Source organism: Lithobates pipiens, unplaced genomic scaffold, assembly GCF_037356315.1.
Source record: "Lithobates pipiens isolate NorthernLeopardFrog02 unplaced genomic scaffold, aLitPip1_a1.2 Scaffold_23, whole genome shotgun sequence".
NCBI classification, from domain to species: domain Eukaryota; kingdom Metazoa; phylum Chordata; class Amphibia; order Anura; family Ranidae; genus Lithobates; species Lithobates pipiens.
This window is the reverse complement of record NW_027507785.1, coordinates 259,744,729-259,888,907: the sequence shown is the minus strand read 5'-3', so window position 1 is coordinate 259,888,907 and position 144,179 is coordinate 259,744,729. Positions and strand designations below refer to the sequence as shown.

Sequence of the window (144,179 nt, the reverse complement as noted above, 5' to 3'; positions counted from 1 at the left end):
ACTTAAATCCCCTTTCTTCCATATTCTGATGCTTGGTTTGAACTTCAGCCAGTTGTCTTTACCAAATCTAGATGCCTAAATGCATTGAGTTGCTGCCATGTAATTGGCTGATTTGCAGTTTGTGTTACCAAGCAATTGAACAGATGTACCTAATAAAGTGGCCAGTGAGTGTATATTTAAACTGAATTTGCAGCAGGTATGTTTCTGCACTGCAGGGGTTGAATGGGGTCATATCTGACATTATCAAGTACTATGCAGGGCCCATAGCCATGCACCGGATATGAGGATGCTGAGGGTCAGTCCACAAGGGGGAGAGAAGAGAGTGCTGGCTGCCAGTGGGAACAGGGATCAGGTAAGTTCCTTATCCTGTACCCTAGACTTGAACAAACAATTAAGCCTTGTAGTGCAGGGCAAGCAGGATTATGTTCTCCAGCAGTTGGCTTTACGTATAACCAATCCATTTGATTAAATTGCCTAATTGTGTTTTCATTTGCATATATCTAATAAACAGAAAAAGTTATGTCACCTTTAGTAGCTGGACATGGATGGAATGTAGTTGCTTGGGGCTTTGCAAAATAATACAAACTGAACTGGAGTTTTGTCAAACATTTTTGGTGGTAAAGAACATCAGCATTTTTAAGGTCTGAAAGTCAGGAGATACATCTAAATGGGTACTGCAATGGTTGGTCCATGCCAACCCATTTATTTAAAATGCTTGTCCCAGTGGTCCCTCTGCTTATTTACACTACTAATCCGAGTGGTTCCTCTACCCCCTGGATCAGTGTACTGCAAAATACCATATGAATAACACAGGCACTGAATGTAAGTCCGCTTCTTCTACATACCCTTAAAACAGCTAAGCATCTGTATCTGGAACATGTTTCTCCATCCTACAAATATGTCAAGGTGATCAGTGATGGGAATGAATTTGCCTCCTTCTAGGTTAAATGACTAAATCCAAAAGCAAAAATTTTATATATTGCTTAAGCTGGCTATACACATATTGAAGCTCAGCTGTAGAGCAAGAACCAGGTGAACTTTGATCTCCACCCTCCACCAAATGAATCAGACCAGTGAACAAAGCAAGGTCCATAAAGACCTGGATGTGTGAGTTTGGGCTGGAGGAACTTGACTGGCCTGCACACAGTCCTGACCTCAACCCGATAGAACACCTTTGGGATGAATTAGAGTGGAGACTGCGAGCCAGGCCTTGTCCAACATCAGTGCCTGGCCTCACAAATGAGCTTCTGGAAGAATGGTCCAACATTTCCATAGACACACTCGTAAAACTTGCGGACAGCCTTCTCAGAAAAGTTAAAACTCTTATAGCTGCAAAGGGTGGACAAACTCAATATTGAACCCTATGGAGTAAGACTGGAATGCCATTAAAGTGCATGTAAAGGCAGGTGTCCCAATATTTTTGACTATAGTATAGTATAGCTACAAAATTGGCCACTCGCATGTCAGTGGAAAACAGAAGACTCATATTGATGTGACCCAGGACTTGACCACTCATCTCTAGGGAGTGAAACGCCCACAGGAGATCCGTGGATCCAGCTGTTAGTGTGGAGGATGCCAGCCAGAAACTTTCCACCATACACCATTCAGAGAGAGGGCTGGAACACACCTGGACTGCAGTGCTGGTGTGATGACGTCACTGGAACGTGCAATGTGTTTCCAAGCATATGCAATGCCAGGATCGGCATGTGGGCTTCTTTATAAAGCTCTCAAACTTACAGTTTATATACCCAACTTTAGAGATGTGTGGTGTCTGTATTAGTTTTGTGTAGCGGGGTCTCTTTAAGGACTATAAAACTACTGTTCCCAGAACCCCGCTGGTTCCCAGGATGTTTGGAGTTATGCCCCAGAGACTCATGGGGGAGGGCATATAAGGAGGGGGAGAGGCCTAGTTCGCTCTCTTTTGAACACCCCCCCCCCTCTCCTAGCAAGAGGAGGTCTGTGCTGAACTGCTGGAGGCACAAGGCCTGAAGCCTGGGCCTTGTGCTCTTTTCCAAAGAGCCCTCTGCCAGCCTAGCTGCACCTGAGAGACATTTTCTCATCCTTGCTCCAGTACACCAGAAGGATTGAAGACTCGGAGGTCGGTGGATTCCTGTTCCTAGACGAATCGGCGGAGGAAATGGACTTGGACTTGTCCGGGGGGTGAGAGCTGTTTAAAGACAGATACTTTATCTTTATTATTCGTTTGGATTACAAAGTTGTTCTTCAAGTGCACCAACGAAAGATTGCTAGCGAATATTGTTTCACTGGACTTCCATCTAGATCAGTCAGGCCTGACTGCATAGGTAGATAGTGCTAGGTGTTAGTTTACCCATGCGGGGAAGTAGCTGAAAAAGGGCAGCGCTAGAGTTGCATAGCAATACTTTATTATGCTAATTACTCTGTTTATCTTTATTACTGGTTACTGCAGGGATCTGCTTATGTGTTGCAAACCAAATGTTCGATTCATGTTATTCCTTTTATAAAACAACAAGTAAAGTCAGTTATATACTTTCAAAGATTGTCTATGAGCTTGAGTTATCCACCCACGCACACACATATTTAGAGTATAAGCGATTTAATGTGTATTGCTAGATACTAACTGTGCCAGAGTGGGTAGAGCAGATTGCCGGGGGGGGGTTGGCGGAGCTGTGCTCAGGGCCCAAACCAAACTTGCGGCCCTCTTAAGTGAGGGTATCGCTATACGTGGGGGCTCGTAAATCCGGGATTTCTGAGACAGCGGTGAACACGCCAGAGGTACCGGCATGGACCCACAGGGAGTCAGAGCGTGGTGTGAAGTGGCTAAGGCCGACCCAAGTCAGTCAGTGGTCATTAGCCTCCCAGGGGAGAAATGGTCGACTGAGACCGTAGAGGAGTTAATGAAGTCAGTGTCCCCAGACCATGAACCATGGGTGATGGAGATAAAATCAGACCCAGACATCTCATATCAGTACGCGCTAGTGGAATACTGGGATGGGATGCCGGAGGCTTGCAAGCGCAACTGTGTACGGACACAAGACAACAGATCCTATAGGTTGGCGCACGCAACAAAGGAGGAGCCATCGGCAACGGGATCACCGCAGGCTGTGGCCCGTACCTCACCCGAGAGTCTCAGATCAGCACCGGCCACCCTTATCGCAGAACTGTGTGCTGTCCTGGGGGAGATTGTGGCCCAGTGCAAGAAGGATCCCACAGATTACCCGATGTCGGGGTACAGAAAACTCCGGATGTTTTCAGGGAGGAAACCTGTACCTTCGGAAGAAGAGGGATTTGAAGAGTGGTTAGATGGCGCAACTCAGGCACTAGAGGAATGGGAAGTTCCAGAGCGCAGAAAGAAGCAGAGGATTGTGGAAAGTCTAAAGGGGCCTGCTGTAGAGGCCGTACGCAACCTGAAGATGAGCAGGACAGACTGTAATGCGCAGGAGTACCTAGATGTATTACAGAATGTGTTTGGTGGGACAGAGAAAATCTCTGAGCTTGCTTATCAGTTAGAGCATTGCTACCAGAAGAAAGGTGAAAAACTATCAGACTACATGGGACGTTTAGATAAAATCCTGCATAGGATGATCCTAAGGAAGGGGATCAGCCCAGGGAAAGTAGATGAGGCCCGTGCTCAACAGGTACTGAGGGGAGCTCAACCCATGGATCCTATTGCATGGACACTGCGTGCCCGACAGGATGGGAAGAATCTGAAGTACACTGACCTCATCCGAATGATCAGAGAGGAAGAGGCCCTACTGGAAGAGAAAAGGGAAGAACATCTCATCGAGCCGGTCAAACAACCGGTAGCAATAGTTACACCGGCCATGACTCCCGCTAGAGATAAGGAGGTGGACACTTTGAAGTTACAGATGTCCCAGGTGATGGAGATGTTGACTGCTATGATGGCGAAAGGTCAAGGGGGAGCCGAGAAACCAAGTCCTAGGAAGGAGTTGTTTCCAGATACACCAAGCCCCACTCGAGACAGAGAAGAGATGCTATGCTACAACTGCGGGGGCAGTGGCCACTTCGCCAGTAGATGTTCCAGTCCCAAGAAGAAGAAGATAGATAACCGCCAGCCGGCGGGAAACTCCAGAGGGCCCCGGTGAGGGAGTCAACCGGGTGCCCATGCCTTTCAGTGAACTCCAAACTGAATAGAAGGAAGAGAAAGAGAGAAAACCAGACCCCTCAGAAGGAATGTCTACAAATAAGAAACAATAACATCCCTCAGCGGGTTTGTACTCCCATTACTGTGGGGAGGGTCAATGCATACCAGGCTCGAAAAAGAATAAAGTCAAAAACCAACTGGATGAAGACGGGTCGCCAGCAGAGGGTGGCCTCAACCCGGCCCTACCCAGAAGAATTGGTCGGCCCGTCCCCCACTGTCTCCATCCAGGTGGAAGGAGTCTACACGAAGGCCCTCCTGGACACTGGAGCTCAAGTGACTTTGTTGTACAGAGACTTATATGATAGGCACTTGAGCCATTTGCCTATACAGAAGATAGAAGAGCTGGAGATATGAGGCCTGGGAGCTCAGAGTTTCCCCTACGATGGTTACCTGCCCGTAAAGCTGACCTTCGATCCATCTGTGGCGGGGAAAACAGAGGTGTTTGACACCCTGGCAGTTGTGTGTCCTAGACCGCCCGGGGCCAGCAAGATGTCCCTCATCATAGGGACCAATACGGATCTGGTGCGAAGACTTCTGACCCCTCTAGTGAAGACGAGAAACCATCAAGATCCCAATATCCATCCCATGCTGAAGACAGCCTACCAACGGTTGGTCCTAGAGCAGAAGACCCAGGAGAGGGGATAGGGAAGGTGTGGAGACTTGGGAGAGAAGGAGTGGTGCTGCAGCCCGGAGAGGTAGCCTGCCTCAGGGCCACGGTGAAGCTTACCTGGGAGCAGCCTGGCCCCTTTGTCATGCTGGAATCCGATCCAAGGGAGGACCACTCAGGCCTGGAAGTGATACCGGAAGTGATTCCAATCAAGGCCCTGAAGAAGGCTCGAGGAAGAGTCCCAGTGAGTGTGAGAAACCCTACGGAGAGACCCATAGAGATCCCTGCCAGGATGCTGTTGGGGCAGGTGAGTCCTGCGGCCCCAGTCAGCTGGTCAGAAGTAAAAGGAACGGGTGAAGGAGGAGATGTTTGGGAAAAACTTTCCATGGAGAACCCGGACCTACCTGGAGCCTGGAAGGAGAGAGCCAAGGCCCAGCTGACTAGATGGGAGAGGATTTTCTCAAAGGATGAGTTTGATGTGGGATGTGCCAGGAGTGCCACCCACCGAATCCGCCTCCAAGAAGACAAACCCTTCAGGGAAAGGGTTAGGCGGGTCCCTCTAGCTGATCTGGAGGATCTGAGGGAGCAGCTTGCGGAGTTGAAGAAGACTGGTGTGATTCGGGAGTCTAGAAGTCCCTATGCCTCCCCCATAGTGGTGGTCAGGAAAAAGAATGGGTCGTTGAGGCTTTGTATTGACTACAGGACTCTCAACAGGAGGACCATCCCTGACCAGTATACCACACCGAGAATAGAGGATGCCCTACAGAGTTTGTCTGGTGCCAAGTGGTTCAGTGTAATGGACCTCAAGAGTGGGTACTACCAAATCCCCATGCACCAGGAAGACCGAGAGAAGACAGCTTTCATAACCCCAGTGGGATTCTTTGAATTCAACAGAATGCCTCAGGGCCTGTCTGGAGCCCCTGCTACCTTTCAACGCCTCATGGAGAAGAACGTTGGAGACATGAACCTCATAGAAGTCCTTGTGTACTTGGACGATGTCATTGTCTTCGGGAAGACTTTGGAAGAACATGAGGCCAGGTTGGAGAAGGTGTTGAGAAGACTCAGCGAAGAGGGACTCAAGCTTTCTCCCGAGAAGTGCCGGTTTTACCAATCCTCTGTGAACTATCTGGGACACATAGTGTCTGAAAAGGGAGTGGCTACAGACCCTGAGAAGTTGGAGGCAGTTACCTCTTGGCCAAGACCGACAACAGTCACAGAGCTCAGATCTTTCCTGGGGTTCTGCTCCTATTATAGAAGATTTGTGGATTGGTTTGCCCGGATTGCCAAGCCACTAAACGAATTGCTCAAGACTGAAGGAGAAGAGGATGGCTTGGGACCTAGGAGGGCCGGTGAGTCGGTTCAACATCAGTGGAACCCAAGGTGTGAAGAGGCTTTCCGAACCTTGAAGAGGAGCCTTACCACGGCCCCTGTCCTGGCCTATGCCGACCCCACCAGACCATATGAGCTACATGTCGATGCCAGTCATAGGGGCCTAGGCGGAGTGCTCTATCAAGAGTATGAAGAGCAGCTGCGACCAGTGGCCTATGTGAGCCGGAGCCTGACTCCCTCGGAGAAGAACTACCCCACTCATAAATTGGAGTTCTTGGCCCTCAAATGGGCAGTAGTAGACAAACTGAAGGACTATCTCTATGGGGCGGAGTTTACCGTAAAGACAGATAACAATCCTCTGACCTACCTCTTCACTACTGCAAAGTTAGATGCAACCGGACACAGATGGTTGGCTGCATTATCCGGATTCAACTTCAGTCTAAAGTACAGACCAGGGGCTGGAAATAGGGATGCAGATGCCCTGTCCCGAAGATCTCATGTCATTGTCAATGACTGGGAAGACTGGACCCAGGTAGCTCCGGAAGGAGTGCAAGCACTCTGTCAGGGTGCTGAGTTTCAAGCAAGAGGGGGCTCCAGAGCAGAGGAGATAGGAGTCACCGCAGTGGGAGTCCCTCAACCCTACTGTGGGGTAACTCAACTAGCAGAGGAACTCCTGCCAAAGCTGTCCAGAAAGGAGCTGAGCTATGACCAATTGGAAGACCCCATGGGGAGATTGGTCCTTGGAGCTTTGGAGAACGAGAATCCAGAGGGACTTCGACATCACCCTTTCAAGGAGGCTCACCTGCTGAGGAAAGAGTTGGATAAGCTACAAGTACATCAGGGAGTGGTCTACCGAAGGGGCCCCTCTGATAACTCAGAAGATAAGTGGCAGTTGTTTCTCCCAGAGAAGCACCGAGAGACGGTACTAATTGCCTTACATGACCAGCATGGCCATCTAGGGGCGGAGAGAACTTTCCAGCTTGTCAGAAGCCGGTTCTATTGGCCCTGTATGAGGGCAGAAGTGGAGGAATATTGCCATTCTTGTGCACGATGCATCCAGAGGAAGACTCTACCCCATCAAGCTGCCCCAATGGGCCACCTACAGAGTCAGGGTCCAATGGATCTGGTGTGCATTGACTTTCTCTGCCTCGAACCCGATTTGAGTGGATTGGGAAATGTTCTGGTGGTAACCGATCATTTCACCCGTTATGCCCAGGCTTTCCCCACCAAAGACCAAAAGGCCTCCACTGTGGCCAAGGTGCTCATGGAAAAATACTTTGTCCACTATGGATTACCACAGAGAATCCACTCAGACCAAGGAAGGGACTTTGAGAGTCGTCTGATCCGGAACCTACTGGACTCATTGGGAGTAGAGAAGACCAGGACTACACCTTATCATCCACAAGGAGATGCCCAACCTGAGAGGTTTAATCGGACCTTACTAAACATGCTTGGAACTCTAGAGACAGAGAAGAAGCAACACTGGAGCCAACACATATCAGCTTTGGTGCACGCTTACAACTGCACCACAAGTAATGTGACGGGTTACTCCCCCTACCGGCTCATGTTTGGGAGAGAAGCAAGATTGCCGGTGGATCTGGCCTTTGGTATTTCCCTAGACCATGCCTCTGCTACCTCCCACAAGGGATATGTGGACCGACTTAGACACAATTTGAAAGTGGCCCATGAACGAGCTCAGGCGGCCTCGGACCAAAGGGGAGCCCGCAACAAGAGGAACTTCGATCTGAAGGTTCGAGTGCAAGACCTGCAGCCTGGGGACCGTGTACTGCTACGCAATCTGGGGATCCCTGGGAAGCACAAGCTTGCTGATAGATGGAGATCGGAGCCCTATGTCATTTGCAGAAAGCTACCTGGATTTCCTGTGTATAAGTTAAAACCAGAAGGGAAAGTGGGGCCCTTGAAGACTTGGCACAGGAATCATTTGCTCCCACTTACTGAAGCAGTCAGAATACCTCCAGTGAGAAATCCACCTGAATCTGTTTCCATTCTGGATACCCCGGGACCTAGCACTCGGTCTCAGACCTCCCGGGTTTAGAGATGGACAAGATTCCCAACGAGGTGAAGGTGGAAGAGGAGAGCTTGAGTGGCTGTGGCCTTCATCAACTCCAGGAAATTCTGCCATAGATCTCCCACCTACTGAGGATACACAGGATGGGACACTGAACCCAGAAGCTACAGAGTTCATTCCATCTAGTGGTGTGCCTGAAGGCTGGGAAGATATCCCTAGCATTTACTCAGAAGAGAAAAGGACCGATGTTCCAGAACCAGTGATGCTGTCAGAGTGTGTTCCTGAAGTAGAGCCTGTGGCACCAGAGCCTGAAGTCCCAAGAGAACAGAGAGCTCGCCGAGTTGTGAGACCCCCCAAGAAGCTAACCTACTCTCAAATGGGGGAGAGCTCTGAGGACTCTGTTGTGACTGCTAGAAGAAGTGCTGAACGCTCTAATCCCTCCACTGACCATTTGGTGGAGGGCAACCCCAGCTCACTCTCTGGCACAGGCAGGCCACTCATGCCAGTGTGACCTGTGGGACAGGGAATCCCACCTCTGAGTTCTGGTGGAAATTCCCTGTACCAACATAATACCCACCACTTTCAAAATTGGTACAGGATATGTGTTAAAAGTTTATCTTTGGGGACCAGAGTTTAAGTGGGGGGAGTGTGTAGCGGGGTCTCTTTAAGGACTATAAAACTACTGTTCCCAGAACCCCGCTGGTTCCCAGGATGTTTGGAGTTATGCCCCAGAGACTCATGGGGGAGGGCATATAAGGAGGGGGAGAGGCCTAGTTCGCTGTCTTTTGGACACCCCCCCCCTCTCCTAGCAAGAGGAGGTCTGTGCTGAACTGCTGGAGGCACAAGGCCTGAAGCCTGGGCCTTGTGCTCTTTTCCAAAGAGCCCTCTGCCAGCCTAGCTGCACCTGAGAGACATTTTCTCATCCTTGCTGCAGTACACTAGAAGGATTGAAGACTCGGAGGTCGGTGGATTCCTGTTCCTAGACGAATCGGCAGAGGAAATGGACTTGGACTTGTCCGGGTGGTGAGAGCTGTTTAAAGACAGATACTTTATCTTTATTATTCGTTTGGATTACAAAGTTGTTCTTCAAGTGCACCACCGAAAGATTGCTAGCGAATATTGTTTCACTGGACTTCCATCTAGATCAGTCAGGCCTGACTGCATAGGTAGATAGTGCTGGGTGTTAGTTTACCCATGCGGGGAAGTAGCTGAAAAAGGGCAGCGCTAGAGTTGCATAGCAATACTTTATTATGCTGATTACTCTGTTTATCTTTATTACTGGTTACTGCAGGGAGCTGCTTATGTGTTGCAAACCAAATGTTCGATTCATGTTATTCCTTTTAAAGTCCTTGTAAAGTCAGTTATATACTTTCAAAGATTGTCTATGAGCTTGAGTTATCCACCCACGCACACACATATTTAGAGTATAAGCGATTTAATGTGTATTGCTAGATACTAACTGTGCCAGAGTGGGTAGAGCAGATTGCCGGGGGGGGTTGGCGGAGCTGTGCTCAGGGCCCAAACCAAACTTGCGGCCCTCTTAAGTGAGGGTATCGCTATATTTGCATAAGTGAATTGTTAGCAAGTATATAAAATACCAGCTGATCTAGCTATTCCTGTGAGTTGAACTACTGAAGTAAAAACTATATTATCTTTATTGTGTAAACTACTAATCCCATCATTTCCCATGTAATGTGGATGAACAAAGGCAGACATGTTTGAAGTCCAGTGAAGTTATATTGCATCTATCACTCTTTACAGGCTCTCCCACAGTTCATGTAGAGTGCTGTAGTGAATTGGTGGATGGTGCCACTATGCATTCATAGGCATCGTGATGGTCTTGTCCTTTATTCATCTAAAGCAACAGGCATCACAGGCTGGCATTTCAGGACCTTGCAGGACAGCGTTGTCAACTGATAGTATTTTTTACTGGCAGCCAGTAAAAAACTGGCACTTTTCTCATGCCAGTGATAGGAAAAGGTTGCCAGTAAAAAATATGCCTGTGGGACTCAGTTCAGAACTGAGCATGCACAGTTCCAGTCAAGAGCCGTCAGGGACCATCTGAGTGCCTGCTACAGTGTGTTCAGGTGGTGTAGGCAGGGGGCGGGTCTGACGGAGGAGGCACCTGAGTGTGTCATGTGATGTCATAGTGCAAGGGAGCAAAGCAGAGCTGCCGGAGCCTTGTATGCGGGTCTGCGGGATGGGAGCAAGGCAAGCCAAGAGCAGGACTGTCAGTGCGTTTTTGGACTGGAGTATACTGAGGAGACCATCTGGCATGGAGAGAGACTGTCATGATGTCTCAGGAGGGGGCATGTCAATGAGGTGTCATTATCATCTGTGCTGTTGCACACGGCTGTCAGTGTCACTGTGAGAGTCAATTTCACGTGTGTGCCTGTCCATTCTAATTTCCTCCTGAGTCCTGTCCCTGAGCTATTTACTTACTATATCGAAAATAGATTAAGAAATATGTTTTTTGCCTTAATATCTACCATAAATCGCATTGATAATTGCATATTGTAGCCTAAATATTGACATTTGCACTTAAACTTGAAATTTTGTAACTATTGGAAATACCAATAAAAACTTGGCTGTGCCAGTAAATTTTGGATGTTGTGTCAGTAAATTTTAGTCTGGTAAATTGGCAACACTGTCACAGGATCCATTTTCAAGGCAGCTTTTTGCTTTATGTGAATAAAGGAGATGATTATCACTATACTAAGGTGAGCTAGTGAAGATCTTTATTTTCCTATGTTTAAAGACCAGCCTGGGTGACAACCATGGTTCCATTAAAACAGAAGTGGAGTGAGCTTAGCCACCCAAGGACAGGAAGCGTGTATTGCCTGGATTACCAGGGGTAAAATAAATGGAGAGGAGCCTGAAAAATTAAACTAATGCAGACACCTCATTTAAGGACTGGTAAGCTGCAATATATTAAAATAATGTTTAGCGAATTGCCACCCACAAATACATTCTGAGTACCTTATTAGTCTTGATGCACAAGCAAAACTGCACTAACCAGAAACAATATGCTTTTTACCAAACGCATTAAAAGAGATTATCCAAAACAATGAAGACTTAGTAATATCCAGACCATCCTAATCTCCCTTCTTATTTTTATTTTATTTTTTGTATGAAATGACACACCTATTTGTATTTCTAGGGAAAATCCAATAATTGGTGGCGTACTTGGGAGGGGGCAGAGAACGCTGATTAAATAATGTAACTGATTTTTTTCACTTTCATCATGGCTCTGGAACACAACAAACACCTTTCCCCTGTGCAAACACAGCAAGCAAAGTAAGAGCCAAAGTACACAAACTTGCAGATGGAGGAAACTAGAACACTTTATCCAAAAGAGATCAGCAGTGTATTATGTCTGCTGGTTTGTGGAAATAAAATAATAAAACGCCCAATTAGATCCTATGTCTATGGGAAGCAATAAACAGACCAGGACTCACAGATCTCATAGGAGAAAACCAACTCTAATGCCCCATGCACACGGTTGGAAATTCAGACGGAAAAAGTCAGATCAGATTATGTTGTCGGAAAATACCATCATGTGCGACGGAAAAAGTTTGAGAGCTGGATGTAAAATTTTCCGACAACAAAATCCAATCGGACTTTTTCCAATCGTGTCTAGAGAATTCCGATGCACAAAGTGCCGCACATGCTCAAAAATAATTTGGAGACGAAAGCTATTGGCTACTGGCCTCTACGTAGTCCTGTTGTACGTTTTTGTACGTCACCTCATTCCGAACGATTGGATTTTCCGTCAACTTTGTGCGAACGTTTGTATGCAAGAAAAGTTTTGGCCAAAATCCATCGGGAAAAATCAGACGGATTTTGTGGTCGGAATGTCCGAACGTGCGTATGGAGCATAATGCTTTGTATACACGATCGGATATTCTGACAACAGAATACATGGAATTTTTTTTCCGACAGATGTTGGCTCAAACTTGTCTTTCATACAAAGGGTCACACATTGTTGACCAAAATTCTGAATGTCAAGAACGTGGTGACGTACGACTAGCCGAGAAAATTGAAGTTCAATAACTAGTGAAGCTCTTCTGCTTGATTCTGAACATGCGTAAAACTTTGTGCGTCGGAATTGTGTACACACGCTTGGAATTTCCTACAATGGATTTTGCTGTCGGAAAATTTGAGATCCAGATCTCAAATTTTCTGTGTTAGAAATTCCGATGGAAAATGTCCAATTGAGCCTACACACGGTCAGAATTTCCGTTGGAAAATACGACCGTGTGTACATGGCATAAGGCTACATGTCCACGGACATTTTAAAAAAACAGGCTGTAAAGCCAGTACAGACGCCAAGAAAAAAGGTGTTAACACGATTTTATCCACGATTTTATCCACGATTTGCATTGAATTCAATGCACGTTACTCCGCGCTGGCTTTCAGACGCGTTTCTCTGTCTCTATTCAAAATCAATGGCTCCCTATGGATAGAGTTCACACCAGAAGCCAGATCAAGAGGATCCGACTTGCGGTGCAACTTGTGTGCTGAGAATCTTGAGGGGGGAACCCAGCGGGGAAAAAAAAATTTGCGTGAGGTTTCCCCCCAAGAAGATACCAGGTATGGATCTTAAGGGGAACCCCCACACCAAAAAAAAAATGGTGTGGGGTCCCCCAAGATCCATACCAAACCCTTATCCGAGCACGCAGCCTGGCAGGTCGGGAAAGGGGGGAGAGCGGGCGCGCCCCTCTCCTGGACCATACCAAGCCACATGCCCTCAACATGGGGGGTTGATGCTTTGGGGGCAGGGGGGCCCTGTGCCTCCCACCCCAAAGCAACTTGTCCCCATGTTGATGAGGACAAGGACCTCTTCCTGACAACCCTGGCCGTTGGTTGTCGGGGTATGCGGGTGGGGGCCCTCTTTAATAAGGGGCCCCCAGATCCCAGCCCCCCACCCTATGTGAATGAGTGCCTACCCATTCACCTGGGGAAACACACTACACAGGTTTTTAACCACTTAAGCCCCGGACCATTTGGCTGCCCAAAGACCAGAGCACTTTTTCGCTTTAACTGACAATTGTGCAGTCGTGCGACGTGGCTCCCAAACAAAATTGACGTCCTTTTTTTTCCCACAAATATAGCTTTATTTTGGTGGCATTTGATCATCTCTGCGTTTTTTTATTTTTTGCGCTATAAACAAAAAAAAATAGCGACAATTTAGAAAAAACGCATCATATTTAACTTTTTGCTATAATAAATATCCCCAAAAAATATATAAAAATGTTTTTCCTCAGTTTAGGCTGATACGTATTCTTCTACATATTTTTGGTAAACAAAATTGCAATAAGCATTTTTTAATCAGTTTGCACAAAAGTTATAGCGTCTACAAAATAGGGGATCTTTTTATGGCATTTTTATTAATATTTTTTTTTGTTTTACTAGTAATGGCAACGATCAGCGATTTTTATCGTGACTGCGACATATCGGACACTTTTGGTGCGATTTTGGGACCATTCACATTTCCATAGCGATCAGTGCAATTAAAGATGCATTGTGTAAATGTGACTGGCAGTAAAGGGGTTAACCACTAGGCAGTGCTGTAGGTGTTAAGTGTGTTCTAGGGAGTGATTCTCACTGTGGGTGGGATGGGCTACTAGTGACATGACACTGATCACCACTCCCGATTACAGGGAGCGGTGATCAGTGTCAGTGTCACTAGGCAGAACGGGGAAATGCTTGTTTACATCAGCATTTCTTGGTTCTTCCTGTCTGTGAGACGATCGCGGGTATCTCTGTGGACGTCAAGTCCGCGGGACCCGCGATCACACTCACGGAGCGATGCAAACCACTTCTTAAAGGCCAATGTACAGGTATGTTAATCTGCCTGTACGTGCCCTTCTGCCGACGTATATCGGCGTGAGCCAGTCGGCAAGTGGTTGAAGTAATTTATTAGGCAGCTCCAGGGTCCCTTCCAACTTCTGGGGTCTCTCCCGCCTTCTCTGCTCTCTCCGGCCTCTTCTCCCGCTGTCCGGTGTCTTCTGCCGTGCTCCTCCGCTATCTTCTGCTCTTTTGCTAGCTCTTGCGTGGTCTTTTCCATTGTCTTCTTCCTGCTTCTCTTCTTCTGATGTTGACTCAACGCTCTCTCCCACTGTAATGGCATGTACGCGGTGCGCAACAACTTATATGCACATGGGCCCATCATACCCCGGGACTGTAGGGTGGGGGGCTGGGATCTGGGGGCCCCCAGATTCCAATAAGCCCCCCGCTCGCAGACTCCAAAACCAATGGCCAGGGTTGTCGGGAAGAGGCCCTTGTCCTCATCAACATGGTGCTTTGGGGTGGGGGGAGCACCAACCCTCCATGTTGAGGGCATGTGGCTTGGTATGGTCCAAGTGGTATGGTACTGCCGGCAGCATTTTGCGGGTGGACTTAACCCCTTTTGGCCCACTAGCAGTGGGTTAAAACTGCCCTGCTAGCAGCCGAATAGCGCCGCTAAAATGACGGTAAAGCGTCGCTAAAAATAGCGCCGCTTTACCACCGAAGCCAGGGGCGGCTTGGTGTGAAAGCCGTCTTTATTCTCTGAAGGCATTCATTGCACCAGACGAAACTCGCATAGGGTAAGGCCAGTGGCATATGATGCTGTACAGCCGTGGCCAATCACAAATATTGATTTTCACATTAATTGCTGCTTCAGCAATGTTACTATGGTATACTGAAGTATAATTGCAAGCATTTCATAAGTGTCAAAGGCTTTATTGGCAATTACATTAAGTTTATGCAAAAAGTCAATATTTGCATTGCTGACTCTTCTTTTTTAAGACCTCTGCAATTCGCCCTGTCAATCAACTTCTGGGCCACATCCTAACTGACGGTAGCCCATTCTTGCATAATCAATGCTTGGAGTTTGTGGGGGTTTTTTATGTTCTCCCACATTTTGAGGATTGACCACAAGTTTTCACTGAGATTAATGTCTGGGGAGTTCCTGGCCTTGGACCCAAAATTTATGTTTTGTTCCCCGGGCCAATTAGATATCACTTTTTCCCTATGACATGCTGGAAAAGGCATTGTTCATCACCAAACTGTTCTTAGTTGGTTGGGAGAAGTTGCTCTCAGAGGATGTTTTTGTACCATTCTTTATTCATGGCTGTGTTCTTAGGCAAAATTGTGAGTGAGCCCGCTCCCTTGGCTGAGAAGCAACCCCACCCATTAATGGTCTCAGGATGCTTTACTGTTGGCATAACACAGGACTAATGGTAGCTCTCACCCTTTCTTCTCCGGACAAGGTTTTTTCCAGATGCCCCAAACAATTGGAAAGGGGATTCATCCGAGAAAATTACTTTATCCCAGTTCTTAGCAGTCCAATCCCTGTATCTTTTTCAGAATATCAGGCTGTCCCTGTTGTTTTTGCAGGAGAGAAGTGGCTTCTTTGCTGCCCTTCTTGACACCAGGCCATCCTCCAAAAGTCTTTGCCTCACTGTATGTTCAGATGCACTCACACCTATCTGCTGCCATTCCTGAGCACGCTCTGCACTGGTGGTGCCCCGATCCCGCAGCTGAATCAACTGTAGGAGATGGTCCTGGCGCTTGCTGAACTTTCTTGGGCGCCCTGAAGCCTTCTTCACAAATGCAGTGGAAATGTTTTTTATGGAATTAAGTTCATTTTCATGACAAAGAGGGACTTTGCCATCATAAAAACGGAGGCAGCAGACTTTGTGAAAATTAATATTTCTGTAATTTCCAAAGAAAATTTGCCCAAGGCTGTACACCCGCTGTTGATTTCTGATGTGGTGTGTTTTACCTGTGAGATTTTCTGCTGATTTTTTCCTTCAGATTTACCAAAACCATATAATATGAGGTCAAACCTTAGGTGTTTCAATTTGTATGCAATCAGGCAGGCCCTTGCACTACATAGTTTTGGTAAATCTGAAGGAAAAAATCAGCATAAAATCTGATAGTGTGTATGGGGGCTTGACTCTAACGTTTTGAAAGACTGTAGAGGCGGTGGTGTCTTGAGTGGTGGCCACCCAATTGGATGTTTTCTGTGCTGTTGATCTCTTATCATTTGCAAGGGAACCGACACACTTGTCTGTGAGGTGGTTTGGGATTCTTCCACGTGGACTTTTTTGAGTCATGGGGAATTTTCAAGATTTCACATTTTGACTCTTATATTTTTCTTTTAGGTTTACATCTTTGTTATGCATACGTGAATTATATGTTTATGTGACTGCTATTTTGTTATTTATTTGATGCAAATTAGTCATGCTTTAATATGTTAACCTTATTTTTACCACACACATATTTTTGTATTGATCACTACAGAGATAATGGTTTCATGCACCTTTAAAGCCTCATACACACGATCGGACTTTGTACAAACTTTCCCGTAGATTTTTGTACAAAAGGCGTCGGCCATGAACTTGTATTGCATACACATGGCAGGACTTTTTCAGCCAACTTTCACCAAATCCTGTGTTTTTTCTGCTCTCTACCACCACCTTTGGTCAACTTCTGTATTGTTGGATCTTTTGCATTGGTTCTGAGCATGTGTGTTTGTACTTTGTACAAAAGTCCTATGGTTTTCTGTACACACGATCGGACTTTGCTCCATCGGACTTTTGTTGCTGGAAAGTTTGTCTGTTCGCACAGCCAACAAAAGTTAGATGAAAACCGAAAAAGTTTGTCTGATGGAGCGTACACACAGTCGGATGTTGCCTTAAAACAGCTAATTTGCATGTTTGTTGTCAAAAAGTCAGATCGTGTGTATCGGCCTTTTCAACTATGGTTTTCCGCTAGTGCTGGGACTGCCTGCACAATAGCTCTGCTATTTAGGCTAAAACATGAACATCTGGCTGACCTGAACATTTGTGTTTATGTACACAGCCATTGAGCTGCTCTCTGAAGGCTATACTGACAACCAAGACAAGGTTCTGCTTCGCTGCTCTTATGAGTTTCCTGGAATTGGTAAAGTTTGAAGCACAAACTGTTGGCTGAAAATTTTGCAGATTTTCTGCTAGAAAAAAAAAAAAAGGGACATCCTATAGCGCATAGCCTTTGTGTGAACCTGTGCAGAGGTTCACCTTCCAGCAGGACAACAACCCTAAACATACAGCCAACGCTACAATGGAATGGTTTAGATCAAAGCATATTCATGTGATAGAATGGCTAGGTCAAAGTCCAGACCTAAATCCAATTGAGAACCTGTGTCAAGACTTGCAAATTGCTGTTCAGACGCTCTCCATCCAATCTGACAGAGCTTGAGCCATTTTGCAAAGAATAACGGGCAAACATTTCATACTCTAGATGTGCAAAGCTGGTAGACACATCCCAGGTAGAGACATCCGCAAAAAGATTTACAGCTGTAATTGCAGAGAAAGGTGGTTCTACAAGGCATTGACTCAGGGAGGTCGAATAGAAATGCATGCCACACTTCCAATATTTATTTGAAAAAAATGTTTAAAACCATTTATCATTTTCTTTTCACTTCACAATTATGTGCCACTTTGTGTTGGTCTATCGCATAAAATCCATTAATGTTTTTGGTTGTAACCAGTGGCGGAACTACCATGGGTCGCTATGGGGCCTGCAGCCGAGGAGGGTCCAGTGAGCAGGGGGCGGGTAAGCCGCCAAGCTGCCCGTCCGCCCGGCCCTCATACAGTCACGCTGACTGTAGGAGCGGACGCAGGTGGGTGGCTCGGGGGCGCGGAAGCTGGCAGGCTCGGTGGGTGGCCAATCAGCAGGTGGCGGAGCAGAGAGATGACATCATCTCTCACCACCCGGTGCCCGCCCTGCATCCTGGTAGTTCCGCTCTCACTCACTGTGCAGGCAGCAGAGAGATTACATCATCTCTCTGCTGCCTGACTCAGACTGGGAAACAGAAGTAACATTCCCCACCTTAGCAGGAAAGCGACAATCTGTAACTTGTGGCAGGTAACATGGCAAGTGGACAATCCGCAACTTGTGGCAAGTGGACAATCTGCAACGGGTGGCAGGTGAGGTGGCAAGTGGACAATTTGCAACTTGTGGCAGGTGACGTGGCAAGTGGACAACCCACAATGTGTGGCAGGTGATTGTGGACAACTTGCAACGTGTGGCAGGTGACATGGCAGGTGGACAATCTGCAATATGTGGCAGGAGACGTGGCAAGTGGACAATCCACAACGGGTGGCAGGTGACATGGCAATTGAACAATCTGCAATGGGTGGCAGGTGACGTGGCAAGTGGACAATCCGTAATGTTTGGCAGGTGATAGTGGACAATTTGCAACGTGTGGCAGGTGATGGTGGACAATCTGCAACATGTGGCAGGTGACAATCTGCATCTGGTTACAGGTGATGTGGCAAGTGAAAATCCGCAACGTGTGGCAGGTGACAATCTGCATCTGGTGGCAGGTGACACACTCGGGGCTCCCACTGATTCTGCATTATGGTGAGTTGAACGATTTAAATTTTTATAACAACGTAATAATAGAAATAATGTGTTTCAATCATCCTGACACCCTACAACCATGGTGCCATGATGATCGAAGCTCCAACATCAATCATTGCCCTGATAAATTGCCCCCCCCAAAAAAGTATTTTCTGGCAGTGCCCCTCCCGAGATTTGACTCTGGATCCACCCCTGGGTGAGGGTGGGGGGGGGGGGGGCACCATACAACATTTTGCTATGGGGCCCTGTGATGTCTAGTTAGGCCCCTGGTTGTAACCTGACAAAACGTGGACAATTTCCATTGTCAAGGCACTGTATGTAACAGCTCTAAAGTGATGTTGTTCTGAAGGGAACCGATTTATCCCGAAGGTAAAAAAATATGGGTAATGTATATCCCAACAAGGAATATGTGGGTAGACCACTTAACAACCATTGATAGTTGTCAAAGATTGTATGTACAGTTGTGCTCATAAGTTTACATACCCTGGCAGAATTTATGATTTCTTGGCCCTTTTTACAGAGAATATGAATAACACAAACTTTTCTTTCACTCATAGTTAGTGTTTGGCTGAAGCCATTTATTATCAATCAATCGTGTTTACTCTTTTTAAATCATAATGGCAACAGAAACTACCAAAATGATCCTGATCAAAAGTTTACATACCCTGGTGATTTTGGCCTGATAACATGCACACAAGTTGACACAGAGGGGTTTGAATGGCTATTAAAGGTAACCATCCTCACCTGTGATCTGTTTGCTTGTAATTGGTGTGTGTGTATGAAAGGTCAATGAGTTTCTGGACTCCTGACAGACCCTTGCATCTCTCATCGAGTGCTGCACTAATGTTTCTGGATTCTCAGACATGGGGAAAGCAAAAGAATTGTCAAAGGATCTGCGGGAAAAGGTAGTTGAACTGTATAAAACAGGAAAGGGGAAAAAAAAAGAAATCCAAGGAATTGAGAATGCCAATCAGCTGTGTTCAAACTCTAATTAAGAAGTGGAAAATGAGGGGTTCTGTTGAAACCAAACCACGTTCAGGTAGACCAACTAAGATTTCAGCCACAACTGCCAGGAAAATTGTTTGGGATGCAAAGGAAAACCCACAAATAAGTTCAGGTGAAATACAGGACTCTCTGAAAACATGTGGTGAGGCTATTTCAAGATGCACAATAATGAGGCATTGCCAAACAGCACAGAGACAAGCCTCAAACCTTCTGGCACAAAGCCATTTAAATTTAGCTTTTTGGCCACAACCATAAAGGCTACATTTGGAGAGGCGTCAACAAGACCTATGATGAAAGGTACACCATTCCTACTGTGAAACACGGAGGTGGATCGCTGATGTTTTTGGGATGTGTGAGCTACAAAGGCACAGGAAATTTGATCAAAAGTGATGGCAAGATGAATGCAGTATGTTATCAAAAAATACTGGAGGGATTGGCGGGAGGGAATGCGGAAGTGAGAGAGGTGAGGGGAGGGGCCTGACTACGGACCTCTCGTGGGAGATGGCGGAGGCCTCGAGGAACAAGCCGGAGGAGAGCACAGTGAGAGGGTGCTCTGCTCTGGCGTAAAGAACGCACAGCCGCGCCGACCCCCTGCCCCGTCCTCCCCCGCTCGAGCTCCGTCCGAGGTGTGCAATAGACCGGCGGCGGTCCTGCCGGTATAACCTCCCGCTTGGGTGAGAGCAGAGCGGGAACGCTGGAAGAGAAAAGCGTCACGGAGCCCAGGATCAAGGTAGACGGGAGGTAGGATTCCCTTCTGGAGTTAACGGCGCTTCCTTCGGATACCCCCACGAACCCACAACGATCACCGGTCTCCTCCGACAAGGATATAAGGTCAGATCTTTCCTCTCTTGGATTCTGTATTAGATGTGATTGAACATGCCAGTAGAGAAACGGAGAATAAAACAGACAGTACTATGAGATAAGAGAAGCAGTTCTGTTTAAAATCTGAATGGGACAAGGTAGTAACTCTGGCAATATAGACCCTATTTCTAAGAGACAGTAGTGTGAATACAAGAGGGTCTGGATTATCTCATCCGCCTGATGCCTTGATTTGCTCCTTCCCTATTTGTATTGGGCGATTATTGTATGTTTTTGTTAATCTCGCTCCCATGGTATATTGAAGAGATTTAAAAGGGACAGTACTACATACACCATTTTTTCACGAGAATTATAATAAATACGGTAAACAAAGCTTGCAAACCTGAAGGATGGCAGGGATGGAGTAGGAGATATCTCCAGCTCAGGAACTACCTAAGACAAGAGGGGAAGGAGAAGGAAAAGGAACGAAGCGGAGAGTCGGAGGAGAGAAGGAGATATATGTTGGCAGATTGAAGTCGGGATCTAGGAATTTGTATTCAAAGGACACTGGGCTGGTGATATGGTAACCTTGCCCCTTGATAAGGTGGTATAATTACTCCGCATTGGTGGAACAAAAGCAATTAAAAGGGACTGTACCTGTACTTATTTAAATTACCGTAATCAAGATCTCTGAAGTGTAAAAACCTAGAGGGAGTGCGGTAATAGTATAAGAGAAACCCCAGTAAGAGAATCCCTTGAAAGGAAGATCCTGGGAAACCCTGGGGAAAAGAAAGGTAAAGGAGAACATGAAGGGGAAAAACCCTAGAACGAATGAACCTAAAAACTCAAGGGAGAGTTTGAACTCCAGCTCTATACAAAAATATTTAAGAGAAACAAGTCAAAAAAGCCCGGGACTCGAGGGAAATCAAAGAGGGGCGAGGGAGCGGAGGAAGGAGGTTGGAAAATTAGAAGGTGCAAGGGGTGACTCCTTTGGAGAAGAAGAAGATCAGGAGAGTGGAATAAGGCAGGAAGGGAGTCCCTCTCAGATACCCACAAAGGGGGAAATACAGGAAATGTTCCAGAAATTAGAAAACATAATTAAAGCGGAGATTTTAACTGTAAGGAAGGATATGGGGCATTTACTGAAGAGAGTGGAGGAAATGGAGGAACAAACAGGAAGACAGGCCAGGGAAATACTGGAATTAAAAACACAAGTAAAGAAAACGCAGGAAGCACATAGAGAGATCCGATACAAGATGGAGGAACAGGAAAATCAAAATCGAAGACAAAATCTGAGAATTAGATCACTGCCAGAACAACAGGGAGAAGAGCTGGGTGTAAAAATCGGAAAGATATTTAATCCCTTACTGGGAAAAGAAGAAGGGACAGTGTTAAAGCTAGAACGTGCGCTGAGAATAAGGAAACCTCAAGGGTTGAGGGAAGAGGTCCCGAGGGATGTAATAATAAAGTTCCAGATATATGAAGAAAAGGCTAAGATCTGGAGTAAGCTCAGAGGCCTATCCCCAATTCAATACGAAGGATCAACACTACAGGTCTTTCAGGACCTGGCACCGGGAACGCTGGCACGCAGAAGAAGGCTAAAGCCTTTATTGGACCAACTGAGAAGTGCAAACATAAAATATAGCTGGGGCTTCCCAGCAGCGCTTGTAGTGCAAAAGGAGGGGAGGACGTCCAAACTTAAAACCTTGGACGAAATAGAGGACTTTTGTACCAAAATAGGAATTCCAATCCCCCTGATCCCATTAGATCCCTGGGAAGTGTAGGGACTGTGAAGTAAGGGACGGGGGAATAGTATGCTCTGAGCAGACGGTTAACTGTTTTTTCTTTTCCTTTTTTCTCTTTTTTGATCCTCCCGATGTTAATTTGATGTTGGGGCGAGGGGGGGGGGGAGGGACGGCTGGGGGGAGAGGAGGGGGATCGGGGCCCATGGGGAGGCGGGAGGAGAGGAAACGCAGTCAAGGTCATACCCTAGGAGATCGGGCTAGCAGAAGGAGTAAAACTCTTCATGCAAAGCAGAGGCCTGGATTGGGCCGAGAGGGGGGGAGGAGGGGGGGATAGGGGGGGGGAGAGGTTCCTGGCAGGAGAGGGGAAGGGGGTATGTAATGGATAATAAGGAAGAAAAAAGAGGGGGTTATATGGTGAGGTATAAGGTGCAGAACAAACTTGCCCAGAGAAGGATAGGATGGCCGAGATAAAGTTTGTGTCATATAATGTCAAGGGTTTGAAAAGAGATTTAAACTTTTAAAAGAACTCCAACAATATAAAGCTGAAATAATCTTCCTACAAGAGACTCACTTAACACAAGACACAAATGTGAAAATTTACTCCGAAAAATATTCAAATTGGATCTATGGAGATTCACCAATCAGGAGGGCCAAGGGGGTGGCAATTGGGTTTGAGAAGGATATAAAATACGAGGTGTCCGATAGGCTGACCGACCCAGAGGGGCGATATCTATTCTTAAATGGGAAAATAGGGGATAGAAAGATCACCCTAGCCAATATATACTGCCCAAATAAAAATCCAGAGAGATATATGACACAAATATTGGGGAGACTCGCGGAGTTTAAGAAAGGTGATTTAATAGTGGCAGGGGATCTTAATTTTTGCTTGGATCCAGCCTTAGATAGTACGTCCGGTGCAAGGGGGAAGAGCGTGAGAAGTATAAAAAAAGCGAGGCTTCAGCTGAAGCGAAGCCAATTGACAGATGTATGGAGGATACAGCATGAAAAAATAAAAGATTACACGTTTTTTTCCCCAGTGCATGGGACGTACACTAGGCTGGACTATATCCTGGTCGAACATAGGCTATTGGAGTCAGTTATAGAAACAAAAATAGAAATAGCAACTTTCTCGGATCATTCCCCTGTGGCCATGAAGCTGAGGATACCCGGGATACAGAGACGCCCCTTTTCATGGAAGTTAAATGAGGAGCTCCTTTGGGATAAGAAAACGGCAGGAAAGATACAGAAAGAGATAGAGTTCTATTTCAGGACAAATGATACAGGGGAGGTGCCGGGTGCTGCCCTCTGGGAGGGCCATAAGGCTTATATTAGGGGTGCCCTCATCTCCATAGGGACCAGGAAAAAAAAGGAAAGAAAAGAAGAGAAGGAGAAGTTAATGAGAGAGGTCCTTAGTCTGGAACAGGAGCATAAAAAGCAAGGGGGCCAACAACAAGAGACCTTCTACCGATTGATTAACAAGAAAGAGGAACTTAACCACTTCAATACAGGGCACTTTCACCCCCTTCCTTCCCAGCCCAATTTTCAGCTTTCAGCGCTCTAGCGCTTTCAGTGACAATTGCGCGGTCATGCTACACTGTACCCAAATGAAATTGTTATCATTTTGTTCGCACAAATAGAGCTTTATTTTGGTGTTATTTATTCACGACTCAGTTTTTTTTTTTTTGCGATATAAGCGCAAAAAAAGCGGAAATTTGGGAAAAAAACAATATTTTCTTTTTTCTATTTGAAAAGAAATCCAATAAAATCTAATTTTGTCATAAATTTAAGCCAAAATGTATTCTGCTACATGTTTTTGGTAAAAAAAATTCCGTTAAGTGTATAATAATTGGTTTGTGTGATCACGGACATATGTACGCAAATGATCATGTACATATGTGTGCAGATAATCATTGGGACATGTGATTTTAGTGGGACATATGTGGGGGACATGTTTTTATTATTAGGGACATGTGTTTTTATTATTTGGGGACATGTATGTTTTGGGGACATGTGTGTTTTGGGGACATATGTGGGGACTGTGTTTTCACTGTGTGGTGTGTTGTGTGTTTACACTACACTGATGATCAGTGAGTAAAAAGCTGTGAAAAGCAGCCCATACTCACTGATCATCAGCCGGCTGCAGCGTTCTGCTCTCCTCTTCTCAGCGGTGACTTCCGTGTGAGGAGAGGAGAGCCGATTGCCTAGCAACCGGCTGTTTGTTTACATCACATGACGGCCGTGATTGGACACGGCCGTCATGTGATCAGGAGGGCCAATCACAGAGCCCTCCTGCCGATCTGAGATGTGCCGTGTCCGGGTGACACGAGCACATCGGGATCGCGCCGCTGCGCGGGAGCGCGCGCGCGCGATCCCGCTGCTCCTGAATGACGTTCCTGAAAGTCCTATCAGGAGCAGGCGGCTCCCACCCGGTCGTATATATACATTGGCCGGGTGGGAAGTGGTTAAGGATATATATGAGGAGGAAATGAGAAGGACATCCTTGGGCAGAGTCAGAGAAAGGTATTATGGGGAAAACAAAATAGGAAAAAATCTAGCGAGACAGGTGAAAGGTAAAAGAGGGGTTAACTTTATTGATAAAATAAAGGATAAAAATGGCAAAATGGTACACACCTCCAAGGAAATAGCAGAAGTATTCAAAAACTACTATGAAGCCTTGTATAACGTGGAAAAGAAAGGGGTACAGGGAAAAGGGCAAAAAGAGATAATGAAAGAATTCATGCGAAAAGCCAAAATACCCCGCCTGAATGACGGGGAGAGGGAGGACATGGAGAGCCCCATTACGGAGGATGAAATTTATAAAGCTTTAAAAGAGACAGCCTCGGGGAAAAGCCCGGGCCCAGATGGGTTCGCAATCACGTACTATAAAAGATTCAAGGAGGTCTTAGTCCCCTACTTATGTAAATACATAAATGGAATAGGCACCGAATATGACATGGGGATGGAAACTCTGCGGGCTGTGATCTCTTTGATCCCGAAAGAGGAGAAAGATCAAACACTATGTGGTAATTATAGGCCAATCGCTCTGCTAAATACAGATGTAAAGCTATACGCTAAAGTAATAGCAGCAAGATTAAAAAGAAACATGACAAAATTGATACATCCGGATCAAGTCGGGTTTATTCCGGAGAGAGAAGGCAGGGACAATGGAATAAGGGCACTGCTCCTTATCCAAGCCTTGAAAGACAGTGGGTCCCCAGGTCTATTCCTGTCAATTGACGCTGAAAAAGCCTTTGACAGGGTAGACTGGGGACTCATGCTAGAAACATTAGAAGAGATGGGGGTGGGCCCGAGGATGTTATTTTGGATTGGGGCTCTGTATAAGAATCCACAAGCAACGGTTAGGGTCAATGGAGAATCCTCCACCCTGCTACAAATGGGTAACGGCACCAGACAGGGGTGCCCACTGTCTCCCCTGTTGTTTGCGATTTCCCTTGAACCTTTGCTGGCAGTAATTCGTAATAACCCAGACATTACGGGAATTAGAATAGGGGAAGAGGAGCACAAATTAGCCGCATATGCGGACGATGTGCTCTTCTTTATCACAAACCCCAGGATTACGATCCCGAACCTGTTAAAAACACTGGAAGATTTTGGTCAGATCTCTAATCTAAAAATTAACCTAGGAAAATCCGAAGTCCTAAACATAAATATCGGTAAAATAGAAGAGGAGAGGTTACGAACACAATTTTTCTTTCCCTGGCGCAAAGAAATAAAATATCTGGGGGTCCTCCTGTCGAACACCTTAAGAAAGATATACCTGAAAAACTATATCCCTTTATTAGAGGAAATTAAGAGCGAAATAAATAAAATTTCATCTAGCCCCCTCTCATGGTTAGGTCGGATAAACGTGGTAAAAATGATCTTAGTCCCGAAGATAATTTATAAATTTCAAATGATGCCCCTCGCACTCCCGGCGATCTACTTTACAGTTTTAAGGAAGATAATTTCGAAATTTATATGGCAAAATAAAAAACCGAGAATCTCGTATGCGGTTTTAAGAAGAGGGAAAGAACAGGGAGGAGTGGCAGCACCGGATACAAAAAGATACTACAACGCAGTAGTTTTGTCACGGGTGGTAGAGTGGGCGAAAGAGGTAAATGATAAAAGATGGGTAAGAATAGAAAACACGCTTTCTCAAACACAGTTAGGGAGAATTATTTGGAACCCGCCACAATATAGGACACTGGGATTAAATACACACAAGATTACACGACAAGTTTTTAAACTATGGGATCAAATACACACGCAGAAAAAATGGGGTCATAATTCACCTTTAATTTTTTTGAAAGATAACGCTTATTTTCCACCAGGACAAAGAGAAATAGGGGGAAATTGGATATTAAAAGATAATGCACAATTAAAAGATATTTTAGTAGAAGATAAGTTAAACACTTTTCAAGCACTAAGAGAAGACACAGAGTTAATGAGAATTGATGAATGGCGGTACCTCCAGTTACGGACATTTGTCGCAAAGCTGCCCCATCCCCTACGGAGTAAAGAAGAACTAAGACCTTTAGAACAACTATGTCAGAAGGATAAATTAACAAAAAAAAGAAAAAGTATTGGTCTAATTTATAAAATAATTTCGGGGGGAGACGAACAGGAGGAGCCGTCATTTATTAAAAAATGGGAAAAGGAACTGGGGGTACAATGCAATACTCAAATTAGAAAGAAAATACTAATATTAACTCACTACGCGGGGGGAGGGAGTAAATTGATAGAAACAAATTATAAATGCATAGCAAGATGGTATGCCACCCCTGACAAATTAACTAGGTTCAGAAATGACCAATCGCCGGAGTGTTGGCGAGGATGTAAGTCTATCGGGAGTATGGGCCATATCTGGTGGGACTGTCCCATAATCAAAGAATACTGGAAGAGGATAATTGACTTAGTAAAAGTGGTGACGGGAAAAGTAATTCGATTGGACCCATGGACGGTGCTATTCCATGGGACAGAGGAGACAATAAACCAATATAAAGCATCATTAGTCCCAATTTTACTAGATATTGCAAAAAACCTTATCCCGAGAAAATGGCGAGAGAAAGAAGGGCCCAAAATCCAGGAATGGATTCGTAGGGTATCTGAAGTACAACATATGGAAAGTGGGGAGGGAGGTGATGAGGACTTAGCCACAAAGGAGGAGAGAGATAGGAAGTGGGACCCTTGGGAAGAATTCAAAAAATCATGGCGATATGTGGAGGAAATAACACAGGAATAACATCAGGAAAGGAAAGGCTGAAGTGAGGTTTAAAGTTGTACCCCGAGGGAAAGTAACCAGGAACAGAAGGGGGGGGGGGGTGGGGACAGAGGAGAGCTTAGAGGGATAAGGAGAAGGGGAAGACCAAACGAGAGTTGAAACTGGACGTATCGTGGTAGGAACTGGGGGGGTTTTCCTCTTTTTCTTATACCCACAATAGGACTGAAAGATAGAGGGGTAGGGGGGTGGGGGGAAAATAATGTGAAGAAGCAGGGTGAGGGATGGTAAGGGTTAAACCTAATGGGATAGTACTGGCTAACCTGATGGTATTTTCTTTTTTAGATATGTAAACGAATAAAGCATCTGAATGATAAGACTTATCAAAAAGACAAGCTACAATGATGTGAAGTGAAGACGAGGATTACTAAAATGAACGTTAAGTTGATTGGTTCCTCGCAGATAAATTCGCTGAAGTAGCTTAAAAAGAAAAAAAAAAAAAAAAAAAAAAAAATACTGGAGGAACATTTGCATTCATCAGCCAGGAAGCTGCGCATGGGATGTACTTGGACATTCCAACATGACAATGATCCAAAACACAAGGCCAAGTCGACCTGTCATTGGCTACAGCAGAATAAAGTGTAGGTTCTGGAGTGTCCATCTCAGTCTCCTGACCTCAATATCTATCAGGGCTGGGCTCAGCCTTTCCTTCTCTGAGCTGGCTGCTCAGCTGCCAGCTAATATCTCTCCACAACTACTCAGCTGTTGATATCTTGCCCGTCAGTCCTACCTGTGTAAGCCGTCCAGCCCAGAGGATCTCTGCCTTCGCCTTGGTCAACATCAGAGACTCCTGCGTTCCTGTTTAAAGACTTGCTTGGCTGACATCCCTTCTGGCTCCAGATCCTGCTTGCTGTTCCACTACACTGATTCCTGACTTTCTGGCTTGGCTGATTATCCTTTTTGGTTACCTAACTTTGCCTATGTTTTGATTACGTTTGTTCTATTTACTTTTATTATTAAACTGTACTTCTGTCTCAGTCTGATTTCATGGTTTCTGACAATATCATTGCCACTCTGGGCAGTTCATGCCAGACAAACCAAGAATTTACAGGAACTGGAGGCTTTTTGCCAAGAGGAATGGGCAGCTTTACCATCTGAGAAGATAAAGAGCCTCATCCACAAATACCACAAGCTGTCATTGATGTTAAAGGGGGCAATACACGGTATTAAGAAGTGGGATATGTAAACTTTTTTGATGGGGGTCATGTGGGTAGGTTTCTGTTCTCTTGCCATTATGGTTTAAAAAGCGTGAAACACAGTTGATTGATAATACATGGCTTCAGCCAAATACTAACCATGAGTGAAAGAGAAAAGTTTTTGTGTTGTCATTCATATTCTCTAAAACAATTGCCAAAAATGATAAATTCTGCCAGGCTATGTAAACTTATGAGCGCAACTTTATGTGTACATTCAGTCATATGCAATTCTCACCAATTCTTTGGAGAAGCTCTCTTGGTACCAGTCTGATATGATTGAGAACCTTTTTCCATAGAAATTTTAACAAGACAGTTTGCCAGGTCTTTCCTCACCCTCCCCAAATTGCTCTGGGTTGGGACTAGCGTGGAGAACGTGAACAAGCACAGAAAGAACATGCAGCTAATGTCCTGGCCAAGATTGGAATCAAGTGGTTTAACCACTTGACATCCACGCTATGGCCGAATGACGGCCACAGCACGGATCTGAATTACCAGGAGGCCGTCATATGATGGCCTCCCTTGTGCATGCTCCATGCAGTCACTGAGACTCAGGTGATCACCGATCCGAGTAAGGGGCCGGTCCCGTCCCCTTACCATGTGATCAGCCAATGACAGCTGATTACATGATCAAAACAAAAGCTTGTGATAGTTTTTTTTTTTCCCCTCCTCACCCTGACAGCAGAGGAGAAAAAAAAGCTGATCACCGGCTCATCTTAAAGGGACATTGGTCCCAAAAAGGAAGAGGCAATTATGCCCCATCTATGCCACCTATCAACCAGTGGTGCCAATCAGCACCACCTAAAAGTGCTGCCTATCAGCATAACCGATCAGTGCCCTTCACTGCCACCCATCAGTAGTGCCTCATCAGCGTACATCAATGACGGACAAAAATTACCTGTTTTAAAATTTAAGAACAAAATAAAAAAAATAAAAAAATTGGTCTTTTTACATTTTTTTTTTATTTTTTTTTTAACAAAAAAAAATAAAAATAAAAAAAAATAATAATCGCACAGGTGATCAAATACCACCAAAAGAAAGCTCTATTTGGGGGGGAATAAAATTATAAAAATTTAATTTGGGTACAGTGTTGTATAACTGTGCAATTGTCATTCAAAGTGCATCAGCGCTGAAAGCTGAAAATTGGTCTGGATAGGAGGAGGATAACACCTGTATATTTGTTACAAGTTACCATTTACATAGAATGCCTATGTAAAAAAATAAAAAAAATAAAACCGTGTTAAATTGCTGCTTCCATGTTTACATGCTTTTTTCTGAAAACTCAAAACTGCAGTTTTCCTCTGCTATGAAATGTTCAGGAAGAGGTTGGGAAGTTAAAAGTAGTATTAAACCCTCAGGGGTTTTTAGCATTACACACTGAGCACAAAAAAATTCTTAACCCAGCATTTGCACCCTACAGATTTGAATGCTGCCGATTCCTGCTTTTTCAGTACTGCTTCCCTGAACTTTCACCAAAAAGAGTCAACCGTGGATTGTTCAGTCTGTAAGCTTGGAGAAGGAAGAGGGAAGCAGGACAGAAATGCCCTGGCTGCCTAGGCTATGGTGTTGTTTCTTATTGATGCACATGGCGTAGGGAGAAACGACACTGTAAAAAGGTGCCACCTTTGCAACAGTAAACCTGGGGAAGTGGTCATGGCACCTGCTTGCCTGGGTTCACACATATACGAACACAGACATTGCATGTGATGTGCACCTGCATTGCTGTGCTGATCAAAAGCAATGTCCATGCTGTATGGCTGAACTCGCATTAGATTTGCAAAAAAAAAAAAAGTGCAGGGACTTTCTTTTTTTCCTGCACTGGAATTGCATGGGTCCCGATACCCACGCGATCAGATTCTTGTCCGAATTCACAGTTCGCACTGTGATCTGTGAACCGATCTGGGGGGTGTCATTAACATTGTATTGACACCCTCAGCGGTTGGCAGAGGGCAGTGTGAACAGTCTGTGGGAGAGATATAATGTGGGAACCCACACTGACATTGTGCTGGTTCTCACATTGCTATAGTGCGAGCCCAGGCTAAACTGGAACATAGGCAAGGATTAAAAGAAAGAAGCTGCATACTCAGTAAATGATTATGTTGGCTGATAAAAAAAACAAAAACAAAACAAACAAAAAAAAACGCTACAACTGAGGGTTTAACCACTTCCAGATTTACTGCTACAGAATGGCCCTCCTGTGCAGGAGAGAGAGAGTGTGTGTGTGTGTGTGTGTGTGTGTGTGTGTGTGTGTGTACATGCGATTCTGCACTTCCACCTCCAGGGGGCGCACACCCACTGGCGGGCCGCTTCTGCTGTGATTAATCACAGCAGAAGCTGATCTGGGGGTGCCGGGCACTGGATGTCTGCCGTCACCTGCAAATTGTCAGTAAAACACACAGAATGTGTAAACAAGGCAGATCACCGTTCTGATAGGGGAGAAGGGATGGATTTTATGTTCCTGCAAAGCAAGAATAAAAATCCATCACTTCCCTTTTAGAAGCACACAGTTAACCCTTTGGTTGCCTTAAATGTTTAAACCATTCCCAGTCAGTGTCATTAGTACAACAGTGCATATTTTTAGCATGGTCACTGTATTAGTGTCACTGGTGCTCGCAAATTGCCACTAGTGTCAGTGTCCGATTTTCTACTGCAACATTGCAATCACACTATAAGTCGCTGATCACTGCCATTACCAGTATAAAATTATATTATAATATATATATATATATATATAACAAATACACATATACACACACACACACACACACACACACACACACCATAATTGTATCAGGTTTGCGTAAACCAATCAATATACAGTTATTGGGTTTTTATTTTTTTTTACCAAAAATATGTAGCAGAATTTATAATAATTAGATTTTTTTATTGGATATATTTTATCACAGAAAGTTAAATATAAATTTGTGTGAAAAAGTATGTGCCCCCTTTCAGATTTATTTTTTGCATATTTGTCACTCAAACAGCTCAGATCATCAACATTTTTTTATTATTGCACAAAGATAACCCAAGTAAATACAAAATGCAGTTTTTAAATGATGGTTTCATTTATTAAGGCAAAAAAGCTGTCCAAACCTGCCTGGCTTTATGCCACCCTTGGCGGCAACAACTGCAATCAAGTGTTTGCGATAACTGGCAATGAGTCTTTCACATTGCTGTGGAGCAATTTTGGCCCACTCTTCATTGCAGAATTGTTTTAATTCAGCCACATTGAAGGATTGCAGCATGAACGGCCTGTGTAAGGTAATGATGCAGCATCTCATTTGGATTTAAGTCCGGGCTTTCACTAGGCCACTCCAAAAACGAAATTTAGTTTTGTTTGAACCATTTGGAGGTGGACTTGCTGTTTTGTTTTGGATCATAGTCCTGCTGCATAATCCAAGTACATTCTCCTTTAGTATTTTCTGGTAGAGCTCATAATTCATGGTTCCATCAATTATGGTAAATCGTTCAAGTCCTGAAGCTGCAAAGCAGCCCCAGACCATCACGCTACCACCACCATCTCTGACTGTTGGTATGTTCTTGTTATGGAATGCTGTATTCGTTTTATGCCAGATGCAAGCCTTCCAAAAAGTTAAATTTTTGTCTCATCAGTCCACAGAATATTTGCCTAAAAGTCTTGAATGTTTTTTGGTAAACATGAGATGGGCCTTTGTGTTAGTTTTGGTCAGCAGTGGCTTTAGAACTCTCCCATGGATGCCATTTTTGCCCAGTCTCTTTCTTGTTGAATCATGAACACTGATCTTACCTGAGGCCTGCACTTCTTTAGATGATGTTTTGGGTTCTTTTATGACCTCCTGGATGGGTCGTCGTCATGTTCTTGAAGTCAATTTTGTAAGCCGGCTACTCCTGGGAAGGTTCACCACTGTTCTAAGTTATCTCCATTTGTGGATAATGGCTCTCCTAATGGCTCACTGGAGTTCCAAAGCCTTTGAAACCCTTCATAGACTGATACATGTACATTACTTTGTTTCTAATCTGCTCTTGATCTTTCCTTTCCATTGCAATATGGCTACCTGGAGGTATTCTGTACACAGACTGTGTACTGATCATCCCCAGAAATATCATTTTCTGCTTATGAAACCACTCCTATTAGACCCACTCAACACTGAGGCTCAGAGGAACATACAGGGATTACTTCAGAATAGCAAAAAGGTAGGAACCTGCAATAAAGTTTGTTATAATCCTTGCAATGTACATAGATCACTCAGAGGGGAATCATTTTTTTTTCTCAGCAAAAGTGGAGTGGATTTATTTTTTTTAATTGCATTTGAGTGTAAATATGAGATCAGAGGTCTTTTTGACCCCAGGTCTCATATTTAAGAGGTCCAACCATGCTTTTCTTTATATTACAAGGGATGTTTACATTCCTTGTAACAGAAATAAAAGAATAAAAGTGACGCTTTTTTTTTTTTAAACTCGCCCCGTCCTGCCAAGCATGCGTGCAGAAGTGAATGCGTACGTGAGCAACGCCCACATATGAAAACGGTTCAAACCACACATGTGAGGCATCACTGCGATCAGTAGAGCAAGAACAATAATTTTCACCCTAGACCTCTTCTGTAACTCAAAACATGCAACCTGTAGCATTTTTTAAATGTCGCTTATAGAGACTTCTAAGGGTAAAAGTTTGTCGCCATTCCACGAGCAGGTGCAATTTTGAAGTGTGACATGTTGGGTATCGATTTATTCGGCGTAACATTATCTTTTACAATATAAAAAAAAAATTGTGCTAACTTTACTGTTTTTTTTTTTTTTACTAAAAAATTTAAAGTATTTTTTCCAAAAAAAGTGTGCTTGTAAAACCGCTGCACAAATACGGTGTGACAAAGTATTGCAATGACCGCCATTTTATACTCTAGGGTGTTAGAAAAAAATATATAATGTTTGGGGGTTCCAAGTAATTTTCTAGCAAAAAAAAAGTGTTAACTTGTAAACAAATCTCAGAAAGAGGCTCAGTCCTCAAGTGGTTAAGTCTGGTTCACATGTATTGAAAGTCAGGCAGTTCAGCACACGTGTACCACTTGTATGTTCAACAGAAACTGGTCTAACCACTGGCTTTTGCCAAACCATCTTGCTGGAAAACTAGCATTCTATCAGCACTTCCAGTCATTGTTTGCCAACGAGGGGAGTCCCCGCTGTCAGAAAACAATAGCTCAGAGGTAGAGATCCCTGTACCACACATCGTTGTGTAGGTCTATTTGCTTTTGTTTTATTTATTCAAACCGATGGTTGAAAAAAAACAAAAAAATAAAAAATAAAACACCACAGCTGAACACGTATACCCAGTTTTCATCCTCCTACTTTAAAATTGTTCAGAGCAGCTTGCAGTATATACAAATGCCTGCTTAAAAGAAACAACTAGATTAGTAAGAAAATTTGTAAAAAACTATTATAATTATTTTATTTTTATTTTTTTTGTATGCTGTGTAAATGGCAACACAATATACAGTGCCTTGAAAAAGTATACATACCCCTTGAAATTTTCCAAATTTTGTCACCCTACAACCAAAAAGGTAAATGTATTTTATTGGGATTTTTTGTGATAGAACGCAAATTGGCACATAATTGTGAAGTGAAAGGAAAATGATAAAAAAATAAATAAATGATAAGATAAAACTTTTTTTTTTATCTATCAAATAAATGTTTTATCTTATTTTTTTTTTTTTTTTTTTTTTATCAAATAAAACACCTGAAAAGTGTGGCATGCATTTGTATTCAGCCCCCTTTACTCTGATACCCCTAACTAACATCTAGTGGAACCAATTGCCTTCAGAAGTCACCTAATTAGCAAAGAGTCCACCTGTGTGTAATTTAATCTCAGTATAAATATGGCTGTTCTGTGAAGCCCTCAGGGGTTTGTTAGAGAACCTTAGTGAACAAAGCATCATGAAGGCCAAGGAACACACCAGACAGGTCAGGGATAAAGTTGTGGAGAAGTTTAACTACGTAAGCCCCGGACCATTTTGCTGGCCAAAGATCAGAGCACTTTTTGCGATTCCGCACTGCGTCTCTTTAAAGTGGAAGTAAACTCCCCTATCCTTTTCAGCCAAGGAAGCTGCCATCTTTGCCTCTGTTTAATCTTCAACTGCTATGGTGCTGCACATGTGATTCGTTATGACACCAGCCATTGGATGGTTTGTTAGTTTGGCTGAGAGCACAGCCAATGTGCAGTTAGCATTCCCGGCATGCCTTTTTTTTTTAACTGTTTAAATCTATGGGTTTACTTCCACTTTAACTGACAATTGTGCAGTCGTGCGACGTGGCTCCCAAACAAAATTGACGGCTTTTTTTTTCCGCACAAATAGAGCTTTCTTTTTTTGGTATTTGATCACCTCTGCGGTTTTTATTTTTTGCGCTATAAACTAAAAAATAGTGACAATTAAAAAAAAAAAAAAAGCATTATTTTTTGCTATAATAAATATCCCCCAAAAATATATTTAAAAAAAAAAGTTTTTTTTCCCCTCAGTTTAGGCCGATACGTATTCTTCTACATATTTTTGGTAAAAAAAAATCAAGAAAAAAAAAATCGCAATAAGTGTTTGATTGGTTTACGCAAAAGTTATAGCGTCTACAAAATAGGGAATCGTTTTATGCCATTTTTATTACTATTTTATCTGTGTCTTATGTTACTGGAGGAGGTAAAGTTTACCCGCCCTGTGTCATTATGCAAAGAAAGGGGGATTGTCCTGGGAACTCAGATGATTGCTTCAGGTGAAGGAATCCGGGTGCGAGCCACAGCATGCAGATAATGTGGATGACAGAACTCTGGACGGCCGCACTCCAATGCTAAAACGAAACTCGTCAGCTGTTAGCATCTTTTGCTGTGATGTCATTTGCTGTGTCCTAATTATTATTTGAATAAAGCATTGTTTTAGCATTGGAGTGCGGCCGTCCAAAGTTCTGTCATTATCCACTGTATCTCTTTGTAACTGTGTTTCAACAAACAGTCTTATGCTTCTTACCACCCTACACTGATGCCTTGACAAGTGACAGGGTGGGCTAAGGGATCTTGCTGGTGGCGGGCAAGCAAGGGAAGCTTATACGGCGGACATACTCCTCTTAAGTACAGGGGTCCATTACAAGGGTCATACAGCAGATTCCCACAGCAGGATTCCCAGGTGTATGCGAACAGTACAGTTGAATGACGAGCCAACAGCCACATCTGTCCCCATGTAACTGCACATTCTGTTTCCAGGGGTGTTTACCTGTGGTTGGGTACAGATTATCACTTGTGTGTACACCTGTGATTCCTGCTGCACACGTGAATGGGGCCTAAGAAGGCAGGGGAGGCAGCAGGGTACAACTAAAGCTTGACTTCTGGGTGGATCCTAGTTTGCGGCCAGCTTTGCAACAGATTTTTACTGACAGCCCTATACATGTCTTGGTATTCTGCTTTAGAGATGTGACGGCCAGTGCTGAAGACGACTTTGGTTTAGATAGGGCAGGATATGGTTCATCAGACAAGACAACATTTTGTCTTCATTGCTCCAGTCCAGTATCTTCAATTCTGGTTGCCTTTAAAGTGAATCTGTGGCAATGGTGTGGCAATTTAGGTATTTTTAGAACATTTCTCTAACATGTGATACATTTTAAACAAACCCTCTCTGACTTGTGTAGCTGCAGGCATGGTTATGCTTATCCTCAAAGATCATAACAAACTCTTAAGTCTGACTGCAGTTTTTTCTGAACAGCTTGCAGCACCTGCTGATTGCTTACAATAGAAGTCTGGCAGGTTTGCCGAGATCCTACTGCCACAAAAAGCATGGGGGGGGGGGGGGGGGGTTGGGGTGTTGACCCTCTAGAATAGAGGCTGAATTTCCCCCACAGTGGAGAGTAAGGACTTATTTTAATTAAAAGGGTCACTTCATCAAAGTACCAATGTTTTTTTTCACACCCCTATAGGTTGATGTTGAGGCCAATTCACACATAGGTGGTCTGTTGGGTTGCATTTAGGCAGCCAATTCATTTAAATGAACTGACAACACATTGCAGCAGACTGGAAATTGAACCAGAACCATTTCTTTTTTAATGCAGCACACTGTGGCACATGGCAGTGCATTTCTGTGGAGCACTTGAATCTATGTACGTTGCTTTACTGCATTGGAGTGTCATTCAAAATGCATTGCACTGAGGCGCATTAACATGTGTAATATTCACAGTGATAACAGGCACATTGGCGCAAACACAAAGGTGTAATTAGGCCTCAATTTATTTACACACACACACCTAGCTGACATCCAAGCCCAATCCTTTTATAATAGCCCATAATACTTTTGTATTTATAAAATCTAATCTTTGTAGTTAACATAACCTGTGAGCTGGGTGTAGATGGGCTTAAATATTACATTCTATCTTTAATAAATATACCCACACAAATCCAGATTAGCAATGAGTCCTATGGAAACTGACAAGCACCACCCAGAGACGTAGCCAACATAACATGTATAAATCAGCATTTATTTACAGCTTTACTTAATGTACATATTTTCCTGCAGGTTATTCACAAGGCTATACAGAGCGAGGAAATTTACAATGCAGCATTGCGGGTGACAGATAGTGGCCCCTGAGCTGGAAATAGCATTGTTGGGAAAGAAATGGAAGCTTAGGGAACTACTTACCATTCCACTGCTACAAATGATACTTTGGTTGCACTTTGGACAATTTGTGGATGTTCAAGGGCTTAGAATGAAAAGCACTGCATATATCAAACACCCATGCTGAGACCTGTACCGTTATGTCACTTGAAGGTCCACATAAAGCCCACCTATGACATGATGATCGATCAGCAATCGTTTTTTACCTTCATTCTCCCAGTGCAATGTGGGAACAAGAAATGGTGAATATGACTGGCTGCTAAGGACAACAAAGACTGCTTATCTCATTCATTTTTTATAAATAAAATTGACAGTGGGGTTGAACTGGATCTTGTGTTAAAAAGCAATGACCACTTATTAGATCAGCACCCAGCACAATGTTAAACAAATATCTACCTTAACCCCCAACATCCACACATCAGAGGGTGACATCACAGTCATTCTGGTGAGATGCTGGGAATGTGGAATATCCACACATCGGGGGTGACATCACAGTCATTCTAGTGAGATGCTGGGAATGTGGAATAGCCAAAATCCCAGCACAGTGGTGATGCATCTTCTTTTGGGATTTGAGTTAGCTTCCCTCCCCCCACATAAATGTGGTGATTCAATGTAGGGTTAGGGGGACCTGATATAATAACCAGACATTGCTTTTTGAGTCAAGGTCTGCTTAAAACTGTCTTACAACTTGGTTTATACAAAAGAGCAATGTATAACATTATCACATTCTATAATAGTTTTAATTGTGCAACATTAAGATCTAAATGAATGCATATTTTTAATTAAAGTGAAATTGTCACTGTTACATTTAAAAATTCCAGTTTAGGATTGGAATCCTGCTATCACCTTAACTAGTCAGAAAAGCCTATTCTGTGCCCCTATCTGAATTGGTGCTCTGGGGCCTCTAACATCTTTAACTTCAGGTTGGCCTCACCAATTGACATTCCACTGTCTGAAAAGAAAGCCCTTTGACCATCTGCATAGTGGTAACGAGCACGTGGTACTGCAGCATTCGTGCATTAATGCATTTTAGTGTGCGTTCACAGCACAGGGTCAGGTCCAGGTTTTAGTGCCCTGGGGTTTATTGGCAGTCTATTCAAAATGAAAGGTCCATCTTAATGCAAAATATGATGCTTGTGTACAGGGGATCTTAGTGATAACAAGCACACATTTAAAGTGGAACTTCACTCTCTCAATCAACATTGAATATTTTTAATCCTTATGCTGCTACAATTAGTAAATGGATAGGAAAGTATATTATATTTACTTGTTTAATTTTAACTGTTGACTGTCTGATTTCTTTAGTTTTGTCTTTGTTCCCATGCCTAGGTAAAGGATGTCATACATCCCAGTAATCTTCAGGAGGGGAGAGCGGTTTATTCAGCCAAGCACACCCTCATGCCTGTATGTTTGAGCTAAGAACAGTTGGATTCCAAGAGTTGCTACATGAATAATCTGCCCTTATTCAAGATGGCCACAGCCAGAAATGTTAGGGGGCCTTTTTCAAAGGGTTTCTCAGCAAAATAAACGATGGGAGACATGGATGGATGGGCGAATTTTCTCTGAATATTAAAAATGAATTAAATAGCGCTTTTGGTTTGTGATGCTAACATCAGAGAGGCCCACAGGAGGTGGCTTTTCTAGCTAATAAAGGTGACAGCATCCACCCTGTGGTACTTACTCCTAAGCAGGCCATTAATAGTTTGAATATTTAAAAACGGTCATTAAAGTTGACCGGCCCTTTAACAGCGAACCTGTCTCCATTGCACAGGTAATGCAAACATTCTGTAGGACTAGAATCACTGTTGGAGACTGAAGACAATACATTTCATATTAACTAGAAAGATCAGGGTGGTTCAAGGCACAGCCTGCTACACCGATATTCCTAGTTTCCATTGGAGACTAAATAAAGATCAATAATTGTCTGTGTCCTTTGTGTACAGGTGAAGGATACACCTTCTAGATGATTACAAGAAAATATAACTTGCCACACATTGCATTTGAGAGTTAGTGTAATCATTTAGGTTAATTATACCCTTTACGTTTTTTGCCTTTACAATAAGAAAGGACTTAATACTGTCAAACAAGTTAGCCAAGTTCCATGGCTGTTCTCCAATGTATTTCATACAGAGCAATTAATGACTCACTTGGTGTCCCCATGTGGAGTGCTTCGCCTGACCAGAATGACATGGCTAGACTCCAATAGTTTACAAATGTCCACCCTGTGACCACTACCAGCAGCCTATTAGACCAGAGCAATTTGGCTTTGTGCAACCGCTGCGCCATCTGCTGGTCCATACAGAAAAAAAAAAAAACACTCATAGCAGCATTTGATGAAATAAGGCCAGAAGAGCTTCACCAGGTAGTTTGGTTTAAACACAGTGAAAGCATAAAAGGCAGCTGGACAAAACCTGTCACTAGTTGGACCTGAAGACCTGCTCTTAAAATGCACTATACGGTTTATGCAGGGAGGTGGCAAGCGCTAAATGTGATACACACTTGAACGCAGCATGAAACACCAAGTGTTTAGAACCTCTACTGTGTATAGTGTTAATCGACAGCAAAGAAAGAAACCAGACTTTGTCTGCTCTTATGAATGTGCATAATTAATGCTAAAGCAATTTTTCATTGTGATCCTTTGTGAATACGCCCTTCTAATGATAATTAAAAGGTATATACAGAGAGGAAAAAAATAATCTCAAGTTCTCATGCCAAACCTCGGAAGCCGGAGACTGCTGATCGCCCATAGACGCCACTGTACACCCAGCATTTCAAGTATTGCAAGAAGTTAAGGACACTTGATGAGGCAGCTGTACACACCCATGCCTCACAAAAGCTCAACCTAAGTTTAACTGGTTACCAGTATCACACGCAAATTAGAAGGAATGGAGAACCTTCAACACCAATGCTGCTGCTCAACCTTCAAACGTTTCAGTCAGCAGCAGCTTAATTGCAGAAGCTTGCACTGAACTATACACTTGCACTGTAAATTACCTCTCAACCGTGTAAAGTGGCATTGCAAGAGACTTGGGGAGTCTCTGATATTTTGGATAACAGAGAATTTATAAAATAATTTAAAAACAAGTCAAGGCTAATAGTAAATTGTGTTTCCTTGCATCATAATGAAGGGAAAAAAGTCTAAAAGTAAAAGTTTAAAGAGGAGAATCAGTATCACTCCTTATAGCTCATCATTCTCTAATCAGAGAACATTGTCCTCACCGAGGGCCTGGCTCATCCTTGTTTCAGGAACAGCACAGTCCCGTGTCTCCTATTCATGCGTGGAAAGCTCTCCCATAGGAAATCTTGTGACCAGCAAGAGATGGTGTGAACAAATCACACTGTTGGAAAGTCGTTCTTTCTGCTCTGTATGTGCTGCAAGACTTGTATAGTGTCCCGGATTAAGGCCTCGAATATTCCATCAGCCAGCTGCATCTTTACAAACAGTTCATCTTCATCGTAGTTCACCCATTGTGCCTCCTCCTCATGCAACTCTTGCACCTTTTGGTAGAAATGAAAAAAAGTTAAAAAATATAAAAGCCGATTTGCACATTTTCAGACAGGTACAATTTGTATACCAAACACCTTAACCATATCAAATTCAATCATAAAAACCTGTAATGAGAGGAATGCATAGGCTGCTATTGATGACCTTCCTCTGAGAATGCTAGCTGCCTGGCTGTCTTCCATCATTAATACTTTGAGTCACTGGCCAGTAACAAGCATGCAGCCAGTAAATTCAGAGTAAAGTCAGAATGCCTAATCGCCATACTTGGTTGAGGTCTGCAACAAAGTATTAAAATGACTGAAATAGCAAGACTGGCAAGAGAGCTCAAGTTTGAGAAGCTAGTAAGGATAGGTAGTGTACATAATGCAAGTATGAAAATAATAACGGTATTACTGAAAGCCTTTTTCACAGCCTGCACTACCTCTGGCCACCACTAGAAGAAGATTCCACACCAATCTCGTTGGCTGACCAGATACAAATCTTACACACAATCTGGTTCATGCTTAAGCCTCGTACACACGGGCCGAATGTTGGGCGACATTGGCAGGGTCAATAAAAACAGGACAATATTCAGCCCATGAGTAAGGCACTCAGTCCAACAGAAGCCGACCATTTGGCACTGCCTTTTGTTCTGTTGTTACATATGTAGAATATCCTGCAAGACAGTTTGAGAATGTCCGTTCCCCTTGTAGGGTATGGGCCGTTCCTATATAATACATTGATAAGTGCTTCAAAAAGGAGTATACCAGAGCTGCCTGGGTCACCACTGAAGCAATATCCAACCATGGAAAGAACCACCAATGTATATGGGTTAACTGAGCCACCAAATAATAGCACTGTAAATTTGTGACACTGTACAAATTATGTACACTACCTATGCTTACTAGCTTCTATCCGGCCTGGATAGGCAAGAATGTGTCAAGGGATATCATAGGAGGATTAGTACCCTAAAGAAATTGGGAGAGTAATGTATTTCCTTCGTTTTTTTGGGACATAAATTGGCGCATGCCACAACAAATATAGGCTCCTAGGGAGATGTATCATTTTGAATATGCTGATTCGACCCAGGAGGTTGAGGGCAGCTTAGACCAAGTCTGCAAGTTTTCCTTTAGACGAGATATTAGAGGAGATAGGTTATTAGAGATGAAAGTCCACAATGGTAGCTTGACGTTGGCACTGCCTTTAATGAGGCCACCATGGTCCACAGAACACTCATGGATGTCGTCCTTATTGAGGGGTTTACAGTCATCCAGAGGCTCTGAGCCTGAGTTAGAACAGTGAGAACCTTTTTCTGGGCCTTGTCCAGGACCAGACCCAGATTCTTCAGGCACTAAGATGGTTCAAGAACTGATTTCCATAGAGATTGAAAACCCATCCAAATGTCTGCAAGATCTGAACTCTTTCACAGAAAGTCACCCAAGTAGCCCATGATGTGAATCTCCTCGGAAGGCAACAGAGCCAGCACTTGACCGAAGACATTTATGAGGTTTTGGCACCTATGGCCAGTGCAAAAGGGAGGGCCAGAAATTGATACCGCCAAGTATGAAAGTTTAAACACTCAACAAATGAAAAAAAAGAAAGTAAAAAAAAAAAAAAAAAAACACTAATTTCTGACTTCCTTATAACTGTAAAAACGAATACTATTCAGGAGACGCTAGAAAGTGTATTGCAAATAGTGGAGATATAAAGTGCCATACATGGTATAGGACTGCAATAATGGTATGATAACAGGACTATTCTGTCTTACGTTTCCACGTTGCTGGTCCCCGCATAGGTCCAAGCTTAGCCCGTCATGCTGGGCATACCCCCAGAAGCCTCTGGAGGGTCTATGAACCATAGGATTTGACTACTGCCCTGGACCTGTATAGAACACTCTGGCTAACTACATATATTGCACTGAAAGCAAACACAAGCATCCAAGCAGTATCTAGTGCAGGGATATGCAATTAGCGGACCTCCGGCTGTTGCAGAACTACAATTCCCATGAGGCATAGCAAGACTGACAGCCACAAACATGACAGCCAGAGGCAGAGGCATGATGGGACTTGTAGTTTTGCAACAGCTGGAGGTCCGCTAATTGCATATCCCTGATCTAGTGCTTGAAGCAACATTACAGACTGTTCCCAAAAAGTTGATTTTGGGTACAGTACCCAATGTTTTACTGAGATTGCACCGATCTGGACACTGCTTCTATTGTTTTAGTAGAAGGCAGAGTGGAAGTTGACTGAAAAGCGGATTGAGGAATTCAGTAAATAAATAGTTAACTAGTTATAAAGTCTCAACAGAGGAATGTGATCTGGCTCTCTGCATCTCCCTCTCTCTCTTCCCGCCCTTTCCTGCCAGAAGGGAGGGGCAGGGAGGTGATCGGCTTTCACACAGACCACATAAAAGGCAAGGAAGGGGGATACAGAGATGTCGCACACAAAACTAGATGACGAAAGATATAAACTGACCGCGCTTTCATGGATTGACGGCAATAAATCTTATGGTCAGTTTACCAACCAGAACAGGCAGGATCAACCAGGTATTATACTGTATGTAAAGAAATACATAAGATTTCTATAGTTTATCCTAACTTAAAAAGACACTATTAGGCCCCTTTCACACATGCGGACCATTCAGGTCCGCCTGTCAGTTTTTTAGGAGGACCTGAACGGACGCTCCATGCAGGTCTAAGGAGCGACAGATGTCAGCGGTGACATGTCCACTGACATCCAATCTGCTCCAATCCGCTGAATCCAGGCAGATGGAAACCCTATTCTCCATCCGTCTGGTGGATCAGATTAAAACGGACAGGCGGTCCATTTTCATATGATCCCCCATAGAGGAGAGCGGAGCTCTGACAGGTCTGTCCCTGCACATTGAGCAGAGACGGACCTGTCATCCCTGCTGAGCAAAGCAGAGTCCGTCAAAATGGACATGTGTGTATGAGAGGGGCCTAAAGCAGAGCAACTCCTCCATAAAAGCAAAAATGGTCCACAAAGTGGGGGCTATAGTGTTACAACTGCCGTGTGCAAGGTTACAGAGGCTACAGAATAGTTAGAAGTGATTCAGCGACCTGTCCTGGCAAAACAAAAAAGTTTAATCCTCTCTGATGCTAATGCACCACTTTTATAATGTCTCACATGTTTCCAAACAGCTACAGACTAATGTGACTAATGTGCTCACTAAACAACAAATAGCAATAATTACCTACCCCACCTTTTTTTAACATTTTATTATGGCTAACAGCAAAGTTCACATTATCCACTGAAATGTTTTTATTTTTTTCCTTTAAAACAAAAACACACACAACAGAGGTAATCCAGTCAAAAGTAAAATGCCTGCAGACAGATTTAAAAAAAAACTATTTGAGGATTCTGAATTATGAAAATGCATCACAGAAGGGGAGATTAAAAGGGTACTGACTGTATAAAAGGAGTGGCTACTCCCTACACCCTGGATCTAAATATATTTTATAATGTTTTCATACATGTTCTAACAAGTACAATAATCCTTCATCTCTCAACACCTACATATTTAAATGTGCAAAACGTCAACAGACACACATATCCACTGTGCTATAGTAAATTTGTACAAAAAAACGACTGTCCCCACTAACAGGAGGAAACAGCACCTGCTTAACCACTTCAACTCTTGCATCCGTATTCACCTTATGGCACAGAGCAAGCTTTACATTTCTACTATGGGTCTGTTTATACAGCAATAACTTTTACAATTTGGGATAACAAAATATATATTCTTTTTGGTAAATAAAGCTTTCTTCTATTAATGCTGTCTTACAAAAACTAATTTTCTATTCAATTCATATATATTTTCAAAAAAAAAAAAAAAATATATATATATATATATATATATATTTTTTTTTTTACTTTGAACAGTGTTGACATTAAAAAGAAAAACAGTATTAGGCCTCATGCACACGAGACGCAGATGAAACCTCTGTTAAAAAAAAGCTGAAACGCGCGTTTTGCCGCGTTTGCATGTCGCGCTTAGACGCGTTTGCGTTTAGACGCGTTTATAAAGATAACATCATGTAGACCCTCCCCAAGCTCTCAAAGCATTTTTTTTAACTATTTCTGCTATTTTGATCAGAGTGAGCAGCAGCAGCATAGAGAGCAGTTGTACACTTGCATTTGCCGTGTCACTTGCCACGGCACCTGCCACAAGTTGTGGATTGTCCACTTGCCACAAGTTGGGGATTGTCCACTTGCCACATCACCTGCCACGTCACCTGCCACAAATTGTGGATTGTCCACTTGCCACGTCACTTGCCACATCACCTGCCACGTCACTTGCCACGAGATGTGGATTGTCCACTTTCCACGTCATCTGCCATGCCACCTGCCACAAGCTGTGGATTGTCCACTTGCCGCGTCACTTGCCACATCACCTGCCACATCACCTGCCACGTCACTTGCCATGTCACCTGCCACAAGTTGTGGATTGTTCACTTGCCACGTCACCTGCCACGTCACCTGCCACAAGTTGTGGATTGTCCACTTGCCACGTCACTTGCCACAAGCTGTGGATTGTCCACTTGCCACATCACTTGCCACGTCACCTGCCACGTCACTTGCCACGTCACCTGCCACAAGTTTTGGATTGTCCACTTGCCACGTCACTTGCCACGTCAGCTGCCACGTCACTTGCCACGAGATGTGGATTGTCCACTTTCCACGTCATCTGCCATGCCACCTGCCACAAGCTGTGGATTGTCCACTTGACACGTCACCAGCCACATCACCTGCCACAAGTTGTGGATTGTCCACTTGCCACGTGACTTGCCACATCACCTGCCACGTCACTTGCCACATCACCTGCCACAAGTTGTGGATTGTCTACTTGCCGCGTCACTTGCCACTTCACCTGCCACGTCACCTGCCACGTCACCTGCCACAAGTTGTGGATTGTCCACTTGCCACGTCACTTGCCACAAGCTGTGGATTGTCCACTTGCCACATCACTTGCCACGTCACCTGCCACGTCACTTGCCACGTCACCTGCCACAAGTTTTGGATTGTCCACTTGCCACGTCAGCTGCCACGTCACTTGCCACATCAACTGCCACGTCACCTGCCAAAAGTTGTGGATTGTCCACTTGCCACGTCACTTGCCACTTCACCTGCCACGTCACTTGCCACGAGATGTGGATTGTCCACTTGCCATGTCACTTGCCACGTCACCTGCCACGTCACTTGCCACGTCAGCTGCCACGTCACTTGCCACAAGATGTGGATTGTCCACTTGTCACATCACCTGCCACATCACTTGCCACATCACCTGCCACAAGTTGTGGATTGTCCACTTGCCACGTCACTTGCCACATCACCTGCCACGTCACTTGCCACAAGATGTGGATTGTCCACTTTCCACGTCACCTGCCATGCCATCTGCCACAAGTTGTGGATTGTCCACTTACCACGTCACCAGCCACATCACCTGCCACAAGTTGTGGATTGTCCACTTGCCACACCACTTTCCACGTCACCTGCCACGTCACCTGCCACAAGATGTGGATTGTCCACTTGCCACGTCACCAGCCACAAGTTGTGGATTGTCCACTTGCCACGTCCCTTGCCACGTCCCCTGCCACGTCACCTGCCACAAGTGGATTGTCCACTTGCCACATCACTTGCCACATCACCTGCCACAAGTTGTGGATTGTCCACTTGCCACGTCACCTGACACAAGTTGTGGATTGTCCACTCGCCACGTCACTTGCCACATCACCTTCCACAAGTGGATTGTCCACTTGCCACGTCACTTGCCACGTCCCCTGCCACAAGTGGATTGTCCACTTGCCACGTCACCTGCCACGTCACCTGCCACAAGTTATGGATTGTCCACTTGCCACGTCACATGCCAGTCACCTGCCACAAGTTGTTGATTTTCCACTTGCCACGTCACCTGCCAAGTCACTTGCCGCGTCACCTGCCAGGTCACTTGCCACGTCACCTGCCACAAGTTGTCTATTGTCCACTTGCCACGTCACATGCCAGTCACCTGCCACAAGTTGTTGATTTTCCACTTGCCACGTCACCTGCCAAGTCACTTGCCGCGTCACCTGCCAGGTCACTTGCCACGTCACTTGCCACAAGTTGTCTATTGTCCACTTTCCACGTCACTTGCCACTTCACCTGCCACGTCACTTGCCACAAGTTGTGGATTGTCCACTTGCCACATCACTTGCCACCTGCCATGTCACTTGCCACAAGTTGTGGATTGTCCACTTGCCACGTCACTTGCCACAAGTTGTGGATTGTCCACTTGCAATTGCAATTGTTTAAAATATTTTTCTAATGGTTTTTCATCATTTGCAATCATTTTTGAGATTTTTAATGTAAAAAAAAAAGGTCACCTTTAAAAACGCATATAAACGCAAACGCGGCTAAACGCGGTAGCGGCGTTTTACCGCGTTTTGCCGCGTTTTGCGTCTGAAACGCAGAAATTTTTGTTTCTGAACGCATTTTTTTGCTTCTGGAAAAACGAGATTAAACGCAACTGCATATAAACGGAAAAAAACGAGACTGTGTGCATGGACACATAGGATAACATTGAATGAGTTCAGGTGCAGTTGAAAAAACTGTCCAACTGCATCTGAACGCGCGTTTAACTGCGTCTCGTGTGCATGAGGCTTTATAGATAAAAAATAAATAAAATGCATCTACAAATAGTTTTTTGTGATCACGGACGCAGATAATCATGTACAGATGTGTGCAGATGATTGCGGACATATGAGTGCAGATGATCACTGGGACATATGATTTTACTGTTACATATGTGGGGGACAGGTGTTTTTACTGTGTGGGAACAGTGTTTTGGGGACATTGTGATTTTACATTGTGTGGGGACACTGGGCCGGTGATCGGTGTGTAAAAAACAGCTCATACTCACTGATCACCGGCCGGCTGCAGCAGTCTGCTCTCCTCACTGACAACTTCCGTGTTAGGAGAGGAGAGCCGATCGCCTAGCAATCGGCTCTCTATTTACATCACATGATGGCTGTGATTGGACACAGTCATCATGTGATCAGGAGGGCCAATCACAGAGCCCTCCTGCTGATTGGAGATGCGCGTGTCCGTGTGACACGAGCACACAAGCGATCCCCCTCCTTCTGAGGGACGTTCCTGAACGTTTACTCAGAAGGAGGAAGTGCCCATCCAGCTGTATATGTGCAGTGGCCGAGTGGGAGGAGGTTAAACAAAGGAAATACAAATTAACAATAATGTTGCATTGTATTACCCTATTTAATGCCTTAACAGTGTTTACAAACACAGTTCATAGGAGCCATATTTATTCTGCAGTGACTATAGTAACCGAAATTCCAATCACATCCGAGCCTGGACATTTAACCTCCATGGCGGTATTCCCGAGTGTGGCTCGGGGTGAATTTTCAGTACCAAAAGTGGTAACCCCAGATCCACACTTGGGATTGCATTGCAGGATCCAGGTACAGTTACTTACCTTGTCTGCAGGATCCTGCAATGTTTGCCATGTCTCTGCTCGATTGATCCAAGTGCTGAGCTCCATCGTTCCCTGCGCGCGTTGCACAGCACGGGGATGGAGCAAAGCGCCAAATTAAAAAACAAACACACACTATACATACATTACACTGTAATCTTACAGATTGTATTACTGTATCAAATTTCACATCCCTTTTGTCCCTAGTGGTTTGTCCACTGCCCTGTATGCAGTTCTATATTATATACACTGTTCTTTCTGCCTGGAAACTGGAGATTCTCCATAGCAACCAAAACTCTCCCTTTACATAAAAAGCATTTTTAGACCAGCTAGAAAACAGCGATAATAAATTAGAATCACTTGCAGAATTGAGCGATAGCGATTCGTGGGGAAATCAGTCAAACACTGAAAGTAATGACAGTGACAATTCTGCAACTGAGCAAGTTTTAGTGTTTTTGATTCGATTACATTATTGAATAATTTTTATTATATTATTTGTTATAATTATTTATCGTGATTATATTATAATTTATGATTTTAGGTTTCAGAATTTATCATAACCAGGCTGTCTACTAGACTCTAGCTTGGACAGATTTAAGTGTGTTATTACTAAGAATTACAGGCCTACAATATAAAACGCCAAATTTCGATGCAAAACAATGTACAGTTTCAGCATCAAAAATCTGACATAATCATACCACCTGGGAGGTTAAAGTCAATAGTAGTTTACACAAAGTGTTGACAACAAAGGAAAAAAATAAAGTGCAGCGCTCAATGTACAAATAGATAAATATTAGTAAAATTTCCCAGAAGTCCCAAAAGAAAGTCCAAAATTTGTGAACACTTCCATTGTGCTTGAAAAACCAACTTCAGTGTTGGTATTCCAGCCGTCCACCACCAGTGAATATGCAAAGTATCTTACCAGAAGATATTGACATTCTGCTTTAGGCTCGGTTCACACTGCTGCAACTTGGGATCTGACTTCTGAGAACCCAAGCTGCATGACAGGTTACATGTTAGTGAATGAGAACAGTCTTAATTAGCACTACTGAAGTTGCTCCAACTTTAGAAAAAGTTCCTGTACTACTTCAAGGCAACCTCTATCTGACTAGTGCCCATAACCTTTAATGGAAGTCGCCTCAGAGTCGGATCGAATGTATGTACATTGTAATCATATCCCCCCCTCAAGTGCCTTTTCTCTAGAGTTAATAACTATAATATATCCTTATAGCGGAGCTAATCCATCCCCTTTTTTCATTTTGTTGCCCTTCTCCAAACTCTTCCTAATTCAACACCATCTTTCCTGAGGATTGGGGACCATAACTAAATGGCATATTCAAGATAAGGGTGCCCCAGTACTTTGTAAAGGGGTATAATTAATGATTTCTCTCTTGAATGTATGCCCTTTTTTAAAATTCACTAGGGCTGCAACTAACGATTATTTTCATAATCGATTAGTTGGCAAATTATTGTTTCGATTAATCAACTAATCGGTTAATAACCTAAAAAAAAAAAAAAAAAAAAATGCTGCAATTTGCATTTTTACATATTTTTTGGGCCAATTTGTTGTTGGGCAGATTAAAAAACACAAATTGCCGCAAAAACGCATTATTACATGCTTTTCTGCAGCTTCTCCATTGAAGTATATTGAACCAAAATAGCACAGTTTTGCGTTAAAAAAAAGTTCTTGTCTTTTCCAAATACACAGCAGCTGAAAAAATCATGAATGTGAACGTGTCCCATAGGAAACCATGTAAATGAACCGTAGTGTGTTTCTGCAAAAAAGCACTAAAAAACAGAGGTGTGACCCAGGCCTGAGATGTTTAGTAACATAATGGGGTTAAAAAAACTAAAATTAGTACAAAAAGAGCAAATAATCGCTACTGTAAGGGGTTCATTTTTTACTATGGGACAGTGAAAGTAATATTTACAGTAGCGATTTGCTCTTTTTGTACTATAAAGGGCTAATTTTAGTTTTTTGTTAACCCCATTATGTTAGTGGCCGATTATTCGATTATGAAAATAGTAATCGATTAATTTCATAATCGATTAGTGGTCGGTTAATCGATTAGTTGTTTCAGCCCTAAAATTCACAACAGTATATAGCCAGCTTTGTTAGATGCAGTTTGGCACTTGCATGCCATTGCCAAGTCTGGCATCTACAAGCACCCCTTTATCCTTTTCCATCACTGATTCTTTCAGGTAAGCCCTTCCTAATATGAATTTTGCCTGTGTATTTTTGGCACCCAAATGGATAACTTTACATTTTTCAATATTAAACCACATCCGCCGTGTATCTGCCCAACCCCCTATTTTGTCATGGTATTCCTGTAATGATGCTATATCCTGTGTTGAAGTTAATAACTTGCGTAATTTGGTACTAACATGAAAACTGAGCTTATGAGTCCAACCACTATATCATTAAAGAAGTTTTAAAAGCATAACTTTATTAATTAAAATAAACCAGATCCTGTATATTGCGCAGAGGGGCCCCATACTCCTCTTCCTCCCTGACGCACTAACAGATCCTCTGATTTTCAGCATGTAAATATAGGATGCAGCTTCCTATGGTGGCTTGCCCCCACCCTTTCTCCTAATGGCTCCCACTGCTATCTCTGGGCTTGTGAGGGTGGGGAGACAGAACCCATCCCGCTGCAGATGGATGCAGCACTGGATAGATACAGGACTCAGGTAAGTATTTAGGGAGGTGAGGGGGCAATAAAACTACTGGGACATTTTTTACCTTTATGCAGGGAATGCATTAAGGCAAAAAAAGTTTTGCCTTTACAACCATTTTACCCATTTCAATACTGGACACTCTTACTTCTTTCCTGCTCAGGGAAAAATTTTCAGCTGTGAGCATTGTCACACTTTGAATGCTGAAAACTCAGTCATGCAACACCATACCTAAATAATTTTAGACGGAAAGAGCTTTCTTTTGGTGGTATTTATTTGTAATTACAAGCCAATGTGACAGTGCTGACCAATTAGAATGCCTCCTATCTGTACATGCAGAGAGGTACGGATAGGAGATTAAACTGCAGGGATTTCAAATCCCCGGACCAGTAAATCAGTGACCCGATGGCTCACAGCAAGTAACGCAGGTCAGCCGGACTGGGGGGTGGGGGTCCAGTTTAAGTTCACCTTACAGATTTTATGTAAAGGTGAACTTATCCTTTAAACCAGCAATGCACTTTAAACAGCAAACTTCTCACAGCATTCCCTATGTGATAGGTTTGACAATGATTATGCCAGGGCTCGACAAATCCCAGGCGCCACGTCGCCGTTGCAACTAGAAACTGTGCCCTGGTGCCTGGGTTTGTCAGTGACAGGTGTCTCGGCTACAGGGCAGGCTGTGGGGTCTTGGCTGGGAAAGTGGAGGCACCTCGCGGGCCTCCAGACACAGCACTGTCTGGTAACGTGATTAGCGGAGGTAGTGGGGATGGAACAGGAAGAGAGCAGCGCAGCAGCCGCTGACATGGCAAGAGGTTCCTCCTCCCTTCTCCACACTATTGGCAGAGCAGTGCCGTGGGAGCTGTCAAAATTGAGGTTAGATGTCAGGGGTGGGCGGGACCCAGCTATCCAACACCAGCCAATAGGATGGGATCTGGGCGGGCCGCTACATGTAAGTGGCCCCACCCCTTTCTTACAGACCAATCATTGGCTGGATAGCTGCTGGGACCCACCCACCTCCAACATCACGCTGAAATTGTCAGCTCCTCTCTCTCTCCCCATACAGTTTCACACACCGCGGTGCTGCAGAGAGCATTCAGTTTCACACAGTTACACTATCGATTGTCAAACCTGCCATTGCCATCCAGTGCCACCCACCAGTGCTGCCCATCAGTGAAACATATCTGTGCCCATTAGTGCTGTCAGTGCCCATCAGTGCCACCTCAGTGCTGCCTATTGGTGTCCATCAGTACCACCTGTCAGCTCCCATCAGTGGCACCTCAGTGCTGCCTATTGGTGCCCATCAGTACCACCTGTCAGTGCCCATCAGTTCCAACCTCAATGCCGCCTCATCAGTGCCACCTCATCAGTGCCCATTAGTGCAGCCTATCAGAGTACATCAGTGAAGGAGAAAAAAGACAAACTTATTTTCAAAATCGTATAACAAACAGTTAATTTTTTAATTTTTTAGTAAATATTGTTCTTTTTTTCGCTTGGCATCAGGCATGAGCATTTCTTATTACCCGATGCCCCAGACATGAGGTTCTGGGCACTGGGCAGAGGATTTAAAAAAACTGGCTCCTAGATTCTAAGCAAATTTGTCAAGCCCTGGATTATGTATATAGCTGTAAAGCTCCATTATTCTCAAAATCAAAAGGTGAAATGATTGTAAATGCAATTAAAAATCTGGGAGGTAAGCCAAACCATGCTTTTAGGCACAAAATACATAGGTGCCTTTTATTTGCATAAAAACAATGTCTGCAATCAATCACTAAGGGATAAAGAAACCTTTTTCTGCTCCTGCTGTCACATTCTCAGTGGAAATATTTTCCTCAGTCTTTTGCCTGGAGTTCAGCATTAAGTACATACAAACCAATCACTGAGACCAATTCACATGTGCATTGTAGCAACACCTACTCTATGAATGGTGCCACTCATGATGAATGTAACCCAATGCATTGTACAGTACAGCCCAACACACAGCAGCAGCATATACTGAGCGTTGTGCTCTGCTCGTTGTTAAAATTAAAATTTGTATGATCACGTCTCCGTGAATAAGAGATAGAGATTTATATATATATAACTTGTTATGGGCGCATGCGCGGAAGCGTCCAAGATGGCCGCATAGACCGGGAGCTCCGTGCCACCCTGGCCTAACGTCTGCCGCAACGACATTTTGAGCCCTCGTTTTCGCCGGTAAACGGTCACATCTGCTTGGGGAAACCTCAGGCTTCACACTAATGCCCGGTTCTCAGTCCCGTCGGGACCCCAAACCCGCGCTTACTACAGCGTCAGCGCTGTCAGGCCGATCCAAGATGGCCGCCGTTACCTCACAACACACAGCCTGCAATGAGGAATCCATAGCGGACCAGGATTACACAGTCAAGCACCTCTCTACAGCTTCAAACGGCACAGTGAGTGAAATTCAACCCGGAGCCCCCTCCCCAGCATCCACGGACCCCCTCCTGAGACATACTGTAGGGGAATGTAATCCCTCCACACAGCACATGCTACCACTCAGCTTTGCTCCATGGGACATAGTTCCCAGAGATTCGCCTTCACCCCCCACTGACTTTGCCTCCATGATGAATGCATTCTCCCAAATGCTGTCTAGAGGTTTATCTCAAACTGCCACACAGATCACAGCCTCCATCCATGCTGATCTGCAACAATTAGGAACCAGGATTGAAGCGATAGAGCTACAATCGGATCAATCATGCCTACGCATTAACCAAAACACAGCCAGGATACAAGAACTACAGGATCATTTAGAAGCGGCCACAGCTAAAATTGACGACCTCGAAAATAGGTCGAGGAGATATAATTTCCGTGTCAGAGGCCTTCCTGAATCTATCAAGGACACTCATCTTGCTATCCAAGACCTCATTAAAAGTTTAATTCCCACAATTTCACAGGATCGTCTAGAATTAGACAGGGCTCACAGGGCTCTGCAACCTCTTCGCTCAGACGGACTTCCTAGAGACATTATAGTGAAACCACACTACTACTCAGTGAAAGAAGAAATAATGAGAGTTTCCAGAACCTCAGATTCTCTGACATTCCAGGGTCATTCAATAAAAATCTTTACCGATTTATCACCATACACAGTCCAAAAACGACGAGCACTAAAACCACTACTTCAAGTTCTGACGAGCAAAGAAATCCCTTACAGGTGGGCCTTTCCTCTCCGCCTGAATTTTTCATATCACAATAAACCATACCACTTCTCGACATTCCAAGATGGAGAACGACTTCTGCTTCAATTGGGATTGATCAACCAGGAACTTCCACAGACTTCTACACCGAAAGGAACCTCTTCGTCCAAACGCCCCTCACCGACAAGCCCCTTGACGCAAATATGGCAGAAACAGATGCCCAAGAGATCGAGGGAATCTCCACCAACCTGAATATACACCTGAACTGTCCGATTTTTGTTGAAAATTGACTACCTTACGGTTTGTCCTCAGGGCCGAACCTTTACCCAGGCCGGGTTAATAATAGGTCCTGTTCTTCCTGGAAACATCTCCAGGCTTTTCCCTCAGAAGAAATTATTTTTTTATTTTTGCTTCTAATGCTAAAAATTTAAAAAAATTTTTTTTTTTTTTTTTTGTTTTTTGACATATACTTTTACTGTGGTGCCTGTATTATCCTCCTCTTCCTCTATAATTTTATTATTTATTTTTCTCTCCAACTGACCTTTTGGCTTTATAATTGATGTTTTTTTTCTTATAATGGCTCTTTTTGCCATTAAGTCATGGTCACCCATTTCGTAGAGGAGGAGGAGGGCAGTCGCTCATTATTTATATATTCCCTATGCTTATTTTAGTCTGGGCTCAGATTATTTGTTTTAGTGCCTATGAGATAATCAACCTCTGCGGCGGGGTTGTCCAGGGTGGGTACAATGCACCCCCCTTTTACTTCGATAGGAGAACTAAATCTCCTACCGGGGTTCGACTGCAGTGTCCCTTTAGGGCCGCTTTGGGTTTTTTCCCTTCCTATTTATTGTATACATTACTAATTTTTTGTCTTGAATTGTTATTTTATATAATGCATATTCTGATGTATTTTTATTTTATTCCCTTTTTTTCTAGCTCTATTCTCTCTATACCTTTTTCCTTCCCCCTTTCATCCTCTCTTTCTTACCCTTCCCAGTCTCCCCACCTCCTCCTTCCTATCTCCCTTGTACAGGATCAGGGTCTGGTTGGATTCTCCTCGTCTTTTTCTCACAAGCATTTCTTCAGAAGAACAGGTGTCATCTCCTATCTGCCAGGGATCACTACAAAGACAGGTACTCCTTTTGCACATAGCATGAACTTTTCCATGCTCTTCCCATGATCACTACCTCACAGGTACAATCTAATCTCCGTATAATGTCCAATAATGTTCAAGGCCTTAATTCCCCAGTGAAAAGGCGCAAAATCATGCAACAATTCCATGCCCACAAAGCGGATGTTGTTATGATGCAGGAGACGCACTTCCCCATTTCTTATAACCCCAATTTCCTACACAAAAACTTCTCTCAATTTTATTTGGCTAATGCATCTAATAAAACAAGAGGGGTTGCGATTTGCTTTGCCAACAAAGTTCATTTTCAACATTCCAAAACGATTAGAGATCCAGAAGGCCGCTACATCCTGGTCTCTGGGACACTTAATACAGTAACATACACGTTTGTTTCCTATTATGCTCCAAACTCCCGCCAGGACCACTTCTTTGAAAAGACTCTCACAACGCTGAAATCCCATCTTAAGGGAATTATTATTCTGGCGGGAGATTCGAAAATTCCATTCGACCTCTCCTCAGACAGATCCAAACCTACGAAACCAATGCCCAAAAGACCTCCTAAATGCAGTCTTCGTGTTGCACATTACATCCAATCAGCAGGCCTGATAGACATATGGAGAGAAATGAATCCCCGATCCAAAGACTACACTCACTTCTCTATCCCTTATAATACATTAACCAGAATAGACCATATCTTTATTCCTCCACAATTCATCTCTTTGGTTGAATCCTCCAAAATTTATGATTCCTCTCTTTCTGACCACTCCATCGTTTCATTAATTATTCGAGGGGGGGGGGGGGAGATAAACGACCATTCCAATGGCGGCTTAATGAGTCATTACTAAACAATCAAGCCCACTGTGCGGTATTAGACTCAGCACTTTCGGACTACTTTACAGACAATAATACAGATTCAATTTCACCAGGCTCTTTGTGGGCGGCACACAAGGCGGTCATGCGGGGTAAAATAATTCAACTCTCAGCCCGACTCAAAAAAGAACACTCCGCAGAGCTTATACGACTCAAAGAAGAATTCCGAATACTTAGTAAAAGTCACAAACGACATCCCACCCCAGATAGCCTGGCTGAACTTGATAGGGCACGCATTGCACTTAATCTTTTACTCACTAGCTCTGCAGAAAAACACCTGCGATGGAGGGGAGCTCACTTCTATTATCAAAAGGATAAAATAGGCGCCAAACTCGCGAGTAAATTGTGTTCTCGAACTCGTACCTTGGTCTTCCCCAAAATCAGACAATCTTAGGGTACCCTTACACAAAATCCGGTAGAAATTTTGAAATCATTTCATGATTATTATGAAAACCTCTACACTAAGACAACTCATACACATTCTAAAGCTAGGAATCAGTTCCTCGATCACCTTGACCTACCTTACATACATCAAACTCATAAAGAACTAATGGATGAATCCTTCTTCCCTGCCGAAATACTTGACGTCATAAAAGCCCTTAAATCAGAATCAGCACCGGGCCCCGACGGTTTCCCAGTCAGATATTATAAGACTTTTGGTTCAAAATTAGCTCCCTACATGGCCCGGTTCTTTATTCTCTCCGGGATGGAGCCCCCCTCCCGAATGATTCTAACACCGCATTTATCTCTGTAATTCCGAAACCTGGTAAAGATACTAGTGAAGTGGGAAATTACAGACCCATATCGCTGATCAATAATGATCTTAAAATTATGACTAAGATACTGGCCAACAGAATGTCCAGTTTTATATCTAATTATATTCATAAGGATCAGGTGGGCTTCATCCCGGGGAGACAGGGAACGGATCAGGTGAGAAGAGCAATTGACTTAATATCACTCTTGAAATCTCAATGGGACGGGGGCCCGTCACAAGAAGGCCTTCTGCTGTCTTTGGACTTGCAGAAGGCATTTGATTCTGTTTCATGGCCATATCTTTTTGGAATTCTCACCAAATGGGGTTTCGGGGCAAATTTTATGAACATTCTACAATCCCTATATTCAACCCCCTCTGCTCAAGTACGTCTATTAGGCCATCTTTCTCAACCATTAGACATCTGTAGAGGTACTAGACAGGGTTGTCCCTTGTCACGGTTAATCTTTACTATAGCTATAGAAACACTAGCCATTGCCATTAGAGCAGATATAAACATTAAAGGTGTTCGCTGTGGTTTAGAAGAGCATAAATGTGCTCTCTTTGCTGATGATATGCTCATATTTATGACCTCGCCACTAATCCCCACCCCCAATTTACTTAGTCTTCTCCGGGACTTCGGTACTATTTCAGGTCTCCAAGTTAATACTTCAAAGTCAGTTGCTCTCAATGTATCAGTTCCCTCATTAACCATCTCCCGACTTGCGCCCTTCTTTCCCTTCTCCTGGGCCACGGATAGGATTCCCTATCTGGGTGTTTCTCTTACCAAGTGTGTCAGTAATTTATACAATGCTAATTACCCACCCGCCTTCAGATCTTTAGAAGCAGATCTCACTAAATGGTCTAAAGAAGGATTGTCTTGGCTGGGCAGGCTCAATGCAGTCAAGATGAACTTATTACCTCGAATCTTGTACTTATTTAGAGCCCTCCCCATACCTATTAAAAAGTCAATCCTCAACAAATTCCAATCAAAAGTGGTTGGATTTGTCTGGGGAAAGCAGGGACACAGACTGGCGCGTGACATCCTGTTCCGCCAGACAACCCAAGGTGGCTTAGGACTTCCTAACCTCTATTTATATTATCAAGCAGCACAACTAGCACAATTCTCAGCAATATATACTAATACCAATAGTCCAGATTGGGTTTCTATTGAGAACCAGGCAGTACCTAACTACACATTAGATCATCTACTATGGAGACCAACAAAGCAAAGACCTGCCATATTGTCCCCCACACTTTCTCAATCCCTAGCACTATGTGATAAACTATACAAAAACGAGCACCTGATTTCCCCACTGAAACCTCTCGTACATTTATTCCATAATCCTGATTTCCCTCCTGGCTTGAACATCCAAGATTTTCAATGGTGGTTGAACAAGGGCCTTTTCAGAATTGGACATTTCATTACACCAAATGGACCCCATTTCAATGGGACACTGCTACTCCAAACTAGAGATGCCCGATTCAGAACAATTGAGACTCTCACAGATTAAACGTTTTATACATTCTCTTGAACTTGACAAATCAAATAGTTACAAGGCTACGATTTACGAGCAATGGTGCTTAAAACAAGGTCTCCGCAAAGGAGGTATTTCCCTCATCTACTCTTCTCTGGCAGATAGGAATGATAAACCGGCATATGCTCGTTCTTGGGAGGAAGACTTGGACATCCAACTAGATACGAAAATGTGGTTTCAAGTTTTTAGACGTTCATCTAAAGGTATTTTGAATATTTCCTTAATCGAAGCTAATGTCAAAATTCTAACGAAATGGTATTATGTTCCTGTGAGACTTTCTAAGATGTATCCAGAGATTTCACCTCTCTGTTTCAGAGGATGTGGTCATTTAGGTACGATGTTCCATATATGGTGGACGTGTCCCCGCATACGAAACTTTTGGAATAAATTTCTACATCTAGTGAGGAAGGTCACGAAAGCCTCAATCCCACAAGACCCTTCATATATCCTTCTGAACCGCAGGTTACACAATACCCCTAAACATACTCAACAACTAATCTTTTTTATGTGCTTGGGAGCCAAGATCACTTTAGAAAAAGCTTGGAAAACTTCTAGGGTTTCCCTCGTGGCTGCCAGGCACAAAATCTCCTGGATTATGGTTCAGAAACAAATAGTAGCTAAACTGCGGAATACCACTCAACAATTTGAATTAACATGGGATCCATGGGCCCAACACATCAAAGTACAATTATTTCCAGGACACCTACAGTCTTAAGATTTACATGGATGGAGCCATGACCCTGAACCCTGTACAACCCTCCCTTCCTCACCCTCCCTCTTCTTTCCTGACTCCACTTTCTACTTTCTATTTTGCTTTTCTTTACGCAGGATTTCTCATATTAAGTTACTGATCTGATGTTATCTTGTCCTAGTGTCTTTGCCCTCAGTTAACCTTTGTGGTTCTGACCGGAGTTAACTAGTTCTAAAGAGGATATTTGGAATAGACTTGGGAATTCTAGAGTTTGACCGTCCGCTTCCCTCCGAGGAGCACGAGTTCTTGGTGCTGTCGGGGGGTTTGGAGGGACGGAGGTGGGGGGGTTCTTCTGCGGGAGCTCCCCGAGCTATCCCACTCCACAGTGTGAGCCCATTGGGGTGGAGTGGTGATCTCGGGGGTTTCCGTAGGAGTTGCCGCCATGTTTACGAATTAAACTTTCTATCCCCCCACTTAGGCCTTAATTTTTTTTTTTTATATCATTAATATAAATTTCAGATTTGTATATTACGAAGCCTCGTAATGATAGATAGCAAAAATAAGGAGAGCAGACTTGACTATAGCTATTTATTGAAGGTCTTATCTACTTATTCCTAGGCTATTTGCCATATAGAAGTTTCTATGGAAATTTCTTTCCCATATACAGCTTTTCGTTCATAATAGGTTATCATTGCTCTGGATCGAGCTTAGCTTCTCTTCTTATACAATGTTTGTAGCCTTTCTTTTCAGGCCTCAAGAGACCACGTATAACCTTATTACGATTTAGGTAGCTTATTGCTTTTTCTCGTTGGTTCTAGACCATTGATAAAATTTTTTACTTAGAGGTTGTACACCTAAAAGAAGCACATCCTTACATTCCAAGTCTTTCATGCCCTACAATAGTCTCAGATATAGGTGTATAAGATACCTTGTATAACTTGTTTTTCTTTGATTAATGAATCCTGCTTTGATTCTATTTTCTTTCTTTTATGTTATGTATTTGCTTTATACCTAATTTTGATGATACATGATGTCAAAGATTAAAATTCAATAAAAACTATTGAAAGAGATTTTTGTATCTTAACCACAATACAGGGCACTTTCGCCCCCTTCTTTCCCAGCCCAATTTTCAGCTTTCATCGCTCTCGCAATTTCATCAGCACAAGGGACATGTCCTATTGATTGTAGGTTATGTGTATTGTGCTGATTCCTCTTTGACATTATGCAAAAAAATTGGGGTAACTTTACTGTTTTATTTTTGTTTTTTAAAGCATGAAACTTTTTTTTTTTTCTGAAAAAAACAACATGTTCAAAAAATTGCTGCGCAAATACCGTGCGAGATAAAAAAGTTGTAACGACTGCCATTGTATTCTCTAGAGTCTTTGCTAAAAAAAAAACATATATAATGTTTGGGGGTTCTATGTAATTTTCTAGCAAAAAAAATTATGAATTTTACATGTAGGAGAGAAATGTCAGAATTGGCCTGGATGCGAAGTGGTTAATGTGTGTGCAATAATGCACCGCAATGGAGCGTTTAAATGTCAATGGACCCTGACACAATGAAGAATTGTGTTCCTTACCAATATATGATCCACTCTGTCCCTCTTCTTCCTTCCAAACTTCATCATCCTCTGCCAGTCCATTTTATGATTTTGTTCCTTCTTTAAACTTAGTAGATTAAGAACTTCGCTTGTGAGGAAAGACTGCAAAAGAAAAAAAAATAAGAAAAACATAGCTCTCGAATAATGCTAATGCATATAAACCCACGTGAGTTAATTTTATAAGCAGTACAGTACCTTCACTTCCTGCATGTTACTGGGATCCTTCACCCGACGGGAATATGACAGAGTCATGCGTATGGGTTTCTTCCATAGTGGTTGAGATCCTCTGGGGTCAGGAGAGCAGATCTCTTCAAATATGTGCAATGTCAGGTCAAACAACATCTGCAAAGTACCATAAATACAGAAGCGTAAAATAAAAGCAAAGGGGCCCTGCACGTGCGACACATACTATACAGTATATGCGATCACATAGCTATTTCTGGTAGATGAGCTACACATTGTGTTCATAAGATAATCTTTATTTGCTTATTACTGAGTTATTGGTCAGTTACAAATATAACCTACTTCTTTATAGGCACTGTAGGCTGGGCTTTGCTCTTCATTCTCACGATGTGTAAAATTTCTTCGGATCTCGGCAATGTCCAGGCTTAGCTGTTTCCATGCCCACAATTCATCCACTGCAGACTGGACCAGCTGTTGAACTTCCAGCACAGAGTGAGGAACAGCCATGATGAGCTCTGGGGGAGAGATTGGCTGAGCAGGCTTTGGAGGTGCTTCAGACCGAGGTGCTAACATACTTGGTTCTGTCACGGTACCAGCTGAAGGAGAACGTTCCAGGAGTTGATTTCTACGACTACTCAGTCCAAAATCTTCCTCAAACCAGTCGGCATCTTCTCCGAGGACAGACAGTATGCTACGGCTTGGGTCACACTCTGTGACTTTCTGTTCAGTAAATGTATTGTGGGAAGGTCCCTGGCAAGAGATAAAGAGATCTGATAGATACATCTTGTTTTTGGACACAAAATATTAAAGCTCAGGTATACCCAAAACGTTTTGTTTAATGTTTATAGAATTGACATAGCCACGTGACGTCTACAGAGTAGCCCAGAGGCTGCAGTTTAATTTAAAGAATTTGGAGACAAAAGTCAGAGCTTGTTTCACCCTTTAAATGCCATTGTGTGCAGGAGGGTTTAAAAAGACAACAAATGCTTCCTGAAAGCCCAAGTGCAGGCAAAATAAAGATAATCAGCACAAGAGACATAACCATCAATAGGACGTGTCCCTTGTGCTGATGACTCCTCTGTTAGGTGCTTTTACTATTGTCATTGGAGGGTCTCATCCCTGAATTAACAAATTTAAAAGACAGGACAATATAAAGTGGCACTTTCAATACCCCTCCAATGAGCACATATTTTCTCATTGGAGGGGTATTGAAAGTCCCACTACATGTTGTGCTGTCTTTTGAATTTCCTCTGTTAGGCAACATCCTCCTCCAGCTATGCCACTGTAATCTACCAGTGTGGCAGGGGTTACCATACCTGAGGGAGCTGCCACAAGCTCTCATCAAGAGTGCCAGACTATACCTGCCCTTTCCTTCAAGCCCCTTCACTCTAGTTTCTATGAAATGTAATCTATGAAAGGAGAGGGTGGACTTTTCAATCATCCATCCGTCCTCCATTCATAGAAGCTGTAGTACTGGCTTCTATGAATGGAGAAGAAGGTCAGATCTAATCAGGCACTATTGATGAGATCCAGTGACAGCTCCCACAGCTCTATTAATCTCGGCTGCACCAGAAGAGGCAGGGGGATGTGGGTATCAATGGAGGAGAATTTCACCTAACAGAAGAAGCAACAGCACATCTGACTGAGTTATGTGCCTTGTGCTGATTTTTGTTTTTCATTCTGACTGCACTTAGGGTTTAATCTGATTAATTCCATAATTTACTCACCAGTTTTTGGTGCAGATCTTGTATTGGGATCTCTTCTGAAGCATGAACAGTGTGGAATTCATGGTTGCTCTGCTGAATTTTCTGTGCCCGCTGTTTGCGAACGTTTTGGAGGTAGGCAACAGTGTCCTTCAGGCATGCTTGCAGAAGACTCTCTGAAATTGTGCCAACTTCTGGTGTTCTTTTATTAAAGCGGTCCTCATGAGGTTTCACAGTGAGCTCTAAAAGAGAGGCCTGTGGATCCTTGTGCTCCTTGTCCAGGACTGCAGTATCAGCAGGAATGTCCACTTGCAGCTCCTCTTGTATAGAAGGGGAGTGTAACTCAGAAACACTAGACTCTGCACTTTGCAAAGGGGTCTTTTCTGGGGTTTTTTGTTCAAAGTCCTCAGCTAAAGGAAGGTGGCCATCTAAGTCACCACGATTTAAAAATTCTATATCTTCTGTTAAAATGCATTTTTCTAGTGAGGGGGACACAAGTTCTTCCTCTACTAGCCGAGTGATTTTTTGTGGTGGAGCAAAGAGTCCATGAAGAGGCGAGCATACAAAATATCGACTACCTCCAAGTGAGCCATCATTGCTGCCTTCAGATTTGTCAAGCTCCACCCCAGCCCATATACCTTCTGCAAAAAGGGTCTCCCCTTTAAAACGTAGTGTACCAGGCTGTACGCCACTTACTAACACTCTGTCTCCAAGCTGAAACCCTGAAAGTGGGTCAGTTACATCACTGGTGGAAAGGTGTTCTAGTGAAGGAGGCTTGACTTCTGTGATGTCCAGAAGGTGAGGACTAGCTGATTTCAGTTCATCTTTATCTGCTTCTTGCTCAACTAAAACTTCACTGTGTAGCTCCCTTCCTGGTGTTGTCAATGAGATATCAAATTCTTCACGTGGAGTTTCAGAGACTGACAGCTTTAAGTGTACAGATGACTCAAAATCATCAGAGTAGGAGTGGTCTTTTTGTGGGGAGACATACTCATCTTGAATCTCACTCCCTAAATGCAGGCTCAGAGCTGGCAAAGGTGAGCAGGACCTATGGCTCTGCGTATCTAGCACATCCTCTGGAATTTCTGAATGGATGCTGGACACAGGACTGTCATGGGTGGAGCTTGATAAAGCATCCCTGACTGGGAGTGATGGGGAACTTGACAATGAGACATCTTCGACTGTGAAAGGCTCCAATACAAGTCCAGGTTCATCAGGGATACGCTCAGTTACAACTTCCTTTCCGGCCAAAGATTTCTCTTCTTTGATGCTTTCTGCTGAAAGGTAAATGAAGTGCTTGAAGTAACATAAATTAAGTACTTCTCCCTTATTCCCAGTGTACATTTGGCAGAATTTTTCAGCAGTAATAATCCTTATATCTTACCTTCAGACCTGTTACTGATGTCCTTTATGTCTTCGCTCTCAGCTTTATAGGAAAGAATACTGTCAGCTCTAAGAAACAAAAATAAATGATCAATTATCTCCAAGAAGATGGAGCACAGGTTAGTCAACGCATACTACATAATAAAGACGTTGAATCAGGGAATACCTTTGTGGGTAATCAGGTTGCACAGAAAAATCCTGGTCAGCTTTAGTCACACTCTTAACACTGGGTGGTGTTGTAGCTTGTTCTTGGCTCAGTTCAGCTTGTGTCTTCTGAATGTACTCATCATATGACTACAAGAAATAATGACATATGTCAACTCTCAACACAGCTGCTCATATGTCAAATATACAATGATTGAATTTAAAAAAAAGTTTAGTTTGCAGCCTTCCTTCTCTTTTTCACTATACATTACACTATACAGCCATAGCATAAAGATTACATTTGATTTACATTGTGATAATTTGTATAATTTCTAGCATGAAAAGTCCTACAACCCATTTTCCCAGTGACCAATGTTAAATACTGGTGTTTTGCAATGTTTAAAAAAAAAAAAAAAAAAAAAAAATAAGAATGGAATCCTAAAGCCTTCTGTAAAAGAGAATTCTAATTTACGTCCCCAAAAGGATGAACATAGGACATTATTAAATAGTGAATTCCTATTGATGCTACAACACAGTCAAGATTTGTAACTTTACTAATTTGTTATAAATTAACTTGCCTGAAGCTGTTGAAGTAAAATGGCTTCCTGAGCACGCAATCTTTCTTTCTGTCTTCTTTTCTGTTCTCTCTTCAGGTTTTCCACAATAGATTTGCGTTTTCTTAACTCTTCCTTCAGTGCTCTGATACGACCTTCAATGTCGCTTTGGTCAGATGTGGCTTCTGAGGAGTGAACACAGAGTACAAATGGAAAAAAAATGGGAATTTTGACTTGCCGGTACAATATAAGGCACAAAATCTGCAGTCATAGACTATGGGTTATATGCCTCTACCTTCAGGTGAATGTTTTTTCTGGGAACACCCCTCTAGTGCACCCTCATAACCCCACATCCACTCTGAAAGGCCCCAATTTTGTAGCCAGCAATAAGGAAAAACAGAGAGCTAAGGGTTGTGGCCTGTGTCCTGTGATGTACTCCAAATTATGATATTTACAGACGAGTCAAAACTTCCATCGTCTTAATTGTACAGTAGAGGATTTGTAGTCATAGACCATGGAACATCACCAAACAAACTGAGGAGTGGGCAACCATATACACCAACTGATCTGGTAGGAGTAGGCTTTGAAGGAAGGAGCCCTTTCCTTGAGGGAATAAGCCCTGGAAATGAGCATCCGAAGCTAGCTAGCTATGGTGGAAGTTGGACGACACTTCCTGGGACTCTCAAGGAGCACAAAAAGGAAGTCAAATTTTCGAGAAGGAAGATGTTGCAGCTAGATAAATCCAAACTGCTATAAACACCTCTAGACAATGGAGTGAAATTGCCTGGGTGCGCGTTAAGAAAGGCCAGAGGAGAGGAAGGATAATCATCTTCATTGGATTGAAAAGTAAGAGACCACCTTGAGAGGGAAGGAGGGTTTGGGTTTCAGTTTCACCTTAATCGCTATGTAGGATAAGAAAAGGCTTTTGACAAGAGAGAAGGGCAAACTTGAGACATGCCTGAAGGAGGTAATGTGTGGCATTTTTGGTGGTGGCCATTCCACTGGTGTGATCCTCTAATGGAATATCCTGGATGGGTTCAAAGTAAGGTCTTTGAAGAACCAAAAGATCCTAGGGAGACAGAGGAGGTCGGAGTGGGGTATTAAAACGAGCCACACCTTGTATAAAAGGTTGTTAACAAGGTGTAAAACCCAAGGTATTTTTTGTAGAAGAATGGTTAGGGCAGAAATGTGTTCCTTTAGAGTACTGAGAGCCAAACGTGGGTCTAAACCAGAATACAGGAAAGCCAATATGCAGGGAATAGAATATTTCCAGGTGTTGAGGTGCCTGCTTTTGAAGCAGCCAAAATAGACCTTCCAGGTGCAATGGTAGCGCTTACAAGTAGTACATTTTCTCCTGAGCCAATTAGGAGCAAAAAAGATCACTGGATTCAGTTTTCCCTCTATCTTGTGGAGCAGCCAAGGTAGTAGATTCATTGGAGGGAATGTATGCCCCAGGCTGGACGAGATCCAAGGAATCACCTGGGCATCAACTGTGAAGGTCAGGAAATTCCTGGATCTGGTCATAAACCTGTCCTGTTTCTTGCTAAAATCGGGAGGCCTTCATGTTCTCATCTGGCATTCCCGGTTTCAAAAAAGGAAAGATTTTAAGGTGAAAGGAGCACCCTCTGAGTCCAGATGTTGGCGACTCAAGAAATCTGCCTGCCAGTTTACCACCTCTGGAATGTAGATAGCCAAGACTGTTGAGATGTTTTTATCCAACAGAGAGAGAAGAGAGAGAAGAGAGAGAAGAGAGAGAAGAGAGAGAGTCAGGCTTGCTTCCTTCAGAGCTGCTTAACTTCTGGTCCCCCTTGGTGGTTTATGTAGGCCGCAGCACTGGATTTGTCTGACTATAGACTTAGTGGGTAACTGTGTAGGAGACTAGTCTTTATAGCTCTAATTTTAAGAATATTGATGGGGAGCGTTGACACCTTTAGGGACCAGGTGCCCTGGACAATCAGGGGATGGTAGATCCTGCCCCAGGCTGACAAATCAGGTTTGAAATCCACCATGCCAGGGTGATTTTTGCCTGGCTGGATAGAGGTTGCAAGCCATCTAGAGAAGGGATCTGCTTGCCCCACATCACAAGGATACTGAGCTGCAAAGATCTGGCGTGAAACTAAGGGAAAGGAGCCACCCCAAAGGAGGCCATCATCATGAGGCCCAGAGTCCTCTTGCAGAAGAGAATTGAGGGATGCATGGTTGATCTGAGAGACTGACAGCTGGAACTTAGAGACGCAATCTTTTCCACTGAAAGGAAAATACTGGCCTGGACCATGTCTAAAGTCAGTGCCTGATACTCTAGTCAAAGGGAAGGCATAAGGGTAGACTTCTTCAAGATGATCATACATCCCAAGGGTTGAAGTAGCTGGGCAGTCCTTTGAATGTTGGAAGACAAGACCATGGCTAAGCAGTCTTTCAGCGGTAGGTCATTTAAATATCCCAAAGCATTCAAGGTTTCAAAGCACATGTAGACTGAACCCTTAAAAAGGAGGACATATATTCAACAGGAACATGAGATGCTTGATGACCGAGATGGCATGATCTACTTCCTAAACAGACTTGCTTTTAACATATATTCCTTCTCTATAAGATATAACTCTGCAAATAGATTTAGGGTAATTAATACCTGGTTAGGATTTGGGAAATCATCATGCAAACCACAGTTCATGCACATGAACAAATGAAAGCATCTTTTTAGATTTTGCCAGCCATTTAGTGCCCATATGAGCTTGTCCTGTCCAAGGAGATTCTGGTGCTCTTGGACAAAGGCCAGTAAGCACCAAATCAACACGTGAACTCCCATTAGAAAGCCTTAGCTTTTGTCTCAAAATACAGAAGATGGGGATTCCTTTGTAGAATCCTCTTCTACATTCACCTTACCCTCCTCAAAACAGATAGGAGGAGCAAGGTCATATCCATGAATAGATTCAGGTGATGGGGTGGCAGGAGAGCAAAGGCTTCAAAAATGTTTCTTAAATAATTCAGACATGGCTGCAGTGAAATCTGCTATAGTAAGATAGGCCATTTGATGCACACCCGAGAGGAAGCTAGATTTGGAGTTAAGGAGTGGTGTCAAAATATGACATTACTCCAGTACAGGGGAACAGCTACTGCCCAAGTGCTTTGCTGGTGCTGGTTATCCCTCTGTGCTGTCTGTAGTAGGAGTACTATTAGTGCCTTATTAGCACCTGTGTGCCTTGTCCCTGTCACTGCTAAGTGAGGAGAACCTGTGGGTACACATGAAATAGATGTAGAGGGAAAAAAAAAAAAAGGTATTTTCGTGTTCTGAGAAAGGAGCTGCTATAACTCAGCTTCTGACCGAAGTCCCGTGTGTGTCTGTGGAGAAGCAGGTAGCAAGGTGCAGACAAAGATGCTAACAAGCCCACAAAATATAGGGGTAGGTAAAGAACATGGGGGGGGGGGCGACAGAAAACGGTCTAAAGCACCTTACAGGAAAGGCCTAACCATCCACCTGGTAAAACTTGGAAAATATGTGAAGAGAGGACCAGTGGGTGCCATGCAAATCTGTTGGAAAGAGCTCTGATATAGAAGAGAGGAAGCTTTTCTTCAAGGCCCTAGAAATAAGTTGTCTGATCAGCAATGGTGGAGTGGGAAACAGGAAGCCCTCTATGAGGGACTATAGGTAGAACAAAGAGGGACTCAATTTTGTGAGCACAGGTCACTGCCTCCTAGTTGCCCAAGGTGATATCTTCTTTCCACCTCAGTGAGGAAACGTATCTTTCTTCCCTCTATCCTGCCCCAAAACATGCCAAGTAAATGGACTTGCACTGCTTTAATGTGGTCAGGGCTATCAGGGTCAACCAAAGTAGCGGGTGCTGCAGCAACCACCAGCTGGAGGCATTACAGGTCAATGTGCAGATTTGCCAGCACACCATGGACCATCAAGTAACGTCTGAAAGTTTTTGAAGAATGATCACATCACAGTGAATAAAGGGCAACGCTACGAATAATCAGTGCCTCGATTACAGGTCTCCCCTGCGAGGAGATGCCGCTGATCGGCTCTCTTCTCCTCACACTCTGTCAGCGTAAGGTTAGGAGAGCCGATAAACTGCACTTCAGTGCCTACATGTGATCAGCTGTGATTTGACACAGCTGATCACATGGGTAAAGGTGCGCGTCATCGGCTCTTTATTAAGATTGGGGTCGCGCCGTGTCCTAGGGATACAGCAGCTGCAATGGCCGCACAGGCCCGAGAGCGTCATATGCTGTCGTTCCAGAACAAGAGGGGAATTCCACCCATCATTTTACTTTACAGATGACGGGAGAAGGTTAATGAATAGGTCAAATTTCCCACTAAACAGGCATCCTCCTCTAAAAGACATGTGCGATGCTTCTCTTTAAGGCAGGTCCAGGTGTCTAGCTTTTAGCCAGGGAATCATGCACATATGAACAGAGATAAGAGCCATTCTGGATATCTGTCGCATGTGTTGCAGGCAGCTACACAAAAGAAGAGCAGATAGAAGCTAGAAGATTTTGTAATTGCTCTGTAACTGCATAATCTGGAAAAAACAGGGTCATGTTGGTTGTTCATGGTCATGGTCCAGTTAGCTGCAGTTTGACATACCGAAGGAGCAGCAAGAGCTGGTTGTAGGGCTTGTGCTGCCAAGGTAAAAAATGCTTTTAAGAACGTCTCAGTTTTTCTGTCCACGGAACCTGGGTACACTGAGAAGTTTGTTGAGGACAGAGATGGCAGGATAAACCACAGGAATAGCCAATGTCTTTGTAAACTCTTGTCAACTGGATAGAGTTCAGGTAAGATTTCCAGGTGTTTTGCAATCTTCATAGACAGCCTATTCTATCTGTTCATAAACGGGGAATGTTTTGCAATGCTCAGTACTTCTGTGTGCGCAAAATGGTGTGGTAAGACAGAGGAGAGTCCACCTGTACAAAACAAAGGCTTTTGCAGACCGAGGCAATAAGCTTTTCAACATTATTACATTATTGCAGGAAGCTTCCTTTTCAATAGGACGACAGTGTGGGTGAAAAAAACTCTTCAGCAGCTCCCTCTAGCGCTGCTTCTACATGCTTTTTGATTCAGTGTCATCTAGCACCAGCACGTCCAACTACGGTTGGGAAATAGGAGTAGAAGTTACTCTGAGACTGAGTGTTGGGTGGGCCTGCGGCAGAGCGAATGTCTGCCTGCTGTTTTGAGTTGTACTCATGGAGCAGAGTGTGGGAGTCAGAGCAAGTGTGTCCGGTAGTAGTAAATGGCAACACAGGTGTAGACCGTCCAGCAACTAATCCTCAAGGTGAAAGGGAAGGAGAAAGCACCCGAGTACCTTATAAGGGTTCTAGGCAGAAGTGGCATTAAGGTGTACATGTGGTGTGTTGCAACAGCTGGTGAATCTTACCACTAAAGTTTGCACTGCAAAGCGAAAACATTATAAAAACAAACCCAATTCACAGAGTAACTGAACTATACAGGGTGACCGTCTTACCAGTTCACGATGCTTGACTGTATACAAGGTCCAGATTTCACCTATAATGGTGGACATTCCCTCGAAATGGTCTTTAGGGACTAGATTCTATTGTTATGGACCATGACCCTGGACCTGTATAGCACCCTGTGGTCAACTCAATGCATTGCACAAAGTACCAAGATGAGCTTCCCATGCAGGAGCCAGTGTCTGAAGCAACATTTCAGGCTATCCCCACAGTGTGGAGTCTGGGTACCACATCAACAATGCTGGGCCTACTAGAGGTCTAGGCTTCACCCATCACATGGGGCATACCTAGAAGGGATCATCAGGGTCTGGGAGGCATAGAAATGGGCCACAACCCTTGCAGCACTGCAAATTACACACATTGCACTTCATGTTAAGGAAGTACCCAACACAGGATCCAGTGATTGAAGCAAAACGAAACAGGCCGTCTGGGTATGGTACCTGAGGTAACACTGAGGGGTACCAATCCAGCAACTGATAAATAGCCTACGGCAACACGCAACCAGACGAAAATAACTGAATAGCTGAAAAATATAAATATTTCTCCAGCTGTGAACAGGTCCATCACCTAAGAACACAAGAAAAAAAAAATGGAATCTCATGGAGTGAGCAGATTATATAAATGCACACTAGGGGCGGACTTAGAAATGTTTTTGCCAATGTCCAATAACCTGAAATTAGCCTGCTTATAACCCATGTTTCATGAATAAAAGTCCTGGGCCCTGTAATATACGATTAACCAGGTCATTGGTGCATTTTGGTGCCAAGTGCTGGTTACAAGTATGTAGTGAGGCATGGCAGCTCAATCAGCCCCATTAGCAATAGCAAAATTGACAATGAATAAAACAATAAAAAAGCCTATTACCTGAATGTGTCATAGACAAGGATTCCTCAGACCAAGTGTGAGAAAGCTGCTGAGACCTCAAGGTAATGTGCACTTTCTGTCTCCCAGATCGTGTACTCTCCTTGCTGGATTCTAATTCTGTTGGGGACGTGTTGCTCCTAGGTGGAGACTGTAAAATCATACACATTAACATTATTAGTGTGCAAGTTCATTCTGTGTTTACATTTAAAAGCGACGCAGAGGCTGTAGGTCATATAATTATCAGCAATTATAAAATATTAGTCCAAATAACGTTATAGGTCCAATTGGATGACAAACTGTTCTACAACCGATCTATTTTGCTTTAAGGGGGATGTTCACATGTGTAACATATAGACCAATGTTGGATCATTTGACATTCCTCTCTGGACTGTGGCTGCGCCACTTAGCTGCCTGGCTGTTCAGTTGTCTCACCCTGCCGCACTGTCTATCATTCTGACAGCAGGGCCAATGGTGGGAGTTTTGACATGTCTGAACGGAGAGCAGGAGCTGCCCAGCTTTTGAAATTAAGTGAGTGATAGGTTGCTAGGATGTGGGGTAGTCCTAGCAACCAATCACCTGCTTAACTTGAAAAGTTGGGCATTTCTCGCCCTCTGTCCAGACCTGCTGCACCTCTTGCCCTCTGCCCTGCTGTGAAGGGGGCTGTGACTGGAAGTGTGGATTGGTGTGTTTATGTGAATTGAACTGTGAGACTTTGATGTAAGGGGTGGAGGTTACACACTGGGGTTGAGTTACTAAAACTGGAGAGTGCAAAATCTGGTGCAGCTCTGCATGGTAGCCAATCAGCTTCTAACTTCAGCTTGTCCATTAAGCTTTGACAAAAAAAAGTTTGAAGCTGGTTGGTGTCTATGCAAAGATGCACCAGATTTTGCATTCTCCAGTTTTAGTAAATCAGCCCCACTGTGATTGATGAAGGGGACTGATGTAAGGTGGAGGGGTGAGGGGTCAGATGTGAAGGTGGTCTGTGATAAAAAGGATGGGAGGGAGAAATGGGTCTGTGATGTGAAAGGGGGGCTGGAGAGCTGAAAACACTGCTGTAAAGAGGAGACTGTAATATAAAAAAAAAGGTAATGTATGGAAAAATACATTCAACATGAGGTTTTCATAAGTAACACAGAAAATTAATAAAAAAAAATAAAAAATGCTTATTCAGTTAATATTTGTTTACTTATTGTTATTCAATCCAAATACACACTTTTTTTTTGTGTGGTAAAGTCAGAATTACAGGCGTAGCTAACATATATGGAGGGCTTACAAGTCTGACCAGAGCCATGAATGAACCTTCCTGCGCTTGTTTTTATTTATTATTACAGGCATTTATATAGCACTGACAATTTACGCAGAGTTTTACATATATATTGTACATTCACATCAGTTCTTGCCCTCTTTGAGCTTATAAGCTAAAGTCTCAAGCTCACATTTATACATATACAAACTAGGGCCAACTTAGTAAGGAGCCAATCTACCAGCTTTTACCCATATCATCCCAATCTGGTGTGCCACATTGTCTTTAGTTCTTCCACTACGAACCCTGATGAAGGTGAGCCCCAAAATATGCACTGGCTGCTCCTGTGATTGTAACTTTGGCAAATAAAAATCAGTTTGATGTATTAATAACTTAGCTTATTCTTTCATTTATTGATTGTCTTTTTTTGCATCACTACTGTAGTGACCTCTGCTGGCTCACATGTATATAGAAAGCTGCTCTCACTACTTGCTTGCAAATTATGCTTTACTTTTGTGTACAGAGCGTCACCAACACTTCAGTCTAGGTTTATCTAAACAGAACTTACTTTTTATAAGTTTTGTTGTATGTCATTACCTTCTTGCTAAAAGCAGAAAAGACCAGATCTTCAGAGATGCTGCTGTGTTCCCCACTCTGCTCATGAATCTGTTCAGCGATGGTTGATGGTTCGATGCTCTCCGAGGATAAATATTCTGGTGGAGGACTTAAAGAGGTCCTTGTGTGTATTGCAGGGCTCGCTGAAGTTGGGGATGCCTCCCGGCTCCTCTTCTCTACAGAAAGAAAACTCATTAAAATGAACTTGTCTTACCGAAGTGAAACAAAAGGGTGAATGCATTTTTTTTTCATTTCAATATTAGTGCACTTTATAAAGGTGAATTTGTGAGGCGACACCTGTTGTTGGATTATGAATTTAGCAGGCCTGATAACAAAAAGGAATGCGCAAACATTTTACTGCCCTGATGTATAACCTACATTGGTAGCAGTAGGGGGTGTATAACTCACAAGCTTACCATTGACTTTCAGATGAGGTTTTTTTTACTGAAAATTTGCATTTGGTAAACCATTTGAACTAATATTGCATGACATAAAAATTTGTAACTGCCACTAACTTATTCTCCAGAGTGTCTTTCAGAAAATATAGAATGTTTGGGGGGGGGGGGGGGGGGGGTCTTAACTAAGCTTCAGACCTAAAATAATGTTTTTTAATGTGTGCAAAAATGGCTTTGGCATTGAAGGGATTTTTACCTGTACGATTTAGGAGATATTTACCTTGCATACAGCCGCTAATGTCAGCAGCGAATGCGCTCTGAAGGTCAGGCAGATGCTGCCGGAAATCAGAGATCCTTCCTGGAAAGTGACATCATCACGGCTTCAGACACTCACAGCGCCGGAGCTGCGAAACCAGAAGAAACGCAGAGGGAACATGTCGGTTCCCTCAGCATGGACCGGGAGATGGTCCTGGCACTTTGTTCTAAGGTAAGTATTTCATTTTTTTTTTTGGGTATACAACCGCTTTTAAAAGTACTGCATCAAGGCTGTTATATTAGAAGTTGAAAGAGGTTAAAAAAACAAACACAGTAAATCAAACAAGTGGGAATAAAAACCTAAAATAACGTGCATTATTATAACAAAAGTTAGTAGCCATCCATCCTGAAACATGTAAGCTGTACTGTGGACCCCTCCTTCTGAAAGTTCAAGCTGTCCAAGCTGCCATGCTGACCTTTTGCCTACATTGACTCTGTCATGAGAAAATTTTGAAGGTCTGGCCTCCTTTGATAATGCTAGTTACCTGCAGTGCTTGATAAGTACTTTTAAGCCACAGTCCTGGAAGGGGCATGTTGTAAATAAACTTTGCAGGTCAATGATTCAGTCTGCACTGAAGTCAGGCATGACAGCCAGGAAACTAACATTTTCAGGAAGGAAGGAATTCAGCACTTGCAGTCTCAGCGATTGTCATAAGAGTGTAGTTTAAATTCTGCGAGTTGCTGACATAGAACAAGGATGGAAAAAAGGACTGTAAACATTTCTCTGATGTGCATGGGTGTTCCAGGTCAGTGATTCAGGAAATAATTAAGTCAGTATAACGGCCAGTAAGCCAGCATTTTAAAAAGATTGACAGCAGGGGTACTCAACCTGGACACTCCAACTGTGGTGAAACTACAAATCCCATCATGCCTCTGGGAGCCATATGACTTTTGATCTAAGTCTTGCAATGCCTCAAGGGACTTGTAGTTCAAAAACAGCTGGAATTCCAAGGTTGCCAACCCCTCACGTTCCTTGCCTCACAGGTGTGCTTTAAAAAGTATAGACAAATTACACACGCAAGAAATTCTAATTGAATGTAACACAATCCATCAATACATGGATCTCTCACCGTCATGCACAGTCTCTTCTCCCTCAGTGCTCTGACTTTTGGTTTTAGCCCTTGGTTTCTCCCAAGCAGCCAGTGCCTGCTTCTCAATGCATCTAATTTCCAGCTCTTCAGCATCCAGCCTCCTTTTCCACTCCAGAAGCTCCTGTGCATGTAACCTCCTCTGCACCAGCTGCTGTTCCCGCTTCGTTAAGAATCTAAGGAAAGATTTTGGAGTTAGACCCATGGCTACTCTAGAAGACACAACTCACCCAGGATAGGGAGGGATGAGGGAAGAGCAAGCAGAGGAAGGAGGAGGTAGGAGACACAACATCCGCATGCTCTGCCTTCACTAGCCCCCCCAACAGCACACGGTCATGCCCCCAGGATTCATTATCACTATAGCACCTCCCTACCCCCCTCACACAGTGCAGGGAGCAGAGGGAGCAGTGCCGTTACCTGAGCAGCTGGCGGCAGATATAGAGCTGGAATTTGGGGTGAAGTTTGGGAAAGCACACACTGAGAGAGGCCCAGTGCTGGGGCGTAAAGACAGAGAAGAAGCAGTGAACAGGGCAGATGTCTCTACAAGAGAAGGAGCAAGAGTTTACCAAGAGAGTGACACAGAACAACAGAGTGGAACAGCCGAAGGTCTGCAAGGACAGGACCACAGCGGGGATCCTGGAGGATGCCAAGCAGAGTGCAATTGATAGAGGCAAGGAAGTTACAAAGATCTAATTATTTAAGATGAGAAAGAGAATCATGAAAAGATCAGGGATAAGGTTTGAAAACAAAGGAACAGTGCAGAATGAAACACATGGCATGATAAATAAGCAGGTAGAAATTTCTGAGCATATAAATATACTTGTCATTAAAACTAAACTTGGAATTGATTTTGTGAAAGACACCCAAAGTTATCAGCTGTATACTTTTAGTTTTGTATTGTAGTGTTTTCTGGCACCCTGGGAACTTTCTAAACCCAGCTAGTGTTCCATGCAAGTTCTGACATCTTTCTGGCACTCTCCTTGGGGGACAGAAAATCAAATAAAGTCAATTCAAGAGTTTCACTGGGAGAAAGCATAATTAATCCAGAGGAGAGATCTTTCCTTCCCACCAGAAAGACTAGGCACAGATACTTGCCCTTGTTATGTTATCACATGTATCTTTGGATGCTTCCATGAAAGTGAAAGAGGTGTTAAACTTGGAGGATGGGTATTTGTTGTGAAGAGCATACCCCATATGTTAAAGGTAAATTCTGGGGAATAAAGAGGCACTATAATACAAAAGAAAAATATACGTGAAGGCACTTTGGGGCACCAATTTCCTTAACTAGAATAAAATTTGATAAAATTACAGTCTAGATTTAATGACAAGCAAGTGATAAACTATAAAACACTAAACAAATCAGAGACACAGAAAAACAAGTATTCAATGTGGCAGACACATGCTGACTACAAATGTTTAAAGCAACCACAGAACGTTTTAAATGGCAACTCCATTGTTTTCCTTGCAGTAAAACACATTTGGTAGTTTGCCTGTGTCCCAGACACTGGTTTTGGAAGTCTGAGGACTATTGTAATTGATTTGTTCACAATTAACAGTTTTACACTGACAATTTGTTTTTACAAGGAGTTCCCTCATAATTAATGGAATAGAAAGCTGAGCAAAGAGAAAATTACAATGTCTAAAGATGGTTGGAGACACTAGGCATACATTCAGATGTAAGCTTTCTTATTATGCAATGACGATAGTAGAGAAAGAACAATAGATCACTAATGATATATATGCTGATCAGAAAATACAAGGAGCTATAGTTACTTGGCATCCATGTGACTGTGCATTTTGCGGAGCTTCTGCATGATACTGCTGGTCTCACTACCAGAGACTGACACAGGAGAGGGGCTCCGGCTCTCCGCATCGGAAGGAATGCGGCTTGATGATGGACTAAGTCGAACATCCCCTTCACTGGGCTGTTCCTGCATAAGAAAAAAAATGATTGCATTCACACAAATAATCCTGTAATATACTAACATGTATTACTTATTTGTACAGTTAAAAGGGAACTCTCAGTTTGTAAAGAAGTACCCATTTGGGATGCCGTGTGTATTACAATAGAGTGAATCCCCTTCCTGCAGTGCCAAACGTTACCTAGAGCTGCAATTAATGCCTATCAAATCTCCATGTTCCAATGGTACCATGACAGCTCTGTGGATATCCAAAGACCATAAATACAAGTACAAAATAAACACTGAAACAGAGCACACATGACAGTACAGATAAAGCCACTTACAAAGAAGCAAGTTTAAGCACCATTTCATAGTCCTTATCTCACCATTTAAAGTGATACTAAACACACACGGTTTGATTTATCATCTCTTCTGGTTCTGAATATGGATGATGGCACTATAATTATTTTCATTTAAAAATAAAATAAAAAAGGATCTTTTTGCCTAATCTATATACAGCTGTCATGTGGCTCTTCCCCAGCCTGTCTGCAGGAGACAGTGGCAGTAAGAGGGGTTTTAACACTTCCAAGAAAAAAAAAAAGGTTTTGCCTATAGTTCTAATATTATAGGCTGTGTGTTTTCTGTGGAGATTAAAAATAAAACTGATATTAGTAGAACATAATAAAAAATAAATGTGGAATGATTAATTTATATTTCTACAGCACTTTTTCCATTGGGACTCAAAAGGACTCAATCAGCTGTTAGGTTAATTGGCTTCCTTGCCATCAGCCTCAACAGCATGTCTTTGAAGTGTGGGAGGAAACCGGATTACCTGGAGGAAACCCATGCAAACACAACAACATGCAAACTCTATACAGATAGATATACAAATATCTTTCAAATGTTTTTTCTTTTAAAGAGAAAAGTGGGTTTCGAAAAAACCAAAAAAAAAAAAAAAAAATCAATCATAGTCACCTAGGTGGATTCTGCATATGTCGCCCCATCGAACTGAGCGATCAAAGACCACTGATAGCTCGGTTCCTGGTCTTCAGTGAGCAGAGAGGCGTGACCATCAATTTGGCTGTTTCTGCGTCACAGGAGTGCAGAACTAAGTGCATTCCTGTGACCCAAGGGGATACCTTTGGCCATACTTCTCCTTTAACTTTGGAAAGTATATTCTAATAGCAAAATGTGGGTTGTGACTTTTTTTTTTTTTTTTTGCAAAGGTCAGAATAACCTGAGAAGAAAAAAAAAAAAAAAAAAAAAAAAAAAAAGTGTACCTACTGTAGATCAAACCAATATATTTGGTCTAATCTGTCTAATATTGTACCATCTGACTATTCATGCAGTCAAAAAATAAAATAGCCAAAAGAACTACACACCAGCTGCCCACTCTCTGCAGATTTGAGCTTCTCTTGCAGCCGCAGTGTGCTGTTCTGGATACGCTGAATTTCTTCTTGCTGTTTCAAGATAAGTTGCCTTTCACGACGAGCTGCTTTGTTTGCTTCCTGCAAACGCTTGATTTCCGCCTAAACAGAAAATTTGTATTCGAGACCGTTAAAAAAAAAAAAAAAAAAAAAAAAAAGATCAAAGATTTAGGTGGTCTTTTATTAAACATACCTGTTCCTGCTGGAGTCTCAATAAAAGACCTCTTTGTCTTTTCTTTAATGGTGGCATTTTGTCATCCTCTCCTTTGTCGCGCAAATTTCTGAAAAACACATACAAATAATAAGAAAGGCCATAATGGTGTTCATATGAATCAGATGTGGTGAATTACGAATCCCTTTGAATATTAGAATTCATTGATAGTTCCACCTTACTTCCTGTCTGGTGAAAAGGTTGTCCCCTGCAACGGTAATTAAGAGGAAATCTCTCTAATGGAGCACCAGATGGCAGTAAAACGTGACAGGAAATCTGGCATCCAAAAAAAAAAAATTTTAAAAAAAAATACACTTTAATGATAGTGTAGAATGCAGGATGTCCAGGACCCGTCAAGTGCTTTCTGCCATCCAATAACACTGAGCTATTTCTGTGAACTACAAACTTGCAATTAATTTACAGACTTTAAAGCCCACTGCGAGTGTTAATTGCTCATTTAGGCCTGGCGGGGGGGCCTTGCTGGATCCCTGCTCCTGACGCAGATACACTTGTCCCTGCAGCCTCTCCTCCCCTGTGCTCCAGGATCCGGGCGTCATCAAGACCAAAGCAGGGCCCATAGCCCTGCATTAGATGTAATAGCGCCAAGGGACAGTCCATCGCTGGAGCGTGGGGAAGAGTTATCTGCCGAGGGAGGGTTCCTCCTCTATCCTAGACAAAACAAGCCATTAACCCTTGTAGTGCGAATGCAGCATTGTTTTAAAATTTTCCCAGGCCTGGGCTTTAAAGCAAGTGTCAGAGTCAAAACCCAAAATAAATATCTTGGCATTCTTGCCTAAAACCCCCAAAAAAAATGTTTTAGTGGGTTTCAGACACTTAAAAGTTATAGCGCTCAAGCAGAGGGATTGCAGAACGCATCAGGTAACAGTACAGGCCATCAAAAAAATTGGTAAGAAAGCTTAGTACACAGTATTACTATGCATGTTCAAACTTATTATAAATAAGAGTAATCAGTTTCAGGCAACTTCCCATTCCAGATCACCCAAAGCTCTATATGGATGGAGATCCTTACTGAAGAAGCACTTTGTCTTGCATCTTTTTTGCCAAGACCATTGAGATTTCATGGACTATACATTTCTGTCTCTATAAAGAACCCTACTGACACTTTGTTAAGTGACAATGGAGGCGATATCAACTGGTTAATGTGTTCTTAAATAAAAAGTAAAAAAAAAAAAAAAATTATTGTTCAAAAGAGGTTTACAGTTTTACTACCAAAATTAATAATTTTTCAAACCATAATTACATTAATATCTGCAAGTACTGATATATATCAGTAAAGGCAGAGTCTGGGACGTTGACTTTATCAGCCAATGTTGTCTGATTTAAAGGCCTGTAGACACAGAGCATTTTTTTTCTCATTTATGGGCACCAACCATCTGTCTCCTGAAGCTTGTCCAGCCATTCAGTTTTACCTTTTCTGGTGTTCCAGCCAAGCAAGTTCTGCTTTAGTCTTCTCTTTGAGTGCTTTTTGACGCAGGCGAAGAAGAGCAGCCTGGTGTGCAGAGCGCATTTCTCCTTCTTGCATATACTGCCGTACCATCTCCATTGTGAATTTCCAAAAACTGTCCTGCCCGCTTGAAAAGGGGCCACTGAGCTCCTGTGAAAAATTCATATACATGTGTTATTACTAGATACATATTAGGGTCTTGTTCACAAAAGGTATACTTAAGCGGTGTTCCATGCAGGCAGTCCCATTCATGTCAATTAGAATGCAGAATCTGCATGGACACAGCTGCTGATCTCAAGTTGACAAACATGCACACACTGCTTGCATCTGGGGACCTGACCCATGCAGCTATCAAATTGGAAACAGTGGCTTTGTCCGTGCACCCGTTGAGCCCCAATTGACATAAATAAGACTGCCTGCACAGGGACACACAGAACACCTGTGCATCTCTGTGTGGGTAAACACGGCCTTCACATGGGTGTACATTTAAGTACACCCATGTGAACAAGACCTAAAAGGCATTATAGTTAGTACTTCTCAAACCTGTACCTCCTGTTTCACCTTATCAGGGGTGCTTTCCTCGTCAGATTCATGTCGACGACTCCTCTGTCTCTCCAAGCTACCGCGCCTGTGGTATTCAGAGGGAAGCAGGGAACGAAACGATAATTCCTCAATTCCTTCTTCATTGTTAGGAACTGCTGAGCTGACACCTAAGGATAATAACAATATCCATCACAAATCTATAATTATCAACACATTTTTGCCAATGACAAAAAATTGTGTATAATTGTGTATGCTTCTCATAGAAAGGGAAACGTGTCACATTATGGTGTCATTAAAAAAAAAAAAAAATCAATGAAGTTAAATCAGTATACTTAAGTAGATGTCTAGTCAAATACTATTGAATATTAAACCTGCTCCTATGCCCATTCTAAATCTTATACTAACTAACTAGCTTGTATTACCTATTCTGAGGGCACTCTGGTCCAATCACATGATCTGCTCCCAGCACTGGCTTCAGTATAGAGGAAGGAAACCCGATAATGGATGCCCTATAGTAAGCCTATGGGTGATGTCACTGCATAGGCATTACAGCTGTTGTAGACGATTTTTCCTTTTCACTGAACCCGGCCTCCAGAGTCCTATACTATAGAGTCTGGAAGACATGTGTCTCCTGGTGTGTATCCAGGGGTTGACACCCCATAAAGTGCGTCATTGGTAGGATCCTTGAATTCCTGCAAATGGGATTGGAATTGAAGCTGGCCTTGAGTACTATCAAGGCCCAGGTCTTGGCCTGTTTCAGTATTCTTTCAACGGCCTCTTGCTTCTCGTTCTCTGGTTCTTAGCTTTATTCAGGGGGTAACGAGGATTAATCCTCCCGTTAGAGAACCCCTGAACCCTTGGGATTTGAATTTAGTCTTATCAGCTTTACAGAAACAGCCTTTTGAGCCTATATGGGATATTCCCTTGGTTCTTTTGAGGAGAAAGATAATCTTTTTGGTTGCCATATCCTCTGCCAGAAGGGTATCGGAATTGGCAGCTCTGTCTTGTAAAGAGCCATATTTGATTATTCATAAGGATAAGGTGGTATTGCGGCCTCATCCTGAATTCCTACCAAAGGTAGTGACAGGTTTTCATTTAAACTAGGATATTGTTCTGCCTTCTTTTTTCCAGAGCCTCAATCTAGGGATGAGAAGTCACTACATTCCCTTGATGTAGTGAAAGCAGTCAAGGTCTATTTAAAGGAGACCTTTCAGATTCGCAAAACAAATGTTTTGTTTGTACTGCCGGGTGGTCCTAAAAGAGGACAGGCAGCATCAAAATCTATTATTTCCAAATGGATTCGTCAAGTGATTGTTGGAGGCCTTAGCGTTTGTAAGGTAGAATGGAATACCGGACCTTGTGTGGGAAGGTCTGGCCACAGTGGCAGGGTCCAAGTTTCCCCTACTGCCATCTTGGCAAACCAAGATCTTCTGGGCCACCAGAATCACCTTTCCCTTCCTGCTTGATCCTGCCAAGACGTGGAAGCAGAACTGGAGGAAAGGGATATATCAGTGAAAACTGATCCCATGGAAAGACCAAGGAGTCTATTCCGCATGCCAGTGGATCCCTTGTACTTGACACAAAGTTGTGGACTTTGGTGTTGAATCTGTACGCGAACAGATCCATGTCCGGGAACACCCCATTTTGGACATATTGACAGAAAGATGTCGGGGGGAAGGGACCGTTCTCCCGGAAACAATTGTTGATGACTCAAGTAGTCCACTTGCCAATTTTCTATCCCTGGAATAAAAATCGACGATATGCAAGGAATGATTCCCCTCCTTTTGGGCTGCACGACTTCTCGTGCCCCTATGGTGACTGATGTAAGCCATAGCCCTGTCATTGTTGGAATTGAATCCCGACAGGACAATTTCGTAATCTGAGCGTCCAGGCCTCTAGGGCCAGACGTACCGCTCGAATGTCTTTAATATTGATGGGTAAGGTCCTTTCCGACTTGGACCACTTCTTGGACAGAAGCCTCTTCCAGGACTGCTCCCCAGCCTAGAAGGCTGGCATCCGTAGTTACCACTTTCCAGGATACTGGTAGAAAGGATTGTCCCTGCTGTTGAAGGTTGCTGGATATCAACCACCAATTGAGACTCTGACGCACCTCGGGGGATAAGCGTATTGGAAAGTCCAAAGCCTGGACCTTCTTGTTCCAGGTCGACAGAATGCTATTTTGCAGCAGTCTTGAATGAAACTGCGCATAAGGAATGGCCTTGAAGGAGGCCACCATCTTCCCTAACAATTTCATGCACAGTCAAATGGAAGGACTCCTCTTTGTTTTGACAAATTAAATCAGTTCAGAACACCTTTTTTTTTTTATTATTCAACAATATTTTATTTAGTTTGCATAGGTACATTACAATCATAAATCTCCTTGCATTGAGTGGTAATTTGCAGTATACATAAAATCTTTATTGCATTATGGAATACGGTGCAGTTTGTTCAATCAGAAAACATTTCCTTATGTGTCTACCTTAACATCACCACTTTATTCTCTTTATTATTTTGCCTGTCTCAAACCTCACCTGACATTTATTGCCAGTAGTCTATCTGGCATCAGGTCCACCGGAGCCAGTCCCGGTACACCTAGCCACATTGCCCAAAGTTTCTCAAACTTGTGCGTGCTGCCTCTATGCTAAAATATTCATTTTGCCATACGTAGCATCATTCCAATATTTTCAATCCACTCCTTTGTGGTCGGGAGAATCTCAGCTCTCCAATGTAACATAATTAATTTCCTTGCCTGAAATAAGACTCTATGCACGGCCTCTCTGCAATGTTCTTCCCACTTGTATTCTTCCAGAACACCCAAGAGGCATGCTCTCGGGTCCAGTGGGAGGGAAACTTTAAATACAGAGTTGACTGTGGTCACTACATTTGCCCAGTACATATGTAGTTTGGGGCAGCTCCATAGCATGTGTATAAGAGTCCTGTGTTCCTTTTTACATCTAGTACATGTGGGTCGAGTTGTGGGTCTATAAAATGAAGCCTATGGGGGGTGTAGTACATTCTTAGCAGGATATACAGCTGTGTCAGCCTTTGTGATACATTTAATGAACACTTACCCACTGCCTGGAATATTTCATCCCACTGTTCCCCATCTAATTGTCCAGCATCTGCTTCCCACCTTTCCCTTACCTTCAGAGGATGCCGCCTCATCACAGATTGCAACAGGATGGCGTAGCATTGAGAAATAAATCCTTTAGATGAGGCAGTATCCTCCAGGAGAGTCAACACCGGGGTCGGAAACAATCGCCACTCCGAAGAGCAGCTCTGTGCTGCCACAGCGTGGCTAAGCTGTATGTATTCAAAATCCTCAAAGGGGAGCAGCACCCCATTGCAGAATATGTGTTTAAGGTGTGTAACCCCATACCTCTTCCACCTAGCACCCGCCTGTAGCTTGGCCAATTCAGTGTATGTGTCATTCCACCATATGGGACTGTACTCTGTGTATCCTTCTGCACTTTGAATATATTTAGACTTATTCCATACTTTCTGAATTAAATTAAGGGTTGGATATTTTTTGTGAGGTTTGGCAAGGCCTTAAACGCCATGGGAACAGGTCCCCTACATACATTGTGTAATAGTTTTTGTGAAGAGCTTTGCGGGCCTATTCTCCGCTCCCCCTGCTAATGAAAACATACCAATGAGGTGCTGCAACTGCGCCGCCATGTAGTACAGCCAGGGGTTCAGCAATGCCAAGCCTCTGCTGTCTTTAGGCCTTTGCAAGTGTTCCATTTTGTCCTGGGGTTTTTATCTTTCCATATAAGACTGCGGAAGGTGGTGTTCACAGTACGAAACGTCTTCAGTGGGATAACCATGGGGGTGTTATGGAGAAAATACAATAGTTGTGACACAAGGATCATCTTAATTAAGTTCACCCTACCCGCAACTAATAGGAAGAGTGATTTCCAAGTTTTAACCTCATCTCTAAGCCCCAGTAACAAGGGAGCAACATTTAAGTGCAGAAAATCCCTTGGTTTGGCTGTAATTTGAATCCCCATTTAAAGGAGGTGACTATGGGTATAGGGCATGCCGAATAAATTATCTGTGTATCGTCCCCATCCAGCAGGAGTAAAGCAGATTTTGACCAATTAATAAGTAGGCCCGAAAATCCTCAAAATCTGGATATGGCTTACCTGAGGGAGGTATCTGTGTCCCCCAACAGAAGCAGCATGTCATCCGCGTATAGCATGACCTTTTCTTGCAGGTAACCATAGCGGAAACCTGTAATGTGTTAGTTTGTCCTGATATCAATGGGCAGTGGCTCAATAGCTAATGCAAAGATTAGAGGGGACAGGGGGCAGCCCTGTCTCGTTCCTCTCCTCAACCTGAAGCTCCGAGACAGTGAGCCGAAGTCCCTAAGGGCTGCCTGTGGTTGGCTAGATAGGAGTTTTACCCAGGAGATATAGTTTGGGCCGAAGCCAAATCTCAGCAGAACTGACCATAGGCAATTCCAGTCTATGCTGTCGAACGCCTCTGTGGCGTCCAATGACAGCAGCGCTCTACTGCCCATGACTGGATATTGAGGAACAGTCTCCTCAAATTGACTGCTGTGAATTTATTGGGCATGAAGCCAGCCTGGTCATCATGCACAGTAGATGTTATCAGCCCGTTCATTCTAATTGCCAGTGCTTTTGCTAGTATTTTAACGTCACTTTGGAGCAAATAAATTGGTCAGTATGCCCCTGTGTCTACTGGGTCCTTGCCCGTTTTGAGTAATAGGGCTATATTTGCTTTGGACACAGAGGTGATGGGGCGCCTAAGAATACCTTCTTTTGAATGGTATTTATCATCAGTCCCAAGTACTGTAATCTCCTTGACAGCTTTAAGGAGGATTTTTCTAGGTTGAGAATCCAGCCTAGGAATTCTAGGTAACTTACGGCTGAGATTAAACTTTGGTTTTGACAGGCGATTGATTAATCTACTAAAAGCAGATCATCTAGGTAGGCTAGAATTGTTATACCCTGAGTCCTTAACCTGGCTAAAGGAGGCGCCAGTTTCTTTGTGAAGCCTTGCGGTGCGGTGGCTAGACCGGACAGCAGAGCCACAAACTGAAAAGGACGATTTTCTACCTCGAAGCGTAGAAACTTTGGATGAGCGGAAAAGATTGGAATGTGGAGATAGGCATCTTTGATATCGATCGATGCCAAAAATTCTCCTCCTTGTAGAATGGAGACAACCGATCGGATTGACTCCATGCGAAATTAACGAATATTCAAGTGCCGGTTCAGATCCTTGAGATCTAGAATTAGTCTTACCACCCCCGTTTGGTTTTGGTACCGTGAAGAGGCATGAATAAAACCCTGCTCCCTGCTCTTCTGTGGGAACCTCTGGTATCACCTTCTGAGACAAGAGATGATCCAAAGCCAGAAAGAGACTTCCTTTTCCCTGGATCTCTGGGAACGTTTGATTTATAAAAAATGGTGAGACGGGAATTCTCGTAACTCTGGTTTGTAACCTAGAGAAATTGAGGAAGCCACCCATCTGTCTTGACAATGTTCCTGCCAGATCTTTGAAAATTGTAGAAGCCTTCCCCCCACCCGAGCAGGGGTGCCCCTTCATAAGGAGGCTTTAGTATTTTGCTTTGCGGGCTCTTCCTGCCAAGTCCTCTTTTGGCCCTGGGACTGCCCCTGAGGTCTTCTTCTTGAGATCGACGAGGGAGGCTGTCGATAGTGTCTGGAGGCAGATGCTCCTAGCACTGGAGAAGATGCACGTTTAAAAAGGAAAAACGTTTAAACTTCTTCTTTACTGGTAAAAGAGAACTTTTCCCATTAGAAATCTTTTGGATATATTTATCTAAATCGTCTCCAAACAACCGTTCACCATGAAATGGGAAACTGGCCAAGAGCTTTATACATGGCGCTTCGGCTGACCAATTCTTCAACCATAGGACTCTGCACATATGTACCATCCCTAGCATAAGCCGTGAGGCATGAATAATAGACTCTTTCATAACATCTACCATAAATCATAGTGCTTCTGATATGCTGGCCCATTGCTGGGCCTGCTGATCAGGAATAATCTTGAGTATCTCCACAAACTGGTCCTTTATGGACTGAGATGCTCCAATTGCTGCAAGACCCGGCTGCACAACTGAACCTGCAAGAGCAATGTTGTTCTTAAAAAGAAATTCTAACTTTTTATCTGTTGGATCCTTCAACATTTGCACATTGTCTACAGGACAAGTGAGGTTTTTTTTTACCGAGAATATTGCAGAATTAATTGTTGGAATCCCCCATTTCTTATAAAATTCCTCCTCAATAGGATAAAGTATAGAAAACTTTTTTGGAGGAAAAAACTGTTTATCTGGGTGCTCCCACTTAGAATACATCAGCTTTTTTAGCTATGAATAGATAGGAAAGGCATCCATAGATTGGGGAGGCTTTAGTGATCCCAAACCATAGGTGGGCTCATCAATAGACTGTGCTACAGGCAGTAAAAAAGTTGAGCGAACCAACTTAGTAAGGGAGTGTACCAACGGTCTTTCTTGTGTGACTGCTCCCTCCATATTAGGATCTTCGGAAGAAGACATCAGCATCTTCCTGATCCTTTGAAAGAACTTCATGATCTCCTGCCCCTTGCTCCTCAGTACGGGGGTCCTGAACAAAGAATGGGGATCTGCTACGCTTGGACCCACTATGGGAAGCGAACATAGCATCAATCTTCTATTCCAAACATAAAATAATAGAAGAAAAAAACCTCTTGAGTAATAAATATAGGGGCTGAAGTGTTCAGAGCTGCTGCAACACCAGCCCCCCCGACGGCTCACTCTGACCAGCCGCAACACTCTCAGAAGGATGACATTTTCTTAGACATGGATTTAGGTTGCTGTAAAACAATCAATCCTCTAGATCCTTTTGAAGTGTTCCTTGTCCCCCTTCCGCTCATAGCCTGATGCACAAAGCAGAGGCACTACCAGAAGGTTCACCCTTCACGATGGGTTCTATTAAACCTTCAGGAGCAGGGGATCCTAGAGGAAACCCACAATCCTGGACCTGCAACAGCACCCTGCCAGTAAAAACTTTATGGCCTTACTACCAAAAAGTACTGGATCCCAGGGTCCAGCTCTCTGAAAAGAGAAGCATTCACAGGCAAAAACCTAGTTTCTTCAGATACGAGGCCCAGGTACCCTTCAATCTGGCCAAAAAAAAGACACTTGAATGGATCTTGTCAGCATGGCTAGCCCCAGCAAGGACTGCTCCAGTGGAGCTCAGAACACCACATCTTTACTCGTGACCAACACCTTAGGCACTGGCGGAAAAAAACGGAGGTACTCCCAGTAGTGGGAGGGGTTATATAGGGAGTGCACGTTTTGTCTTAGGGCATGCCAGTGTCCATCACCTGTAGGTGGCGTATAACCCCCACTACTATGGCCCCGTGTCCCCTGATGTATGAAAAGGAAGTAGCACAGAAACTAATTTTGGGATTCAGTGCAGCGGCGTAAGGATTCGGGCAGTGCCATTGCCGGAAATGGCCACTGATTTGACATGTCAAATTGCATTCCAATAACTGCAATGTGAACCAGGGCATAAAGTTGATCTCCAAGCATGAGCCAAATTTATCCCCAAGGCTGCAGTGTTGTTTGCTAGGAAGGAATCGAAGAGGGGAAAGCTAACAGGTAGTTAAGAGCTCACAGGATTTTTGGTAGGATTATCGGGTATTTAAGAACTTTCTGCATTTTTAATAGCATAAAACATTGGGAAATGCTCACGTACTCCAGAGATACACTGCTTATATGTATTTTTAACTAGATCACACATACCCTTTAATTAATAAGAAACATGTAAGGTTCCTCTCGTGACCTACACAAACCTTTATCATCAAGAGATATGCTGCTGTCCCCCTTTAACGCACTACCCTCGGGCATTGGTAGCTCTTCAGAGATGCTCTCCTCCAGGTCTCTCTGACTAACGATTTCCTCCTTGACAGATGATGGTGGTGGACTGTCCTGCTCACTGCTGCTACTGCAAAAATCCCAGTTATGAACATTTGTTACCAAACACAGCCAGGAAAAATACACAGCCCTCAGCAATAGCAGCGTATATGACCTACATACCTATGAGATCTCTCTTTGAAGCTGGACACACTGCTTGGAGGCTGAGATGATGGAGAAGCAGAGCGTGAACCTTTTTTCCTAGCATAAAAAGAACAAAGCCATGATCCACAAAGAGCCTAAGCCACCTAGTTGTACTAAGAACTTCCTGCTAGCACATAATAAGCCAAAATGTGAATAAAATGGCTACAAAGTTCTGTGTAAAGAAATAAAAATGATTATTCAATTAAAGTCTTTTTTTATTTTAAAATATTTACCGTATATACTCGAGTATAGGCCGACCCGAATATAAGCCGAGGCCCCCAATTTACCCCCAAAAAAACTGGCAAACTTATTGACTCGTGTATAAGCCGAGGGTGAGACATGCCTGTCCATCCCTGTGTGTGTGTCCGTCCATCCCTGTGTGTCCGTCCGTCCCTGTGTGTCCGTCCGTCCCTGTGTGTCCGTCCATCCATCCCTGTGTGTGTCCATCCATCCCTGTGTGTGTGTGTCTCCATCCATCCATCCATCCATCCCTGTGTGTGTGTGTCTCCATCCATCCATCCATCCATCCCTGTGTGTGTGTGTCTCCATCCATCCATCCATCCATCCCTGTGTGTGTGTGTCTCCATCCATCCATCCATCCCTGTGTGTGTGTGTCTCCATCCATCCATCCATCCATCCCTGTGTGTGTGTGTCTCCATCCATCCATCCATCCATCCATCCCTGTGTGTGTGTGTCTCCATCCATCCATCCATCCATCCCTGTGTGTGTGTGTCTCCATCCATCCATCCATCCCTGTGTGTGTGTGTATCCATCCATCCGTGTGTGTGTGTGTGTGTGTGTGTGTGTGTGTGTGTGTGTGTGTGTGTGTGTGTGTGTGTGTGTGTGTGTGTGTCCAGCCTACCTGTGTCCCGAGCCTTTGTCCCGAGCCTCCGTCCCGTGTCGTGCCTTGCCTTCGTCCCGTCCCGTCCCGTGCCTTGCCTTGCCTCCGTCCCGTGCCCTCTTCGTCGGCGGCCATTGTAAAATTCAAAAGCCGCGCCTCCTCCTTCGCCTGTGATAGGCGGAACACTGAATTTCCCAGCAGCCTGTGTTCCGCCTATCACAGACGTCGTATCATCCTCGTCCGTAGTACGAGGATGATACGACGTCCGTGATAGGCGGAACACAGGCTGCTGGGAAATTCAGTGTTCCGCCTATCACAGGCGAAGGCGGAGCCGGAGGCGTGGCTTTTGAATCAGAATGGCCGCTGTCTGTCTGCTCGACACGCTGATTGAGCGGGCAGACAGCGATGACTCGAGTATAAGCCGAGGGGGGCACTTTCAGCCTCAAAAAAGAGGCTGAAAATCTCGGCTTATACTCGAGTATATACGGTATATAGAAAAGGTATCTGAATGTATTAAACATTATAACAAGATAAAAACAATGTGATACCTAATACTACGAGAACGCTGGCGCTTCTGTTGTTCAAGGGGAGAGATGGCAGCAGGATCTGAGCTGGTAGGAGACAAGTAATCATGGTCCACAGTCTAATGGAAAGGAAGATAGATTATTACTTACAGAGGCCAGGGGTATTGTCATTCTTCCCTTTCTATTAATTGACAGAACTTGTGGAGTGCAACCATACAATTTAGATAAAAGTGATAAGGACTGCACATAGGACCATGTAAAAGTATAAAGGAAGTTGAAGAATTTACTTAAATTTTAAGATTTGAGGGCTCATGTAAGGAAGACTCTTGCCTCCTATAGAGAAAAGATCAGTTCCAGAAAAGAATGGGATGTGCATAACACAGAAAAAAAATAGGAGAATTATAAACAAAGCTCTCTGTAATCTATGGATGAAATCTTCCAGACGATGGGCCGAGACTACGAAGCCTACCTCTTGCGTCTGGACCACATTTTGAGATGCAGATGCTTCTAATGTCTTCTGGAAACGCTGAAGCATTTCTGCCTGTGTCTGTGGGTTAATAAGCCTTATTAGACATGATAAATTACATTAGAACACTTCAAGTAGTATTTCAGAAGTAGCAGTACAGAAAAAACAATCAAAAAAAACAAACTACTGCACCCCTTAAAATGGAAGTGACTTCTGCATCAGGTTCCTGCAGCCCTTGCAATAATCTTGTGTACTGGTTCTTGGGCAAACGCAAGGGAATTACATACACCCGACAACCTGCTCTTACTTACCACAAGGGAAAGGGTTTTTGGCAGGAAGGAAAAAAAAAAAAAAAAAAAACTCTCAGCTTCATTCTCCATTCATGCAACTATTTTCCCGAAACTCAGAGTTCTGCGAGAGTACTAGAGAGAGTGGACTGTGCATACATTGATAGGGAACAAAGCCAACAGTGCTTGTCCATGAGTGTCAAGGAATGCACATCCAACCCCGAGTATGCCCTATCTGTAGGCAGCTTTAAAAGTAAGCATCTGCAAAATGAAGCACAGAATTCTAATGTGTTTAGGACACTAACGCATAGGGCTTTTTCTGGGAAAAGGTGAACACATTTAAATTATAATAAAAAATAAAAGTGTCTGAATATACTGTATGTACATAACTCGGCCTTTCCAGAGCTTTCCTGCTCCCTTCAATTTAAAATATGTGCATCTCTGTCACCATTATAATTCTATGAAAGCTTATATCAATTGCTGCGTTAAAGGAGTTGTTAACCCACAGTTCGCAATTCACAACATCCCTCTGCGCTTAAAGTGGGGTTCCACCCTAAAGTGGAACTTCCGCTGATCGGAACCCTCCCCCCCTCCGGTGTCACAATTGGCACCTTTCAAGGGGGAGGGGGGTGGAGATACCCGTCAAAGACAGGTATTTACACCCACTTCCGGGCATAGACTCCCGTGGGAGTCTATGTCATTTCCTGTCCTGCCGCGCTGTCTGCTGGGACACACACGGGTCCCAGTGACAGCGCGGAGAGTTCCTATTGCGCTGCGCGACTCGCGCATGCGCAGTAGGGAACCGGGAAGTGAAGCCGATTCGCTTCACTTCCTGATTCCCTCACCTAGAATGGTGACGGCAGCAGCCGAGAGCCGAGCGATCGATCGGCCTCGGCTGCCGGCATCACTGGAACCCAGGACAGGTGAGTGTCCATTTATTAAAAGTCAGCAGCTGTAGTATTTATAGCTGCTGGCTTTTAATATTTTTTTTTTTAGGTGGAATCCCTCTAATGTAATCTGCACCTGCGTTTGCACCTTAAAAAAAATAAACAAAAAATGCAGCTATATACCTCATTTCAGAACACCGATCGGCGTTCAAGTGACCAGCCAGCTCTCTACTCTCTTGGCCTGAGAGCTGCAGTGGGCAGGGCCAAGATTTCTCTGCTGGCTTCAGTTATGAGAAGAGGAGGAGAGGACGAGAGAACCGGCCGTTCACGTGAGCGCCGATTGGTTCTCTAAAAATCCGGTGTATAGCTGCTTTTTTATTTATTTTTTATTTGCAGGGCATAGACACAGGGGCAGATTACATTAATCAACAGAGGAGTGTGAATTACGAACTTTAATTTTAGCAGCGGCGGACATGGAGCAGACAGGCAGAGAGGGGAGGGTGGAGAGGACAGGAGATACGTAAACCGACTATGGTGTCATCCCTCTCAGTGTGGTCTTCAGGGTGTGTGTGTTTTCAGGATGTGATCAAGTTTTCAGGGTGTGTGTGTGCGCATCACACACAATACATATACACACACAAAGACGTTTGCCTTTCATTTCATTGCACGAGCTGTTTAACATGGTAAGGGTTCACACCTTCAGCCTATTCAACCAATTGATGCAGTTACCCCTGAACATCACATTCATAGGATTTTCCTTACCTGTGCTGCAATCTGACGTGCCTCCTCTAACTGTCTCATACTTGCTTGGGCCTCCTGTTCCGCTTGAAGTCTCAGAGCAGCCATACTTTGCTCATGACGTTGTTGTTGAGACTGTAAGAAACAAAAAGGAAAGTTAAACAAAATTTGTGCTTTAAGTATGCCAGGGAAAAAAAAAAAAAAAGCCCAAGCCTAAAAATTTATGAGCCCCACTAAAACAATTAAATTTTTTTCATATCCATTAATTTTGACTGCTCTGGAAAATGGAGCAAAACAAAGGAAAATACAGTCTATTGTGCAAGAATCCTAAAGCAATCCAACATTACTGTATAACAAGGAAAAATGATATGTTGACTGTATTTTAATTTCTTGCTTTATTTAGAACATGATTCTTCCCTTGCTTTATTAAAACACAAAATTTGCCAACAGTGCATAGCATAACCCTTAGTTAGGTAGGAGAGGCAGTGTCACATCTTACCTTTAGGATCTGTGCCAGGGAAACGGTTTCTTGCTGTGCAAGTGAAATTCCCCGGACACGCTCTACATCACAAAGCTGTCTAACAGATTCCTCCATGGCACCCAAGTAGTTTAGTTCTGCAGATATGCGGTGCTGTAATCCAGCAGGGGAAAATCGAATAGCACCTGCAGCAGACACATTTATTCAATAAAAAAAATGCAATCTATGATACAAAGTACAGAACCCAGATGGAGAAACAGGAAAACATACTTTGTCCTGATGCAGTCATTAATCCTGGTGCTTGGGTTCCTGTGGCTGCAGGGACTGAGTGGGCTGGTGGTGAGGGTGCTTTTCCTGCTGTATCCTTTATGCTGGAATGATAACTTTTATCATTCCGTCCTCCATCAGACATAAGGCTAACGTACATAAAATATACAGATTTTAATCACAGACTGACTCTGGAAAAAGCTGCTAAACAAATTGGGAAACTGTGCAAAAACTGTACCTAGTAATAGATCGAGAAGAAAGATCACCCATGGTGCTGTCAGATTCAGAGCCTGCAGATTGCTCTTTTCCAGACTGAGCCTGCTTGCTGACATGGCTTTTGTGTTCAGAGCCTGATAGGTTTTGCACCATATCCAGAGGCAGTTGAGTGTTATCATTCTGAAAGCCCTTCCCTGCAAAAAAAACAAATATGAGATGCAAATTAAATGTACTATGAGCTTTAAAGTGGTTGTAACCCCCCCCCAATAAAAACAAAAACCTGCAAGACAAAAGGCATAATGAGCCAGTATGCATAGCATACTAGCTCATTATGAAATACTCACCTTAGATCGAAGTCTCCTAGAGGTCCGACATCACTCCCAAAGTTACTTCCGGGTATCGCGGGCTCCGGCCCATCAACAGGTATTTGATGTATTCATGTGCACCACCATCAACTATGTACAGATTGAGTCTATGATTTGGATACTTAAAAAGTAAAACTCCATCCCAATAGGGAAATTCAAATTTACCATCTCTTTCCTCCCCTCCTCTCCCACTTTTGGAGGGGCGTGGTAGAGCAGGTACCTAGTCCATTCTAGGCGAATGGAGTGTAAGTGTCCCCTTCCCCTGCCACCTTCTGAAACATGTCACAGGTCTCAGGAAGCTGGCTGTAAAGCCACAAGGAGACATGGCCAGCTTTCTTTAGTAAACATGCCAGCATTCAGGACCCAAAAACAGGCAAAGAACTGGCCAGGGTGAGGACAGCACTGGTTAGGGGTCATTTAAAAAAAAAAAAAAAAAAAAAAAAAATCAGCAGCTTCAATAGTTGTAGCTGCTGACTTAATTTTCAAGCTAGTTCCCACCACATGCAGTCTAGTGTGTTTTTTTTATGCATTAACCACTTGCTTACTGGGCACTTAAACCCCCCTCCTGCCCAGACCAATTTTCAGCTTTCAGCGCTGATGCACTTTGAATGACAATTGCGCGGTCATACAACACTGTACCCAAATGAAATTTTTATCATTTAAAAAAAAAAATCATGTTTAATAGTTTGTTGTTGCAAACAGGTCATTTTTCTCCTTCATTGAAGTCCGCTGATGAGGCGGCACTGATAGGCTGCACTGGTGGGCAATGATAGGCATAGTTAAGGCGGCACTAATAGGCACAGATAAGGTGGCTCCGATAGGCACAGATAAGGCGGCACTGATGGGCACAGATAAGATGGCACGGATGGGTGGCACTAAGGTGGCACTGATAGGTGGCTCAGCTGGGCACTGGTAGATGACACTGATGGGCATGGATATGTGGCACTGGGGTGCAGCACCGTTGTTGAGGCAGATTGTGGGCACTGATGGGTGGCACTGTGGGCACTGCTGGGTGGCACTTATTAATAAGGTGGCACTGGCAGGGGGCAGGTGGGCACTGGCAGGGCTGGCCGTGATCAGGACTAAAGTCCCGATCACGGCCGCCGGTGATCGGCTCTTTTTTTTTTTAATAGCCGATTACCGGCTTCGTTGTATCACATGATCAGCTGTCATTGGCTGACAGCTGATCACATGGTAAGGGGTCGGGATCGACCCCTTGCTCGGATTCGTGATCAGGCGAGTCTCATAGACTCACCGATCACAGAGCGCGCCGCGCGCAGCCCTCAGGGGGCACGCAGGCCGCTCGTGCACGGGACAACGTCAATAGACGTAGTCCCGGCAAAGGAAGTCCGCGCTGTAGCCGTCATTTGGCTATAGCGCAGATCTCTAGTGGTTAAAAATGCATGGAAAGTAGGTTATATGGTTTTCAATGGCATAGTTCACACCAGTGCAGTCAGTTCCAGAAAAATATAAAAAAAATAGAACATGCTGCATTTTTCCTGCATTGGAATGCTGCAAAACACACATGTCCTTATTTATGGCCAGTTCACACCATAGAAATGTAGTTCAAATGCGTTCCAGATGCTTTTCTGCATACGCTTTTTTTTGTAAATTTCTTTATCTAGGTTTTAAAGACGACATACATTAGAGAAAGGACTCGGCACAACACCGAGCCAGTAATGCAGCCAACATCTACAGGTACAACAAACATTCTGACTAGCTAACAGTAGCACTAACTAAAACAAACATTCAGGTAAGAACCCACCCCCCCCCCCCCCCACAGTAGGGGGCTCAATTTCAATTGGGGTCAAAAACTCGTTGAGGTATATTTAATCCCAGTGTGCTCTTGACCACAAGTATTTCCTAACTCCTACCCAGTATTTGACATTACGCATTCGTCATAGCTGTAAATCGCCACATACATTTCTAACCCACTGTTAGATCATAATTATACCATGCCTGCCACAACTTCTCAAATCTCTTCCCACATCCTCTAGACAAGCATGTCGCTTTATAATATGGCATCATTGAGTTAACTAGCCCTTTCCAGACTTCCGCCAATGTAGCAAAATGGCCTTCCTCCCATAAAACAAAAAGATTATTGAGTAGGGTTCTATGAGCCCGAGACGGAAATACCTCCTCCACCAAGCCCAGGAGACACACTCGGATCGTCAAAACGACGGGGACCATTAGGACCTCCGACATGCAGGAGATAAAAGCAGTCCAAAATCGGACGACAACTCCAGAAGATATGATCAGCAGCTGCCAGCGAGAAGGAACATCTCAAGCAATCTGCTGGAACAGATTGATATACAATTGCCAGCCGAGCAGGGGTGTAATAAAATGTATGCAAAAATTTAAAGTGGATCAATCTATCCCTTGCCGCTCCCAGGTGTTGAAAAGGATGATCCCGCATGTCATCCCAGTCTTCCCTCTGAATGCCAGAGACTTCGGCCTCCCACCACTCCATACATTTGAACACTGCCTTCAGCCTTTTTTAAAACCATTCTTTGTAAGTAACAGATAAGATTTTTGGAAGTTCCTCAGTCATAAGCAGGTTTTCCAAGTCAGAAGGTAAGGATTCAATGCTCGTCCCTAAACTGAACCTGGAATGAGTGTCGCAATTGAAGATATCTAAAATATTGCGAGTTGGGAAGGTCCCGTCTGTGTTTAAACTGGTCAAAAGTTAATAATTCCCCATCTCATGTGATGTCTGAGCAATTTGATTCCCCTAGTCACCCATTCCATAGGATCAATAAAGGAATAAAAGTGTGGTAATTTGGGATTCATCCACAAAGGGGTTGAGGGTAAAAAGCCCTGATAACTGGGGCATGGCAGCCTAACCGCCTCCTCCCAAGCTTTGATGGTGGCTTTCAAAGACGTTGTAAGGGGAAGATCCAGCTTAGTACCTCTATGAATGGCCAATCTTAGGGATTTGTACGATTGCATGCGCATTTTTGATACAGCACAGTGCATTTTTTTATCCCCCTCTTTTTTTCTTATCCTTAAATAAGGACCTGTGTGTTCCAGTGTGTTTTTGATGTGTTTTACAGCGTTCCAGTCCAGTGCAGGGAAAATGCAGCATGTTATACTTTTTTTTTTCTCTGGAACTGGAATGCACGGGTATGAGCTATGCCATTGAAAATGATATAACCTATTTTCTATGCGTTTTTGATGCAGACAAAAAAAAAAAATGCACTGGACTGCATGTGGTGCAAATTGGCCCTTAAGGTTAACAAAAAAAAAAGGGAGAAAAATGCATTGGACTGCATCAAAAACGAGCATGCAGAAAAGCATCGAACGCATCTGGACTGCGTTTCTATTGTGAGAACTGGCCCTTATTTCTTTTGAAGGATGAAGATCCTCTGTAAGTAGGTAAAAGCATAGACTCTGCTTGAAAAAAGTTCCTGGTTAAATCAACAGTCAAGACCTGCAGCAGAACTGAGCTTTATCGAATTGTAAGAAACTCTAAAGTGTTAGACCCCTTTCACACTGGAGCTCATTTCACTTTAGGTCTGCTTTCAGCACAGAGACAACAGCAGAAGATAAAAGCTAGGGAACACAATTCCGACTATACACTTATTAGCAAAAACAAAACAACAAAAAAACAAACAAACAAACTTACTCTTTGAACTTCCTCTATGGGAGGAAACTGATAAAGGAGATGAAGCAACAGAGGAAGGCTGTGAAGAGTGAGATGATGCTCCTTCACTTCTAGACTTGACAGATGACAGTTCCTCCTTGGCACTGGAAGCACTGATATCCACACTACTAAAAAAAGGAGAAATAAAAAAAATAGATTGAACAGTAGTCATTGTCAAAGTAGAAAAAGACCAAGGAAAAAAATGTGCATACAGTGTTAACCACCTCAATACAGGGCTCTTACACCCCCTTCCTGCCCAGGCCATTTTTCAGCTTTCAGCGCTGTCACACTTTGAATGACAATTGTGCGGTCATGCTACACTGTAACCATGTGAAATTGTTATTTTCTTCACACAAATAAAGCTTGCTTTTGGTGGTAATCACTTTGGGGGCTTTTTTTTGGAAAAAAAATAAAAGACCAAAAATGTACACACAAAAAAAAAAAAAGTTTTTCTTAGTTTGGCAGGAAATTTGGGAAATAAGTAATTTTTCTCCTTCACCGACGGGCGCCGATGAGGTGGCACTGGTGGGCAATGATGGGTGGCATTCATGGGCAGCAGTGATTAGCACTGATGGGCAGCACCGACTGGCATCACTAATGGCCACTGATTGTTGGCACAGATTGCGGGCAATTGAGGGCACAGATTGGCACTGACTGCTGGCACTTAATTGTAATCAGAGTACTGATGATCAGTGCCCCGATTACAGACCTAGCTGTTCCCTGTGAGGAGATGCCGCTGATCAGCTCTCCTCACACTCTGTCTGTGTGAGGCGAGGAGCACCGATTACTGGTATCTGTGTTCACATGTTATCGGCTGCGATTGGACACAGCCGATTACATGGTTAAAGTGGCTTTTTACACAAAATCTGGGTCGCGCCGGTTCCTAGCAACACAGCGCAGCTGCGATCGCCGCACGAGAGCGGTCGTTCTGGAAGGCCATCATATGACGTCCTCCCAGAACGAGCGCTACACCACCCAATTATCATTGGACGGTGGGTGGGCATCAAGTGGTTAAAGTGATACTACTAGTATTTTTTTTTAGTTTAAAAACAACAAAAAAAAAAAAAACACACACGTTATCCTCCTCTTTTCAGGTCCCTCTCTCCTGTCGAATACCCCTACAGCAAGAAGCTTGCTATGGGGACACCAGAGCTGAGCCGCTGCCTGTGTGTCCATTAAGATACAGAACACCAGCGAGGCTCCGAAACATGTAGTCTTGCATATTAGATAATATTTATTAAAAAAAACATATTGTTGGTGACTATTAAGTAGGATGTGATGATGATGTTCTAGGAATTTCCCTTCTGGTCTGCAGTTTAATGTAAGGCTGTTGGCAATTTTTAAGCTTTTAGTATTGCACTGCATTAAATAAAGGTAATTGTGTTTTTAATTGTATGGAGGGGGGGGGGGGGGGGGGGGAAGTAAAATTTAAAATAAAAGAATATCACCTACATCAAAGTTTGATTGATCTAGGTCAGTGTTTGTGTCAGGTAAGGGTTGAAGATCAGGGTCAGTGCATTTTTTAAAATTAGCATCAGTGTGCTTTGGTTGGGTGCTAAGCAAAATGCGCACTATTGCTTCTGGGGTGTACTACAGCATACAAATAACATACACATATGAAGTATTGTTGTGACCGTCAGGAGAATCTATTTTGGGTTGTCCATTGGTGGTAAGTTATAGTAATAGCAAGAAATATAAAGCTAGATTTAAAAAAATAAGATTTCTATTTTGGGCCAAGGTATAATACACCTGGATGCACATATTAGTTGTGTCGTGGGTTATTACATTGGCGTGCGGCACCAGCTGGACTGGAACATCAAGAGAGCTGCAGCGCCACAGTGATTGATGATCATTTAATTAAGTGAACAAGTACTCATGCTGTGGGGGTTTTAATCAGTGCAATCTATAGCTGTTTGTGTTGGACTCTGATAATGATAAGACATGTCTCACTGGTATGGCATTTAAACATAGCGACTCAAGGGAGTAGAGGCCCAATAACTATGGGAGGCAAGAACACAACTGCAAGCACCCCATGAAGTCTAGATCAGATACACAAGTAGAAGACCTAATGTGTGATGCAGTTTTGGAAGTGCCTGTTCACATGGAGATTGCAGAATCTAACCACAAATATTAATGGTAAAATATAATCAAACAAAGTCTGCTGATTAAAATATCTCATTAGTGAACTTTTATGTAACAGAACGGAATAGTAAATAGCAAGATCAGAAGCCTGATTATTTCACAACTTAGTGTTAGATGTTGACTGATCCCTTGACACCCAGGGCAGCAGTAAAAAGTGCTGGGGATTTAAGAGGTTAAAGTTCTACTTGAAGAATTAACTTCAATAGTTGAAGTTGGTTTAAATGTTTTTTTAAGATGGCAAAAACGAATAATCAATAGGTTTATATTTTAACCTTATCAAAATGTATGATGTCATGCATATTTCAAAGTGTATGCCTAATGTATACATTTTATTTTTGTTTTTAAATCATTTTGAATTATACATTTTAAATCAGGGGTTGACAAATTTGCTTGGAATCTAGGAGCCAGCTAAAAAAGTTAGGAGCCAGGTCCGTGACGGCGATCTGGACCTGTCCCTGGCCTGACACGGAGACGAGTGAGGGGAAGATAGCGCCTCCAGCCCCCCCACCTGTCTCCAAGTCATTGCCCATAGCTCTTAGAGGGACATTTTATTTGTTTTATTTTTTTCAAATGCCGATTTTTTTTTAAATTGCATTTTAGTGTAAATATGAGATGTGAGGTCTCTCTGACCCCATATCTCATATATAAGAGGACCTGTCATGCTTTTTTCTATTACAAGGGATTTTTACATTCCTTGTAATAGGAATAAAAGTGACACACATTTTTTTTTTAAAAGAACAGTGAAAAAAAATAAAAATAAAAGTTAAAATAAGAAAAAAAAATTTTTTTTAAATGCGCCCTGTCCCGCCAAGCTTGCGTGCAGAAGCGAACGCATATATGAAAGCAATGTTCAAACCACATGTGAGGTATCGCTGCGATCGGTAGAGTAAGAGCAATAATTCTAGCCCTAGACCTTCTCTGTAACTCAAAACGTGCAACCTGTAGAATTTTTTAAACGTCGCCTATGGAGATTTTAAAGGGTAAAAGTTTGTCGCCATTCCATGAGCGGGCACAATTTTGAAGCATGACATGTTGGGTATCAATTTACTCGGCGTAACATTATCCTTCACATTATAAAAAAAATTGGGCTAACTTTACTGTTGTCTTATTTTTTTTTTATTAAATAAATTATTTTTTCCCCAAAAAAAAGTGTGCTTGTAAGTACGCTGTGCAAATATGGTGTGACAGACATTATTGCAACGACCACCATTTTACTCTCTAGGGTGTTAGAATAAAAAAGGAAAAAAAAAAGTGTGTGTGTGTATATGTATATATATATATGTATGTATATATATATATATATATATATATATATATATATATATATATATATATATATATGTAATGTTTAGGTGTTCTAAGTAAATGGAAGGAGATCCATTAGCATTAATGGTTGTAATTCCAACGGCCACCTCCACGGAGACAGGATACCCCCAGCTGTGCTGCCCCAGTCGCTAATTCTAGTCGCCAATGCAACCTGGCGCCCGGGTTTTGTCGAGCCCTGTTTTAAATTATTTAGTATAAACGGATAATAATTGTATAAAGAAGTCAAACCTTCGTTGAGCAGACTTCTGAGAGTCTAGGGCCGATTCATTAGCTTGGGATGAAACAAAATCATCTGCATAGGAGATGCTGTTCTGAGGACTGGTTGCTGAATGCACAGGCTGAATATCTGGTACATTCTCTTCAGTATTTTCATTTAGCTCTGTTTAAAAATAAATAAATAAATAAATAAAACAACTATATACAAAAATGCATTTCACACGCTTAAAAAATAAAAAAATAAATAAAAAAAAAAGGTTGTAGTATCCTCACCTTTGCCATAATGCTGGTAAGATCTGGTAAAGATGTTTATGACACTGTGCGGACTTCCCTTGGCCAACTCCTCCCAAGGATCTGGTCTAATGCTAGACGTTGGCAAAGGTAGGTACTTATCAGCCTCCCTCTGGAACTCGGAAAGTGGTGCAAAAGATTTGGTGTCCCTGATGCAGAACTCTTTATTTTTAAGCGTTTCGGCTGGATTGGGTTGTGACTCATGTTTAAGAACACCCTCCCCTTCAGAAAAACTGGCATCACTCAATATTGGCCCTTCACTAATAGAGCTGGTGCTAGAGTTGGGTGACAGAGAGGTTTTCTTTGACATTTCAGAAGGTCTTGTAGATGTTTCATGTTTTTGCACAGGCAATTTTTCTTCCTGTCCAGCATTGCATGTCCCCAGCGAGGTGGACTTGGGAGGAATAAGCTCCTCAGGATGTTTCCTGTAGAGATGGTTTGCCCCAGGAAGGTCATCCTGGGAGAAGTTACTTGAACACGTGCGCAACATTTTCTGCATCCTACTGGAGAAAACATCCTCTCGGCTTTCTCGTTCCGGTGGACTATCCGGCTTTTTCCAAGCTGCTTTTATTGGCTGTCTTGGCTCTGTATCTACAGACCAAGCAGATGGATAGTTAAGTGCACCACCAGCTAACTTTTTAGCTTCATTTTCAATTCTAGAAGACAGTGATACTGCTGTTGCTTTTAAAGATTCTATGCGATCTAGATTACTCTTAAAATCGGTGGATGGTTTTCCGGCACTTGCATTGTGATTGGATGGAAATACATTTGTAGAACTTTTCCAGTTGCTGAACAGCGATTCCAAGTCTTTAGGAAGGGCAAGATACTGAGGAAGAATTCCAGCTCCCCCTGGTGTCTGGCCATAATAATGAGGTAATAAACTTTCTGAGGTCAGCCTGTCTGGTTGAGGATAGATTGAGGTCTCTACAAGGTCATTCCTTTTAGAAAAAAAGAAGAAGAACAAATAAAAAATAATTTCCAAAAAATGAAATAGAACATTAAAATAGGAAAAAGTGGAAGTTTATCTTCAGGCATATTTTCAGAAAATCCCCCTATGCGATTCTATAACCTATGGACAGTATATACACCATATCTCCCAGTCTAAATGCAGCTCTTCAGAAAGAACACTGGCCCCCTTATTCCAGTTTGTCCTACCATTTGAATGATGGCCTGACTTTTACAATAATGTGCACCCTAGTGTGCGCTCCAGGCCAGACTGCAAACATATGCAATGCATTCCACTCCAATTAAGGCTTGATAGTGGCTGCTCCAATAGTTTTTAAATTCTGCTCGTGCACAGTGCATGAACTCCTTCTGTAGCTGAGCCCTGAACTGAGGGGGGGAGAATTATGTTGAAATGCAGCCCATTCTACAATGGCTGGGTAAAGAGAAATAAGGAGTCGTCAGTTTTTCTGGAGAGGACCCCCAACATTTGCACCAGGAATGGTTGGACGTTCACCATTTAACAGGAGGATCTATGTATGTACTATTCATTAGATATAGATTTGCATGAGGGGGTTTTCAGAAAATCTGCCAGAAGTTGAACTTACACAGAAAAGTTTTTTACCCATGCACAGCCATTAAAGTTGCTGAAGTGCCTTGGGAACCCTGAAGTGCATGACATGCCGTTATATAAAAATTAGACTTCAGTGACAATAAGACTTTCAAACTCCAGCCTACCCACATGCCACACTCTGATATTCATCCCTCAGAGTGATGGTCAGCCTCATGGACCAAAAGGGAGTTGCAGGAGATGGGGATAATTGAGGTGTCCCAGGGCGTTTCAGCGACAATATTTAGGAGAATACAATACTCGTAGGTGTCTGTTTTAAAACCCTGCTGTCAAGTTTATTTGTTTTTCCGGCGATGACATGTTTACGTTAAAGTGCCTATAGTTTGAGGAGAGTGATTAGGCTTGATCCAATGGTCCGAGAAAAACCCCTTGGCTAGATGTGAAGTAAATAAAAAATAAAATAATCTTCTATTTATTTTATTATTTTGGTAAAACATCTTATGATTTCATATATTGTTTCAAACAATTATCGGAGAAAATCCATAGGGGTTCTATGACTAAGTTGGGGGGGGGGGGGGGGCAGGGCAAAAGATGTCAGAGGGCATGGCTTAGGAAGGACCAAGGCTGAGGCTGCTTCTTACTACCAACATATTCTGGGCTGCCGGGAACGCGGTATCTCTACATTGTACAGATATTAAGTCTTGAGTGCGCATACAGATGCTGGAAAATAACTTCTATACCAGTAATCAGCTTCACTGCACAGATTCACACTCCATTCAAAGTTCTCATATTTAAACTGAAGCCCTGATGAAGGGGGTGTTCCTCTGACCCCCGAAACACATTGGCTATCTTTTAGTACAATACCAATAAATGAAATTGGGCTTCTTTTGGTTTGGCACTGCTTTTTGCTACACTTATTGTACCATGTGCCAAGGTTGGCGCTGAATGTAGGATCCAGTGGCCAAAGCAAACATTACATGCTGGCCCCTACTGTTTCCGGATCCTCGAACAATTCTTAAGATGTACATTGAGGGCAACCAATCTGGAAATTACTAGTTAGCCGTGAAGCTTTAAGCAGTTGGGCATCAATAGAATGTCAGTCAAAGCAGCAAAGAGAAAGAAAGAAAAAAAAAAAAAAAAGGTACAGAAACTTCTCCATCAGGTCCATCACCTAAGAACACTAGCAAAATACTGGAGCCCCGGGTTATAGGAGCGTGCACTGAGAAGCACTCCCAGCAAAGATTTTTACCATTGTTATAGCGGCATACTGTATAATGATCTATGACTACAAGTCCTGTATGATTAAGATAAACAAAATACTAGATTATATGGAAGCAGGGAAATGCATTTCCATGTGCCCCTCACTTTAAAGGCTAGTAAATTTTTGTTCAGCTTGCTAAAAAACAAATATTGGAAGAATAGAAATGACTCACCTGAGTAGAGGCTGCAGAGGTTCAGAGAGAGAGAGGTCACTACTGGAGGAGGCACTATGAGGTCTCTCCTGGCCCTTATTCTCTTTGTCCGACTCACCCGAAGGCTGATACAAAGGATTTGTCTTTATTGAAAACAAAAATAAAAATACACAAAATGTAATATTTGCACTCTGCATATGCTGCAGTATACAATGTAAGCAGGTTTCTTATAAAAGTGAAAACATTTTTGGTTAAGTACATTTACAAGTACACTATAACAATGCAGCAATAAACATTAAATTGGAAAAAGAAAAACAGTTATGGCCACAGTAATAAAATGTAAAGTATTTTGTTTATATTATATGCACACGCACACACACACACACTGTCTCTCATAAAAGTGAGTGCACCACTCACATTTTTGTAAATCTTTTAATCATATCTTCATGTGACAACACTGAAGAAATGACACTCCTGACGCTACAATGTAAAGTAGTGAGTGTACAGCTTGTATAACAGTATAAATTTGCTGTTCCCTCAAAATAACTCAACACACAGACATGGCAACAGTACTCTCCTAAGTGAAAATGTCAAAATTGGGTCCAATTAGCCATTTTTCCTCCCTGATGTCATGTAACTCGTTAGTGTTACAAGGCTTCAGGTGTGAATAAGGAGCAGGTGTGTTAAATTTGGTGTGATCGCTCTCATACTGGTCACTGGAAGTTAAACATGGCACCTCTATGCTCTACATAAAGATGACCTAGGCTATAAGAAGATTGCCAAGACCCTGAAACTGAGCTGCAGCACGGTGGCCAAGACCATACAGCAGTTTAACAGGACAGATTCCACTCAGAACAGGCTTCGCCATGGTAGAGTAAAGAAGTTGAGTGCACATGCTCAGCGTCATATCCAGAGGTTGTCTTTGGGAAATAGACGTATGAGTGCTACTAACATTGCTGCAGAGTTTGAAGGGGTGGAGGGTCAGCCTGTCAGTGCTCTGACCATACACTGCATCAGTCTGCATGGCTGTCATCCCAGAAGGAAGCCTCTTCTAAAGACAACGCACAAGAAAGCCCGTAAACAGTTTGCTGAAGACAAGCAGACTAAGGACATGAATTACTGAAACCACGTCCTGTGGTCTGATGAGACCAAGAAAAACGTATTTGGTTCAGATGGTGTCAAAACATATGTGACGCAAGCAGGCGAGGCGTACAAAGACAAGTGTTTTGCCTACAGTCAAGCATGGTGGTGGGAGTGTCAGTATCTGGGGCTGCATGATTGCTGCTGGCACTGGAGAGCTACAGTTCATTGAAGGAATCATGAATAGCAACATGTACTGTGACCTACTGAACCAGAGCATGATCCCCCTCCCTTCAGAGACTGGGCTGCAGGGCAGTATTCCAACATGATAATGACCCAAAAACACACCTCCAAGTTGACCACTTGCTAAAGAAGTTGGGGGTAAAGGTGATGGACTGGCCAAGAATGTCTCCAGACCTAAACCCTATTGAGCATCTGTGGGGCATCCTCAAACGGAAAGTAGAAGAGTGCAAGGTCTCTAACATCCACCAGATCCATGATGTCATCATGGAGGAGTGGAAGAGAACTCCAGTGGCAATCTGTGGAAGCTCTGGTGCATGCCATGCCCAAGAGGGTTAAGGCAGTGCCGGAAAATAATGGTGGTCACACAACATCTTGACATTTTGTGCCCAATTTGGACATTTTAACTTAGGGATGTACTCACTTTTGTTTCCAGTGGTTTAGACATTAATGTCCGTGTGTTGAGGGGACCTATTCATTTGGGTGAAGTCAGGTGATTGGGGTTCTGTGCCACCTGGATGGCTGTGTGGGTGGACGTGTGTTGTACTGCCCTGGGCCATTAGGCCAGACCCTGAGGCCTATCCCGGGACATCCGGCTGCAAGGCTGTCTGAGGGCCTATCCAGAAGCAAGAGAGGAATTCAGGGGTTGGGATTGCAGCTTGCAATCCAATCAAAAGTAACTGTTCTGCCAGCCGGAGAACCTGTCATGGTCCGAGGTAGAGGGGAAGCTGTTGCCACTAAGGGACCATCTGCCTTATTAGCAGGGACCACAGCGAGTTGCTGAAGCAAGTACCAGAGCAGTATTTTCACCAACCGGAGACAGTGAAGAATAGGGAAAACGTCAGGTGTCAAGCCGGGGACCCAGTTAGTGGAGGTGTCACTTGCAGAGCAGCCTTGTGTGCCAAGCCAGGGAGCGAGCAGGCCAGTGGGGTGACACTTCAGCATCTGTGAATGCCAAGCTAGGGACCAAGCAGAGACGTAAGGGTGACACTTGAGCAAGATACTCAGTGAGAAAACTGGAAAAGCTCAGGAGATCCAGTGGCTATGGGTCTAGGTGAGAGCCCAGTTGAGTGAAGATCTAAAAAGGAGATTGTGGAGGAAGTGAATTAATTTCACATAAAAACCCACCTGCTTTTCCTGTATTGCGACTTCCGGCCAGGCTTGTCCTAGCAGCAGCTTGGTGTAAGTATCGTTTTGTCGCCGTGCATTTGGCTCTAAAGACTTGCTTGATGCAGTGTCCTGTGCATCCTTCTCATACTGTCCAATGGATGCACTTTTAGCTTTGCTAAAAGCCTCCTTTTGTTTTTGATACAATTCTTGCAGGCGCTTGTTCTTCTGTTCCTCAGCTTGCCGCTGGGCCTCTCTTTCTTCATGCTGTCTCTTTTTCCTCTCCTCCTGTTGCCGCATAATATATAAGCGTACCTGCTCAGTGTCATAATGCCTTCTTTTCAAAGAGATATGTGGCTCTTCAGAAACCTGTCCCTTTTCAGGCTTCCTTTTGGTGGGGCTGTGGCTTCTGTTACGGACCTGTTTAGTGCCATCAACTGCACTGTCCAACTGCAGATCTTCTAAAATCCCCCTGATTTCCATTGGAAGAAAATCTTTTCTCACCTCCGATGATTCAGCCTTGACTTTCTGCTTCTCTGCAGTCTGTGACTTTTTGTTATTGTTTGAACCATTTGTGTTGTTAGTTTGGCCCCTAGAAGAATTCTCAGCAGGATGCGACTCAGAACGACTTGAAGAGTGAGCTAGAAATGTGAAAATATAAAAGTATTAAAAGGGTTGACCACTAGGAGCTAGGTCTCTGCACTCAAGTTTTCAGCTCTCTCTGCTATTGTGGATTTTACAAGAGAAGTGGCATTCTAAGGGATTCCTAATTTGGATGCATTTCTAAAATAGCACTGAGACTCTCACATTTTGCAGTAGGAAGAATCATATTCTGTAGCTATTAAAATGACATTTCTGGCAAATATTTCTTCTTTCGGGTAAAACAAAAAAAAAAAAGAAGATTGGTAGAACCCACCAACCTGATTTATTAGTCCTGTCCTGGTTCTCAATAGGTGGTTCTTTAGAAGAGGATCTTTTGCCAGTATGTCGATCACTTGACTTTGAACGCCCTTTTCTCTGTTGACCATCGGATGCCATTCTTCTCTCTATGCTCCGCTCTTTGGATGCTGACCTTTTATCCATTGCTGTGTTTGTGGAAGAAGTCTGTTTATTTGTCTGATCATTAGACTGAGACTTTGCTTCTTTCTCAACCTTGGGCGCAGGACCCAAGATTTGTTTTACCAGTTTTTGACCATCTCTCCATGAAGATGTACTAATGAGGTGTCCTAAATCACAAAATACAAGGAAAAAGTAATCAATGACACAATATAGTTACTAACAAAAGAGGGGTGTAACCTGACCACCACCACAATTACTAATCACTTTTTTCTTCTAGATTATCATGATCTAAACACTCTCTCTCTACACATGGGGAACGTGTCATGTCGACCTGGTCTGCCTTTGGGCTCTCTTTTTGGTCTGGTCGGGGAGGGACACCCCACCTCAGCCCTGGGAGAGACACAATCTGTCTGAGGCCCCTCCTCCCTTGATATCAGCAGGGCACAGTTCACAGTTTACTTGAGAGTATAGACTCTTTGCTCCCTAACAGCTTTTTCTCCCTTTTCAAAGAATAGCATTCATTAACTTAGATCTTTTGCATTTATAGCTCCATCTTTGCACCCAACTTGTGATGAATGGTAAAGAGTCATGAAACGCGTAGGCGTTTTTAGGGTGCCCTGACAGGGTCAGAGTATCATCTAATTTTATTGGTCTGTATATACTAATTACCATAGAAGTCCGACGTCATGTATGTGTACATGGCAGCTCTTTTGCATATGGTTTATCACCAGCTATAAAATGCATTATGCATCTCTTGAATATGGAATGTTCCAATTTACCTGTATTTGAGCAATAAAATATTTATACTTTATGCAATATTTGTCTGTAGTGACATCCCTCAATTAAAGCCCCACAAACAAAAAGGAGGATGGAGGTTTGTCACCAGCTATAAAAAAGCATTATGTATCTCCTATATGTGGAATGTTCCAATGTCCCGATATAGAATTAACGAAATATATTTACACTATAAGCAATATCTGTCTGCAGTGTCATCCCTCATTTAAAGTCCCACTATTTTTCTCCTCTGTTTTTATACAATTACCGTATATACTCGAGTATAGGCCGACCCGAATATAAGCCGAGGCCCCCAATTTACCCCCAAAAAAACTGGCAAACTTATTGACTCGTGTATAAGCCGAGGGTGAGACATGCCTGTCCATCCCTGTGTGTGTGTCCGTCCATCCCTGTGTGTCCGTCCATCCCTGTGTGTCCGTCCATCCATCCCTGTGTGTGTGTGTCCATCCATCCATCCATCCCTGTGTGTGTGTGTCTCCATCCATCCATCCCTGTGTGTGTCTCCATCCGTGTGTGTGTGTGTGTGTGTGTGTGTGTGTGTGTGTGTGTGTGTGTGTGTGTGTGTGTGTGTGTGTGTGTGTGTGTGTGTGTGTGTGTGTGTCCAGCCTACCTTTGTCCCGAGCCTCCGTCCCGTGCCTTGCCTCCTTGCCTCCGTCCCGTGCCGTGACTTGCCTCCTTGCATCCGTCCCGTGTCGTGCCGTGCCTTGCCGCCGCCGTCCCGTCCCGTCCCGTGCCGTGCCTTCCCTTGCCTCCGTCCCGTGCCCTCTTCGTCGGCGGCCATTGTAAAGTTCAAAAGCTGCGCCGCCGCCTTCGCCTGTGATAGGCGGAACACTGAATTTCCCAGCAGCCTGTGTTCCGCCTATCACAGACGTCGTATCATCCTCGTCCGTAGTACGAGGATGATACGATGTCCGTGATAGGCGGAACACAGGCTGCTGGGAAATTCAGTGTTCCGCCTATCACAGGCGAAGGCGGAGCCGGAGGCGCGGCTTTTGAATAGAATGGCCGCTGTCTGTCTGCTCGACACGCTGATCGAGCGGGCAGACAGCGATGACTCGAGTATAAGCCGAGGGGGGCACTTTCAGCCTCAAAAAAGAGGCTGAAAATCTCGGCTTATACTCGAGTATATACGGTAAGTTATTCACGCAAATAAAGCTAATCGCAAGGAGGTTGTGTGCTACTTACCCATTTTCCCATCAGGACTTGCAGAGCCTGCCGCTCCTCCCAATCTCTGCACCTTCCTCACTGGTCTAGATGTTCTCTTCTCTTTTGTCCTTTCACTGGAAGGTGCAACATCTATGCAAACAGGAGAACAGACTATTTTCTTTTGCACGGTCAATCTCATTATTATATTAGCTTATTTTCCATTACCAATGCACAATTTTGTGATTCTTAAAGCGGATTTCCACCAGTTTTTGTGTTTATTAAAAGTGCAGCTGCTGACTATTAATAAACAGACCTGTCCCACAGTCCAGCGATGCGGCCGCCCAAAGCCTCGCTCCTCTCCCTAGCAACGGCATCACTACTGTGGGCACCCGGCTGTGGCAGCTTGCGGCTTCACAGCCGGGTGAGCACTGCCCGTCCCGAGTGGCCGGGCAATCTTCTGGGACCTATGACATGTCCCAGAAGATTGCTGGGAGGGAGGGGCCACCTAGGTAGCCTGGAGCACAAGTGGGAGCTGAGTACCTGTGAAAACTAGGTATGACATGCCAAAAGTGGCATGTCAGGATTCCCTAAAGCGGAAGTTACACTTTTGGGTGGAACTGCGCTTTAAACTACACCCACACAGATAAGATTTTAGACAGAACATACATCTAAGTGATACTTCTACAGTACTTATGCATGGTCCTATTTTTTCCAGACTCTGTGTGATTTCTAGTGCATCAAGACAGAGGTGGTGGCTGTATACTTGTTTCTGCAGGTCACAGCAATTCTAACAGGTACATATAACTATCCTTGGCAGTTACTGAACGTTTGCAAGGCTTGGGCCCCGTGCACACTAGCGTTTTGTTTAAGCTCCTAGAGGCTATTAGGCCTCTGTCACGCAAAAACATTAAGCTTCTGCAGGCAGAACACAAAATTCCTGTAGAAGCAGCATTTTAAAGCCAGTGTGCATGGAGCCTCAGCCTTTAGGAGCAGGAAAAGGAAAAAAAAAAAAAAAAAAAGGAGAAGATTTGTGTCGTCTTTTTTTCCCTTTATGCTCCTAAAAGCAACTAAAATGCTATATATCAGCATTTTTCTAACCTTTTTTGAGCTTATATAAAACTCTAGTGTGCATGGAACGTTAGAGTGATTTCATTTGGAAACTGCACAGATGTATTTGTAAGTGAGCATATGTGCGCCACTACAAACATACACACTTTATAACATGGCTTTGTATGACGTGCACTAAAGTAAAACAAAATCTTTTTTTCTTTTTCTTAGCGAAAACACACTGAAATATACACTTGCAAAATTGTATTATCTTTTCTCACTTTATCCACGCCTTATCTGGCAGAGTCTGTTTTATTACCTCTACTTAGCTTTAGTGGGAGGCAATAAAGATAGTGCTTCGGTTTAAAGCCTGGTACACACTGAGTTTTTTTGAGGTTGAACAGAAAACCCCCCAAAAACATTCATCTCCATCTGATGTTAGTACAGCAAACTCCCCCACTGAGCTGTTGTGTTTAACATTCCGATCAGTGCTCCCAGGTGATCGGAAGCTAGTTGGCTGCTGGTTTTCCAGCATGCACGTTTAGCCGGCTCTGGATGGACAGAACGTCGGCCGGTTTTTATTGAGCCGGCCTATGTCTCCCAACAATTGGCCCCCGTGTACGAGGCTTAGGGGAACTGATGTTGTAAGCATTCCCCCACAAAAAAAGTTCTCTTAACCATCTACTTTAATTCTTGTCAGGAATTAATAGTTGTTTTATCCACATCTAAGGCAGGCCATAGACCGTGTGAATTTCTTTCCTGCAACCAAGATTCCCCCATCAACACAGTCAGTGCTGACAGAAGACTCTCTCCTGGAAAAACATGGTCTTCTGGAAGCTGTCCCTGCCTGGAGAATACAGTGATTATTGCTTTTGGATATAGCAGCCGCTAGCGACAATCACAAGTAAATCCTTTAGTTCGCACTTATAGGATAAGCCAGGTAGGCATAGTTGAAGTTATTTAAAGCAGAACTTCACCCAAAAAGGTTCCATTCATCCCCCTCTTCATTTGGCATTTTTTGGGGTGGGCGGAGGGAGCAGATACCCGATTTTGACAGGTATCCGCTCCCTCACTTTCAGGCGGATCGCTGTGATGATCCAAGAGGAAGTTCGCCACCCTCCCTTCCCCCACAGGCTTCTGGGCCATAATCACAAGTCCCATAAGACTTCTGGACCATTCACAAAAAGAGTGACTTGAACATGCGCAGTTGGAAGCCAACCGTGAAGTGTCCCTATATTAATAGTAAGCAGCTACAGTATTTGTAATTGCTGACTTAATTTTTTGTAAGGAGACTGAAGCTCCTCTTTTACGAACCCCCCCCCCCCCCCCCTAAACTTTAACGTAGAACCATGATTTTTGTTAGTGATCAAAGCTACATCTAGGGAGACGTCTAAATTCCAGGCATTTCAAATTTAAATGTTTTTCTCCAAAATCTTATAGGATTTAAAACATAGGAAGTATAGCAAAACACTCAGTCAAGAGACAGCCTAAAGCTTTTTTGAGAATGCAAATGCAGGGCAAGTACCTTTTCTAAAAAGGATTTAACCATTTATACTAAACCTAGATCTTCAAGTATTCTGTGGAATTAACCTTTCACTTAGCAGTCCAGTACTGGATTTTCAAATAGGCTTTCTCCTTATTGATCCTGCAGACACAACCAAATAAACTCCATTGTTCCCGTCATATACTAAACACTCACCTTGAAATGATGGTGCCATTGTACTATGGAGCTGTGCACTAAGGTTCTGAAATTCTGCCTCCTGCCAGACTTTGCCATCTGGAGTTCGAATTTTTGTTTCTGGGGGGTTAAAACCTAGAGGGGGAAAAAAAGTTGTGCATTTTCAATGTGTGTTTTTACACAGGTCTCCACATAAGCAATAACCCAATGTAATAATGTGTAAGAGTAAAGGGAAGCAGTCTTTTTTTTTTTTTTTTTTTAAATAGTCTTATTGTAAAATCCCTTTCTCTAGGTTAATTGATCATGTTGGACTACAGGGTTTATAGCACCATCTACAGGAGGACACTAGTCAGAAACAAAAAACTTAGCACCGTCTATAGGCAGTTCTAGCTGGTATACACACCCTCTGCTATGGGCAAACCATTTAGTAAAAAAAAGCTGTACAAAAAAAAAAAAAAAAAAAAAAAACACACACAAAATAAGGGCAGGTGCTGTATCCATCAATGAACTCAGAGAAAGGGATTTTAAAAAAGGAGTAGTAAAAATTATGTTTTACTAATTGACTGATACAGATTCTTCTAATTCTCGACCACAGGGGCACCCCAAAATAGTGCCAACACGGGTTCAAACAGGAAAACACAAGCTCACCAAATCAAGGAACCCCAAAAAAAAAAAAACTCAACCAATTGCCTGCAAAACGTTGCAACCAAAACGAGTATCCAAAGATGATAAACATCCACCTTGTAAAACTTAGTAAAGGTGTGCAACGATGACCAAGTAGCCACCTTACAAATTTGAGATGCAGACACCTGATGTCGGAAAGCCCAAGAAGCACTAAGCAGCCTGTTAGAATGGGCCATAATGGGGGGGGCGAACCCCGACCATTAATGGTATAAGCATGAAATACTGTCTGGCCCACCAAGAAATGGAGGCAAAGAAGGCTGCCAGACCCTCTCTCGGCCACCCATAATTACAAAGAGAAATCAATTTCTGAAAGACAGATTACATCCAAATTGTCCAGAGTCCAGACCTCCAAGGTGTAGAGTGAAACTTTTAGGATGCGAAGGATGTGGGCATAGGTAAGGCAGGATAATGTCCTCATTTAAATGAAAGTCAGGCACCACCTTCGGAAGAAAAGGACACAGACGGAGAACCTCCTTATCCTTGTGCAAAAAAAATAAAAGAGACCAAGAGGACAAGGCCACCTGCTTTGACACTGTGTGTGGAAGTGATAGCCACCAAAAAGGCTACCTTCCAAAAGGATGCTTCTGAAGGACCGTGAGAACCAAATTCAAATCCCACGATGGCAGCGGGTAATGCACAGGAGGCGTCACATCGAACACCTTGGATTAAGGTACGAGTGCATTGCCAGAGGACGTCAAAAGAAAACCGCAAGAGCAGAAAACTGGCCTTTAATTGTACTTAAGGCAAGCCATAGGTGTACGCAGCCTATTGCATTAGGGTGTGCATCCTAATGCGCAAACAAACTTAAAGTGGATGTAAACCGATTCACGAAATTTGAAACAGGTTTGCATCCACCTTAAGGGCAGATCAGCAGTTGCCACCTCAGGAGGAGCAGGCCAGTTGTAAACGCACACCCAAGGAGACAGGAAGTCCAGGGAAAGCTGCTCTATAGCCAGCAGAGAAACCACAGAGGCAACCAGATGGTTGCTGCCATGCGGCTCCAAGAAAAGGCCACTGCAATTCCCACCGTCTAGGAGCTCACATGCTCAGGCAGGCCACCACAAGATGGTAGCCACCAGAAAACATCACATTAAAAATAAAATAATAAAAAAACGTCGTTTTGGCAGCGGTTTTAACCCCCGCTAGTGGCCGAAAAAGGGTTAAAATTGCCCACACAGCACCGCTTTGCCAGCACTGCCCCATTGTTTTCAATGAGTAGGGGCGCTTTAGGAGCGGTGAATACACTGCTCCTATAGCGCTGCAAATATGTGGCTTGCAGGACTTTTTTGTCCATCCTGCAAGCGCACCTCTCCAGTGTAAAAGCCCTCACACTGGAGACTCAGGAGAGGCACTTCACAGGCGCTATTTTTAGTGCTGTAGCACCTGTAAAGCGCATCAGTGCGAAAGTAGCCTAAAGAATAAATTGTTGCATATTACAGATCTTGGGATAATGATTTTTGCCTGGAGTTCTGCTTTAATTGGACTCATGAAAACTCAGAAGCAGATCAGTAAGATACATTAATATATGATCACCTTCTATTATAAGCACAGCTTTAGAAATCACAGAATTTTTTATTTTTTTTGCACTCATACCACGGTAAGATGGAGGTGGAGGAGCAACTGCCACTTTCCGCGTCTTTGTGCCTGCTGTAACATCTGTATGGTGAGTAGTGTTTGGGAGTCGTTCTCTGTTGTCCTTCTCCACTGACACCTCCCACTGTCGGCGAATTCGCTCTTTCAGTTTCTCCAATTTTGTGTCAGGTTGCCGCCTCTTTAGAGTCTCTAGCTTATTACTTGAAGGACTAAATGACACATGTTGCTGGGAACCTTCTGATGATTTAATTTCTCTAAAACCAGTTTGTATGTCACTGTAAGACTGCTGTAATCTCCACTCTAGAGCATCAATGGCTAGTCGGTCATTCAGATAACGTACTGAGGTCTCATCCAAAGCTGAAGTACGTGTGCTGTCAAAGTCCTTTTCCTCTTGGACACCTTTATTTGAACCAGAGAGAGGGTGCATAGGGCTTTTCTCATTTGAAGATGACAGCACGCTTGTAGCATCCCTAAAAATGACAGTGTACATTTTAGAATCAGTCTTGAGTAGTCCAGCTACTGTTAGGAAGTTAAAATGAAAACAAGGAACCTAAAGCATAGGGGGGACAAACAGTTACAAATTTAAATTAGTCTAGTCTCAAGTGAAGCGGACATCCTGTCTGAAGGATTCAGGAAGAACTGGCCAAAGGATAGAGAAAATATATATATCTCTCACACACACACACTCTTGAGATAGGTACACCTCAAGTTTAAAAACAACAAAAAAATATCAAAGCTTTCTAAAATATAGAGACTACATTGCACCTACCGATATGAGGCCAAGGGTTCCCGGAACCCAACATGACAAGAACTTTTCACATTGCTCTCCAGAGTAGTAACACGCAGTGGACTGCGAGAAGACTTTTCTCTGGTGGATTTTCTAGGGCGGGAAGACTTGCTTGGGTGACTATTTGTATCTTCAAGGTATCGTCCATCTACAGTAATAAATTAAAAAGGAAAATTACAGACAAAAAATTTTCAATATGACCTACCAATTAACAGCCTAAGATTATCCAGAACATGCCGACGGCCTTTAGTGCCAAACCCATAGCCACATGTATATGGACCCGAACCTGCGGTCAGTTTGACAGATGAGGTCTGTCACAGCTGGCAGAAACAGCTGCATCTAGTCAGGGTTTGTTCAAATGTAAACCACAGATGCACTGTAGCTGATTAATTGCTCAGAAAGCTACAACTGTAGCAAAATTGTAAAACCTTTGTGCAACCTATCACCATACAGGCAGCCACAGCGAGAAAGGTAGGGGTAAGGGGAACTGAAGGTCACAAATCAGGGAGGGAGGATGTAGCTTGGCACAGGACCACCTTCGCGTGCTGAAGCCAGAGTGAGTCCGGAGAGGCATTCCCAGGCACCTTCTAGAAATTAAATGGTAAAAAACAACAAACAGGAGTTGCTGTGCATGTGCCTGGTGGAGTGCAGAAAACACAAGGACTGAAGGGTAATAGTGGGTGGAGAGCTTTTAAACTTCTCTCTAGGCTTGCATTTCCTCTGTCCTAGAGGATGACTTAGGAAAGAAGGTGTTTTAAATTAATTCAATCAAAATGTATTTCCTATTTAAAGTAGACCTGAATGTATAACAGTTAAACACTACAGGTCGTCTTTTTGCGTTGGATAGAGTGGAGCAGAATTAGGACACTTCCCAGGTTTTTATTGCTGTTTAATGTTTTCACCTGGGGTGAAAGTGAAAGAAAATCCCATATTTTGGGCTGTCACCAGAACAAAATAGAGGGGAAGCCTTCTAATGGGAGCACTTTGGTGGGCTTTCCTCTCACTCTGTGTTGTGGCTATGGCACAGAAAGTGAAGTGAAAATTTCCCCAAATCAAAAGCCGATGGCAAAGAGAAAAAAAAAAAATTACAGGTGTTATAATCCTCCCTTACTCTATCAAAAACTAAAACGTTTGGCCTTTAGCTCTACTTTAGGAAGCAAGGGTCTGCTATGTTATAGACACATCTAGAAATGATTTGTGTGTCTAGGAAGGGACCTGAAATTTTTACTTTTTCTCTTGAGATTTTCCACAAAAAAAAAATGCACTATAGTGTCTGTGCCTCATAGTTGTATACATGGATCAGCCATAATATTATGACCACTGACAGGTAACGTGAACAACAAGGATTACCTTGTTACAATGGCACCTGAAAATGGGTGGGATATATTAAGCATTAAGTAAACCTGTTGTCCTTGATGTTGATGTATTGAAAGCTGAAAAAAAAAAAAAAAAAAATGGACAAGTGTAAGGATTTGAGTGACTTTGGCAAGGGCCAAATTGTAATGGCTAGACAACTGGGTCAGAGCATTTCCAAAACTGCAGCTCTTGTGGGTTGCTCCCAGTCTGCAGTGGTCAGGGCCTACCAAGAGTGGTCATGGGTAGCCAATGGGGTGCAACGGATCGTCACCGATCCGTGATTCGAACGGGCAGGGATTGGCTACTGATGGCTGGGTGGCAGATACCACAGCATACCTTTAGAGACCTGGTGGAGTCCATGCCTCAATGGGTCAGGGCTGTTGTGGTAACAAAAAGGGGACCTACTTTATATTAGGTGGGTAGTCATAATGGTATGGCTGATCAGTCTATCTGCAGCATTAATTTATCTAAGGTACTGTGCTTTTAAGAACTAGTCTCATGAGATTTTGCGATGCCACTACAGTAATGCTGTTTTCCTTGTCGGAGAGAAAGAATTACCTGAAGACCTGCAGTGCAGTTTCTTTATTCAATAAAAAAAAGGTACCCGTTAAGCATGATGTGTTCTTTGAAAAGTACATTGACCAACACAGAGGATGTCCTAGCAAGTTTGATAAATGATGGCCCCCATGGTCGGACACAATGCTTCATTGCTGGCATGCGGTTTTCGGTTACTATTGTTGGCTCTTGGTGTAATGTCAGAACTGATAGATTGTTACTCTGTGGCAATTTGGCTTTGTTGTATGATGTAGCTTACTGCTGTTTATATACCTTAATCATTAAAACTTCACTGATTACATAAAAAGCGCGTTTTATGTTGGGTGTATTAATAAGTACAGGACATCTCCCCAGAGCCTTTTACAGTAAACAAATGCAAAGACAAACCAGCCTGTGTGGCTTCTACAGCTGAATATTTTTCCCACAGGGAGAAATAGTGCAAGAAGTGTCACAATGAGCCTTTGTAAATGTGCAGAAGTTAAACAGATTTCCTGTTTGGAAAATTAAACCACTTTGACATGGCCAAATTAATGTGGATGATTGCCAATATCCATGGGAAGTGCATGCACTTAAAATGGCAAGACCTTGTTCTACAAATAAATTACTGCACACCATAGCAGCGGACAATATTTTAACAAGAGCGCAACGTGAAGTACAAGAGGAAGTTTTAAAACCATAGATTCGTCCATTGATCGTGGCGGCAAAACATACCCTTCCTACTTATTTTCCTAGTAGCACCAACTGGCTTCCTAGTATCCATGATGGGATCAAAAATGACACTGCTTGTGGGGGCCACATCCAGCTTGTTTTCAACGTGCCTCAGCTGAAAAGGAACAGAAAAAAAAAAAAACATTTCACAGAATAAGATCATTTATGGCAATTTTAATATTTCTCAGTGTAATTGTTAGTCATCCTGTCACAGATTGCTGTCCTGAAACCAAAATCTCCATAGTTAATAGCACCCTCATCTTCTGAACAGATGTGAGCCTAAGAGCATGAAAACAAAAAACAGTGTTGTCACTGGTTCTAGTTCCACCAATCCCAAATAAACTGGATCCTCTTCCACACAGACTCAGCAGTCCAGCCCAGAAGTCCACTTTGAAAGTCTATTGAAGCTGGCTGCAATATATTTTACAAACCTCACTTGTAAACGCTACATTCACACGGACGTTTGTGTCCAACAGCTAAACGCCACTAATGTGCACTTGAAAAAGATTTCCTGCAACACCCTATTCCTTGGGGATATAAACCACTTGAAGACCAGGTCTTTTTCTGACATGTGTTGCTTTAAATTAAAAATCAGTATTTTTACATACACACACACACACACACACACACACACACACACACACACACACACACATTTTTTTATTTTTATTTTTTTTACACACACACACACACATATACATATTTTAGCAGAGACCCTGGAGGGCAAAATGCTGTTTCAATATTTTATGTCACACTGTATTTGTGCAGCAGTCTTTCATATGCAATGTTTTTGGAAAAAATACACTTTAATTAATAAAAATAGAAAAAAAAAAGGATTTTTACAACAGCTTACCTCTAAAATCCTTTTCTTGGAGTACATCATGGGACACAGAGCCACAGTAATAAAATGTGTGAATTATATGGCACGCCCTAGACAGGAAGTTTAATTCCCCATATAACCCCTCCCCTTACCGGGAGTACCTCCGTTTTGTAGCAAAGCATTACACGTGTAACCAGAAAGAGGGGAGGGACCTCTGTGTCCCGTTATGTACTCCAAGAAAAGGATTTTACAGGTAAGCTGTTATAAAAATCCTATTTTCTTTATCATACATCACAGGACACAGAGCCACAGTAATAACTGTATGGGAAGTTCCAGAACAATGCCACCTGAGGGGAGGGGACACAAACAAAAGTAGGGTGCAGTGCGCCCAAGGGCGATATTCTCATGCCTTCTTACATCCACCTGATAGAATCTGGTGAATGTATGGACTGAAGACCAGGTTGCGGCCTTGCGGATTTGAGCCATGGAAGCTTGGGGATGCACTGCCCACGAAGCACTAACAGCCCTGGTGGAGTGCGCTTTGACCTGAAAAGATGGAACCTTCTTCTTCAAGCCATGAGCTTAAATAATTACCTGCCAAATCCATTTGGCAATAGTGGATTTCGATGCTGCCTGTCCTTTCCTAGGACCTTCAGGCAACACGGACAAAACATGTTTTTTTGAATATGAGCAGGCGCCTTCAAACCTTGACTGCTCCCACTACATCCAAAGAGCCTAGCGACTTTTCTTCCTTAGAACACCTAAGACACTGGTGAAAAAACTCCTGCTATGTGGAGGGGGTTATATGGGGAATTGAACTTCCTATGTAGGGTGTGCCAGTGTCCATCACCTAAAGGTGCCATATAACCCATACAATTATTACTGTGGCTCTGTGTCCCGTGATGTACGATAAAGAAAACAGTAAAGTTAGCACAATTTTTTGTAGAACGTGAACGCCGAGTAAATAGACACCCAACAAGTCATGCTTTAAAAATTGTGACCATTCGTGGAATGGCGTCAATCTACAGTACTTAAATATCTCCATAGGTGACAATGTAACAAAAAAAAAAAAAAAATCTCCATAGGTGTGTAGAGTTACAGAGCAGGTCTTGTGCTAGAATTATTGCACTTTAACAATCATAGCTATATCTCACATGTGTGGTTTGAACACTATTTATAATTTACAGGCGTGACTTACGCATGCATTTGCTTCTGCACGGAAGGATGGGGCGCTTTAATTTTTGTTTTCTTATAAAAACAAAATTTAGTTACACTGTCCCTTTAATAATATATATTATATAAGTGGCACACATGCGGTATTGCATGCAATCGAAGTCATTGCAGAACAAATTATCTTCATTTTCATTGACTTTTATGGGGAAACACTTTGATACGAGAGTGCTTTGGATTACAAGCATTCTTCTGGAAGGGATTATGCTCATAATCCAAGGTTCCACTAAGGAATAGGGCATGACAGGACCTCTTAATGGAGAAATCTGAAGTCCCCAGATCTCTCCTCTATGCTGGAACACCCGAGATAATAAAAACAAACAGGGTTTACATCTGCCATCACTTCCAGCCTCCGAGGGTTAAAGAGCTGGTCGTATACCATCTGGCCCACACCAAGCACCCTCCTGCAGTCTGTTGCCTATTGCTGTTACAAGGAATGTACACAGTGACAGGTACTCTTTATGGGAGGGATCTGAAGTCTATAAGACCCTGGACCCCTCCTCTGCACTTGAAAGTATTTAAAACGCCAAGATCAGCGTTTTTGAATATTTTGGATTGTGGAAAACTGGTGCCATTGGCTCCCTAGTAAACCGGAAGTGATGCCATGAAGTTGCTTTCGGGTTACCATATCCGAAATCCGATCAAACCCGATTCTGGCTTTGTTCTGGCCTGGTGCAACGGGAGAGCTCAGGCGAGTGGCGGAAGGTAGAGGGGGTGGGGGAGAATCTCCAGCTGCTTGGCCACATCGGTTGTCATTACAGGAGAGACGACTGTCGGCTCTAACAAAACGGTACCATGGTGATGCAGGCATCAATCTGGTACAACCTCTTGAAGCCAATGACATATTTGGCGGCAAGTTGTTAAACACCCAGCCCTTCCCCTTCATGTGTAGTTTTCTGAGCAAGGAGACAGAGCTGTGCAATTAATATGAATGGAGTGCAAAGCTGGTGCTTAGCATTCCGTGCCTGACCGAGAGGATAAGACTGAGGCAGATAGTAAAGGGTAATGTCAGCTGCTGCAGGTAATCAGTGGAACTGTTGAGAATGTCAGCGCAGGCCCAAACTGCCTTTCTTCCCCCTTGTACCCAGGAAAATGGCTGCAAACACACCCTATGTACAAAGCCAGCTTATTTAGAAAGAAATGGGGAACGGTATCAGTCGCTAAATGCACTGCAGCTAAACTAAACACAATGCAAGAGCGGAGAGCGCTGCTACAGACAGGCACAGCACTGGATCAAGCAAGGACTCAAGTAAGAAGAAGAGGGGGTGATACCTAAACATTGTTACCCTAATGCAGTGAAGGCATTAAAGGTAGAAAATGTTTAGGCTTTAGATCCATTTTAATAAGGCTGTAAATGTTTTACTAAGAAAAACACGTATGAAATTATATATAAAACACACACACACACACACACACACACACTAGAATGTCATAGCCTACTTTTATATTGGCACCGTGATCTAATAACACTCCTAAGCACATAAGGCTGATCTACAAAAATGAAAGGATGCCGCCCAAGTAGCATATTTGTTACAGCTCTTATATGAATCCCTGAATACTTAAGCAACATCAATTATATGACAAATACTTTTATAAAATCCTTGTGGTTATTATGAAGCATTTTTGTGATTGCACCTTTGGTGCAGTTGCTCATATATCAGAACACCCCCTGCTGTCAATCTGTACTTTATACACAGAAATGTTGCTGAATTCAGAAAAATCAAATAAAAAATAAAATAATCTTCTTGGTCCAGCCTGTGCATGTGCTTTCCAAACACATTTATTTCTCGCAGTCTATAGCAGGGGTTTGCAAACCTTCTAAACAAAGGGGCCAGTGTACTGTCCTTCAAACAGTCAGAGAGCCTTACAGTGGCCAGTGGGAGTAAACAATGCTCAATGATTGGGATCCATGGGGGAAATAGTCCCCCACCACTGGGATCAATTTGGGGGAAGGGGGGGGAAAAGTACCCCACCACTGGGATCAATTGAGGGGGGGGGGATAGTGCCCCACCACTGGGATCAATTGGGGGGGATAGTGCCCCACCACTGGGATCAATTGGGGGAGGGTGGAAATAGTGCCCCAACACTGGGGTAATGGGGAAATAGTGCCCCAGATCTGGGGTCAAAGGGGGGGGGGGGTAGTGCTGTACTATAAAGTAAGTAGCACAGATGGAGGAGAAGAAAATAAAGTGTTACATGTAGTTCTCTCCTGCTGATTATTGGCTGTGTTAGTAACATGGCATCTCCACTGTGTACATGAGCCTTACTGTAATGCACAAATCTGAATGGGGCTGGAGAGCAAAGTTTTAAAGCCTTTTTCATCCTTCCTTTTCACCAGACTGATGTTTCAATAAACTAGTTGTAGAAGAATTATCCGTGTTAGTTTATTAAAGTGTAGACCTTAAGACTGCAAAGTTTATATTTTTATTTAAAAGAAGCTGAATCTCTCTTACAGATTGCTCAGGCAATACTCACAGCAGCTTTGGCATTAGAGATCGCCTTCCACGCTTTGCTGATCTCTGCAAAAAGAAAAGTAATATTACTCCAATGCCTCCTATTAATATGGCATTCCATATACATGCAGCCCCTTTGAAATGAGTTTTGCCTTCTCTGGGACATGGTCATCTTTCTGCTTATAAACAGGATTGAAATCAACCCCAATCTGTCAGTCTCCAATGCAAACCACTTTCCTAGCAAAGAGTACAGTGCAAGCTTAGATACTTTGCTGTTACTTTTCCTGGCTGAGAGATCTGGACAGCGTGCTGCACACCTATAAGTAGAAACACAAAAACTGCATCCGCAGGGACAAAACAGTCAGTATCAAGTATTCACTGTACCTTGAATAGTCTCCTGAGGCTGCAGATGTGTAGGATCCTTGCAAAATTTTCCCGTCATCCATAAACTCTTCTCAGCCATTCATCTATAAATAAACAGAAGAAACCATGCAGAGAAATGACCGAAGTTCAGAAAGCGAGAGTGTTCAGCTTCGCACCCAGCTGCCACTTACCACCCCCCCACCCCCCTCCTCAAATGCAAGCCAAGCTGTCATAAGATCCATAGAGCTGGAGGCTTTCTCCAACAGCTGACAAGGACGAGGATCAAATGAAAGCTCCCAGATATTAATGAGGGACAGTGCCCAGCAAATGTTACACAAAGGCCTGTGGAGAGACTATATGCCAACATCCAAAACTATAAACCCTGCATTATGCTTTATGGAGAGCTCTGGCCTTCTAGTGTTGACCGGTATAAGAACTGAAGAGAGGATATATTTATATAAAACAGCTGTTCAGTTTTGGCTGGAGGGCAGCAGGTTGAATAGTCTGCCAAGTTATCATCTGCAGGTGTCTTTATATCACAGGATTTGCACTGAGCTCTTTCTAGCCTCCAATGTGACAATCTAGCTAGAATTGCAGAAGTAAAAAAAAAAAAGAAAAGTGCCCTCTTATATGTGGCTTAAAGAGGTTCACACAAAAATTGAACCTCTGCTTTTTGGAACCCCCCCCCCTCCCTCCGGTGTCACATTTGATACCTTTCAGGGGAGGGGGGTGCAGATACCCAAGACAGGTATTTGCACACACTTCCGGGCAAAGAATCCCAAGGGAGTCTATGCCTCTTCCTATCCCGCCATGTGTCTGCTGGGACTCACGGGTCCAAGAGACAGTGCGCACCATTCTCATTGCGCTGCATGACTCCCGCATGCGCAGTAGGGAACCAGGAAGTGAAGCCGCAACACTTCACGTCTTGATTCCCTCACCGAGAATGGTGCCGGCAGCAGCCGAGAGATTGCTTGGCTTTGGCATCTCTGGACTCCAGGAAAGGTAAGTGTCCATTTACTAAAAGTCAGGAGCTGCAGTGTTTGTACTTGCTGGCTTTTAATAAAAAAATAAATAAAAAAAAAGTAGGTGGACTCCCTCTTTAACAAGCCATAGATTATGCAATGTTCTTTCCTGCAACCACACATTGCAGAAAATAAAAAGTGCTCGATTCTCCCATTAACAGTAACTGGTCAGGCTGTAGCTTCTTTGTAAAAAAAATAATAATAATAATAATAATAATAAAATTACACTGCAAGACTTTTAAACTGAAGAGTCAACTGGGCTTTAACAACGCTAATATAACATCAGTAATTAAGTACATGCTATTGGACATAAAACACTTGTAATGAAAGACATAAGGGTGTAGCAGATGGGAGTTTTCAAAAGCTGAGCAGGCAGAAGAACTCACAATTACAGTACTTTCATATAATCATTCATGGGAGGGCTGCTCATGAAATAGATGGCTATTGAGTGGAATTGTCCTTCATTAGGGAAGAGTAAAAGGAGTCATGCTTCTAAATAAACTAGGATACGTTTTCATTGTTTAGATCTTCATTATAAAGGATGCAGATGTTCCAAGTTTGCCATCTGCTAATCCAGATTTCTGTTTCAATAGAAACAAATATATATATATATATATATATATATATATATATATATATATATATATATATATATTCACCACTCTTCTACGCACACCAGTGCCATACACACTTCTTCAGGGACTCCAGGTAACATACAAAGCCAAACTTTGTGGATACTGGACAATTTGCCTTTTAGTAGCACCTTAGGCCTCATGCACACAGGACATTAAAAAAAAAAAAAATAATAAATAAAAAAGCCAGTAAAGTTAGCGGTAGAGTGAGCTTTCCAGCAAAACTGTACTCCAATAAAAGCTTATGGCTCAAAAATGCAGAAAATACCCCTTCCAAAAACTGCCGATAACAGCCTCTGTGTGCATGGACACAGAATATCATGCTGGGGAGTGAAAAAACGTCTGAAGCCAAAAACAGCCGCTGTCCAGAGTGCATGAGGCTTTTAAAGTTATTGTAATAATCACCTGTCCTACGACCCAGCGATGTTGGCGAACAAAGTCCCACTCCTCTCTCCATGCTCTTCCCAGTGCCGGCATTCTGACTGTGGACATCTGGCTGTGGCCAGATGCAAGACACGGTGCGATTGGCCGGGCAATCTTCTGGGACCTGTGACATGTCCCAGAAGATTGCACAGAGGGAGGGGGGAAAGGAGAACTTCTTCTGGTGCAGCAGAGCCCCGGGAAGACATGGAAGCTGGGTGCCTCTAAAAAGAGGGTATCTGCTCCCCCCCCCCCCCCTCCACCAGATGTGGCATGTCAGAGGGTCACCTTCACTTAAAGCAGAAGTTCCATTTTTGGGTGGAACTCCACTTTAATATAATCAAGCCAAGAAAGACATTTCACTGATCCAGAAGAAGCATACAGACTGCAGGCCAGGACAGTGAGAAGTCCTTATCCCTGCTTGTTCCGTGTCAGTAAATTCAAGTATCAAGCCAAGAGAGACAGCGCAGCAGCCAGGTGACAAGCTCTATTCAATTAGAAGAGCTAAGCAATGACAGCCAACTCGTTCTCCTAGGACAGGCATCTAGTGATTTGTATTTTCAGTCACAACTAACTTAAAATAAAAGATTGCAGTCATTTTGTATCAGTCTAATGATGGCCATACATTATATAATTTTTCTTAGATTTACCAAAACCATATAATATGAGGTTAAACCTAAACACTTTCAATGTGTATGCAATCAGGCAGGCCCTTGCACTACATAGTTGATGGTAAATCTAAAAGAAAACATTGTATGGTGTATAGCCAGCTTACTACAGGCTCTGTGCGGATGGCAGAAGTGGACAACTGCAGATTCTACAATTTTCAGGGTGGTCACCAATCTCCCCGCAATATGGAAAACACAGCTAGGACCCCTGCACAAAAGTTCTCTGTTATTATTTAATGCACCCTGTAAGTCTCAAAAGCTCTTAATGGCAGTCTTCGGCAATACAAGTGGAATTATATTCACCTGTCCTGAGATCCGTGTCTCCTACCTTTTCTCCAATCCAAATTTTGCCAATCTCTTCAGCTTTCCACACTTTCGGGAGTGTCAGGTGCTTGTTTGTCCCCTCACCATACACTGGGGTTCTATCCTGTGTGTCCCCTAGTGATATAGTGATTGGAGAATGGAAGCGCAGCACATGGCTGGAAACACAGGCAGCTAAATCTACAGCCCTGAAGTAGAGGGAATGTAAAAAAAAAAAAAAAAAAAAAAAAAGGGCTGGGCCACCAGCAAAGGGAGTATATTACCTCTTCTATTATAGCTGACTGCTATTAGGATTGTTTTCAAGTGACTGACACTTTAGAATATGAAACTTCCTTTAATAATTATACAGGTAAATGGGGTCATTTCTGGAATAATAATAATAAAAAAAAAAAAATCTTAATTTGCTATAAAAGGCATTTTATTTATTTTATTTACTGGCTTCTAAATGGTCTTTAACCACTTCACCCCTGGAAGATTTGGCTGCTGATTGACCGGTCCATTTTTTAAGATTCGGCCCTGCTTTGCTTTAACCGACAATTGCAAGGTCATGTGACGCTGCACCCAAACACAATTGACGTCCTTTTTTCTCACAAATAGATCCGTCACTCCTCTCAGAACAGGGATGTACACACGCGCACACGCACACACAAACACACACTTCCCTGTTCTGCCTCTCGTGCTCACAATTGCTCGTGGCCGACGGTCATCGCGACTGTTGGCCGCAAGCATCGGCACCCCCATAGAGCAGTGGGAGATTGCGTGCACCTGCTTTCCCGATCCCGCAAGCTGACGTATAGCTACAACGGCTCACGGGACTGTGCTGACCTGCCCCAGTAAAAGGATGGCGGCTGGTCGGCAAGGGGTTAAAGCAGACTGTAAAGTGGAATTTTACACATAATGTTCTTTAGCAAGGAACATACATTGTACATAATAAATTAGTATGTGCTGTAAATTGCCTCCAGCATTGCTAGTGTTTCTGCTTGCTGGAGGCTGCTACTTTGCTGAAGCCCAGAGCCCCTGAACAGCAGTAAATCATGAAGCAGATCTAAAACCACCAATTTAACAGTTTCAAAAAACAGTCACATCTGCTTTTGTCCTCAACCAAACTGTCAAACCATCAAATGGTTTGACAGTTTTACATACTGTAAAGGATAGGAGGGTTTAATTCTGCATTAAGGCTGTCAGCAGATCAGCCTCTACAAACTCAGCACTGCCTAAAAACATTTAAAAATAGAGCATGTGCAGAGCAGGGTGAGACTACTGCATTACTGGGCTTTAAACAGTATAGGCACTTACTTTGAGGCTTGGTTCACACCTAACGCAGATGCGGCTCCCAGCAGTTCACCGTTTCAAGTTAGATTTCAGCCCAAATTTTGTGCTGAATTCTGACCTGAAACGGACCAAAAGACGCACAGGGATCCTGTGCAAATTCGCACCAGAGCCGCATCGAAGACATGTGAACCGGCTCCACAGAGAGCTGGACAAAATCTCCTGCTATTGTGAATTAGATGCAGGGATCCTGCATTCATTCGCAATAGTGTGAACCCGGCCTTAAGGTTTTACATAGATATACCTTCAAAATGGGCAGTCTGAAGTCATCCAGCAGGACTTAAATTTTCCGAATAAAGTTACACTTTAACCCTCCTCACTCACTTTCCATCATTTTACTCCCATACCCCTCCTTTAACACAATAGAACATATACATTTTTTTAAACCTCCCACACTTCCAGAATTCTCACTGAGGCGAGACTGACATGTGCCAGCTGACCGCAGCTTCCTGGGATACTCACATCATGCATATCAGTAGGCCTTGGGGGTAATCTACAAGGCTTGCACCATGGCGCATCATCAGGGGGTCAGCTGTCGCTTATAGTGGGCCCCCTGATGACATACTGCTGCGCATGCACATCTTCAGGGGACAGCCTTTAGGACCCCAATGCAGTCAGCTCTCAGATGCCATAACAGAGGAAGCTGGTTATGCAGGACCAAGTAGGTAGTAGTGAAATTGCAGAGCAACACTGGATTCACAAGGCATATATGAGTATGTTTATCAAGGATGACCAAGTGAAAAAGGTAAATGTTTTTTTTGTTTTTAAATAAAAGAGGCAATTGAAGCTCCTCCATTATTAAAAAAAAAACAAGAAAAAAAACCACAGTAAAGGATGTTTTTTTTTTTTTAATTAATTAATTGAAGTGTATTTTTTACAAAAAATAAATTGCGTTTGAAAGACTGCTGCACAATTACAGTGCGACATAAAATATTACAACAACCGCCATTTTATTCTCTAGAGTCTCTGCTAAAATATACGTGTTGCGCAAAGTACTATTGGTGCTATATAAAACCTGAATAATAATACAAAAATATATATATTATACAGGTTTTATATAGCGCCAACAGTTTGTGCAGCGCTTTACAGCAAAATATTATATAATTTTAGCAGAAACTCTAGAGAATAAAATGGCGGTTGTTGCAATATTTTATGTCACACTGTATTTGCGCAGCAGTCTTTCAAACGCAATTTTTTTTTGTAAAAAATACACTTCAATTAATTAAATAAAAAAACTAAACAGTAAAGGGGGGGGGGGGGTGTTTGTTTTTATGTTTGGGGGCTCCAAGTAATTTTCTAGCAAAAAAATAAATAAATAAAAAATGTTGATTTTAACTTGTAAGCAACAAGTGTCAGAAAAAGTCTTTAGTCTTTTAGTGGATAAAGTGTTACTAAACCCAGTAATATGAAAAAAATAGTTCACCCCCAACTGCCCCATCATCTTTTTTACATTAAAATACTGCCACTATATACCTTTTTGATGATCTGTATACCACGGTTACATGATGAATTGCAGAGTTTCTCCAGTGCTGAGAGTTCTTTTTTTTTTTGTCAGCTGTCAGCAGAGAACAGCTCTGCGCTGAGTTGAGGAAATGCTGTTTTAAGATTGTGGGGGGGGGGGGGGGGGGTAGAATCGCAATCTCGATTCTTTAACAATTAATCATGCAGCTCTAATTATATACATTTATTCTCTGCAATCTGTAATTAGAACTTGAGATATACACATTTTAACATGAAGGAAAAAAAAAAAAAAAAAAAAAGAGAAATTATGAGCAATACAATAAAGCAGATGTACTAAATGAAAAAAATCGGGTTGGAGGACCTTACTCTTGTTATCTATCAGTTTTCAATCTCCCAGATATAAAGCAAGCAATTTAAAATGGAACACTAAGAAAATTTATATTATAAATAGCCACAAACAATAGATTGGTAAATGGTGATACAATGTAACAATTCTGGAGGACACTGGAAGGAATCAGATAAACAGGAATCCTGTAGTAGTAAAAGTTACATGCAGTTTACAATTCCCTCCAATGTTCAATAGAATAGCTACATTGTATATCTTCTTACTAAGTTGTATTTTATTTCTTTGATCCTCAGCTCTGCCCAGTGACCTTAATGCAGTATTTTCCCAATTCACTCTATGTTCTTTTAGAATGAACCCAGCCTTACTACTGCCAATAATATTTCAAATGCCCTTGACCAGAAGAGAAAATAGCCTAAAGCCCCATACACCCGATCAGAAATTCTGACAGCAAAAGATTGAGAGCAGGTTCTCTATTTTTCAATTGGAAAAAGTTCAGATGGGAAATTCCGATCATCTGTACAAATTCCGACGTGCAAAATTCCTACACATGCTCAGAAACAATTTGACACATGCTCGGAAGCATTGAACTTCATTTTCTCAGCTCGTCGTAGTGTTGTACGTCACCGCGTTCTTGACGGTCAAAAGTTCCGAGAACTTTTGTGTGACCGTGTGTATGCAAGCCAAGCTTGAGCGGAATTCCATTGGAAAAACCAACCAAGTTTTTTCCAACGGAAAATCCGCTCGTGTGTACGGGGCATAAGAGCATTACATTTTGCCTCTTACAAGAGCTGGTTAGTTCACAATGAACGAATGTACATGCCATTTTACTGGACAAATAGCTATATCAGTTTTTTGCTTTTTGTTTTTAAATAAAGAACACCATAATGTACAAATAAATCCAAAATGTTAGAGCAGTCACTGGATGGGAGGTAAAGAAAATGGGTGGGGGGAGCCTAGCAGGGGGTCTAACCATGCCCCAATCTAACAAAAACAAAAGTTTTGGATGTGGCCACAGCTGAATATGGGGCAACTTTTAAAAACGTATCTTTTCCAAAAGTATTCAGCTCAGTCACATGATCCTCTTCAACAGAGTACGGCTGAAACAACTAATCGATTATGAAATTAATCGATACTATTTTCATAATCGATTAATCTGCCAGTAACAAAATGGGGTTAAAATTTATTAGTCTGATGATATTTACCAGATTGACTCTTTAACCACTTGCTTACTGGGCACTTAAACCCCCCTCAGTCCCAGACCAATTTTCAGCTTTCAGCGCTGATGCACTTTGAATGACAATTGCGCGGCCATACAACACTGTACCCAAATGAAATTTTTATCATTTTTTTCCCACAAATAGAGCTTTCTTTTGGTGGTATTTAGTTACAGCTCGGAGTTTTATTTTTTGCTAAACAAACAAAAAAAGATGCAAAAAAAAAAAAAAAAAAAATCATGTTTTAATAGTTTGTTATAAAATTTTGCAAACGGGTCATTTTTCTCCTTCATTGAAGTGCGCTGATTAGGCGGCACTGATAGGCTGCATTGGTGGGCACTGATGGGCTGCATTGGTGGGCACTGATGGGCTGCATTGGTGGGCACTGATGGGCTGCATTGGTGGGCACTGATGGGCTGCATTGGTGGGCACTGATGGGCTGCATTGGTGGGCACTGATGGGCTGCATTGGTGGGCACTGATGGGCATAGTTAAGGCGGCACTAATAGGCACAGATAAGGCGGCACCGATGGGCACAGATAAGGCGGCACTGATGGGCAAAGATGCGCACAGATAAGATGGCACGGATAAGTGGCACGGATGGGTGGCACGGATGGGCACTGATAGGTACCACAGATAGATGGGACTGATGGGCACTGATAGGTGGCACTGATAGGTGGCTCTGATAGGTGGCACTGCTGGGCACTGATGGGCGGCACTGCTGGGCACTGATGGGCGGCACTGGGGTGCAGCACCTTTGAGGCAGATTTTGGGTGGCACTGCTGGGTGGCACTGTGGGCACTGCTGGGTGGCACTGTGGGCATTGCTGGGTGGCACTGTGGGCACTATGGGCACTGCTGGGTGGCACTGACAGGGGGCACTTACTTTATTTCAGGATGGCACTGCGGGTGGCAGGTGGGCACTGGCAGGGGGCAGGTGTCCGTTTAAATTGCTGGCCGTGATCGGGACTGATGTCCCGAACACGGCCGCCGGCGATCGGCTTTTTTTTTTTCTCCTCGCGCTAGCCGATTACCGGCTCCGTTTTATCACATGATCAGCTGTCATTGGCTGACAGCTGATCACGTGATAAGGGGTCGGGATCGACCCCTTACACGGATCGGTGATCAGGCGAGTCTCACGGACTCGCCGATCACAGAGCGCGCCGCGCGCGCCCCTCAGGGGGCGCGCAGGCCGCTCGTAACCGGGACTACGTCAATAGACGTAGTCCCGAAAATGTGGGTCCGCGCTATTGCCGTCATTTTGCAATAGCGCGGTACCCAAGTGGTTAATGGTATATACAGTATCCCTCTCCTCTAATGGTAAATACAGTATATAGCCTTTAATAGTATATACAGTATATCTCTCCTCTAATAGTATTTACAGCAGGGGTTGACAATTTTTTTTTTTTTTTTTTTTTTTAAGTATGGATTGGTATGGTATGGATTGTCAGCTCCCGGGATAAGGCCAGTCATTTTCACCCCCTATCCCTAACTCACAACGGAGCACCTAGTCAATAACTCCAATGTAACGCTGTTACATCAGGGTTATGGGCTGACCAGAAAAAGAGTAAGGCTGGCAAAAGATGGAACTGGTTGGCTTAGGCAGGTGGCACTGGTTTGGGACTGACAGATGGTACTGGTTGCCACTGGCAGGCACGTGGAATTGCCAGTTGGCACTGGCAAGTGACACTGGTAGGCATTGGCAGGTGACACTATTAGCACTGGCAGGTAGCACCGATTGGTGGTGGCACTGGCAGGTGCTGCTGGCACGTAGCACTGATTGGCACTGGCAGGTGGCACTGATTGGCAGTGGCACTGGCAGGAGATTGGCAGGTGTCACTGGTTTGGAACTGGCAGGTGGCACTGATTGGCGGTGGCAGGTGGCACTGATTGGTGGTGGCAGGTGGCACTGATTGGTGGTGGCACCGAGCACTGGCAGGTGGCACTGATTGGTGGTGGCACTGGTTGGTGGTTGCAGGTGGCACTGGGTGGTTGCAGGTGGCATTGATTGGCGGTGGCACTAATTAGTGGTGGCAGGTGGCACTGGTTGGCACGTGCCACTGATTGGTGGTGGCACTGAGCACTGGCAGGTGGCACTGATTGGCGGTGGCACTGGCCACTGGTTGGTGGTGGCAGGTGGCACTGGTTGGTGGTGGCAGGTGGCACTGGTTGGTGGTGGCAGGAGGCATTGATTGGCGGTGGCACTGGTTGGCGGTGGCACTCGGCACTGGCAGATGGCAGGTGGCACTGATTGGCGGTGACACTGGCAGGTGCCAGTGCATGGCGGTGGCACTGGCCACTGGTTGGTGGTAGCAGGTGGCACTGGTTGGTGGTTGCAGGTGGTATTGATTGGCGGTGGCACTGGCAGGTGCCAGTGCTTGGCGGTGGCACTGGCAAGTGCCAGTGCTTGGCGGTGGCACTGGCCACTGGTTGGTGGTAGCAGGTGGCCCTGGCAGGTGGCACTGGATGGTGGTTGCAGGTGGCACTGGTTGGTGGTTGCAGGTGGCACTGGTTGGTGGTTGCAGGTAGCACTGGCAGGTGGCACTGGTTGGTGGTTGCAGGAGGCATTGATTGGCGGTGGCATGTGGCACTGGTTGGTGGTTGCAGAAGGCATTGATTGGCGGTGGCACTCGGCACTGGCAGGTGGCACTGGCAGGTGCCAGCGCTTGGCAGTGGCACTGGCCACTGGTTGGTGGTAGCAGGTGGCACTGGTTGGTGGTTGCAGGTGGTATTGATTGGCACTGATTGGCAGTGGCATGTGGCACTGGTTGGCGTGGCACACTGAGCACTATGTTACTGAAAAGTAACAGAGGAGCTGTCAGAATTGAGCTTAATGTAAGGGGTGGGCAGGACCCAGCCGGGGTGTGAAACTGACAAGTAACAGAGAGGCAGATCTGTCAGATTTGAGCTTGATGTCGGGGTGGGCAGGACTCAGCAGCTATCAATCAGCCAAAGATTGGGCTGCTTAAGAAAAGGGGCGGGGCCACATACAAGTAGCGGCCATTGGTTGGCGTTTGATAGCTGCTGGATACCGCCTACCCTGGCCGGGTGCCGACCACCCCCGACATCAAGCTGATTCTGCCAGATCCTCCTGCATGTCTGGGGCATCAATAGTGAGTGGGCCGGTGGCAGCTTAGGCGCCAGTTTGCGATTTCTGGTCGACCCGGCGCCTGGGGTTTTTCGAGCCCTGATATTCTAATAGTATATACGGTATATCTTCAATAGTATATACAGTATATCTCCCCTAATAGTATATACAGTATATATCCCCTCTAATATTTACAGTATATCTCTTCTGTCATTCTCAGAGTGGATTAGATATTTTGCTCCCTAACCATATAATAATTGGTTATTTATATTTACGACTGCATATAGAGATATTTAAAGAGGAAGTAAACCCTGATGGGTTTACTTCCTCTTTCATTCCCTGCAAAGGCAAAGCATAATGGACTACTATGCATCGCATAGTAGTCCATTATGTGTCACTTACCTGACACAGGAGCCAGCGATGTCACCGCTGTCCCCTGTAGTCCGGAGCATCCATCTTTTCGGTGGGGTCTCGCAGCTCCGCCGCTGTCATTCGGCGGAGCCGCGATGACGTCACTCCCGCGCATGCGCACGGGAGCCGACACGTGCGGCAGCTCCGTTGTTGGAAATGCCGCGCTCAGTGCGCCGCTGTCTTCGGGAAAATATCTCCTAAACCGTATAGGTTTAGGAGATATTTCTTGGACCTACAGGTAAGCCTTAATCTAGGCTTACCTGTAGGTCAAAGTGGTTTGTAAGGGTTTACAACCACTTTAAGAATAAATTGCCTTTTTTAACAACTTTACATATTAACTAAATTATACACCACACTTTTTTTTTAAGGCTATTAACTGATTAATTGGTCAACTAATCGATTATGAAAATAATCGTTAGTTGCAGCCCTAATGCAGAGAATACAGGGGATGACACTAGTTCCACTCTATAGCAGTGGTTCCCAATCTTAGTCCAGTTCATGTTTTTAGGATTTCCTTCACCTTGCACAGGGGCTTTAAATTAATGCACTGGTATTCATGACAGCCAATATATCTAAAGACTCATCGGAATGGGCAGCCAGTAAAAGTAGAAATAAAATGATCTTAAAACACCCCACGTCAACTAACTACCCTGTAGTTAGTTGCATATACTAGACACTTCTCAGGCTGCTGCAATCATGTGATCTCACGTCAGCCAGCGCCAGCTACAGGGGTGAGAGCAGAAAGCACTTCAACATTGGCAGGAATGCCTGAGTGGTGGCGCCATTCATACTTACTAAGGGCCTTCTGTTACCAGCGATCCCTTCCCTCTCCTGAAGCCTCTGCTAGATGATAGAGGAGCCAATCATGTGGCTGGGCTAGAGAAGCCTGGGAATAGGCAAGTATGCAGATCTTTCTTCTACAGATTAGTTGTTATAGGTGTTTGGGGGGGGGGGGGGGGGGATTAAGATTAGATTAGTTTTATCCAAGAATTAAAGTTGCAATTTTACCACCTCCTGACTGCTCATCTAAAGAAGGGCATGTGTGTACACTCAGGGCTGTACACATGCCACGGCAATCATTTACCCACAAGCAGCTTTCCGTGGTCAGTACCGCTGCAGAACATCACCCATTTAAGTATATGGAGCTGTGCCAAAAACGCCCTGTGGTTCTGCTCTTTAGCTTTGGTCCACAATGTGGCTTTGAAATATTGCGACTTCATCTGAAATCACACGATTTCAAAGCCATGTCAGTACGACTGAGGACACCTGGGTGGCTTCATGCACAGATGTCTATGCAAGTCGCAAATTAAATCACCAAAAGTAGTGCAGGAACTACTTTTTCAAATGAATGCGGCACCGCAAAGTCTGAGTCGCACCGATTTGAAGAGTTGCATTGCCCACAACAGGGTGCGACTTCTCATGCCTGACAAGTCACTTCAATGTAAATGAGGGCTTAGGATTTAGACAGGCAGAGAGAAGCAATATATAGCCTTCTCACTGCCTAATGCATTCTGAAAAACAATTCACCACAGATAGGTTGCTCCATGGCAGGAGGAGCTGTAAGGGAAATTCTAAAAGCTTGGCCTGTTGGAGGTACTGGAGGACTGAGGTTGGGACCTTCTGCTCCCCACCTTTACACTGTATACGCAGTCGGGTGTTGAAAAACAATTGGAGCAATGCGATGCAACCTTGAATGATTCTGCATCGATGAAGAGAATGGCTTCATTGCGATTGTGTGAATGACATCATCCCCTTTGTTCCATTAACCACTTTCCTACTGGGCACTTAAACACCCCTCCTGCCCAGGCCAATTTTCAGCGCTGTCACACTTTACAATTGCGTGGTCATGAAACACTGTACCCATATGAATTTTTATCACACAAATAGAGCTTTATTTTGGTGGTATTTAAAGTGGTTGTAAACCCAGCCCTACAACTTTGTCCCATGTGAATCAGCATAAAAAACCCAAATGAACACTGCTTGTAGATATCTCCTTACTTGCTTAGTATTGTTGTAATCCTTTTTATTCTTTACAATGATGTCACTGAGCATGCCCAGATCTCCCCTGATTTACGGCACACTCTCTATGTCTTATCTATCTGTTATCAGGACTTCCTACTGCACACAACACTGAACTCCCAGCAGGCTGCTAATCACTCAGAGCTTCCTTCTACACACCACGTGACATCACATGCAGTGTAAACCAGGGAATGGGACAGCAGTACTGCAGTCTTATCAGCTGAAGCTGATAGGACTCATACAGGCAAACACTAGGTAATCAGCACAAGTAAATACTATGAAATAAACAAGTCAGCTATGAGCAGGGAAGCAGAGTTGCCATAGAAACGTTGGATTGAGAAGGAGGCTTGGTTAACAGTACAGGAAGCGCTCAATGTAAGGGTGGAAATACACTCCACTGTGTAGTCAGAAAACAATACTTAAGATGGCGCTGCCTAACCACTGGAAACAAATTTGTTTTAAAGTTTCTTTAAACTGGATTACAGTTGCTATAGTTTGATAATTACTTATTATAATGGATTAAATGAAAAGAAGCATCAGAGTGGGAGAGTTTACTTCCTCTTAGCTGCTAGTTTTTTTTTTATAAAATGTTGAAAACAGGTAATTTTTCTCCTTCATTGATGTGCACTGATAGGTAGCACTGATGGGCACAGACAAGGCAGCTCTCTGTGTGTCCCTCTGACAGAAGCCGGTGATCGCTTCTTCAGAGTGAGGGGATAAAAAAAAAAAAAAATAATAATAACCTGATTACCGATCTTCTGTTTACATCACGTGATCAGCTGTCATTGGCGGACAGCTGATCACATGGTAAGGGGTCGAGATCAACCCCTTACTTCGTAACAGACTTGGTGAAAACAGAGCGTACCACGTACACCTCGCAGGGACATGCCGTCAGCGCATGCTTGGGAGAACGTCTATTGATGGCCTCCCAGCAAATAAGGCCTGTGCTATATTTGTCATTCGGCTATAGTGCAGGCAGGAGGTGGTTATGGTATATGCCCCAGTGTATGTGCTTTATAAAAAAAAAAATAATAAGTAACTGTATACCTTATTTCAGAGCACTGCCTGCCACTGTCTTCCCTGATCTGACAACTACAGGAGGAGGGGCTGAGAATCTCCTGCTGAAGTCAGCCGGGAGGAAAGTGGTGGGCGGCAACATGATTGCTATTCTGAAATAAGGTATACAGCAACATATTTTTTAAAGCACATACACTGGGGGAACATAACCTAATAGAACACTACGGTGTAGTATTTATTTCCTCACTGTGCACACGACAAGGCCAGGAGTCCTAGTCCTAGTGATCCCAGCATGCACACACACAGGCTGTGGAGGAGACCATGTCGGCCTGTTCTGTATACTGAACATATGAAGACCTACATCGTATATAATATACTAAGTACATTGGCATGCTTTGACCATGTCCTACACATTTGATCTGCTCACATGCTTCTGTAATTTACCTATGAAGCAAAAATGTAGTAATAAACCTCTTCTTGCCCAGCACGGAAGTTCCTTTAACTGGGTTTTTACACCGCAGGAATGGGAAGGACTGCTTGATCATGTAGTCACTGTGATTGGCTGTCACAATGGTCACATGATCAGAAGAATGCCTTACTGGCTCCCGACCATTACTAGAGACTGTCTATAACCACTAAGAGTGTTCTCAGGCACAGATGTCCTCAGCATGGACACATATGTGTGCCGTGGATTAGAACTCATCAGTTTCAATAAATAACATATAAAACGTGATAGCGCTGCTAAATGGCTCCTATGGAGATGCAGTTTTTATTGTTGTCTGCTGCCCTCTGGGGGTGGTAAACGCGTGGTGGAAATAAAGGCGATTCACATTTTGAGCAGTCACCAGAACAGAAATAGAGGGGAAATCTTAGTACAGGGACACTCGTACTGGTGACTACTAGGGATTTCCCTCACTTTGGAGTTATTCCCTTTAACTTTCTGTTTTGGCTGTGTGACAAGAAATGGAAATCTCTCCAACGGGAAACAGAAGGGAAAAAAATATATAAAATATTGCACAGGGGTTATAACCCTTGAAAACATTTGCCTTCAATTTGACTTTAAAGCGTATGTGTTAACAAAGCTTTTGGGAAAGGAGTATAGCATGGACAATATTGTATTGCTCTTTGTGTCCCTTTCCCATATTTGCTCTGGTGACTATTTACAAAGATTGATAGAAAGCACCCATAGATTGTCACAGGAGGAGGAGAGGGGAAATCTTCCAGAGATGACTGGCTTGTTGGGAATTTCCCCTCAAATTTTTTGATGAAAACCGCAGGCAGTAATGGTGATGCATCACAGAATCAAATCATTGATGGGATAATTGTAACCAAATCGTGAGAGCAGTGAAAAGACGCTCCTCTAATAGGAAGGGACACCCTGCACTTACAGTAAGTCCTCAGTCTGACAACTGGAAGGACTGAGGACATCTTGTGGTGAGAAGAGCACACTGCAGAGACAACACCTGACATGAAGTGACTATTGGGCTGCTTATATAGAGCGCTGCAGGGAGGTCAATATATAAACACCGGGATTCGGCCTTGACTCAACACTCCAAAGCAGCTGAATGTCTGGCCAGCGCTAGATCCGGGACACAGACCCCAAATGGCCCAGGAAGCCCCAGGAGTTTCCCGGCTGCTCATCCCCCGAGCTTCCTGGCCTCTAACCCACTTACTAGCGAGGCATGCTGGGACTTCTAGTCCCCCTATAGACACTGTGCACACACAGAGTAGAGACAGACCCCTCCATAGAGGCCTGAGTACAGCACCGCTCCCAGCTCCCCCCGGGGCGGACAAGCGCACACTACACGTCCTGAGTGACCCAACTACCACCAGTACATTACAGTATTACCACTGACCTCATACCCCGCTCCACAAGCGTCCCAGACCCCCTTCTATCCTCTGCTCTGCCAGATACAAGACTACTTCCGCTTCCGGGGCGGTGCGCTGCGTCCCATTGGTTGGCAGGGAAGGGAAGCTAGCATAGCACAGCAACAGACGTTCGAACAGCGCCAGTCAGGGCGGGAGGGAGAGAGGGAGAGAGCGAGAGGGAAATCTCGCGAGATGACCGCCCCTCCTCCATTTGCGTTCCATTGCCGTTATGTTATGTCTCTGTCACTCAGACCACTCCCCACTGCACGCTGATTGGCTGGCAGCTCATGTCCTACTGCGATTGTGAAGGAGATCGCTGTGTTCTATTCGACTATATGATCTCCATCCATCCGTGCTCAACACACTTCACTTACATTGTCCTGTATACAATATAATAATGTATTATTATCATAGGTGTGCACCTCAAAGTTCAAACGCGCGTGTATATAATCTGATGATGTCAGTAGGGCGGTGGATGGTGTCAGGAGGTTCTTTTATTATTTTGTACAATTTTTTAATCTTTCTCTTTTCCAGGAGCCCTGTTAGGGGGCTTTGGTGAAATATTAGGTGTTGAAAGCGGATTTGTTGGGGGAGGAGCCAGCAAAACACGTGTCCACAGGGCAAAGGTGGATGTGGTGGTCGGTCCTTTGGCAGGGCATCATTTCCTCTGTTTAGTGAGTTTGCCCATGCTATCCAGCCACAGCATGCAGAGGAGGTGGTGGACTGGCTTACTAAACCTTCCTCATCCTCCTTATCCTCCGCCACACAAGCAGAGACTAGTGTGCAGTGCCCTGCAGTTACCAGAGTGGATAAACCTGCCTCTATGTCCACATCCATTCCTGCCATAGCCCCAACATCAGCCATGGAAGAGTCAGCTGAGTTATTTGACCACAGCGTCAGCCACTTGCGCCTTGATGATGCCCAGCCATTACTGGATTCAGATGTTGGTTCTGATGTTGAGGATGACAGGAACATGAGTCTAGAGAGAGGGGAAAACACTGGTAGACAAATTGGCATTCATGTTCCCCAAGCCGCAGCATATTGCCAAGTTGTCTCCAGAGGTAACGATGAAGATGGAGATGATGATGATGAGGTCACTGATTACCCTCCTTACCCACTTCAGTCTGCCCCTGCTATACCAAGTCATTACCTCTCAGCACCCTCCACTGACAGGGGTGATGGTACAGTTCTCTGCCCCATCTGCTGCAGCGGAAAAAAAAAAATACAGTCCCTGCCACCCACTTGCCCAGCGTCTAAATGCAAGCCTGTCAAAGCTGTTGGCTCTTCAACTTCTGCCTTTCAGCCTGGTGGATTCTGCCCCCTTCTGTAATTCGTACAATATGCTGTACCACGATGGCAGGTTCCCAGTCGCTACTACTTTTCACGTAAGGCCACTCCATCTCTCAACCATCACGTGGAAGCAGGGCTCAAGTCCTGCGGGAACGCATGGGAACGGAGTTCCTGTACTTTTTCCACAACAGGAACTCAGTTCCCGCTAGCAGCCGTGTCCTGCAAGACTTTGAAGTATGCGAGCTGTGTGGCAGGTGCTACACTAGCAGCTGCCAACACAGCTCACAACAGTAAGTGCCGCACACCTGACTATTCAAGCATTGCCAGTAGGGGGCCCCATGACAGCTTCCACTTCGATCTACCTGTCAATCACAGCTAGCTGACGGGTAGCTCAGGTCTAGGTCTAGCTGATAGGTAGATCAGCTGTTCTGCTCACAGGACATGCAGGGAGAGAGGTGAGCTGAGGGAGGAACATCAGTTTGGGGTGGTAAGCTGAGCACAATACCTGGCAAAGTTTAATGCCAGGAGGGAAGTTTATGTGGAAATATGTGAAAGGTTGGAATAGCAGTGAGTGAGTGTTGGAGCCCTGCAGAGTTTGCAGCCCCTCAAGCTAACATACATCTCCTAAGCAGGAACACATCACTATCTTCCCAAGCATTCTGTCCAGATAATGTGCAGTTAATTTATGACCTTTCCGTTTAACCCTGTGTTATCCAAACTCTGTTCAATGAAAAGTGTAAACTCACCACATAAACACTCTATATACAAAATAAAATTCGCCAATAAATATCAGAACATTATGTTCACATTTTCATGGAAGCACAATTGAATGAATGCTGATTATTCAGAGAATTGCAGTATATATGTTTATTGAGGATTGTTTTGTTTTTTTATGTACTAACAGTTAAGCTTCATACACACAATATGAAAATTGGATGAAAAATACCACTTTTCAAGCATTCGTGTATACGAGCATGTCATTTTTATTTTTTTGGTAGGGGAGTGGATCTTGGGTGGGAGTTCCCACACTTTTTTCCCCAGGACTTGACCCCTGCGTGGAAGGGAATGTTCTCATCGCATCGTTTGGCAAGGCAGCCAGCTGACCAAATCCACCTTTCTACTGACACGTGGTCCAGCAAGCATGGGCAGGGACGTTATAATGAGTTCACAGCACACTGGGTAACGCTGCTTGCAACTTGAAAAGATGCAGGACAGGGCTCGGTGCTGCAGCTTGTTGTGCCCCCATGTCTCCATACCACTGGTGGTGATGATGCCAGACCTGTGAGCTCTACCCCCCTCTTCCTCCTCAGCCACCTCCATGCCCTCCTCTGCAGAATTGTCCTATGAGCATCAGGTACCCCCTAAGTGTTCAAAGTGCTTCAGCTGGTGTGTTTAGGGGACAGGAACCACACCGGAGCAGAGATTCTTGCAACTTTGCAGGGACAGGCCCAGAGGTGGTTCACACCATGCCAGCTGGAGCCAGGAATGGTGGTGTGCGATAATGGCTCAAACCTCCTGCTTGCCCTTAGACAGAGAAAGTTGACACATGTGCCAGGCATGGCACATGTCCTTATTTGGTGGTTGAGCGTTTCCTTAATATGTACCCAGTTAGTTATTCCAAGCGGTCTTACACAGCCAGTGCTCGGTTAGCTGAAATTCAGCGGGAATTCCACCTGCCTGTAAACTGCCTGATTTGTGACATGCCACCAGGTGGAACTTGACCTTGGCAATGCTGCAGCATACATGCAGCAGAAGGTCATCAACGAGTACCTGTGCAAATACGGCATGACAGGCTCAGGCCGCCTCAACTTGTTTTCCCCATGCCAATGGCTGATCATTAAGGATGCATGCACTGTATTGTCACCATTTGAGGAGGCCACAAGGATGGTGAGCCGTGACAGTACATGCATCAGTGACACAATCCCTGTTGTGTTCCTGTTGGAGCAGACTCTGCGTGGCATTATGGACAGGGCACTGGAGGCAGAGCAGCAGGAGGAAGAAGAGGACTTACTTTCCTCTCAAGGCCCACTTTATCAAGACACCGTCATTCCTATGTCACAGAACACACAGGAGGAGAGAGGGGAGGAGGATGAGGAGGAGTATTCTGGCACTTTCACAGGCTTTGAAGTAGAGGAAGACATGCGTCAATCTGTAAGCGATGGCTTTCCAACTAAAGAGCGCCTATGGGTGTGCATCTCAAGCCTCTCTTCTATGCATGTCATGCATGCGTGCAACATTAGGAAGTGTGTCATAGAGCTTGTCATAGAGCGGACGGATTTGATTTCACAAGACCCCAGAGCTGAAAACTAGCTGATGACTTACCAGGATTGCAGTATATGTAAGTGCAGCACATATAATATTAAATAAAACAATATTACACTATCACCTGACTCTTTGTGGCTCATTTGGTGGAGCCATCCTTGCAGAGCATTTGATGGGAAGAGGAGATATAAGCTTATATTGTGGTGATCATACCTATCAATTGAAGGGAATTCATATTTATATCCATGTCTGATGTTCACTTGCTGGCCAAATTTATCTGGTGAGTGCATTTGAATATCCCACTTTGGGTAGAGCACTACTTCTTTAATGAAGCACTTTATTTCACTGATTTATACAGTGTTTATACATTGGACTGATATCATTCATATTTCATTAATTATTTCAGTTGATTTTTGTTTTGGCATTCTTACAATTTTTTTTTTGGTCTTTCACATTTTTTGGACATTTATTTTGTATGTACACTGATGTTTTGGAATTTTATGAAATTAACAATTTATCGCTAGATTGATCAGTTAGCACCCTTTTTTTCATTTATTCTGATGAAGAAATTGGATTTTTTTAATTTCTTTATTGGATGTGTTTTATAGCAGCAAGTAAAAAATATTGTTTTTTTTTCAAAATTGTCGGTCTTTTATTGTTTATAGTGCAAAAAATTATGAAAAATAAAGGTGATCAAATAGCACCAAAAGAAAGCTCTATTTGTGGGAAGAAAAGAACATCAAATTTATTTGGGTGCGGTGTTGCAATAACGTGCAATTGTCAATTAAATCAATGCAGTGCAGTATACTAAAAAAAGAAAAAAAATTCCTGGACAGGAAGGGGGTAAATCTTCCGGAGCTGAAGTGGTTAAAGAGTTTTTAGATTTGCCTTAAACATATTTTCTTTTGGTTTAAAGATACATATTATAGGAAAGTTACTGGGGCAGCAGTGGGCACCAAATGTGCTCCAAGTTTTGCCAATTTAATCATGGCAGCCTGGGAGAATGAAATATACAGTTTGGCCCACATATATTTGGATATTTGGACACAGGCACACTTTTCATACTTTTGGTTTTGTATGCATCCAAATAAAATTAAAAGGAAACACTCGAAATGAATTTGAACTGCAGACTTTCAGCTTTAATTCAAGGGCTTGAACATAAATATCAAGTACAAGTTTTAGGAGCTGCAATCATTTTTATACACAGCCCCCCCCCCCCCATTTTCAGGGGCTCAAATGTAATTGGACAAATGAATATCATAAATAAAATGTTAATTTTTAATATTTTGTTCAGAATCCTCTACTGGCAATGACTGCCTGAAGTCTGGAACCCTTATGCCGCATACACGCGATCAGACTATCCGCCAGACAATCCGCCAGACTTTGCAGTGGAGGTCCGCCGGACTTTCCGAATAAGCAGACTTGCCCACACACGACCAGACTTTTTTAGACTAGGTCCAGCAGACAATCCACCGGACTTTCCAAATGAATGGACGTGCCCACACACAGAGTAAAGTCTGTTATTTTTGAACGTGACTCCAGGTAGACGGGACTAGCGAAGGAAGTCAATGTCCCCGCCTCCATCAGCGAGATTAACACCTAGCAAGCCCGTCGCCTGGTATGGATTTAAAGGGGAACCCCTACGCTGTAAAAATAGCGTGGGGGTCCCCCAAAAAGGCCATACCAGACCCTTATCCGAGCACACAGCCCAGCCGGTCAGGAAAGGGGGTGGGGACAAGCGAGCGCCCCCCCTCCTGAACCGTACCAGGCTGCGTGCCCTCAACATGGGGGGTGCAAAGCACCTTGTCCCTATGTTGATGAGCAGGGCCATTTTTAAGGCAGGGCAAAAGGGGCAGCTGCCCTGGGCCCTGTCGTTGTGAGGCCCAAAAGAGCTGCCTCATACTTGCCAACTTTCCCGGTTTAAATTATCTCATCCCTTGAGGTTTTAGTCCTGTGCTGTGTCCCAATATCTCAGTGTGAAGTGCTGCTACTAATGCTGATCAGCTCTGCCCTATTGTTATGTACAGATGACTCACCTGCAGACCCTGTGTTTACAAGTAAATTACCGGCATTCATATGTAAATAGCAGCAGCATTCATATGTAAATAGCGGCGGCCATTGGCATTGATATGTATAGCATGCCCCCATGAGGTCATATCCACAGTAATCTCTAGCAACCAATCAACAAGCAGAAATCATGTGCTGTAACCTCTAGCAACTAATGAGTGAGCCGTAATGTGTGCTGTAACCTCTAGCAACCAGTCAGTGAGCGGTAATGATACTCTGTAACCTCTGGCAACCAATCGCAATCGCTGCCTGATCTGATTCAGTAAACTGATTTTGAGTCTAGCTGCTATTTATTGTATGTCTCAGAGCAGGTGGAGAACAAAACTGC

At 43.6% G+C, this 144,179-nt stretch overlaps 1 protein-coding gene and 1 long non-coding RNA gene across 7 annotated transcripts; one reads left to right on the top strand and one right to left on the bottom strand.

Moving 5' to 3' along the window:
- Positions 1–18,414: 18,414 nt before the first annotated feature.
- LOC143927037 (uncharacterized) lies at positions 18,415–28,627 on the top strand. Its single transcript, XR_013262218.1, has 2 exons — positions 18,415–18,507; positions 27,619–28,627. It is a non-coding gene; the product is annotated as an uncharacterized LOC143927037 (long non-coding RNA).
- An 8,356-nt stretch (positions 28,628–36,983) lies between these two features.
- On the bottom strand, positions 36,984–138,346 carry CEP350 (centrosomal protein 350). 6 transcript variants are annotated; one of them, XM_077453088.1, is made up of 39 exons: positions 138,220–138,346; positions 122,439–122,521; positions 122,077–122,120; positions 117,555–117,666; positions 114,915–115,080; positions 114,146–114,615; positions 111,890–112,003; positions 109,183–109,293; positions 107,064–107,369; positions 106,165–106,784; positions 103,738–103,859; positions 100,774–101,729; positions 100,513–100,663; positions 96,799–96,944; positions 92,831–93,002; positions 92,596–92,741; positions 92,347–92,510; positions 91,872–91,982; positions 89,939–90,016; positions 89,494–89,588; positions 88,084–88,161; positions 87,840–87,991; positions 80,025–80,185; positions 79,441–79,625; positions 77,993–78,080; positions 77,755–77,901; positions 76,245–76,402; positions 74,889–75,011; positions 74,454–74,647; positions 72,656–72,849; positions 70,816–70,963; positions 64,510–64,670; positions 63,954–64,081; positions 63,789–63,856; positions 62,429–63,681; positions 61,044–61,451; positions 60,714–60,860; positions 60,498–60,620; positions 36,984–40,639 (listed from the first exon to the last, which is right to left on the bottom strand). In XM_077453088.1, the coding sequence occupies exons 2-39, from the start codon at positions 122,515–122,517 to the stop codon at positions 40,475–40,477; spliced, it is 8,244 nt and encodes a 2,747-aa protein (XP_077309214.1). In that variant the 5' UTR covers positions 122,518–122,521; positions 138,220–138,346; the 3' UTR covers positions 36,984–40,474. The 6 variants fall into 6 exon arrangements, with proteins under 6 accessions (XP_077309214.1, XP_077309215.1, XP_077309216.1 ...); XM_077453089.1 differs by having other exon boundaries at positions 62,429–63,678; XM_077453090.1 differs by having other exon boundaries at positions 80,037–80,185.
- Between the last annotated feature and the right edge of the window lie 5,833 nt (positions 138,347–144,179).

Coding starts and splice junctions, on each gene's coding strand:
- CEP350 (XM_077453088.1), bottom strand. CDS start 122,517: ATGGCTGAGAAGAGTTTATGGATGACGGGAAAATTTTGCAAGGATCCT. Junction 80,186..87,839: donor CATATCTCTTGATGATAAAG/GTTTGTGTAGGT, acceptor TATTATCCTTAG/GTGTCAGCTCAGCAGTTCCT. Junction 75,012..76,244: donor CACAGTCACATGGATGCCAA/GTAACTATAGCT, acceptor CTTCTCTTGTAG/AGACATCTGCCCTGTTCACT.